General features: G+C 36.4%; 21 protein-coding genes and 1 pseudogene across 27 annotated transcripts in view; 8 read left to right on the forward strand and 14 right to left on the reverse strand.

Moving 5' to 3' along the window:
* Positions 1-367: 367 nt before the first annotated feature.
* On the reverse strand, positions 368-510 carry LOC116021332 (annotated as a pseudogene).
* A 3,017-nt stretch (positions 511-3,527) lies between these two features.
* Positions 3,528-7,100, reverse strand: LOC116020016 (BTB/POZ domain-containing protein At3g50780). 2 transcript variants are annotated; one of them, XM_031260451.1, is made up of 3 exons: positions 6,583-7,100; positions 5,449-6,356; positions 3,528-4,845 (listed from the first exon to the last, which is right to left on the reverse strand). In XM_031260451.1, the coding sequence occupies exons 2-3, from the start codon at positions 6,085-6,087 to the stop codon at positions 3,838-3,840; spliced, it is 1,647 nt and encodes a 548-aa protein (XP_031116311.1). In that variant the 5' UTR covers positions 6,088-6,356; positions 6,583-7,100; the 3' UTR covers positions 3,528-3,837. The 2 variants fall into 2 exon arrangements, with proteins under 2 accessions (XP_031116311.1, XP_031116310.1); XM_031260450.1 differs by having other exon boundaries at positions 5,449-7,100.
* An 11,326-nt stretch (positions 7,101-18,426) lies between these two features.
* Positions 18,427-23,797, forward strand: LOC116018945. Of its 2 annotated transcripts, XM_031259000.1 has the most exons (13): positions 18,429-18,646; positions 18,752-18,930; positions 19,051-19,129; positions 19,844-19,916; positions 20,235-20,318; positions 20,414-20,530; positions 20,814-21,236; positions 21,902-22,305; positions 22,374-22,473; positions 22,554-22,613; positions 22,689-22,775; positions 22,973-23,101; positions 23,268-23,797. In XM_031259000.1, the coding sequence occupies exons 3-13, from the start codon at positions 19,053-19,055 to the stop codon at positions 23,568-23,570; spliced, it is 1,857 nt and encodes a 618-aa protein (XP_031114860.1). In that variant the 5' UTR covers positions 18,429-18,646; positions 18,752-18,930; positions 19,051-19,052; the 3' UTR covers positions 23,571-23,797. The 2 variants fall into 2 exon arrangements, with proteins under 2 accessions (XP_031114861.1, XP_031114860.1); XM_031259001.1 differs by having other exon boundaries at positions 18,427-18,930; positions 21,911-22,305.
* A 3,033-nt stretch (positions 23,798-26,830) lies between these two features.
* On the reverse strand, positions 26,831-28,942 carry LOC116019887 (oxygen-evolving enhancer protein 1, chloroplastic-like). The gene is made up of 2 exons (XM_031260252.1): positions 28,663-28,942; positions 26,831-27,824 (listed from the first exon to the last, which is right to left on the reverse strand). Exons 1-2 carry the CDS (start codon positions 28,891-28,893, stop codon positions 27,069-27,071), a joined length of 987 nt encoding a protein of 328 aa, XP_031116112.1. The 5' UTR covers positions 28,894-28,942; the 3' UTR covers positions 26,831-27,068.
* A 3,181-nt stretch (positions 28,943-32,123) lies between these two features.
* On the reverse strand, positions 32,124-35,102 carry LOC116019946 (BTB/POZ domain-containing protein At5g66560). Its single transcript, XM_031260346.1, has 4 exons — positions 34,579-35,102; positions 34,429-34,498; positions 33,020-34,327; positions 32,124-32,928 (listed from the first exon to the last, which is right to left on the reverse strand). Exons 1-4 carry the CDS (start codon positions 34,614-34,616, stop codon positions 32,320-32,322), a joined length of 2,025 nt encoding a protein of 674 aa, XP_031116206.1. The 5' UTR covers positions 34,617-35,102; the 3' UTR covers positions 32,124-32,319.
* A 7,952-nt stretch (positions 35,103-43,054) lies between these two features.
* LOC116020616 (histone-binding protein N1/N2) lies at positions 43,055-46,108 on the reverse strand. Its single transcript, XM_031261087.1, has 6 exons — positions 45,753-46,108; positions 45,007-45,284; positions 44,399-44,578; positions 44,193-44,283; positions 43,821-44,079; positions 43,055-43,737 (listed from the first exon to the last, which is right to left on the reverse strand). Exons 1-6 carry the CDS (start codon positions 46,001-46,003, stop codon positions 43,408-43,410), a joined length of 1,389 nt encoding a protein of 462 aa, XP_031116947.1. The 5' UTR covers positions 46,004-46,108; the 3' UTR covers positions 43,055-43,407.
* A 4,722-nt stretch (positions 46,109-50,830) lies between these two features.
* LOC116020106 lies at positions 50,831-51,498 on the forward strand. Its single transcript, XM_031260590.1, has one exon. The coding sequence runs from the start codon at positions 50,913-50,915 to the stop codon at positions 51,411-51,413; it is 501 nt and encodes a 166-aa protein (XP_031116450.1). The 5' UTR covers positions 50,831-50,912; the 3' UTR covers positions 51,414-51,498.
* LOC116020105 (wall-associated receptor kinase-like 14) lies at positions 51,481-54,420 on the reverse strand. The gene is made up of 3 exons (XM_031260589.1): positions 53,550-54,420; positions 53,042-53,113; positions 51,481-52,966 (listed from the first exon to the last, which is right to left on the reverse strand). Exons 1-3 carry the CDS (start codon positions 54,277-54,279, stop codon positions 51,666-51,668), a joined length of 2,103 nt encoding a protein of 700 aa, XP_031116449.1. The 5' UTR covers positions 54,280-54,420; the 3' UTR covers positions 51,481-51,665.
* Positions 54,421-56,671: 2,251 nt separating this feature from the next.
* LOC116020792 lies at positions 56,672-58,285 on the forward strand. The gene is made up of 4 exons (XM_031261326.1): positions 56,672-56,848; positions 57,518-57,694; positions 57,785-57,865; positions 57,987-58,285. Exons 1-4 carry the CDS (start codon positions 56,736-56,738, stop codon positions 58,153-58,155), a joined length of 540 nt encoding a protein of 179 aa, XP_031117186.1. The 5' UTR covers positions 56,672-56,735; the 3' UTR covers positions 58,156-58,285.
* Positions 58,286-58,717: 432 nt separating this feature from the next.
* On the reverse strand, positions 58,718-80,775 carry LOC116019835. Of its 2 annotated transcripts, none has more exons than XM_031260180.1 (36): positions 80,308-80,775; positions 80,136-80,229; positions 77,746-79,964; positions 76,902-77,016; positions 73,770-74,558; positions 73,413-73,668; positions 72,835-73,343; positions 72,127-72,253; positions 71,916-72,040; positions 70,769-71,427; positions 70,535-70,652; positions 70,330-70,389; positions 70,092-70,186; positions 69,643-69,791; positions 69,286-69,341; positions 68,980-69,193; positions 67,715-68,131; positions 67,365-67,642; positions 67,208-67,293; positions 67,052-67,138; positions 66,643-66,901; positions 66,125-66,553; positions 65,934-66,030; positions 64,295-64,620; positions 63,466-63,591; positions 63,171-63,338; positions 62,465-62,593; positions 62,272-62,361; positions 62,074-62,180; positions 61,046-61,194; positions 60,591-60,673; positions 60,419-60,514; positions 60,070-60,192; positions 59,739-59,822; positions 59,400-59,543; positions 58,718-59,201 (listed from the first exon to the last, which is right to left on the reverse strand). In XM_031260180.1, exons 1-36 carry the CDS (start codon positions 80,586-80,588, stop codon positions 58,863-58,865), a joined length of 9,483 nt encoding a protein of 3,160 aa, XP_031116040.1. In that variant the 5' UTR covers positions 80,589-80,775; the 3' UTR covers positions 58,718-58,862. The 2 variants fall into 2 exon arrangements, with proteins under 2 accessions (XP_031116040.1, XP_031116038.1); XM_031260178.1 differs by having other exon boundaries at positions 70,330-70,446.
* A 3,064-nt stretch (positions 80,776-83,839) lies between these two features.
* Positions 83,840-85,527, reverse strand: LOC116019186 (B3 domain-containing transcription factor VRN1-like). Its single transcript, XM_031259330.1, has 3 exons — positions 85,266-85,527; positions 84,516-85,112; positions 83,840-84,414 (listed from the first exon to the last, which is right to left on the reverse strand). Exons 1-3 carry the CDS (start codon positions 85,380-85,382, stop codon positions 84,163-84,165), a joined length of 966 nt encoding a protein of 321 aa, XP_031115190.1. The 5' UTR covers positions 85,383-85,527; the 3' UTR covers positions 83,840-84,162.
* Positions 85,528-90,432: 4,905 nt separating this feature from the next.
* Positions 90,433-91,977, reverse strand: LOC116020456. Its single transcript, XM_031260930.1, has one exon. It carries the CDS (start codon positions 91,975-91,977, stop codon positions 90,433-90,435), a length of 1,545 nt encoding a protein of 514 aa, XP_031116790.1.
* A 901-nt stretch (positions 91,978-92,878) lies between these two features.
* On the reverse strand, positions 92,879-94,401 carry LOC116020458 (B3 domain-containing transcription factor VRN1-like). The gene is made up of 3 exons (XM_031260932.1): positions 94,272-94,401; positions 93,401-93,985; positions 92,879-93,308 (listed from the first exon to the last, which is right to left on the reverse strand). Exons 1-3 carry the CDS (start codon positions 94,380-94,382, stop codon positions 93,054-93,056), a joined length of 951 nt encoding a protein of 316 aa, XP_031116792.1. The 5' UTR covers positions 94,383-94,401; the 3' UTR covers positions 92,879-93,053.
* A 1,329-nt stretch (positions 94,402-95,730) lies between these two features.
* Positions 95,731-97,205, reverse strand: LOC116021241 (B3 domain-containing protein REM5-like). Its single transcript, XM_031261856.1, has 4 exons — positions 96,980-97,205; positions 96,611-96,881; positions 96,300-96,451; positions 95,731-96,082 (listed from the first exon to the last, which is right to left on the reverse strand). Exons 1-4 carry the CDS (start codon positions 97,046-97,048, stop codon positions 95,777-95,779), a joined length of 798 nt encoding a protein of 265 aa, XP_031117716.1. The 5' UTR covers positions 97,049-97,205; the 3' UTR covers positions 95,731-95,776.
* Positions 97,206-97,492: 287 nt separating this feature from the next.
* Positions 97,493-100,139, reverse strand: LOC116020995 (cell division cycle-associated protein 7-like). 2 transcript variants are annotated; one of them, XM_031261586.1, is made up of 5 exons: positions 99,809-100,139; positions 99,313-99,532; positions 98,751-98,834; positions 98,392-98,521; positions 97,493-98,273 (listed from the first exon to the last, which is right to left on the reverse strand). In XM_031261586.1, the coding sequence occupies exons 1-5, from the start codon at positions 99,945-99,947 to the stop codon at positions 97,752-97,754; spliced, it is 1,095 nt and encodes a 364-aa protein (XP_031117446.1). In that variant the 5' UTR covers positions 99,948-100,139; the 3' UTR covers positions 97,493-97,751. The 2 variants fall into 2 exon arrangements, with proteins under 2 accessions (XP_031117446.1, XP_031117445.1); XM_031261585.1 differs by having other exon boundaries at positions 99,313-99,552; positions 99,676-100,139.
* Positions 100,140-102,471: 2,332 nt separating this feature from the next.
* LOC116019314 (nuclear pore complex protein NUP58) lies at positions 102,472-106,171 on the forward strand. The gene is made up of 6 exons (XM_031259465.1): positions 102,472-102,923; positions 103,035-103,149; positions 103,537-104,004; positions 104,408-104,909; positions 105,505-105,545; positions 105,753-106,171. Exons 1-6 carry the CDS (start codon positions 102,616-102,618, stop codon positions 105,786-105,788), a joined length of 1,470 nt encoding a protein of 489 aa, XP_031115325.1. The 5' UTR covers positions 102,472-102,615; the 3' UTR covers positions 105,789-106,171.
* LOC116019310 (pentatricopeptide repeat-containing protein At3g50420) lies at positions 106,163-108,586 on the reverse strand. Its single transcript, XM_031259462.1, has one exon. The coding sequence runs from the start codon at positions 108,429-108,431 to the stop codon at positions 106,302-106,304; it is 2,130 nt and encodes a 709-aa protein (XP_031115322.1). The 5' UTR covers positions 108,432-108,586; the 3' UTR covers positions 106,163-106,301.
* A 1,272-nt stretch (positions 108,587-109,858) lies between these two features.
* On the forward strand, positions 109,859-113,685 carry LOC116019316 (methylesterase 3-like). Of its 2 annotated transcripts, none has more exons than XM_031259468.1 (4): positions 109,859-110,256; positions 110,356-110,493; positions 111,163-111,491; positions 112,901-113,685. In XM_031259468.1, the coding sequence occupies exons 1-3, from the start codon at positions 109,891-109,893 to the stop codon at positions 111,448-111,450; spliced, it is 792 nt and encodes a 263-aa protein (XP_031115328.1). In that variant the 5' UTR covers positions 109,859-109,890; the 3' UTR covers positions 111,451-111,491; positions 112,901-113,685. The 2 variants fall into 2 exon arrangements, with proteins under 2 accessions (XP_031115328.1, XP_031115330.1); XM_031259470.1 differs by having other exon boundaries at positions 112,904-113,685.
* LOC116019312 (geraniol 8-hydroxylase-like) lies at positions 111,507-113,419 on the reverse strand. Its single transcript, XM_031259464.1, has 3 exons — positions 112,882-113,419; positions 112,280-112,672; positions 111,507-112,195 (listed from the first exon to the last, which is right to left on the reverse strand). The coding sequence occupies exons 1-3, from the start codon at positions 113,380-113,382 to the stop codon at positions 111,593-111,595; spliced, it is 1,497 nt and encodes a 498-aa protein (XP_031115324.1). The 5' UTR covers positions 113,383-113,419; the 3' UTR covers positions 111,507-111,592.
* A 463-nt stretch (positions 113,686-114,148) lies between the features above and the next one.
* On the forward strand, positions 114,149-120,379 carry LOC116019315 (nudix hydrolase 2-like). 2 transcript variants are annotated; one of them, XM_031259467.1, is made up of 9 exons: positions 114,149-114,853; positions 114,960-115,183; positions 117,430-117,495; positions 117,586-117,723; positions 118,687-118,764; positions 118,911-118,961; positions 119,071-119,105; positions 119,383-119,491; positions 120,047-120,379. In XM_031259467.1, exons 1-9 carry the CDS (start codon positions 114,733-114,735, stop codon positions 120,230-120,232), a joined length of 1,008 nt encoding a protein of 335 aa, XP_031115327.1. In that variant the 5' UTR covers positions 114,149-114,732; the 3' UTR covers positions 120,233-120,379. The 2 variants fall into 2 exon arrangements, with proteins under 2 accessions (XP_031115327.1, XP_031115326.1); XM_031259466.1 differs by lacking the exons at positions 114,149-114,853; positions 114,960-115,183 and adding exons at positions 115,819-116,519; positions 116,626-116,849.
* Positions 120,380-126,240: 5,861 nt separating this feature from the next.
* On the forward strand, positions 126,241-128,194 carry LOC116019311 (geraniol 8-hydroxylase-like). The gene is made up of 2 exons (XM_031259463.1): positions 126,241-127,247; positions 127,339-128,194. The coding sequence occupies exons 1-2, from the start codon at positions 126,354-126,356 to the stop codon at positions 127,942-127,944; spliced, it is 1,500 nt and encodes a 499-aa protein (XP_031115323.1). The 5' UTR covers positions 126,241-126,353; the 3' UTR covers positions 127,945-128,194.
* An 8,030-nt stretch (positions 128,195-136,224) lies between these two features.
* LOC116020459 overlaps positions 136,225-137,788 on the forward strand; it is an 8,576-nt gene continuing 7,012 nt past the window's right edge. Inside the window, exons 1-2 of the mRNA XM_031260933.1 lie at positions 136,225-136,595; positions 136,905-137,525. Of these exons, the coding sequence (XP_031116793.1) occupies positions 136,225-136,595; positions 136,905-137,525 (992 nt within the window). The remainder of the gene's footprint in view (positions 136,596-136,904; positions 137,526-137,788) is intronic.

Below are 137,788 nucleotides of genomic sequence, written 5' to 3' on the forward strand. Positions count from 1 at the left end.
TAAATAAATTATAAATTGAACGATGTGGACGTAGGACATACTTTTGAAAGTGAAATAGTATTGCATGAATAATGATAGTCTAACATACTAAAATGAACTAATATGTTAGTAGTTAATATTGTAATGTGGACCGTACTATAATGATTGGAATTTTCTAAATCAGCATTTGAAGGATTTGGATATGTCTAAGATCTGAATTAGGCCTCTAGCATGAATATTAGAAAATAACGATGACCCATAGCTCTGTTTGGGCTATTGTTATTTAAGCCCAATTTACCACTCCTATGTTGATGACAAATTATTCTATGGTTCCGGTCCACCTTGCAATGTGAATATGAGTCTAAAATACACAATTTTTTTTTGAAACGCAGGCCCCTTCTACCACAAATTATGATGTAGGCTCCACCTATAAGGTAGACCTTAGGTTAATACCCTTCCAAAGTGCAATGAAAGTCATCAACCTAAGCCATGGGCCTTGCTGATCACCCATAACCCCGTCCAGGTAAGTATACACAATTTACATACTGAAGGTTCACAATTTACATATTTTTTTTTTGAAAAACAATTTACGTATTAAAAGTTCACAATTTAAATTGTGAACATTTAGTATAAACTAGTATGCTACCCGTGCGATGCACGGACTAAATATTTGAAATATTAAAATAATTCTATGTTATTAAAAACTATTAATATTATTAAATTTCATATATAATAAGGAAATATGATGTTTACTCATTTATAAAGTTTTATTATTTAAAAATTATGTTGATTTGATATGATAAAATTATGAACATAAATATTTGTAATTAAAATATAAATTGATATTTAAGGTGGTTAATTACTAAAATAATAAACTATATTAAAAGAGTTGAATGTAAAGTATTTAAAATTTCACCCGTGCGATACACATATTAATTCGATCAATTATATAAGAAAATACTCCACGAGTATTAAGCGATAGTATACAATATTAACTAAATGATATGAATATGTGATTGCATGTAAATTCTTTTTTTTTCTGACAAATAATAAATTAAGTATAAAACATGTACAAAAAGCTACATAATTACACTTATATATTGTGAATTTGTGATGCACAAATAGAACATATTATAAAATTCATGTAATATTATGATAATTTCATAATTTTAATACGAAAAATCAATAATAAATTCAAAATATTCTAACATAATACGAAGAATTAAATTCTATTATAAATTTAAAATTTAAAATTTTAAAATTTGTTCAAAAAATAATTTTTGAGTACTATTGACTCTAACACAGTATAATATTTGTTTAATATACTTTTTAAAAATTATTTAAAATAAACACACATTATTACAACACAATTATTTTCACAAATCTAAATGAGACGTAAAATAATAATCTTTAGACAATTTTTTAAGGGAAAATTGTAATTTATGCCCCTCAATAATATGTCAATTATTAATGTCACCCCTGAATTATTAGTGGTGTGTAAATGTCGCCCCTCAATTTTCAAAACGATACATATTTCTTTATTGCAACCAACATTTCTTTGTAAAATCATAAGTTAAGATCTCTACTATATTTCCATGGTCATATTGTTGATATTGAGTGCTATCATTTAGTCATAAAAAATTGTATTCAACAAAACACCTAATTAAACATCAATATAAAAAAGTTATTTTTTTAAGTACNCCGGTGAGTCTCATCTGTCATCTCACTTTCTGAGCTTCAGATACTCGTAGTCTCAACTCTCATTCTGACTTCTATATATCAGCCACTAAAGATATGCAATTTTGACTATCAATAATTATTGCATGGCAACAATGCTAGATGCCTAGATCTACGGGGAAAGTAAATTTGTTGTCTACATTGGGTATAGTGTAACTTGCAGCCTACTCCAATAATTAATGACCAATATAATATTATATATATATATATATATATATATATATATATTGTAAACATTAATGACCAATATATAACACACAAATATTATATAGTGTTCATATTGATTGTTTGGGTGTTTTTTTTAATAATAAAAGGCTAATAATCTAAATTTGTATGCAAATGATGATAAAGTACTGTGATGTCATTTTCTTTATTTATGTATTATGTTAGTTATATTCAGGCCTAAATTATTATTTTAGCTTTTTTCATAAATCTTTTTTATGATAATAATGTGTACTAAATTAGTATTGTGCTTTTTTCCGCTTAATATTCATCCCAATTTTTATTGTTTCAGCGCAAAATTCATTGGGATGGTCATAATTTGATAATTTTTTTTCCAAATATACATTATAAATTGGTAGCCTCACCATCACATACTTATGGTGCACTGCTATAATAGACTGTATCATCAAAACATTGTATTCCATTTATTTAGATATAGAAGACATTTATATAAAATATACCCACTTAGTTCTTATATAGAAGACATTAAAAGTGCATGTTTCTGCTGCTAACTCCATTCTTTCTTAAAAAAGAAGAAAAAAAAAAAAGCTATCTTCATTTTCCAAGACTGTCACGTGAAACCATTTCTCAAAGAAGTAAGACAGGTCACATCTCTCTCTTATCATTTTTGTTTTTTTTTTTGACTTCCAAAAGTCATCTCCCAACACTCCAACAGAGAAGGGCGATGGCGGACAGGCAGAGGTGGAGGGGAACGTAACGGCGACGGCAGGGGCGGGGGCGGAGGCGGAGGCGAACGGCGACGGCAATGGCGAAGAGCGACGGCGGAGGCGAACAGAGATGGCGGAGGTCGGTGGAGGAGACCGGGGGTGAGATTTGAGACTGTCTCTGCAGCGGACTTCTGTTGACTGAGAAAAGAAAAAAAAGGGGTGGCTGAGACCGGGCGGCTGTTGACTGATAACTTTGCAACGCTAACTTAGCTTTCTCTTCATTCATCTAGACATCAGTATTTTGTTTCTTTACCGGAATAGGTAGAGCTGTGTGAAATTTTCAGTGTCTATCATTCCAGATTATACAAAACAAATGAGAAAATCAAATAAAAAGCTATCTATATATCACTGCATAAACATAAAAAATGTAAGAATGAGTTATCACCTCTTATTCTCTGATCTTTTTCTCTCTATGTGCAGTTGTGTTTCAATGTGAATGTGAAATTTCACCATGACATCAGTATTTATGGGCTACTTCCCACTAAAATTTAGATTCAAAAATCATAAATCTAGTGCATGATTTATTTAGAAAGTTTGAATTGAAGTTCAAATCTTCGAAACAATATATAGTGTAAATGAAAACCGAGAACCTCTGGTTTAAAAATATACTCTCTCAACCCCATTTAATGTGTCTGATTTTGTTAACTAGGGCTTAACTGATATTATTTTGAATTAATTTTTTATAACATTAAGTTTAGAATTAGGCTATTAGTATATAAAATTCATATACTCCAATATTTGAAACTATATTAGAAGTATTATCTCTCCGTCCCATTTTGTTTGTCTGGTTCGATTAATGAGGAGTTGAGGACTTAGCTGATGTTATATGCTTGTATTCAAATGAGAACCATTCTTTAGGTGTGAACTTGCGAACTATGAATAGATTGTGTACATTCATGTGGTAAATTGTATGCACTCATACTACATTAAACAACCACAGAAGTTAGAGTCAAAACTCAGACTACATTAAACAACCTTAGGATGACAGAAAACACACCAATGAGACATGTATTACATCCCTTTTCAGATACATCTAAATACATACATTCAATAAGCAATTAAAGCTCAATCATACAACAACATCGTTGGTCGTCAAGTAATGAAACCCGCACAGATAGCTCAGTTGGTAGTCGGGAATGAAATACGGACAGTCAGAAATGATTCCTTGAATCTACAATTCTTCACTTGTTTCTTGGTTTTCAGATACTGAGTGTAACACCTGTGGTGCTGCAGAGTTGCCTGTTTGGCCAACGCTTTCTGCTTCGGTGTAGGGTCTGATGAAAGTGCGGCGCCACCACACTTCGAAGGCTCTCTGGAGGTTCGGGCAGTTATCGCCCGCCTTGAGAAAGGTGTCGAGCCAAGAGAGCAGAATGCTCTGCTGCTCCTCGAGAGGGAGCGTCAGGATAGTCCTCCCGATGCCTTCCTCGACGACCTTCCTGTCGAACGATCTGCTGCTGTGTTGCAGCCAGCTGTAGTCGTTTATCAACGGCTGCAGCCACGTCTGTAACAGGAGATGGCGGGTGTCCTTCGAGGGAAGGATCTCGCCTCTGCCTATCCCAACAAACAGCCTCGCTGTGATGCAGCTGACGTGGTGGCGGGCGATAGTGGGAAGCCTCGGGTGCAGCGAGGCCAACTCTTGCTGGCTAGCCCACAACGTCGCGAACCCGTCTGCTGCTTGCCTGTCGCTTAGCATTTCCAGCATCCACGTGAGGTTATCCGCCTGTAAGGCGATCTGCTTCGCCCCTGGCTCTCTGCACCCAACCGAGCTGTTGCTAAGCTCGGGTTCTGCAGCTCGTTCGAACAGATTCAACAACGAATCCAGGCAGCTTCTGCACGAGGTGTAAAGTATTTCGTTACAAATGTCAACCGAGCCTGCAGAGCTCGGAAGACTGTTGTTTTCTCTAAGGAGCTTCAGTACTATGGATTTCATTTCCCGACGACCTCTTTCCTCGTTACTCTTGAGCACCAATTCCAATATCTGCGAGAAAGTGTCTTTTGGAGGCCTCGAAATATCAGAGGACACTCGTTTCAACACCGGGTTCACCCCAATTCCCTCACCTTGTAGACGTAAAATCGAAGAAACTACCTTTTCTTCTTCTTCTTCCCCCACCCAAGGGACTGCTTCTAAGTATTCTAAGCATGACTGCATGCATTGTTTGAAGCCAAGATGTTCTGCGACCTAGAGACACATTATGGTTTATGATCAATACTAAACTTCTATTATGTATATGATCAAACAAAATTATTTTAATCAAAGAAACAAACAACTTTAGACAACCCGTTATCCTTTCCCTTTCATCAAATTAACCACGTTATCCTACCTATTCGAAATCTGCAATTGATTCCTACAAAGACCGAAAAATGCTTGGTTCCCACTATACTCTACTCTATAGTTCAAAGTTTCTTTGTATTGCATGTTTTTTTAGTCAATAAATATTTTCCTTCCATGGTTCACTCGAACCGGAAATATATACAACATAGAAAACCAAGGCGAAAGATTTATTTCTTGAGAAATGCTGCACTGCTGGAAGCATTATAGCGTACCATTCAGAGCCTAAGAATATCGCTTTTAGCAGCAGACACAACATTAAAAGATATGGGAACATCGTATTCTCGAAACGCAATGAAAACTGGTTCCAAGTATGAGATATTCGTCGGGACTGGTGTTTCATGATCAATAAAAGGGAAGGAACATGTTGCATCCAAAGTAATGCTAGTGCAAAATTCAAATTGCAGAATTCATTTGTTTGCAAGGTAAAGAGAAAACGAGTATAGAAATTACCTTGAGAATCCGTAGGACACGAGCAACACTTTGCTTGATCAATCGCTGCCTCAAATCTTTGCAGTACATCAGGCCAACAGTTTCGACATATATCTCAACATCCTCGCAATCATCGACCTCGATACAGGGGAAAACGGGCTGCTGCTGTGATATTTTGTTGGCAAAGAAACTGCTATTCTCTACTAGAATACCCCTGTGGACATTCAACTTCACCGCAAATCCCTGCTTCCCGAGCAAAATTACTCTCAGATCACTAGTCCCCGGTTCACCAAACTCAATAGACACCTTCCTAGCCACATTCTCAATCTTCGGGTGAGGCCCTCGCTCTGTTGCCACCGAGGTACTGACACTGGGAGCCTCGGAAGTGAGACCTTTTAGCTCATCGGCAACAACATTTGACCTAGGTGGAGCATTACTAGCTGGTCTTTTCTCAGCTACAGATGTTTGTTTCTTCTGAGACGAGGTTTGGGTGGTCGGGGGCGACGATTTGGGCTTGTTTAGAGGATTCTGTGACTTAACAGACTTCTGAAACACTACTGGGGAGGGACAACACCAAAACCCCTCTGGGGTAACAGCAATTGGAACATTCTTAACCTTGGTTTGACCCTGCTCTACCTTGGTAAGTCTAATTTCAGCCATATTCAACACACAACAGAAAACTTCAAAGGGTAATTAATTCAAGAAATGGCATTTTCTGTAGAAACAAGGAAGTGGACCCAAAAGCTAACAGCATTCAAATCCACAACCTACAAAGGTCTCATCTTTTTCAGTATGAAGAACACAAAACCTAGAATTCAGGAGCTTTATCAACCTATGCAAACATTATATGACTTAATTGTACCTCAGGAGAGAACAGACATTCCAACTTCCAAGAATTCAAAACAAAACCTTAATTTCTGCACTGTATTCTGCAAACAAACGAAAATAAAGAAAAAAAAATACACAAATAAGCACAGAGAAGCAGAAAGGGCAAACTTCAATTCTTGAACCTGCAGAGACCTTGTTTCAGTTAGGGCTAACAAATCTAGCCCTGAGGGGTCCTAAATATGCATAAAAGGGGAAACTTTAAATACCCAAGAAAAAGAATTTGCAGAAAGTGCAGAAACAGCAAACTAGCAGCAAACACACACTCACCAACAACCAACTATGGCTATCTCTGATAATTCTCTGAAAACCCTTCAAAGCTCATTAATTTATGAGCCTCTGAGAATGATTGAAGAGAGCTTTGATGTCAAGCATCAAGGGAACCACAAAAGAGAGATTTAACAGACTGGAATGATGGGGTTTTTCTTATACCTTGTGGGAATTTTTTTTGGTTAAAAAAAAAAAAATGGAACTGGGGGAATATTATAAATCAAGAAAACACATGACCCAAAGTGAGAGTGATTGCTTATGGGCTGTACTTGCAACTTTACACTGTGTGTGCCCTCCTCCTCCTCCTCCTCTGATAATGTTTTTGTGAGATTCTTATGATTTTGTTGAGGAGACTTTCCGTGTTCCTCCTGAAACCTCTCTATCTCATATACAGACAGAACAAACTACCTAAACATGTTCAAGATTATAAGAGACAAGGCATGCACTGGGAGTTGTTGCCCTTCAAGTTTCAATCTTGGTTTTGTTGGTTCCACTTTTTTTTTTATAGCTTTTTTATTCTTTTGTTGCTCTTTATTTTTCTCTCTTTATTTTTCTCCTTTTAAGACTGGGTACAGTTCTAGATCGAATCTATTAGGATAAAAAGAGACGGTCCTTATCAAACCTAAGGTCTCCCTACTTCACATCCAATTGAGGAATTGACTTTGACCAAGGGACAAAACCATTATTATTAAGCTCTATACATGTGTAATTAGTATTGATTGTCTACTAAGTTAGGTTGTGGTTAAGTCACTCTTCAATATGTTATTTAAAGAGCCATATAAGTAGTTTATCATTCTAATCATATAATTTATAAGTTGTGCAATAAGCGTTAGATTGGAAAAATTATATATACTTCGTAATTTTTAATGGAGAGATAAAAATTCAGAAAAATCATAATGATTAGAGTTTAATATCACCATCTCTCAAATGCAACCTTAATAACTTAGCTTTGCTTTAAAAAAAAAAAAAAAAAAAAAGGATTGATAAGATAATACTAAGCTTATTATTTGATAATCATTAATAAGGTCATTTTTGCGAACAAAAAAAAAAATGCATTGTTCTAGGGTAAATATATTTTTTATCAACACTACAAATTCATAGTTATTTCAATTTGAGAGTCTACAACATTGATCAGCGTAGAACTCTCTTGCATTGAGTACAACTCATAAAATTTTTGAGATTTCTATTTACAATGTCTCCATTGCACTTGATATAGTAGTTGGTATAAACCCCCAAAATTTGTTGTATTCACTGTTGGTTGTATCCAGTGGTGATCAACACCTTAAAATATTTTTGCATATAAAAATTCCAATAATTAAATACTTAAATCATTCTTTTTTTTTTTTATCTATTGATTACTTGAATTGATTAATCCAAGCGAATTAATCCATAGGGACTTATACTTTTTATTATGTATCGAAATATCATTAAAGAAAAAAAAATGCCACCCTACAATTAAACCATTTATTTTCATTGAGTATTGATGATGAATTAACGGATTACAGTTCATAATTTACATCCTCTTCGATGCTTTGTCGAGTCGGGACGTGAAGGACGCTTGGAATTGGAGATTAACCTTTTGGAAAGAAAGGAATCTAATCTTCAATGAAAAGATAATGCATTATGGAGTAAATAATAAGAAATAACAATTGTGAGGCTCTCTAGCTTGATTCATCATAACAATAGAGAATTATGAGATATTAAATACATACTTAATCCTATATATCCCAGTCTCCCACCTCCCACCCTCCATCAGTCCATCATTAATTAAAACTAATTAATGTTGTGGGGTGTAATATAAGCAGCCTCGGATTAAGGTTGCCGTGGGGACAAAGGTGCAGTAAATGTAAAATGATGGGACAAACAACACATTACCCAAAGGAACTGGCTCAAGGTTTTCCTTAACCTGCAGGAAATACTTGCATACTTGCATGTGTTGTTGTACCAATTCCAATAATTAAAGTAGATTGGGCATGTGTAGTTTGTAGGTATATGTGACTCTATATGTCTATGCCTATGTATGTTTAGTGGGCTGTGTGTATACTTGTTTGCTTTGATTTGGGGTGGGTGAGCTAAATTAGTACTAGTGATGACTATAGTTTATTGATAGTGTGTGAACAAAGCAACCTTAGACTTTTTAAAGATTACATGGTATTTTTCACCTAGTTTTAAACATTAATTTTTTATTTTAAATACTGTATGTTGAACCAGTGAATTAAATTCGTATGGATAATTTTACATTTTATAAGTTATACAGTTGAGGTTTATGAATCTAATAGGATTCATCACACTATAGTACGTGTTGTACGTTTATCTCATTGGGTTCATTTAATGTTATTATATAAGGTAACTTTTTAAAAAATTTTACATTATATAAAAATTTGGAAAGAAATTCATGTGTATGCAACTGTATACGTACTCTAAGAGAGTCGGTCTATATGAAACCTAACTAAAACTAGATTGGATTAGTTTCACTCTGTAGTATATATATGAATACCAATGCACTATGTAAAAGGAAAATAAAAAGAATATATGGAATAAGATTTTTGAAGATGCGACTACAAAGGATGAAGTACAAATTATTCATTAAGAATATCACGTAAATTAATGAAGTGTCGCATTATCGAAACTAAATTAACATTTTAATGTTCACATTATTGATTGTTATGTTATATAACTAGAACAAAACATCTTCTTAATATTTGAACTTGAAAGCATAGTTCTAAGATCATATCATAATTAGATTTCAGTCAAATTTATAGGATTTAATTATATTTTTATTAGATTTCACCCAAAACTGAGATCTAAGTTTTATATGGTTTTACTATCTAATTTAAATACACATCATAATATCATATGTTATGGGCCAATTATCGAAATTAGATCAATTTTTTTTAACATGTATCGTACAACACAAGAAACCAAATGCAAATTAAATTCGAATGCTTGATGTTTAATGAAGCATCTATTAATTCCAAAAAAAATAAAAAATCTCATGTGATCATGCTAACAATAGATTATTATATGATCAAATATATAGTTATTTTTTTCTCAAGGGGTATAACATGTATGCACAAAAAGTAAATAACTACTCTCTCTTTGATTTAAAAGAAAGCAACATTTGTTATCTGAATATGCTTTATGGGTGAAGTTCGCTTCCTTTGTGAGTCTAATCAACAAAAGATTACAAGGAGAGAGATAAAATCGGTTTAAAATTTTCATAACTGACCTAATCGAAAAGGCGAATAGACAACTACTATAGAAAATTGAATTTAAAACCTTGTAATTACTTAGCTAACTGTCCAATCAACTCGATTGAAATTGCTTTACTGTCTCTATTATTATTGAGTGAAGTATGGGGCGTGGCTTGCTGCAGAAGCACAATGATAGAGTCTACAAATGGAGTGATGAGTGAAATGGAGAAAAAAGAAAGAGGAAGAAAAAAGCAAAGCATGCACCACGTTCTCCTCATCAATGGCGCTGTCCCTTAAACAATTCCTTTCATTCCCTTTTGCTTTGATGGCTTTTGTGTAATGCTGCCCCACCCCCCACCATAAAATAATGTCCCCTTTTGAGATTTTCTTCACTCAAATTTCACTGCCCCACACTATCATTTTACTTTTATATTTTTAATGTATGTATTAATTTATCATTGATTAATTTTTAAAATGATAATTTTTTTTTTATAGCCCAGCCATTAATTACTGGTTATAATTAATTGTGTGTGGTGTGCTAAGCATACTATATAAATATAATGAATGTGTAATTCAATTATCAATTCAAACATCACAAATCTTTAGAGGAGTATTTTTTTTAAAGTCCGTATAGGCAGCTTAGTTGGTCACATGGGTGAAATTTAGGAAGAAAGCAGTTGTTATGCCATGGACCCAGGTCTATGTTCACAATTTTAAAACTTTATATTCACAATTTTATAAATCTATATTCACAGTATAACACAATTTTTGAATCTATATAACAAAATTGTGAATATAGAGTTCAAAAATTATAAATATTAAGTAATGTAATTTTGTATATTGAGATCTAACCTTGTGAATATAGAGTTCTAAAATTGTAAGCATGGATCTGGGTCCACGGTCCACTTTGCAATATGGACCCAGGTCCATAGCATAATTTGCCGGAAGAAAGACCATAGATTGAGTCTTACCAACAACAACGTGGGGTGGGTATTTCCTTGGCTTCTCTTGTGCGCAATAATCATGATTTACATGATTCCAGATGCTCTATCGGGCCGATGCTTGGGGTCATTGGGGTTGGAGATTCAATCTTTTAGAAATAAAAAAAGAACTATTTAAACAAAATATAATAGTAATTACTCTCTTTATCACATTTTAACTGTCTTATTTATTATATTATCTATTGGTTAAATACTTAAATAATTATTTCTTCTTTGTTTAATTTTTTTAATATTCTGTTATTATTATTAAACTTAATTTTTATATGTTTAATAATAGTTTTAATGTATTCTAAATATATAAATTTTATATATTAATACTAAATAAAATATTATGAAAAAAATTCAACTATAAATAATTTTAGTTAATTAAGTTTCGTTTGAATTAGAAATATAAAATGTAAGAGACAAAGGAGTATTAAATTCGAACATATGGTTCACAGGACAAAAGGAGTCAATTGCTACTTACTTGCATCTCTCTACTTTTTCCCCTATTTTTGAAAAAAATTATTTTATCATCCTAACTTTTACTTTTTAATTCTTTTTTATCCTCCTACCTTATGATATTGTCTTCTGTCGGGAAATATATTATAATTATAAACTGCAAACGTTAAAATGAAACTTTTAATTTGTTTGTGAAATTAGCAGTGTCACTGCCGACAGTAACAAATTAAAGTGGAATCCAATGTGTAATGCAACAACTCTTGACACCCACTGCATGCACTTTTATTTATTTATTTTTTTTTATTTTAGATTTTCAATTTTGTCGAACTATATCCTGACCCTATGAATCCGTCCCATGTTCATGAACAGATAAATCGAGTGAATATAATTTCAAAACTCATTACAAATTATACATATCTATGGGCGCATAAAAAAATCAAATTCAAACCCCTAATATTCGTGACAAAGATACAATACCACCCACACCTTTTGTCTGTATATACAAGCTCATCACTTTTTTTTGGGGTGGGGGTGACAAGCCAATGAATGTAAAGAGGTGTCTGTCATACAATAATATGTATGCTCAGTAAGGATGGAGTGGTTTATTAGACGCTTCATCAAAAATTCAAAATAATTTGTTGATGATATATATGGGATGGGGTAGGTGGGGGTGGGTTATGTGCAGTATATATTGTAATTTTTCATGGTGTTATCTTGTGGGGCTATATGGCTGCAAGAGTTAAGGGGTAGGTGGGGGCGGGTATGTTTAAAAATGAGTGCAAAGGTTCGAATTCTTGTTAAGGTCAATAGTTAAGGACCTAGTGAATAAGTCCTAACCCCAAGAGGTTAGGACTCTTTAAAAAAAAAGTCCTAACCTCAAGAGAAACCTAGTCTATTCGATACATTGCCTCAAGAAATGAATTTACAAGGACATATGTTTAGGATTCGTGCACACAAAATTTGGTTCTAATTATTGAGTCACTGAATTATCATAATTTACATCTTTTTACATGTTTTATCCAGTGAGTGTGAAAGGCCTTTGCAATTAGAGATTTAACCTTTTTGAGAGTTAATTAGTTAAATTTAATATTTTAAAGTTTGTTTGATTCATATGCATTGTGACCTCGTGTTAATTATGGACTCAATCTTGGCCCGTATAAGATAATTGATTTAATCTGTGTACATTATAGGTTGATTTTTGACCTAATATTAAAATCTAGCAATCCAGCAGCAATATCCAGTAGCATGATCTTGCACTTCCACGTTGTAATCCAATTGTTATATCGTGTACCATGATCACTGTGGTTTATGGTCTAATACATAGAATTTGACTTCATAAAGTACATAATTTATGTTCATAATACACAAAATTTATATTCATAATATACATACACATAAATAAGATATAATGAACATGAATTCTGTATATTATATTAAGTATTTATGTGTTCTCAGCTTTATAATTATGTGTATTATGAACATGAATTTTGTACTTTATGAAGTTAAATTTGTATATTGGGCCAGAATTCATAGTACGCTATAGACTCTGGTCCACAATATAAATTCTCGTTGTAATCCATGGAGTCATAGATAATCGACGAAGTTCATGCTCACAACCAAGCTTTATTAGAGCAACAAAGCCCAATAACAACAATATTCAAAGCCCATATCCAGTACCATCCATAAAACCCAAATTAAAGACAACCCAAAGCCCATTATTGCCAACTCAAAAGTCTCAATTCTCAGGGTTGTTATGCCGTGGACCCAGGTCCAAAAGGTGGACTTGGGTCTACATTCACATACACTATACTCTACATTCACATACACTATACTGAACATTCACAATTTGTAAACTCCACATTCACACATTCAAAACTCTATATTCACAGGTCATATACTCCACATTCACAACTTGATAACTCCACATTCACACATTACAGGGCTACAAGTTGCTAGAACTTCTTAACTCTATTACAGATTCACACATGCATAACTCTACATTCACGATTTCTATACTCCATATTCACAATTTGAAACCTCCACATTCACACATTTCTGGCCAACTCTACATTCACACAATCATAAATCTACATTCACGATTTCTATACTCTACATTCACACTTTGAAACCTCTACATTCACACATTTTTGGACAACTCTATATTCAACAATATGTTTACTAAAAAAAAAAAAAACGACGTAGTTTTGGACCAGGTCCACCCAAGGTGGACCTGGGTCCACAGCATAATTTGCCCACTTCGATCGGAAATATGGCAAATTACATTGTAAATCATGATCCACATTAGAAGATGAATTATTGAAAAATATTCATTTTTAATATATTGAATTTTTATCTTTAAATGTACTATAGGTTTCTTTTATATACTAAAAATAAACCTTAAAACAACAAATATGTATAAGTACAATAAAACTGAGCTTCAGTATTAAAAATGAATCTGCATATCAATACTCCTACCTTACAATATAAACCATGATCCACAGTATAATGATTGTGAGAATCTTATTCTCCAACCCAACCCCAGGCCTTAACTTGTTAATAAGACCGCGCACTAATCACGGAGTTGAATCTTAGATTTGTAGTTAATTAATTAATCAATCTATTAATTAATTATGTTGCCTAACTGCAGCGTTTTAATTAAACCAACCACTAATGCAATCGTCAGCAGAAGTAATAAAAGTCAGATTTTGCCCACACCCTTTCACTCAATCGAATTCATTTTGTCATAGTGCGTGATTTGTAAATTACTACACAGAAACATATTTACTTAATGCATAGTTCACACCTTTTGATAGGATAATTGAACAAGAAGCACCGACTATAGAGCTTACCCGAAGAGACCAACCAAGAGCCACGTAACCGCTATATACACACATACGTTCTGCATCGACGCATCGTTACGTAATGAATCATATTGCAAATTAGATTACATAAAACTTTAAGTATGTACCTGCATGTAAATTTCTTTGATAAACAATGTGTAATGAAGTGAGAGACAAATTTTTTTATATTTATTAGAGACTTTTAACCTGACACCAAAAAGGATGAATACGTAATTAAATACATTTTGTAGATTCTTTTCCGGAAATGAAAAAGAATCTTAATTCCCCTATGTGAAATTTATTTTCCTTGATATCATAAAGCGTGATTCTCATTGACGAACTTTCTTAAGATCGTACCAAACATGAGAATAATATTCTCACCTTTTAAATTATCAGGAAAGTTAGAAATTTCCTTCTACCAAACACCCTTTTAACGTATGTAGCCTCCGTAGTCATTACTATCAAGTGCATTACACCAAGCAATAAGACAACGTACACATTAATATAAATAATAAACCTTCTAACAAGAAACATATCTACTTATCTCGTTACTCTTTCCACAAAATACTCTTTAATATCATTTATACAGTCACCCTCAATTAATGATAGGTTTTCCTCTGATCCAAACAAATGAATAAATAAAATAAAAGTCAATTGTCTGTTGGGAAGTTTAATTTATAGAAATCAAACCTAACTTTCTAACATATTCAACATTGCGTTTACTATTACATGTTGCAGTCTGCAGATCAGACATCGATCTGTAGTGTAACAAACATAGAGCCTGCAGGATCATGCACACATTAGTTTATTCCTAAATGTGTGTGTGTGTATATATATAGTGTTTTAATTGGCTTATTTTCGGTATTCTTATCAAAAGTTTAAAGTGTTTAATAATTGTGTTTACGATCAATAACTTTTATGAGACAGTTCTTCTAACTCTTTAATTTATTGTACCAACTTTAATCTTACATCGAGAGAATTTCTTTTCCGATTCGTTCAAACTACACATTGTTATTTTTAGTGTGTATATATGTATGTATGTATGTATGTATGCATTGAAGTACAAAAACTCTTAAGAAAATGCACCTTTATGTTTCATTGTTTCAAACACGTTTGCTTCTAAAAAATTCACAAAAAAATTCAAGAAAGTTATGAATTTGTTTCCATAATTATAAATGTTTAGAAACGCGTTTCCCATAAGGATATACGGAATATTTTAAAAGGTCTACTTAAAATATGTTTCAACTTTCAAGAGAGTCTAATTATTGAAAAAAGTAAGTCATTTCTTTAAAGAAAATCTATTTCTAAAATTGTCTTTTTGGGTATCTAATGCTCCATTTTCCATATTAATTCATGTAATCTAGGTTTTAGTATTAGTAGATTCTTGTAGATGCTAATCAAATGAATGTTAGAGCTAGTATTAAAGATGTGATTATAATTAATTACAAACAAATTATATGTGTTGGTGTAAATTAAATTGTTGTAATTTAGTAAAGTGGGCATGCAGATAGAGAAAGGTGGAGAAAGGAGGGGACAAAGGTAAGCGTGGGAGGTAGAGACAATGGCTTTTAGAAAAACCATATATGATTGGCATTCACTGTCTTGTCCAAATGCCTTTGGAAAAAATTCCCTTTTATCTATCTATCTCTATATATTTCTGGGGATTCTGATCTAATAATAATGCCTTTTTCCCAGACTGCATGTATATATAGCAATCAATCCATATATGAATGGTGAAATCCAGTCCCCACCCTCTGATCCTCACAGATAAAGCAAGAAGCATATATGCACACTACCATTACTTACAACCAACAATAATCTTGTACATACATATATACATACATAGGTTGCCACCCCCATTACACAAACCTAAGACTATGTACACCTTCATTTTTGTTGTGTATACTACAACTGGTATGGGCCGCACCTGTAAAATTTGATTCTTATTTGAAGAAAGGTTTGGCCTAAAGCTTTTTAACCTAGTGAGCATATATAAGAGTTACGTTAATTTTCCGACCTTACATTATTAGTCGCCTGTTTATCAATTATCTCAAGTATTGAGTTTGCTACTCATTAACTAATTTAAAGTGGATAGTGTAAGCTATTCATATGAGGGTGAGTTGATAACTAGAGTTTGAGTATAAGTTAGTTGAAATTTAAAGATCAGCCAAGTGCATATATAACACGTTGGATAGGGTAGGGTTTTAAAATGAGGTAACATTGGCGATGGCGGCTATATATTATTATCATTACTAACACGGTTTGATGGTGTCTGAGATCAATTATGCCCTAGAAGAAAAATCAAATTTACCACAAACGAAGAACTTTGTAGGTAAATTACCGAAATTTCTAGGTATTTAATTTTGAGCTACATTTTAATCTATTACTAAATATGTAAAACTACAATTTATTGAACCACAAAGAGTTTATACCGTCCCCACTAGGACTCAAACGGATAACCTCCCGCTTGAGAAAGTCACTTCGTGTCACTAGACCATTAGGTTATTGGACAATCAGTTAATTAGTAAATATAGGTGGAACATTGATGGTGAAGGATGTCAGGTTCATTTAAGGATTATATTGATGTTTTGGCCTACTCCTAAACCAAAGTTTTATGCCGCCAGGAATATTATTACCAATCTTTTTGGATTATCACACTGGAAGTTACTTAACACAGAATAATCATTTGGTATAAAACGGATAATAAGATGAAATAGAAGTTTCAGTATTTTTCAAGTGATGCATAGGACAACTGCGTTCCCTCTTCTGACTATACTGGACTTTGGACTGTTAAGCTACCAGTTTTCGGTCATTTTATCCACGGTTTCATCATTATATTCCGAAGCAAAATATGGCGTATATCCCATACATTATTAAAGGTACTGGAGCACATAGATAACACATCATTGGGTGTCTGACATGAAATGGTAATTTTGTAAATGTATTTTAAATTATGATACATATCAATATGATATCTGGAACATGTATTACCATTACAATTAATAAAGAAATGATTCGCTTTTGTAGGTAGACATAGGTACAGTGCTGAACAACGTAAATCTTGTGTGTCTCTGTTTTTTTTTTTTTTGTTGTTGTTGTTGTTGTTGTTGTTATTCTTGATTTCTTAATCACATTTTTCTCAACACAAAGTATCTTCTTGACTATATTTGATGGAGAAATGATGATATCCTCGTAAGAAATTTTGTTATAACAAGATTACAACAATAAGTTTAAAATTCCCCACAATAATGGTGTTTGGTTTGTAATAATTAAGATGCACACGTAACTATCATTAATAAGATGTCATCAAACATTTTGCAGCATTTCCAGTCAATCCCTTCTTGACAGGTTTAGTTCTCAAAATTATACTGAGACGGATAAATTCTCGAGTTGTTACATATAGTGATATAGATGATTGAAGCGCTAGGCACTTCAATGATACTAGAGTGTAATAATTTATTTGATATTCAATCAATATTAAATCATTAGCCAAGTCTAAGATACCTAAACTTTTCGATTCTACAAAAGTTGTTTTGCTTTACATGAGGACAAGGGCCCGAGGGTATAGCCATATAGGTCTATACTTTAAGTCTTTGGACCAAATACTGTACCATAGCTAAAAGAAAATGTTATGAGCATTGAATTTGGTCTGAAAAAGGAGAAGAAGAAGATGTTTTCATATAGTAAAAATTTTATTTAATATTACATATTATTGAAAAAATAATATCAAGAAATTCAAAACAAATAGAAAATGAAGAAAAACATAAGATTTATGTGGTTCAGCGGTGTGCTTATGTCCATAAATATGATTTTTTTTTTAATTTTATTTTTATTTGGGATGATATCTAGTGATACAAATATAACATTTATATGTAATCTTAATTTACACGTTTATAAAATTATCTTTGTTTTAGTTTGGTTTGTTGCTCTCTACTCCACACCACTCTATTACGCTCCAACATTTGTTATCTTCCAGTAATATGAGATATACATAATATATAGGCAACTGCAATCAAATTGGTTGAACAATTGACTTGGTAACTATAAAGTTTAAGTTCGACTTCCTGCAATAACAATTGTAAGTTTTTCCTAAATTAAAGATATACATATTACAAACATTGTTCTTAATAAGATAGCTAACCAATTATAATACGTTACATCAAAATAGTATGGGTTAGAGAGAGCAGAAAGAAACCAAAAATGAGTAACGGGAAGTCGTGATAGTGTGTCTCACTGTCTGGTACAGGATGACAACGCAGGTATGCATCACCCCCTTTCGAACCTTATTCACAAGGAGCTTAAAGACAAGCAGAAACCCCACAAAACCTGGGCTACTTTGAAGCACACATTTTCTCAATTTCTCCTATTGAACCCACACTTTATTTTCGGCCCTTTTTAGGCGAGGTGACTTGTGAGTTAGCTGGCTAGCCTTTTGGTTTTACATGCAATTCTGTGAACCCTTTCCGTGCCTTCCTTATATCACCCAGTTTTCTTTATTAAGGATTCGATTTTAGTAGCAGGAAAGGACCACAGTAGTGTGTGGATTTGGCTATGTGGTAGCTTCACCAACTCCCACTATATCGCCCAGGTGAGGGGAATGTGGCATTGTGGTGGCATTACTCTATTGGGACTCTGAACTATTTGGACTAGTTTATTGCCTTCTCAATTTGGGTGTGGCTTCTCATATTGGCAGTCAAAAACGCAAGAAATCGTTGCCGGGTTCGCTAATGCAAGGGAGAAAGGTGGGGTCTTGATTCCAAGTTGTGGTTTTCGAGGACCCGTTGGATGTTTTTGAGCATCTGGGATTTCTGGGTCGGTCGAAAAATCCAATCTTGGTAGCTAATTTCTTTGCTTAAGGCTTGTAATGTTGAGGTTTGTCTTGAACATTTTCTCTCCTGTTCGCCTCATGCATTCTTGATTCTCTTATGTTGAGGTTTCAGGTTGGTGCTGATTCATAACTTCGTTTTGTTGATTTTTGTGGATTGGTTTCAGTGATGGGGTTTGAAGGGTTTAGCTTCGGTGAATCTCCTGGGGCCGCTATGAGAAACTGTACACACAAGCGTTCTAAGAGGTAGTGTTTGGATTTCTTCTTTTCAGCTTTCTTGTATGAGGTTTTGGGTTTAGAGGTTGAAGATTCTGGGTTTTCTGCAAATGGAAACACTTCCATATTCCATGGTGGTTTATTAGCTTACCTAGATAATAGATAGTAGTCTTGTGGGCTATGACACATGATCGAGACCGGGTAGGTAGCCTTAGTGTGGAGTTACACCCGATGTGGTCGGCTCCTTGTGGGCACTAGGCACTGGTCCTCCCATCCAAGAGGATGCTAAGTCACCGTGATTTATCCCTTCGTCATTCTGTTAGGCCGGGATGTGGGGACCCTTGCGGTGAGGGGTTTTGCCTTTTGTGGGCAAGGGCTATTCTACTCTCATCCTAACTAGATATACTTGCAAGATTTGCTGTAATGCCCAGCTGTAATGAGATGGGAGCAAAGAGTTGGGCCTGCTATCCATGAAATGCAATAAGAGCATTTGTGAATGGTGTGAACTTTTGGGTCTGCAATGTTCAAGTAGATAATCTCGAAGTCTTGTTTGTTCAGTCTGCCCCAATTCCAGCTGTATATTGGGGAATATAGATGCTTTCTTTTTGTACTACAGCAATTATGTTGTTGCGTAATGTCATGGAAACATAGCGCTATGACTGTTTAAGGGTACAGTGGCAATTATCTATATGCTGTTTATTCTTACCAATTTCTGATGTTCTTCTGTTGCTTTTACAATCACAGCTTTCCGGATAGCGTAAAAACTGGACATGATAGTTTTGGTTGTTCCCTTGAGGCTTCCCCTGAATTGAAGTTGGTAAGGAACCTTACTTGTGTTAAATTTTTCATTTCGAGTCAAACCAAAACCTGTAACATCAGAAACAGAGAAAAGGCAGCGCTTAGGAAAAAGCAGGAAAGCACTGATCGAATGATTCGAATCTTTTTCCTCCCCCTTTCCCTTGATTTCCCTGTTCCCTTTGAATTCCTCTGGCTTTTTCCATCCCCAACTTTTGCAGTTGAGATTCAAAGAGTTTTCAGATGTTGAATTTTTGGCTTCTTGACACCTTGCTGTGAATTCGTTAGTGTAAGAACGCTACCCTCACTGCTTCACTCGAATGGTCTCTTTTTTCACTAGGATATGGAGCACTCAGATGATTGCTTCGAGAGCAAGAAGAAACAATCATCTACTGCCGAGGTCCAAAGTTCATTAACGCAAGAGGTATGATAAAATGGAGATAATTTAACTTTTAACTGATTCATTTGTTGCTGGCCGAGTTTGGGGGAAATAAGAAAATCTTATCTTACTCTGTGCAGATAATGCAACTTGAGAAACGATTGCAGAGCCAAGTTGCTGTCCGATGTGCTCTAGAGAAAGCGTTAGGGTATAGGTCTACATGCCAGAAGACCGCAGATGAAATCTCAATACCTAAGGTAGCTTCTAAGCTGAAAACATAGCATACATGAGTATAACAATAACAGTAATCATAATAATAAAGTATTGTATCTATAATGATATATCTAGATAGTTCTTTAAACCAGTGGGTATTTAACACCTATTCATCTCTATTTGCTAAACCTCATTATCACTTGTTGGGAGCAGAATTAACTAACCGTTAAGTCGGGTGCTCTGTGGTGGCCGTTCTTATTTATTCATGTTATTGCAACTTTCTATATCTGTGGCATGGTGAAGAAAATCTGTATAAATTCATTGCAGCCTGCCACAGAACTGATTCGAGAAATAGCTGTACTAGAGTTCGAAGTTGGGCATTTAGAACAGTACCTCCTTTCACTATACCGAAAAGCATTTGATCAGCAAACCTCAACCTCATCACCTTTCAGAATTGACGACAAACTAAAATCCGTAGTAAGCACGCCAAGAAGAAGGCTAGACTTTTCAGATTCAGATGTAATATTGAAGAGTGAGAAGTCGGCAGCTGAACTTGATGAACAGCCAGTGTCGGGTGTACATAAAGAAAACAATGGCGTTGCTGAAGACAAACTTTTAGGTTCTGCTGTTCATCGGAGTCATTCCTCGCTACCTCAACATTCGGCTTTGCCAAACAGAACTTCCCCACTGCAAGAGACACCGGGCAAAGCTGTGCGTGCTTGCCATTCTCAACCAATATCTATGATGGAGGTATGTTGCATCCCGGAGGGGTAAAACTATTTGCTCCACTGCCTCACTTGGTCTAATAATATTTACTTTGGTTTCTTCTAGTGCTTTACTTCGGTTTCTTCTACATATGAAACATGGTTGAAAAAATCCGAGTGCCTAGCGCTTAGGACACCTAGGCAGGGATTAATCGGCGATGCCCGTATATTTTTTTATTTATTTTTTTTTTTTTAAAAATTTGTTTAAGTATTCTTAATTTTTTAAGAGTAATAATTATAAAGTATATACTCCGTAATACTTTAATAGTTAATATTAAAATATTAAATATTAACCTAAAAAATTACTACGTACAATTTAAGGTTATTTCGCTCAAAACGATGTTGTTTTGAGTGAAATAACCCATTAAAAAAAGAACAATATTTAATTGGCCGACTAGTTGGTGCCTAGGAGGCCTAGGCTCTCAGCGCCTAAGCGGCCTAGGCAGCTTAGGCAGTCGCCTAACCGGCCAACCGCCTAGACCACCATTTAAGGTGATACGCTAGGCAGTCAACCAGCGCCTAGCGCCTAGGCGGGGATTAATCGGTGCCTAGGTGGGATTTTTGTGATATGAAATGATAGTGCTGTGATTTTTCACCATCTGAATCTTGAATAAGAAAAGATGAGTTTTATTTGTAATGCCTGTATTTCAGTATGCGCAGAATACTTCTTCAAATATAATCAGCTTGGCGGAGCATCTTGGCACCCGTATCTCTGATCACGTTCCAGTGTCACCGAACAAGCTGTCCGAGGACATGATAAAGTGCATGTGCACTATATATTCCAAGCTTGCCGATCCACCAAAGACAACTCAAGGCCTTTCATCTCCAACCTCGTCTTTGTCATCAATAAGTGCATTTTCGCCAAAAGATCAATGTGAGACATGGAGTCCCGGATTTAGAAATGACTCGTCTTTCGATGTCCGATTGGATAATCCTTTCCATGTTGAAGGGCTGAAGGAGTTCAGCGGACCTTACAGCTCGATGATTGAAGTACAATGTATATACAGAGATAATCAGAAACTCAGTGATATCGAGCCCTCATTGCAGAATTTCAAGTAAGGACAATTGACTCGTGACTATGCACTTTTAACTAGAAATGCTTAACGATATTGTTATAATGTAGGTCACTTATTTCTCGGTTAGAAGAAATGGATCCTCGAAAGTTGACCCATGAGGAGAAACTAGCATTCTGGATTAACGTGCACAATGCGTTGGTGATGCATGTAATGATAATTCTCTGTGAACGTACGAGTGTTTCGTTTGGATTACGGGCTGATGGTTACTAATATTTCATTTGCTATAGGCGTTTTTGGCATATGGAGTTCCACAGAACAGCGTGAAGAGGGCCTTCCTTCTCTTGAAGGTTCACAAAATAAATTGGTTTCTATATATAGTCAACTTTATTTAGAAAAATATTCTTATAGCTTCATTAATCCAGGCTGCCTATAATGTCGGGGGGCACATAGTAAGTGCAGACGTTATACAGAACTCTATTCTGGGATGTCGAATGCCTCGACCTGCACAGGTAAATTTTCGACACTTACTGTTACATGCTTGTGCTGCTGCCAAGACCACTGAAATTAACGTATCTTTGAGGATAACTATGTTGCAAGACCATACAATTTCCTTGAAGCTCGTTTTGGAATTGATTTTTGAGTATTTTTTCATTCTTTTTCCTACTCCTCGTAGCATATTTGGTTGAAGTTACTTGTGTGAGTGCAGTGGGTTCGCTTGCTACTTTCTTCCAAGGGTAAATTTAAGGCGGGGGATGAACGACAAGCATATGTGATTGAACGTCCCGAGCCACTCGTGCATTTTGCACTGTGTTCTGGCAACCATTCAGATCCCGCGGTATTTGCTTATAACAATATTCTGTTTTCTGTTTTCTGTTTTCTGTTTTCACCTCTATGATTAGCATCCATCATATCCTCTGCAGATGCGATTGCTTCACTTCTTACACGATCAGATGCAGAATAAACACTGTTCCTAAAGCAGTTTCATGTTTTCTCGCTTTCAGGTCAGAGTATACACACCAAAAAGAATACTTCAAGAAATGGAAGCAGCAAAAGAAGAGTATATAAGAGCCACCTTTGGTGTGAGGAAGGATCACAAGATCCTTCTACCCAAGATCGTCGAGTCATTCGCCAAGCACTCAGGCCTGTGCCCCGGGGCTGTAATGGAAATGCTCGAGCAGTCTTTGCCCGATTCCCTGAAGAAGAGCCTCAAGAAATGCCAGCAAGGAAAGGCACGCAAGAGCATCGAATGGGTTCCCCACTGTTCCAGTTTCCGATATCTCATACTGAAGGAACTGGTGGAGTAATTGGTCGCTTGCTTGCTTGCTTGCTTGCTTACGCGTAGTTAATCCGAACCGGGAGGATAGATTTTCCATAGGATAGATTCTCCATTGATGGAATGAAGTTATTTGTAAGATTTGTGAAAGTTTCCTGCATTGTTTGCCATGCTGCAAATTGGTTCTTTGTAGAGCTGTACTGTAAAAACAGTAATGAATTTCTCACTAAGGGTCTTGTGCATAATTTTTATATTTCATATCCCGGCCTTATGTTGTTCCATTTTACTTGTCTTGTTTACTATTTATTAGTCAAACTAATTTTTTCTTCTTTATGTATTGCATTCAGGGTCTACACAGTTATGTGGACCATGATCCACACAATAATTTGGCCGTGGTCGGGGTCTTGGATGAAAACATATAAACAATCTACAGTGGCCCAAAACAAGCCCCATGGTTTGATTAAGCTCAAGATAGTGGCCAAAAGGCTGCAAGCAACAAGCTAGAATATATAGTAACTCAAGGAGTCATATATAGAATGAAATAAAATTATGAACGTGGCAACCCAATTAACTTAAGCTAAGTTATTTTTAAAAAAAAAAACTTAAGCTAAGTTTGTCAGGCTATTGACTATCGAAGTGTCAAGATTCCAAGTTTAACTACCATAGTCATTCTTAGTTTGAACTTGTTATCTCTGAACAATTTAGGCTAGTCTTTTACTGGCTAAGATCACATATGATTATAAGGCGGGGTAAAGTTTATCTGTGCATACTCTCTAGAAGTGGGCCGGGTGTGAATTTCTCTAGTCACCGAAAAAAAGTTAAGAACCCTAAACCCTAAATCAACAAATAAGCCAATCAAGGTAGTTGTCGACTAGATCACAAGATGGTGTGGGGTTTACCGGTGCACACCATCGAAAAGTGAGGGCAAGTTTCTCTCATCATTTAAAAAATTATAAACCCTAAACTCTAAATCAATGTAAGCTAATATATATCACAAGACGGGAGTGGAGTTTACCTCTACACACTCAATAGTAGCTATTGATTTTCATCATCACCTAAAAAAAATTATGACCATAAACTATCCTAAGGGGTTGTATTCAATCAAGACCTTTATAAACAAATCTGAAAACGCGCCTTCACTTCAAATCTAAAAATTCAGTATCCATCAATAATTATGAGTCATTTATGTTCAATAGTTACTGTAAAATTAACTTTAAAAAAAAAAAAACAAATGGTGAAACCTAGCTGAAAATGCAGGCACGCATGTGATGCCAAACAGAGCCTAAATCAAATATTTCACAAAATTTCAAAAAGAAGAAAGAAGAATATATATGTTGGAAATAAAGAATATAATGTATGGGATTTAGACCTTATTAAACAAGTTAAAGGTTAGTGACACCCATTTAAATTGATGTCTAAAAACAACTGTTTATTAGTTAAAAAAAATACACACAAATATAAAAGAGGACGCAGAAATATATTAATAACCAAAATCCAAAACTAGCCAATATGTTTTTTACAATATTTTATGACGTATTACACTCAATTAACCTCCATATTACTAAAATTAAATCATTTTAGTACAAGAACAACTAAGAAAATTGAATATTTAAACAATAAGTTGATGTCTAAGTGTATATTTTTATCTTAGTTTATTTTATCAAGAAAAAACATCTTAGGTTTTTTTTTTTTTTTAGAATACTCAAATCATTATGAGTATTTTTAAAATATTTTATGTAATCAAATTTCATGTATTGTATCAAGCAAATCCTATACGTTCATTAATAAGGCAAAGACTATATATATATATATATAGGTGTGAATAATAATGTCAATGTAGAATTTTTAAATCACAATTGACATTTGTAAGAACAGAGAAATGTTGTGTAAAAAAATTAGTCATGTTTTTAATTGCTCAATATAATCCTAATTTTATATATTGGTCCTTTTTTCAATAAATTTTTCACCATAAGTAAAACTATCAGTATATATAAATGTTTCTAACCATCCCTAATGAAGGTAGAGATTCCACCATTAGGAAGGATTTCCGTGTGCTATGGAACAACTATCAGTATATACAAATATCTGTCAAAAATAATATTAAAAATTATTAAATAGTTATTTAATTTGAAAATTAATAAAGGACCTTACCACATCCAAAGCAAGGACCACCACAATTCACAGCACCCAGCAACAATATCAATTCTAACACCAACAAGATCAATTCTAAAACTATGTCCAAAACAGTAATGCCTATAGAGCTACGATGAAAAAGAGAATCCTAGCTAAGGCCTGACTAAAAGATCACCAGGTACCAGAAAGCACAAACACATTTGCCTAAAGAAAGGAGGAAGGTAATTCTGCTTGGCATCCTTGAGCGCCCACACACCATAACGGTATAGGTGTAGCCATCAGAAAATACCTCTGCTTTGGTTATTAGTGGAAAAATTATCACAAATGCAAACATCTGGAAAAAAAATATTAAAAATTGTTGATTAGTTCTTTCAAAAAATTATTAATTAGTTATTTAATTTTAAAAGTAATGGAGGACTTACCATATCTAGTGTAAAAACAACTACAATCTTCCAGGACTTTAAAAAACTTCGAACTGCTGAGTTGTGGTCAAACAAATAAGATATAACACCCAGAAACAATGACCAACCCAGCAGCATGTACAAGACGGTAAGGCCATAGAAGCTAAAACAATGAATAGAAGTGAGTGAATATTGAATATTCATAAAATACTAAAATAGTAACAAAAAGCTAATAAAAAATAGTGTATGATGGCAAACCGGAATGGGGTATTATAATCGTGAGGTTGTTCAGTGTAGTAGACGTTGGAAACGACCTCCACCTTGTTACAAATTGAATAGAACTAAACAAATTGGAAACGACCTCAACCCTACAAGTTTATATTATCTTGATAATGAAATAGAACTAAACAAATTGAATATATTGTTTTGAACATGAAATGTGTTACAAATTTACAATACTCAGATTATCTATCTAGTATTAACCATTCAGTACTCCTCTTCGTCAAAATTTTGTAGAACGTTTTAGTTCTCAAATGATCCCTCCAATACTCTGAACATTTCAGTTCGAAATATCTCTGTCATAGTTGATATCCTCTTTTAGGTGTGTTGCCTCTAGACTAGTAGAACTACAAGAAAAAGATTTGACGTTTTGTGTAACATTTTACTCAGAGCTTTAGATAGGGTATGATAATTGAAATTATTTCTGAGCAATGCGAATACTGTAAATTAGATATGATATAAACTATACACCAACAACTTATATCCATTCAGTTCAACCAAAGCATTAATATATAAAATATAGTATACTAGAAAATCTTACATAAATAACATATGACATGAAATATTTGCATCTGGTTGTTATTCTAGATTGAAGTACCGGTGCTACTTAATATACAAGCAAGAGAATGGGTCACAAGAAAGTTTAAACATTTTGGAGTCACAAGAAATGGATTTCAAGTTCTCAGCCCAAGAAATTGATAGCAGAAAGGAATGAATTACTCGAGCTGGGCATACCAGATTCCTTGGATCTTCACATCTTTGGGAGCTTTTGCTCCTAAATCCGTATCAGAAGGCTGAATGCTCTCGAAAACTCCGATCACTTCTCCGGTCTCCGGCTTGCTCCCGGTGACACTGAACGTGATTTTCCCGGTTGAAGATGCGGCGTTCTTGATGTTCTCTTTCGCCAGTTCCTCCTCGTCGCCTCTCCCGCCGGCGGGCAAAGCGACGGCGTTGTCGTAGCCGGTGGATCCGCCTCTGCCCTTTGGGTCAAGGAAAGAGGATCCCCTGTACGACGGCACTAGAAATTCGCCGCTGAAGCTCTCCGGTTTTCCGGTGGCGACGAGCTGTTTGATTGTGAAGAGGAAGGGCACGCGCTCGCCGCCGGGGAGCTGGACGGTGACGGCGGCGTAGTCTATGCCGTCTTTCTCCTCGAATTTGACGCTGCCGTCGGAGGAAACCTCGAAGGGGCCCTCGATTTCGTCGAGCGTGTAGGTCAAGCGCGTCATGAGCTTGGTGTTCTGGAATTCCGGCGGCGCGTTCTTGCTCACGCTCTCGGCCTTCACTGTGAACGAGGTTGGCTCCAGGCAGAACTTCTTGGCGCTGTACTTGCCTGGCTTGAATGCGAACTTGTCCACGCCTCCTTCAATGGTGGGACACTGGTTAGCAGTGCCGCTCCCCTTCACCTCCATATATGTCTTGCTTTGGATCTCATCGAAGGTTAAACGCTTCGGAACTCCTTCGGCATTCGCTCCCTGCACAACCAACACTAAAACCTTGAATCTTAATTTTTTTTTTTTTTTTTTTGAGTTTGCCAGGTCAACTATAAATAACTTACACTGGTGTATTATTTATGATACTATGTGCATTATTGACTGATTAACTAGGAGGTTCAAAATTCAACTCTTAGAAGCGACTTATTAATTTTTTTTAGTTTGAACTAATCCAGTCAATTATAAGTCACATAGACTAATTTGTTATTTGTGATCTAAAATACAGTACTCAAATAGTGCCTACGAGTTTTCAATCTATTACCTAATCTAACACACCATTATAAATTCATATATTTCTCTATAATTTTTCATTTGTGCAACAAGAAAGTTTATTTTAAAGACAAGTCGGTTGGATTGTGTTCCAAATTTGTCACCTATGTTAAACATATATAATATATAAACATAAATATGTAATTCAATTATCACTTTAGATTTTTCATTGAGATTGGAGTACATGCTTCAATTACCTAATGAGAACAACTTATAAATTTTGTTCAAGTTTGTCACCTAATGAGCAACTTATTAATTTAAGTAGTTTGAACCAACCAGCTCTACATAACCTAAATTGATTTACCCTTTGGTGTTGCCAATTTCGTTACAAGACTTGGCGAAATTTATCTTGTACAATATATAAATAGTGATGATGGTGAATTTCTAATCTATTAACTACCCAACCCAATCTATCACAGCATTATAAACTCGTACATTTCTCTCTAATTTGTCATCCGTGCAGCATGAAAGTTAAGTAATGATTGTTAAAATGGCGATTACGAATGAAAATTTTGAGCAGAGAAGGCAACACGAATATAAATATATATACCGAGACAAGGAGGGCGGAAGTGGCAAGGGCGAAACCGGCGAGTTTGGCAGCGTCGGAGAACTTGTGAGCCATGTCTTTAATCTCAGATTGGAGAGAGCAAGTGATCCTGGCCGGAGATGGGTCGACGCCGAAAGCCTTGCCGACGGCTTGGTAAGAGCGGCCGATTCTGGGGCTGACGCCGACCTTGCTCGGCTGCATCAAGGTTGCAGCTGTTTGTAGTGAGGCTGCCATTGTTGGACCAGAAAGAAGTGTGAGTTCTTCTTCTCTGTGAGTCCCTATACAAATTTAATTATTTGGTGGGTTTGGAGGGAAGAAGATAAGATATGGATAAGAGGTGTTCTTTCATTGGCTTGATGTCTTTGTTGTCATGTCTCTGGTTTTCTAGGTTGCCACATGGCAAACTTTGGATTCATCATGTCATGACACTTCTCATAATTACCAATTCAGTGATTAGTAAAAATGTTAAATGGAGGGTGTAAATTTGTCTCACTTTTTATGAGTGAGATTATTTTCACTTCGATTCAGTTAATTATATGAGTGAAGTTTAAGAAAGAAGACTTTTGTATCGAGTCTCACCAACAACAGTGTAATAAGTAAAGATTTAACTTATGTACTTATGTGTTCAGCTAAGTCACTAAGATTTACATCTTCCCTAATTCTCTATTGGTTGTCTCTCCTCCGGATCCGCCTCTGTGTGTGTGTAAATCATGGTTTTATTGAATATAGAGTTTTGGATCTACCTTTGTGCGTCTGTGTGTAAATCATGGTTCTATTGAATATAGAGTTTCAAATCTACTTTTGTGCGTAAATCATGAGTTTCGGATCTACCTTTGTGCGTAAATCATGGTACTATTGAATATAGAGTTATGAAATTGTGAATATAAAATTCAAAAACTGTAAATATAAAGTTCTAAAATTATAAACATAAAATACTAAAATTGTAAACATGTATTTAGGTCCACTTCGGATCCATGGCATAACAACTATTTAATATAACTTATATAAGTGAGTGGTCATGATTTTATACATTCCTTTTATTTTCCTCTAATAAAATTTGAATATTTGGTGGGAATAAAAATTCGGAGGAGGTTGTTGAAGTCCAGGTAATATATTTCTCAAGTCTACAATTCTCTTGGGAAATATGGACCTCATAGTCATCATCTTTTAGGCCTCCTTAATTTTAGTCTTGGGGATTTTAGCAGTGGGCTTTTAGTTTGGGCGTTTTCCATCTTTGGGCTCGAAGCAGCGGCCTTTTATTTTGGTGTTGTATTATTTTCATAATAACAAATTTCAAAACGTTTCAATACATTCACAAGTTGGATTAACTTAATAATAACAAGTCATTTGGAAAGAAAATAGAGGAAATAATAAGACATGATATTCACAAAATAGAGTTGTGTTAACGAGACTCTGATATAAGTGAGAGATAATGTAGACGTTTGAATTTTTTTAAAGTTAACATTTCGCTTCCTTATTCTTATTGTCAGCAAGATTACTATACAAGTGAGAGATAACCTATACGTTTGAATCTTTCTATAGTTAGCTTTCCATTTCTCTATTCCTACCATCAATTCTCCTATTTATACACTTTGTTCCCCATGTCAACCACAACCTCTGCCAACTCCTTGTCACTTTGCATTAGAACCTCTTCCACGTACCTTCAAGTAACTACCGCAATGCTCCTCTTTACCTTAGAGCATCCTTATCAGAGTTTTTTCTCAGTTTCAGAACAGTGACTAGGTTTTTAACTGATGTGAGACCAAGTTTTTAATGCAATTCTTCCTCCTACAAAACAAAGTTCTTTGTGGACCCCACTTGACAAATTCAACTTGAAAAGAAGACTTGCAGGTGCGCGAAATGGCGGAAATGCGCACCTGTTGCGCCTAGCTAGCGCGTGAAATGCACACGCCGCTAGGCGCGTAAAGGGCTTTTGAGTTTTCTGTTTTTGTTCAGTTCGATGCAGCCTTGCTTTTCTTTGTTTTTTTTTTTTTCCTTTACTTCCTCTCTCCTCCCTTTCTCTTTCCTACATGAAATGACAAAACCCACAAAAAAAAACAAAGACTAATGTAGATGCTCTTAGAGAAGGTTCTTCCTTCATCATCCATTCACTCTAACTAGACTAATCATCCTTCATGCTTAACTTGTTGTACCACTTCAAGAACTGATCGACCTAACGTAAAGGTTAACCGATTGTTTCTTACCTTCAATTTGAGCCCTAAACCCTAACAACCAACTTTGGCTTAGACCATATCCGAAACATTATATATTCTCAATAAATCATTTTACTTTTTATATATTTAGAAATTATTAATGTGTTTATCAATTACATATACCCAGCGTAGCATGGTAAAAATCATTCCTAAAAGGCTATAATGTTGGAGATCCTTAATTTTCTTTCTTTCTTTAATTTGCTTGACATACAAATTGAAATATTCTTATACCGCTTCAATTCTTCTTCTTCTTCTTCTTTTAATCGAGTCACTCTAGCTCTTTTAGCACAAGGGGTCAATTCCAATGTTCGTGATAAAAATCAAATCTCACTCAACTATCTAAGTAAAATTTCTCATCCACTGAGATGATAATCCCAACCATTTCACCTGCTTTTGAAACTTTGAAATGCCAACTACACATTCTGGTGGCAACAAACTGGACCACGGGACAAAGTGGCATTTGCAATAAACTTCAAGTTGATGGTCCCAAGCAACCCAACCACTAATTCCCCATTATTGCATATTACCATAATCCCCAGAGTGTATCTTGCTGTCTACTTATGCACAATTATACTTTGTCAATTAGCATCGTTAAAATAAAAAGGCCATCATCATACTTCACTGTCATCCAAAGAAGAGATGAACACCAAAAGACTAGAAGGTACCAACATGCTTTCCTTCCTTCCTTTCTTTCCCATTTGCAGATGCAAATTGTAAGTTTGACAAAGGCAAAGAAATCCTCCAAAGACTTTAGTTGAAAGGACTTTTGTTTTGCTTTCTTTCCCATTTCTCCCTACACCTCAAAAGAATTGTACCTACCCTCCAAATTAGTCACCATACTTGTCCACAAAAGTTTGTATACATCTCTCCCATTAGCCCCCTTTATTAGATCAATCATACCACTTACATTTTCATGATACAATGTTGTAATTGATGCAATTTTATATAACAAATCTGCTAGAATCATAATTTAAGCGTCATTTATCATTACAATTTTATGATATTTATGATCGAGAAATTAATTATGGAGACCAAAGATCATCAGCAGAACAAGACAATTACGCCCCATGATGGCATGCTTCAAACAACAATAGTTTGCGCGTTGTTGATTGCTTGCCACGTCTTAATTGTCAATTCTATTACTTAAATAGAGACCTCCATCAACTAGTTACAGTATTAAAATCTTTACAACACAAACTTTACTCTTTAATTTGTATGTTTTACATAGCATAGATATATGGGATTTGATAATGCTATCAATAATGAAAGGTTTTGATTTTTGAACCCATGAAAACTAGAAATTCACACAAAAAGTGATAGAAACGGGCATGTTCCAATAACACATTAACGTACACCAGTTGTAACGATATATATTCAATAATAAATAAAAGACAAAAAGATGAAATGATGATAAAATTTGGGAAGAAATTGGGGGATTTTGTTAGTGTTATTGATGCCGTTGGTTTCGTCCTCTACGAGCTTCTGCGACGGTGGGTTCATGGGAGTCGCAGACTTGGGTCTTGAACTTGCATCCGAATTTCTTCCGCCATCCTCCTCCTCCGCCCTTCTGAGCACGGTCGTCGTCGCCGCGGCCGCGGCCGTTGCTTCCGGCTTTATCGATCTTCTCGATTGCTCTTTTCATTGTGGAGCACTCACGCTCCAGGTCCTGTACTCGCGTTCTCATGCTATCCATGTCCAGTCGCAGCACTTGATTCTGTCGCACTGTCTCCCTCCACGTGCTGCTCCCTTCCTGTCCACGTGCCGCCGCCGCCGCTACCACTCCGCCGCCGGTCCCTGCCTCTTCCTCCTCTTCTTCACCTTCTATATCAATATCCGACGGACGTCCTATCTCTCCTTGCGGCACGTCTGCCGCTAGTAGAGTTCCGGCGATGGCATGCCGGAGTTGAAGTTGCTCGAAAAATAGTACTTGAACGACGGCTCTGAGCGGAAGCCGATCGTTCTGAGCTGCGTGAGTGCAGGCCTCTAATGTCAGTTTCTGGCAATCCATGACTCCGCAAATTCTCTCCCTCTCCGCCTCTGAAATCCATGGATGTGCCTGCATAATGGATTAGGGTTAAATTAATGAAAATGAAACCTAAGTTTTCAGTAGTATATGATCTCCGGTAGATTCAATTTTTATTTATTACCTTTAGATATACGTCAACGGCTCTGTAGAGGCCGTCGTCGAAGAGTCTAGCTTGGTCCGGCAGAGAAACGGCGAGTTCGCAAAACTTCTCCGGCTTCAAATTAGAGTCGGAGGCAATTTCAGATAAGTAACCGTCGATCAATTTCCCGACTAACATTACTGCTGCAGATCTGACACTGTCGTGCTCGTCCTCGCCTTCGATTCTATTCACCGATCCCTCTTCTAAACCGCTTAGGAAATAACCTAGAATTCTCTCAACACAGTCTACATCGTAGAGAGTTTCGTTTAGATAGGAATAGCTGGGAATGAGAAGATCGTCGAGCGTAGCTTGCTCCAGCTGCGATCCGATTTTTCTCTCCAGTGCCGATCTGCAATTCTCCGAAGCATTGAGAATGTTCGCCGTTCGCAGCAATCCGAACAGAATTCGAGTGGCTGAGGATGCTCTAGAGCTTTTCTCTGTTGGGAGATTTGCGATTATAGTCTCGAGAAGTTCTCTCTGCTCGTTCTCTGAAGGTATGGAAGATGAAGACGTCTTCCGGCTCGATCGTGAAAGTCCTGGAATGTATTTCTTTGCATAGTACATTAAACAGGTTTCGATAACTTCTGGATTCAAATCTCGGCCTTTCATCGCGAGAATCAAACGCTGGAACAAAGGTAAGCTCAAATGGCCAAGCTCCTCGCACCACGAGTCCGTTGCGCCGCCTCTGGAAGTGCCTTTCCGGCGAGTATTGGCTTCCACGCCGTTCCACAAAGGTTGGTTGAGAATCGCTTTCCGGTTGGCAGCGCCGTCGCTCATCGGCCATCCGAACAACGACGGATCTGCAGAGGAAGCTCTCGCCGCGATAGCATCAATGCATCGCTGAACAATGCCGAGCGTCTCCGCCAACGGCAGGAGCTTCTCGCAGGAGTTGAGTGTTTTAATGGAGTCCTTGATACTCTTGAGGACAGTCTGGGAAAGAAACCTCTCCGTCTTGGAGATGAGATTTTCCTCGGAATATTCCTCGGTCATCTCCAGATACTCGCCCGCGCACCGGAGCGGAGCCACGTTGGATGCCGACAAGTCAATCTTGACGCCGTAGCAGAACTTGGCAGCCGCCTCGAAAGTCTCGGAACCGCCCGGAAAATTAGGGAGCGAGATGTGACATTGCAGCTCCTCCTCCTCCACACCCTCGTCCTCAACGCCTTCTTCTTCTATCTCTCCGTCGCCATCGCCGTCGCCATCTGGTTTTTGGACTCTAGCACCACTGGGTTTTGTCTCCTGCTCTGTTATCAATTCATGAAGCTTTCGACTTTTCGACATCAAAGGAAACTGAGCCGACAAAAAACACAGAAACAACTCCATGAGTCTATCTATATACACACTGGAATGGAAGTTTCATTGAACCAATGAGGGGAAGGAAGAACACAAACCTTGTGAAGATGGAAGGTCATGTCATCTGCTTCGATTATCACATCGCTGGGCAACCCAGTAGTGCAAAACCTGAGAAAAAGAATCAATATCAATAGAAATAAAAGCTAAACTATAAAAGTATACAGAGCAAAAGTTGCATTTCTGCTCACCATGCTTGCCCTTTGGAAGTGGGTTTTTCAGAGTCCATTTTCCTGGAGCTTAGACGGAAGAAAAGCTCAGTGCAAAAGGAGAAACTATGCCAGATCCATGGAGTTTCGCCTTGTAACAGCGCTCAAATAAGGAGGAGAAGCTCAGAAAAACAGGAAAAAACGGCGATGGATTTGACTAAAAATACTCTTGACTTTACGAAAGTACAAGGAGCAGAAGAGGTCGTCTGCAATGATTATAGCGGTTGAAAAATCACGCCAAGAAGACGAGAACAGAGAAAAACGGAGTGAAAAAGAAAGCAATGATGAAATAAGAAGGTTTTTTTTCTTTTCCCTTCCCTGCTTTTGCCCCCCTCTCTCTCTATTTCTTTTCTTTCTTTCTCTCACTGTGCAGCGCTGTGTGGGGGCGGAGTTTCAAGAAGAGGAGAGAGGAAGAGTGGAGGGTTCAAAAAGGAAAGATGACTTTGAAGTTTTCGTTGCTACTACGAATAATACAGGAGGAGGAGAGGTGGATTATTATTATTATGATCGTGATTTCTTCCTGCAACCCCAGACAGACGCTACCGTGACTGCTTTTTGAAGGGACGGTAATTCTTTATATTTTGTTGCATTTATTTATTTATTATTTTATTCTTTTTGGTTGTTTCATGAGGGCAGCATGAATTGGAACCCATTGTATCCAATCATGCCTTAATTGATTACATCCAATACGTTTTTGTTTTGATTGTGGTGGTGCGAAACTGCAAATATACTCGATTTAAAAACGGATAAAATTACGTTTGTCTTAGACAAAAAAATATAAATCAATTGTAAAAAATTGATTTAGTACAATGAAATTTGTAGGTTGGTTACATATCTTTCTTAATCTAAATTGAAAAGGAAAATTCCAACTTACCTTAATACAATTAGGCAACTAACTAATTAAATTATAAATATTCAGTATGTAAATTATGAACATCCAATATATAAATGGTGTATTTTGACCTAGACTCACAAAATAATTTGCCCATTACACTAGTCAAGCTTGGTTAGTGACTTTATTGGTCTGATTTAGATCAACCAAGACAAAAGAGAGCTTATCAACAAGACTAACTAACCAACCTAACAAATTGGGTGAGTAGTAATACCTTAATGGAGTAAATTGTGAAACTTATTAACTCTGGGATGATTCACTTAAGGCTTATTGAATCAAAGTTAATGGTTGAGGAAAGAGTACAATAGGGGCGATGAATATGAAATGTTTAAGATAGTCTCAATGAGAAAAAAATATAATTTTAATTAGATGATTCTTGAATTATAAATTAATCAATCAAAACATGTCACGCTATAGAATATTTATACCATTGAGAATATGATTTGTTTTGAGCATTTGTCACATTTAATTTGATGCTATGCATCTTGTTTTTCCTCAATGAATGAATGGTACAACATGTACCTTATTTATCTCATAAAGTATGTCCTTTATATAATGTTATCATAATTGTCAAGTTTAATTTGATGTTATGCATCAATGAACATAAATGTGCAATTTTAATTAGCTATTATTTAGATAGCGCAAGTTATTTATGTCTTATAAAGTCGAGTCATATACCATAAAATAATTATATTTAGTATAAATACAATTCTTATTCTACAAGGACTCTACATGATTTTTTGTTTTTGTTTTTGTTTTTTTAATAACAAAGTATGGTAAAAAATGTGCACATAGTCCCAAACGGTCTAATAGACCCGAAGGCTCAAAAGACATCGACAATTTATTTCATGAAATTAACATGGTCAAAGTAATGTTGGAAGATAATTAAGGTAGAAGTTACACATTAAAAAAAGACAATAAATGATAATTCTGCAATTAAGGAAAGCCAATCAATCGACTTGAATGACCCCCTCATTCCATTAATCATGCCATCTTACCATATTGTTTGATCACCATAAAGATGTTCAATTACCATACACATTACTTATTCCTCTATTGTAAATGACCATGGTCAAAGATTTGGATAGGACATCAACATGATCAATCTACATTTATATCTCCATTCTTGGATTTTACTAAAACTTCCCTACACTCTCTCAAATTCAATAAAACATCTCGAGAGCTCTCTAAACAAACATACGTATACAAACTTCTCAAAATATAGAGAATTTTTTTTTGACACAGCAAAAAAAAAGATTCATGGTTTTCACTTTTCACCTTACAATTTAAATTTGGTACTAGTATGTAACTTAGATAATAAAGTGGATTATGTATGCTATTTGGATACTATCAGCAAGCATCGGTGTCAACAATATTTGGTACAACTAAAGGTATCATATACATGATTATATCGTGTACCAAAAATATTGGTGTCAATCAACACCTTAAAAAATCCTTAAATGGCAATTGTTTTGCTCTGAATTTTTCTATATTACAAATCTCTTTTCTATTTATTTAAAAAATCTTAATAAATGGTATGGATTACAAAACATCATTTGACTATTGTCGAACAATTAGCTTAGCTAGAATATGCAGTAATGGCATAATTGAGCCTTCACGTTGCCGTCATCATTAACGTTTGATTTACCTCCATTGTCTGACTATTATTTTAATCAAAGTCATTAAAGTTTTGGTTGATGGGAGCAATGATTTATGGATTATGGGACTCTTATGACATATTGATAAGATCAACCATATAATAATGTACAAATGATATCATTTATGCTTTAATTTTTTTGTTTTAAAAAATTATAATTCACTTTGTTAATTAATTAGTTTCAATTTAAGATTAGTTTGAGATTAGATTCTCATACTAAAAATTAATTAAATTTCCCATTTTATCCTCCTCAGTCCCCACCTGGTCACCTCAACACAAGCCTAAGAGTATAATTAGTACGTACTCATTATCATTAAATTACTAGAATTGTGAAAATATGTTGAATTACACTTATTTAAACCACTATTTAATATATTACGATTAAAATGAGTTGGCGAGCTGAGATAACATGTTTACCTTGTCAACCCACGAGTTCAAACCCATTTGCAAAATTGGGGCCAACTCAAATCGATCAATTTTTAATTTGTACATGCCACATTGATTCATTTTGAAAGTTTTATATATTGCAATCGTTTCAAGTACTTTTTAATGGATACATTAGATACGACATGGTCTAAATATGGATAGTATGGTAGTCTATATAATATACAAAATATTTTACCTTTTACCCTCTATATTATATAACGGAGTATGTATGTATATGTGTGTGTATATATATATATATACTACAATTCATTCTCACCCTCTATATTATATAACGGAGTATGTATGTATATGTGTGTGTGTATATATATATATACTACAATTCATTCTCAATTTTAAAGCCTATTTTAAGGCAACCATGAGACTTGCAAGAGCAGGGAAATAACCCCTCTTTCATTAAATCATTTTATCGATAACTTCTTACCATTCTTTATACTCTCATTAGGCTTTAACACGGTGAAAGAAGGGAGAATAATCACAATTAATTGGTGCATTTTCCTTTTTGACATGCATTTTAATGAATGAGGGAAGCATAAAAGGAGGACAGTGATAAATGGCATTGAAGTCAGGTCTGAAAGCAAAAACATGGTGGGAAGCCATGTTTGTTTTCACATATATATAGTAATTAGTGTGACAAACAAATCTACCAAAGTGAGTGTACCATCCTTTCATATTCATTAAATGCTGTCCGACTGTCCTAAATGGGTTGACAGTTGGAGCATTAACTAAACATTCTACCCACCATTTTTTTCAAATTTCAAATCACTTTAATATATATATATATATATATATATATATATATATATATATAGTAGAGTTCATGTGTGGCCGGGTCTTCCCGTGCGGCCGGTGCGATTTACACCACTCATTGTTAAGAAATGCATCATTCAATGTTACGAAATGCACCAAACAAATATGCAATATTAGGTACACATCACCAAAAACACACCACTAGGTATGAAAAAATTCATCACACAGTATTTAGAAATGCACAATTAGAAACATGGGAGTTATGAGGTGTTTTTATGCATTTTCATTGTGGTGCATTTCTTAACATTGAGAGGTGTAAATCGCACCGGTCGCACGAGAAGGCGCATCCACATTTGAGCAGATTTCTATATATATATATATATATATATATATAGGGTTAGGTTCATGTGCGGTTGTGCACTCAAACACCATTAGATATGTAAGAATGCACCACGACATGCTCAAAAATGGTCAAAGGTGTGGTGCATTTCTAGATTTCACCCTGATGCATTTATGAACACGTGGTACACTTATGCATAACTAATGGTGCATGATCGCACGTCTCAGAGTTGTGGTGCATTTGTACATTTCATCCTAATGCATTTTTGAACACGTTGTGGTACATTTATACATACCTAATTGTGTAATTCGCACGGTCACATTGGAACTGGGCGCCACATTTGAACAAGTATATATATATATATATATATATATATATATATATATATATATAACACGCTTTTTTTTTCGTTTTTCACAATCACTGTCAAGAAATCTGGAATTAGTACAGTAATTGATTATTCATCCACCTAACATCATAGAAAAAAATATGATTTTAAACGTAGTTGCTGTATACAATCAAGAACTAACCAATCTTTTGCTGTGAACCATTATAATCTTCACTTTTCTCTCTTTTTTTAGACATTATTAAAAAAAAAAAAAAAAAAGGATTTGGATTTGAAATGCTATAATGATACATGTAAGAATGTCATAAAGAGAAGGTTGATAGGCATGTTGACTGAATAAGAACTGATTTTGAGGATTTACCATGTGATTGATTTTCTCCTTAGTGGATTACAAACAGAATGGCTTCATCTTCTTTTTCATTGATTGGTTATTCATCTTATCTCATGACTCTATTCCCAATTATTAGCTCACAAGATTGAATAACCAATTCTCTACCAAACCCTCAATTCAACTCAAGTCAATTGTTTTCGAAGAATGTCGAGTCAGGTATATAAGCCATATTGTCGATATATATCGTGAAGAACTTAAATAAAAGAAGGGCTTTCAATTTTTTGCATTTTTTTAGTTCATATTCACGGACAATATTAATGTGGTTCTATAACAATTTATATGTAATTTGTTATGTTCGCGATTGTATAAAAAATTATTTTTTAAAAATAAATTTATTATAAAGTGTGTAAATAATTGAACATATACCACTTTTTATTCCAAAGATATGACCTACTTTTTTTTCTAGAAATGATGATTAAGTGACAGCAGGGTATTAATTCATTAAATTAGGCATGATTTTTATAATTAATTAATTATAAGGCTATAAGGACCATTAGCATCCTAGTCCTGCTATTAACTGGTCAACAAATGGACAGTGAAATGCCAAAATTAAAGCCAAATTCCATGGACAAAATCTTTTATATTTAGTGCCAGTAAATTTGTCTGTTTTCGCAACTCCCATTAAATGATGTTTCATGTTTGTACTCTGTAATTAATTAATTAATTAATTAATTTGTGGTTCATATAAATAAATAAATATATATTATTAAATATTTTAAATTTATTGATATTAAAATCTCGAGCGGAGTTTCACCAATTTGATCTTGAATTGAAGTTGTGCTTTTTGTGTGTAAAAAAAGTATATTTTGGTATGGATTTCGAGAAAGTAACATGATCAATTTACCTAATCATAAATCTAAGAGTAGGGTCTTTGGTTCAAGATATAGGCGAAATTGAAATTTTCAAGTTATATAATATAATAATAATAATAATAATAACAACAACAACAACAATATTGGATGTTCGATTCTTGTAATAAACATTGAGAGTTTGAATTTCGGTTGAAATCATTGTGTAGTGTAAAGTTTATTGTTGAGTCTCTAAGTTAAATTGACTTGACTTACATTCTCATGAGCATGAAATAAATTTATAAAATTTGAGATATAATTCAGTGAAGTTGAAAAACTTTTAAAAATAATATCCGTAATAAAGAGCATTGTGCACTTGTACGGTAACAAGGTTGAGTACACGTAGTGTTGATGTTGAGACAAGAGTGCACAGGCCCCCATGAGTATGAGCAACGGTTAAAAATAATTTAATTCGTGCACCCTGCGCAAGGTTACGAAACTCAAGCCCACAGCCCCTTTTTTATGACACAAATTTACTCACTACTTTCCAACATATATTTAATGAAATTCCTACTTTTGAGATATGTTCAAAGTTTTCGGCCAATATCTTAAATGGTGAGAAATTTTGAATGTGAACATTTTTGGATGAAAAATTATGCTCCAATTGGTCGGTGTTGACACCGAAAATTTGTCAAATTTGATTATTTATTAATATTATTATATTTAAATACATTTTGGATAATATTGATATTATCTAATTTGTTAATTAGATAATATCAAAAGAGTTTGAACTTATCAAAACTCTTGTATCCTACCGCTATAAATAGGACCTCTCATTACTCTTTAATCATCTTGGAAAATCATGTGGACACCCGGGATGTTCCTTGAAAGCTTTGAAGCTTATTTAGATTATGATCCTGAAAACAAAAACTCCATGATCTTGAAAGTAAAGCCCTTCCATGAATATCATGTCAAATTATCAATTATGTTCTTCCAGTTGAAGATCAAGTCATTTGAACCAGGGTCAAGTCATTTGAACCAGGGTCGTTCTTCCAGTTGAAGATCAAGTCATTTGAACCAAGAGGCCCTTCAGAAGAAGGGACATATAAGTTCTTTTTTAAAGATCAAGCCACTTGAGGCCCTTCAGGAGAACAAAGATATAAGTTCTTTTCTGAAGATCAAGCCACTTGAAATCAATGGAGCGTTGAAGAATCAGAGGACCAACCAGAGATGTTGTACCCACACTAGGATCCGGGAGGGTCTAAGACTCGCTAGAAACCGGGGCTTCACCACCGTTGCTGCTGAGATGGATTTTGAAGTCGTGGTTAGTTCAAGTCACACCTCCATGATTCCTAATAGATTAGTGGCGGACTGTAAACTTCTCCTCCACTATTCCTAATAGATTAGTGGCGGACTGTAAACTTCTCCTCCACGATTCCTAATAGATTAGTGGCTGACTGTAAACTTCTCATGAACTAGTTCTAGAACATCAAGATAACCCGCATCTACCGGGAAGGTAACGCTTGCGCCAACTTCTTGGCCAACATGGGGCAGACTTCGCACGTAGGTACTAAAATTCTGGTGAGGACCTTCTCCAACGTCGCAGGTAGGTACTAAAATTCTGGTGAGGACCTTCTCCAACGGGATGCTTCAGGCTTTGCCTATAGTCTCGGGACCTCCTAGTCCCTCCTTCTCACCAAAAAAAAATAAAGTGTGGGTACAATTCTTCAACGCTCCATTGATTTCAAGTGGTTTGATCTTCAGAAAAGAATTTATATATTTGTTCTTCGAACTTATATGCCCTTTCTTCGAAAGGGCCCGGGTTCAAATGACTTGATCTTCAACTAGAGGAACATGATTGGCAATTTGACATGATATTCATGGAGGAGGCTTTACTTTCAAGAACATGGGGTTTTATTTTTAGGATCATGATCTAAATAAGCTTCAAAGCTTTTAAGGATGTCTCTTGAGTGTTTACATGATTTTCCCATGATGATTAAAGAGTAATGAGAGGTCCTATTTATAGCGGAAGGATACAAGAATTTTGATAGGTTCAAACTCTTTTGATATTATCTAATTAACAAATTAGATAATATCAATATTATCCAAAATGTATTTAAATATAATAATATTGATAATTGATAAATAATCAAATTTGACAAATTTTTAGAGTCAACAGCCGGTCATTCCTTGCTCCCTTTGTCTTAAATATTTTTTGGAAGGTTAGGGTTTGATGTATTTTTTTCGCAATCACTATAGATTTATACAAAAAAAAAATCACATTAGAAAATCTCTGTGATCAGCTTAATTGAGTATTACACCCACTTACTACCCATTTTAAGGTAGATTCAGCATATTTTGACACTCGTATGTTGATATAATTTGATCACGATATCAGTCTTATCTTTATATAGTAAATGATTCAAGCACCAAAAGATTTGTGATAACTTCTATATTTGATTAAGAAAAAAAGGAAATTCTATCCAAAAATAACGCGTCTATGGGTCTAAACTATTATTGGGCATTTCGCATGTTATCCTAATTGTCCAATTCAGAAAGTATATTGACTGGAGGCTACGTTAGCCTAGTGATTCTGTAAGTGGTTGGTGTGTTTATTGGTGTAGGGGAGAATCCATGATAGAGTTTTTAAGGTAGCCTATAAGCAAGATTTTAGCCAAGGACTAAACAACAAAACCAAATGACAACAGACAAAACAAAGCCAAAAATGCTCTTCACCGCATTACATCGTCAAGTCATGTAATAAATAGCACACAACTTTGAGGCAGACAATAATGCCTTGAGAGAGCATCTTCCTCAACATACGTCCAAAGAAGACAAAACCAGAAGTAGTTGGTTACTCTTGTCACTCCATCATTGCATTAGAGTGCGCATATTCATGTTAAATAAAATAAAATAGGGCATGATACACAACGGAAGTTTATGGTGAGCAAAGCATAACAGCATACCTAAAACTACAAAGTAGAAATAATATTGCAGAGACACAGGTAAAGTGCACAATACTGTTTGACCATACAACTATATGAGGTAAAGGTAGGAAAAGGGCAGTACATTCATATAGGAATGAATTGTCTCAGACACAACAGCAAATTTCCGACCACCATAGCATGTCTTTAATTCATCGAATTGGCCAGAGGTAGTGAGAATTAAAGTTGGCTCGAGCAGATTCGGGGATGCAAGATGCTTCAGGATGTGCTCCCTTCACCATTAGTTGGAGGATCTAGAGAAGGTCTTTTCACCGGCTTAGACTCTGATGTGATTGGGTTTAGATTAACTCGCTTGACCCCTCTTCCCACCACGCCAAGATGTGTGACTCCAGATGCACCATTTGTATGGGCGGTGGACGCAGTTGGGGAGTCAAAATCTCCACTACTATTAACAGCGGCAACTTGTGAAGAGCTCATTGCTACAGATGCAGAGCTTTTCTCAGCACCTTTTGCCTTTGCAGCAACAATTCCAAGGATATCTTGGAGGATAGATGTTGGATTGGAGACAAGCTGGTTAAGTTCTTCAAGCTGCAAAAGGAAAGATGAAGAGTTACATAAAACAATAAAGAATCTTGACACATATAAAGTCAGTCAGAAGTAGGCAGACTTGCCTTCTTTTCTAGTTCACTACAGAGACCAGTCAGTGTTTCAATTTCTGCTTCATTATCCTGGGAAGAATCAGTTGACTGTAACATATTGGATGACTCTGCAGCAGTACACTCTGATGGCACCGTCTGGCCAGGTAAACTCTTTACGTCATTTGTGAGCCGTTGCACCCGTGACTTGCAAACTGAAATAGCTTTTTCACAGTATGGGATGGCCTCCTGGGGCCTAGAACCAATTTCCAAACACAGGCATATCCTGAAGTTTCTGTTACCCAGTTAAGTAATTGATTTTGCAGAAACATCAATAAAACTTATAGCACATTAACATCTCTCCAGAGCCTCAAAATCAATTAGAAAGATTCTTATAAAAAAGGATACAGCTCAGCAATATGCCGACTGTCAGGTTCCACTATACGCTCCACAATGGATAATGCCTTCAGGTAATCATTGAGTGAAGTTTCAACATCCTCTGCAAGGAGTGAAACAAGGATCACAGGACTGAGTACAGAGTAAATAAATGACACAGTCCATATCCTACTCAAGTAGGAAAATTAAGAAGCCTATCCAAAATAATGTATACAGACCCCTCTCTAAAGCAACCTCTGCTAGAGCTGACAATATGTCTACTTTCTCCATAGTGTCCCCAGACTGTTTTTCAACAATCGCCCTAGCAACATCCAGCATTTTCCATGCCAAATCCAGGTCTGATTCGTCCTCTTCCTCAACTTCACATACATTGGCCCCAACATCTCTTGGCGTTACATCTATCAACAAAACAGAAAAATCATCCTCTACCAATTACAAATAAAGGTCCTCCAGTAATTCTCTACTTCCTTATTCAAAAAGCATATATAAATGCATCACATGCACAGACAAAATTATGATGCCAAAAGAGCATGAATTGGAGGGATACTGGGATGTTTAGACTTGCAATCAAATGAAAATTGAAAAGTATACAAGTCGGAATTATCATAAGGAATGTGACACTTAATTAGCAAAATGGGAAAAGGACTAGCATTTCATCAAGCAAACTAACTAGTAATACTGTAATACTCAAAGAGCTAATTATTCTTAAGAATTTTATAAGTATCCACCTGCTATCAGAGGAACAAAACTTTGCAAATTAGTTAGAAAATAAAACAGGAACAAATAAGACCTATCAAGTACTCTATAATAAGGTCAAAATACTTACCATCATCTTCTTCTTCATCTTCATTTTCATCATCTTCTTCTTCTTTTCCATTTTGTATTGAAGTTCCACCTTGCTCAGTGGGATTTGCAACAGAGGATTCAGCACTTATGCCACTCTTAGCAGGTTCATCTTTACAGGAATTTTGTTGAGATTCCTCATCCTTTGTAGGCACAGAACCCAGGGGATCAGCTTCCTCTTGAGCTTTGTACAACAATGCACATCCAAATTTATAGTATGCTTGTACACATTCAGGAGAAAGCTCCCCGTGATTCATAGCCCTGGATAATGTTCAAGTGTGGGTCCTTAGATAGGAGAACTATGCAGAATGAAGAAAAGACTCCTAAAGCCTTCTCGTGATGGTTACAGAAATTTCATTCTAAGCGAATGTGAACACGTTCCTTTCAAGCTCATGCAATAATTTATTCAATCCGTGTAAAGCAACTGATTTCAAGTGAGGATAGTAGCAAAAAGCGAAGAAGATAAGAATGATCACACTTCAAGCTGAACTCAGGTCTAATGAAATAGCAATACTTTGTTTAACTCGGCTTTGTAATCACCTAACCCTCTTGAAGAACACAACCGTACAAACGACAACCAACGATTGTTGAAAACTAAAGCAATCGGTAACAGATGACTGGACACAAGCTCTATGTAAACTGAAGCTGGTGGTTTGTTAACGGCGAAATGGGAGTGGAATTCGAATAGCTAATTAAATTTAATAAAAACGAAAATAGCAAAACCCTAACCTGATTTCCAGCGCACGGCTATAGCATTCCGTGGCTTCAGCATAATCTTTGTCTTTAGAAGCCTTGTCCCCTTGTTTCGTCAGCAAATCCGCGTACTCCAGAGATCCAACAGAGGGCTTCGACGAGTTCTCACCATTTTCGTTGTTCTCAGAGTCCGAGCGCCCGAGCGTTTTGACACCCGCGTCCATGGTGTCCAGAATCCTTTCCGGCGAGGAGCCTTTGCCTTCTGAATTCACAACCTCGTCCGCCATTGACGAGAGACGACAGCTAAAACCTAGCAGAAAGAAACCCTACTTCCCTCCCCTTTTTCAAAACGAAAACCCCTCTGGCGCAAAAAAATGAAGTCGAGAAAAATACGATTCTCCCCTGTCCCGCTATGAAGGCCGTATATGAAGATGGGGAGAGAGAGCGTGTTAGCTCTTACGACGTCGTGCTGTGATTTTCTCTTTCCCCCTAACCTATGTGTAAATTACACTCGCTCCCTATAAATTTACATCATAATAAATTGCCCCATAATATTTTTTTGGAAAAAGTGTCAAATAGGCCACTAAACTTATCGCTTTTGTACAATTGGGCCATTGAACTTAAAAAGTGTGCAATTCAACCATCAAACAAATAAAATTTGTGCAATTGGACCATTTTTACAAATTTTTTTTGGTAAAATCCAATTATATTACTAACATATATGCATTAAGAGTGACATTTTCTTCTACCATACTAGTTGGGAGTCAATATTGAAATGTTTTTAACTCAAATTGAATTAAAATTTTTTGTAAAAATGGTCTAATTGCACAAGTTTTGCTTGTTTGATGGTTGAATTGCACACTTTTTAAGTTCAATGGCCCAATTGCACAAAAGCGATAAGTTCAGTGGCCTATTTGACACTTTTTCCTATTTTTTTTTTAATACTTACTATTGCTGCATTCTCATCTCATAAGATAAAACTCATCTAATTGAATAAATCTAGTAAGCGGACCACCATCAAGGATATATTCTTTAAGTTCAAATTGAACTTTTTATTCAAATAGAGATTTGATTGTTGTTTCAATCATATATGTATTCACGTTTGGTGTTTCATAGTGTAATTAATTATTAACAAATTATAACTTACCAAATTAATTATATTTCATGCGATTTTTTTAAAACAACCCATCTTCGTTAGCATCATGAATTTTAAAAGCTCGTTACTATCTTGAGTCATCATTTTTGGAGGCAAAGCTGGGCTCAAACCCTTCATTTATTTGGAGTAGTTGATCCACACTCAGAAAATCATCATAAAGCATTCCGGATGACGTGTGGTCAGTGGTTCTCAAGTCAGTATCTGGAGGGATGATTGGCTACCAGATAATTCAAACACAAGAGTATGTTAATTCCCATACCCAATGATGGAGGAAATAAATGTATCAGATATTATTGTGACAGGGAGAATAGGTGGGACAAGGAGACAATCAGGATAATGTTCTCTCAACAGGATGCCAATCTAATCATGAGCATTCCCCTGGCTAAGCAGCAGTCGTGTGACAAGGTATCAGATTCCCACCCATGGGTGTTTTACAGTGAAGAGCTGTTACAGAGTGATTAGAGATGAACTATAGGTATCAGATTCCCACCCATGGAACACGATATGACATCTGCGTATTCCTCCAAAGGTAAAGATCTTTCTCTTGCAGGCGTGTACAAATTGTTTATCGACTAGGGACTTGCGAAAAAGAAAAGTTGATTGTGTTGCCATGTGCCCGATTCACGAAAAGTTGAAATAATCGATTAATCATCTTCTTGTGAATTGTGACTACGCCAAGGAGGTTTGGAGACATTCGAGACTACAAGTGTGTGATTCAGTAGGGATCCCTTTCCCGAAATGGGTTAACCAAAATTTGCTAAGTTGGAGAAAAACAATCAATGCCTGTTTGTGCTTATATGCTGGGAGATAGAGACAAAGAAATGAAAAGTCATGGAACAATGCATCTCTCCTCCATAGGTATCAACTCATCAGAAAAGCGAAGTGTTTCCTTAGTGAGTGGAGTGAAGCCACGACACTACATGTTTTTTCTAATCATGCGCCTCCTATCCCGAATAAAAAGTGGACGAGACTGAAAGAGGGAATGCTTAAAATGAATGTTGACGCATCAATTAACAAGCACGCAGTGATAATGAGTCTGGGTAGTGTTATACGAGATGAGGAAGGAAATTTCATTGTGGCACGAGGAGCCCAATGGAGAGGCAATTTCACTCCAAGCGTAGCTGAAGCAGTTGCCATCTGGGAAGCGCTAAGCTGGCTTAAAACACAAACCATGGATACTGTTCAGGTGGAGTCATATTCTCTTCAAGTGATCCAATGCCTGAAATCCAAAGGAGGATGAGTGTCTTCTTTTCATCTCATTGTTAATGATATTAAACACATGTTGCAAGATTTCTGTAATGTGTTTATTTCTTTTACCAAAAGGTTAGCGAACCAAACTGCCAATGTACTGGCTAGGTAGTCTAGTTCTTCGCCTGATTGCTCGGAGTGGTTTTACAACCCTCCTCCTATCATTTGTAAGGTATTGGCTTTGGATTTAAGTTAATGGAAGTTGCTATTGTTAAAAAAAAAAAGGAGTCATTTCCATTTTTGGTGCTATTGTTATTGGGGCATTGCCAATTTTAGTCCACTTCATTAATTTTTTGCCACATTGCAGCCAGTCTTATTTAGTCCTTACCACTTTTAGTCCATCGTTAAAATTTTCGTCAAATGACCGTCCTAAACAGGGGTATTTTTGGTCTTCTCATGCTTTGATAATCTCTTTAACCCTTTGTAGTGGTTTTCCTTACACATTTTCATCCAATGAAGAGGTCCAACGAAAGCCATGTGAGCCACATTACAAAGCTATGGCTTTCGCCGGACCTCTTCATTGGATGAAAATGTGTAAGGAAAATTACTGCAAAAGGTTAAGGAGATGATCAAAGCATGAAAAGACCAAAATACCCCTGTTTTGGACGGTTATTTAACAAAAATTTTAACGATGGACTAAAAGTGGCAACGACTAAATAAGATTGGCCGCAATGTTACAAAAATTAATAAAGTGGACTAAAATTGGCAATACCCTAATAACAGTAGGACAAAAAATGGAAACGACTCAAAAAAAAAAAGTATGTCCAATTGCCCAGTTGTACAAAGAAGTAGATCAACTTCTTTGCCCATATCTACTATACTAATAAGAGCCAAAGAGAGTTAGGCCTAAAATGGGTAGAAAAAATGGCAGTCAAATTATTTAATCAAATGGATGGTTCAGATGAATTATTTAATCAAATAGATGGTTAAGATAATTCAAATTAATATTATTAATAGAGATTACCTAATTTAACCTTACTTTTATGATTATCCGTTAAGTTTTCCGTTAAATATTCTCTTCTCCGTTAATATTCTGTTAACTTTTAACTTACCCATTAATTTCTATAAGAAAGGTCTTAGGTTCGAACCTCATATCAATCAAATTTGACATAATTAAGTTTCTCACTCTATTTTACTCTTATTAAATTAAATAAATTAGTAGGTACAACAAAAAATGATACATACATATGTGTTTCTTTAATTTATAATTATGTGTCTACAATACCTTTATTTGAAAAAATTATTCATTATCAAAAAATTAAATTAAATAATTAGTTATACTGTCTTTATTTTCTCTCATGCAAAGATTCTTTACATTCAAATTTATCAATTGATATTCATTACAGTGTCCATTATCTTATTTTTACAATATCTTGTAATTAAATATCAAAGTTATAGTACAAAATAATGCTATATATTTATTTACCAAGTATTTTATTAATACTATGAAAAAAAATTTAAAATAATTTGAAGCTAATTATATTAACTACTTGGGGATTGGTTGACAAAGAAAGTACTCAAATAATAACCTAACAAATTGAAGCGGAAACACTCTATTTTACTCTTATTGAATTAAATAAATTAGTAGTTACACCAAAAAATGATACATATGTATTTCTTTAATACCATGAAAAAAAATAAAAAAGAATAGTTTGAAACCAATCATATTAACTACTTGGGGGATTTGTTGATAATGAAAGTACTCAAATAACCCATTTCCCGGCAAATTAAAGCGAGAAACTACCTTTTAATATCTTTGGAATATATAATATTTTAAATTTTCAAATTTGTATTAATTTATTTAATCTTTTTTCTTAAACTATGGATTTCTTTATCCATAATAACTCATTCAACAATAATGGTTGAGCCAAATGAACCCCAAGTAGAACACCTAAAGGAAAGTCAATAGCTCCTATATCATAATCTCATTGCATTACGTTGTCATCTATGCTATCAACAATAACCGAATTGCAAATAACACACTACCAACAAAAAGGAAGAGAACAAATAGTAAAGATGAAGACAATGACAATGTTACTCAAAAGAGAATTAAAAACACTTAAAAAAATTCAAATTAAAAGTAGTATTTATTTAGACTATCATTTTTAGACCAAATATTTAGACTATCAATTTTACAAGGTTGCAAACATTTATTTTAGTAATAATTATAATGAATTTTCTATATTATCTTGGATTCATATACTTTGAGTTAGATATTTAAATAAAAAAATTCGACATTCAATTATCCATGTATAAACTTCTCCTATATAATCTTGCATTGATATACTTTCAAATATTTATTTATATATAAACATTGGGCATTAACTCAGTCGCGCAATGCGCCTATAAAACTAATAAATAGAGAAGTCACATGATTTATCTGTTTATTTCTTAAATTAATTTATTCAAATAAATATTGTTACGTCAATATTTTTACCGTTATCTTTAAATAAGTCGCTATTTGATTTAATTATATCAAATTAATAAAATTGATTCGTTTAATTATAGCTTTTATAATTAAGGAACCATATTATTATTATTATTATTATTGTATAAGATTGGATGGTGTATAGGACTATTTTTCCTAAATTTTAATATCCTTTTTTTTAGAACTAAATTTTAATATCCTAAAGTGTAAATATGATACCATTAGGGGGCGTTGTTATTTTTATTTTTTCATATCTTTATAGAATTTCTCCAAGGAAAAAACCGAAAATGCGAGACCACAAATTCAGTCAGCTGTCGCGAAGTTTGAGAGGATCAGTTTGATTGCATAGAGACTGGCAGTTGCCATGGCTTCCACAAGCTCAATTCTCGCGCCGACATTTCCAGTTCGCTGCATGCGTATCGCCGCCGATGCTACTTCCCGCAAGCCGCACAGCACTAGAGCTTCGCCGGCGGCTGTCACCGGCCGGAGGCAGTGGATAGTGCTGCTCACGGCGACGACGGCGCTGAAGGGAATGGAAATGCCGTCGAGAGCGGAAGATATCGGGCTGTTTGGACTGAGGAAGAAGCTGAAGAAGGTGGAGGAGGAAGCGGAGTTGCTAGTGAAGGAAGGATTCGAGGCGGCGGACAAGGGAATAGAAGCAGCAGAAAAGGGGATTGAGGCTGCGGAGACAGGATTATCGACGGCGGAGAAGGGAATCGAAGCTGCAGAGAAAGATATTGAAACGGCGGCGAGCTTCGGAGGATTAGCGCAAGCTGGTGCGGTCGCCGCAGCAGAATTTCTCGGAATTCTAATTGCAACTTCCATCGTTAACGGTATTTTAGGGCCTGAAGCTCAAAAATCCTGAAAATTCCTTATATTTCTCTTTAATCGTATATGTTATCAACACTGAAATTGCTGATTTGCCAATGAAATTGCTACTTGCTTATATAGTCATTGATTCCTGAATTGTGATACATAAATTAGCACTCATATTTTGGAATAGGCTAAATCAGGTTGTTAGAAGAATAGAAGAAATCCTCTGATCAATCCAGAGGCCATTTGGATTTGAAATGAGAATATGAAAATTTATACAGTCTCTGTTACCTAAACTCTAGTTTTAGGTTGATCTAGCTAGATGTCCTAAAAGATTAGCTGCTGATTGAGAATTTTCTGCTCTCAACCATGGATCATGGACTGAAACTGGAGATGCATCATCTATTACCTCCATAGTAGACAGGGCACTACCTACTCTCTGTGAAAGAATCAGCCTCCTACTTCCCAGCACTCCTTTATTAGACAAAGTGCGTGTTGATTTCTCACTGCCACAAGCCCAAGATGAACGGGAGGATGATCTGGAGGACACCTTGCTTAAGATTTCATCGGCTAGTGGCTGGCCACTCTGCCTGATCTGTTCCAACTCCTCTGCCACTTCCACCATTGAAGGTCTCATGTCCTTGTGGAAAGCAAGGCATGTGAAAGCCAGCTCAGCTACTTTGTGGATTGATGACAATGTCCAGGCGTCCCTGTGTGGCTCGAGGAATGGATCTATTATCTCATAGATTAGTCCTTTTGCTATCCTGTCGACTGCAACTGCTGCTAAATTGATCTCGCTGGGAGGTCGAGAGAAATCAACCACCTTCTTTGCTGTTATGATTTCCACAAGAACTACGCCAAAGCTGTACACATCGCTCTTATCGGTAAGATGGTAGTTCTGGTGGTAGTGAGGATCCAGGTAGCCCGGAGTACCTTGTGGCACTGTGGAGATGTGAGAAATCTGGGAATCATCGGCCCTACCAAATCTTGAGAGGCCAAAGTCTGCTACCTTCGAGTTGCCGTTGAGATCTAGAAGTATGTTACTGGACTTAATATCTCGGTGATATATTGGAGGACTCATTGCAGAGTGAAGGTGAGCGATTGCACGAGCAGTTTCTGTGGCAATGTTGAGGCGCATTTCCCACGAAAGTCCTGAGCCCTGTACTCTATGTAGATGCTGAAATAGAGTTCCATTGGGCATGAATTCATAAACAAGGATTTGCTCATCATTCTCGACGCAGCAGCCTATAAGCTGGACTAAATTTGGATGGCGTACAGAAGAAATAAGCTTGATTTCATTCATGACATGTTCCACACCATTCGGCCCATGACACTTCAGTTTCTTAATAGCAACTCGACCAAAGCCGTGGAGCTTTGCTGCATATACTGTGCCATAAGCCCCTGATCCGAGCATCTTTTTCTCAGAAAAACCATCTGTAGCTCTCTCGATTTCTTTGTAGGGAATGCAAGGAACGCTAGACCCGCCTGCAGCTTCTGAAAGGAAGCGCATTGCAGCGCATCGTTTCTTCAGAAATGCAGATCGCCTTCGAAGGTAGCAGCAGAGAAGAGTCAAGAGAACCACGGCGCAAGCCCCAGCAGCAAGCCCTGTTAGTCGCAGCAGAAAATTACAATTACAGCCAGGTACCAAAGTGGTTAATAAAGTTCAGAAATGAGAATTACCTCCTATGAGAATTTTGACTCTTTTTTCACCGCATTTGCCTTGCATGAAGTTTTTAAAATTGCAATTAGGACCTGGCGATGTGGCCATCAACAAAGTTAAACAGTTAAAAGTTAAAAGACAAAAATGTCAGCTATAAGCAGAGGCAACGTGATATTGGTAATCACAAAGTTTTAAGTTCAACTCTCGAGAGTACTTTTGTCTTTCTTAGTTTGACATTCAACTATGTGGGGAGCAACCAAGAGCACACCTTGTCGAGTTGTGTTGTAATAAAATGTGAAAAGAATGGTAACTCCCGCCAATATGATTAACTATACAAACATGTAACAATAAGGTCAGGAGTTTGAATCTTAATCTTTTTTGAACTGGTCAGCTATGAACAACTAGAGGTTCTAGATTGGATTACCTCTTTGTGGTTCTTTACCGGTTATGATAACAAGGCAGAATTTATCCTGTGCACAACTAGTCACCCAAAAGCGGAGAGGAAAAAAAAGAGAGAAAATTATTCACCTCTCCTGCAACCATCACCATCAGCGAAGCCATCTCCGACGAATCCGTCATTACATTTGCACCGGAATCCGTATCTGCCGCCGGGAAGCCGAATGGACACACATCCGGCGTTGACATGGCAGCGGCATTTCCCGTCTAACCACCACACCAGCTCCGCCGTATTAAATCTCAGTGACAAACCCGGAATCTTGCCCGTCCTAAAATCCACGGCCAGTGACGACAGCGCCACGCTACAATTCCTCCTCTTCAGCCGCTCCCAGTCCAAAAACTCGTCATCTCCACGCGACTCCGAGTAACAGCTCACGCTCTCATTCTTCAAATCACAATCCCCCTTAACGAACCGCGTGTTCACCAGACTCCCCGGCGGCGTGCAGTCGGTGAGCGGCTTCACACACTTCAACAACAGAATAACGTTCCACCAAGCCACGGCGAAGTTCCCGCCGTTGAGTCCCCGGAGACTCTCAACCGAGCGGCTGCAGTTCCCCGGAACCCTAACCAGTATAGTCTTCGACGTCAAATTCATCACCGGAAAATCCCCGATTCTGATACCTCCATCGTCGCTGCAATTCAACCGTATCCCACACCCTTCGGAGAATCCAAACGGATAAGGGACTTGTTCATGATAACCTGCAGATTTGCAGAAGCGATCGCATTTCATCAAACTATTAGCCACAGCTGACAAGGCCATATTACAGGACAGAACTACGAGGATTAGCCGGCGGAAACCCATGATTCGGATGAAGGAATCATCGGAATCCTGCACCGGAGTGACGGATGTTAGCAGAAACCCAGAAAAGCAAATGAATGGTCACGTAAAAAAGTAAAACTTTGACTTGGGAAGGCGCCATTAATGGAGATAATATAGATGGATGATGCACCTAAAAGGAAAGTTAAAATATTTCAATAAATGCACATTACAAATTTTCCATACAACTCTGATCCCACCGTAGAAAGGGTTACTTATTCCAATTATAAAATTATAGAAATATAATAATTCGGACGCAAACCCCAAGCCTAATTGGTGTGACAATTGACTAGATAATCACAAGATTTTTTTCTCTTTTTACTTCCGGGAGAACTAGCTAATTTACTTTCTCGTGATTTTTTACCAAATTAGATAATCACAGGATTTTTTTTCCTTTTACTTCGGAGAGAGCTAACTAATTTACTTTCTTGTGATCTTTTACCAATTAAGGAAGAGTGCATCTTCATGTAGCTCCTTGATCATTTTGTTCAAGTTTTACAAATTTTTGAGAGACTATTAATAGGCTACCCAATTTTATTATTTTTTTTTTAACCTAATGTTGTAAGCTTGGTTGTATTTCACTCAATATGTTGGTTAGCAATCAAATTATGTGAGTTTGATTAACAGTTTCAAAATTTTTATTTAAAAGAAAACTGATTATCGATTAATGTTCAAACATTATAACAACTACCTAATAACAAACTTAAAAGATCATTTAAAAAAGGCTAAAGTGTCATTTAGCACCATGAACTATATCCAATTATTCATGCCGCACCCTGAACTTTCATATCGTATATTTCGAGCTGCAAACCAAAATAAAAAATTCACCTAGAACTTTTAGCAGGTTTCCAGGTCTTCCTGCTAACATGGCGCAGGTTTTCAAGTGATGTTGCATTTCTTTTAACCTTATGTTGTCCATGTAAGCATTTACATATTAAAAATATTTTTAAAATAAAAAACAAAAAATACAAACAAAAAAAATTAGCATTTCTATAAAATTGGAAAATTGAAAAAATACTAAACTATAAATTAGCCAAAAAATATAAATTATGAAAAAAAAATTGAAACATTGGAATTGCAAAATTGAAAAGTATACATTATGAAAATAAAGAGAATACAATTCTGGTTATTTTAATATAATAATTTATTTTATTTTTTAAAATTTTAAATATGTAAACGCTTACATGGACAACATAAGGTTAAGAGAAATGCCACATCAGACACCATGTCAGCAAGAAGACCTGAAAACCTGCTAAACGTTCTAGATGAATTTTTTATTTTGATTTGTGGCTCAATATATATGATATGAAAGTTTAGGGTGCGACATGAATAATTGGATATAGTTCATGGTGTTAGATGACACTTTAGCCTTTAAAAAAAATAGTTGAATTATATAACTATCATAAAATACAAAAATTAATGTTATAACTAATACTCCGTAATGATTAACAGGCATGATATGGCATGTGCAACAAATAGTTTTTCCATAAAATTAGTTATATGGAGCCAACGGATTGGTTTGACAAAACGAGAGCGAATCGCGTAAGAAAGCAACCCACCGTGATTCCGTGAATCTTGGTCGGTATTCCATTAATTAGTGGATTTCGATAGGGATTAGGCTAACTGTAATTTACCGGACTTGCTTGTGCTTAGGGTTTAAAGATGAGTAATGGTACTTGATTATAAGACTGGATGGTTGAGTCGATGAAATATGATGCTCGTAGCATAATGTCACGAGTTTAATTTATTAATCGTGTTTGTTCACATGATTTGTAGTGTAAAAAGTCACGAATTTAATTTACTGGTCGACTTGAGTCAAATTTTAAGTTTGAATTGAGTAACTCAAGTGATGCACTTTTGGCTTTCTTCTAAACTGCTTCTCAGCTTCTTATGACAAATTTTTTCGTGTAGACCATGAATACAAGGTATATTTTTAATATACTAATTGGTTGTTTGATTCACGAAATAAGCCTGAAATAACATAACATTCTTAGTAATAAGTCTATTCCCGATAAATATTTTATTCTCAGGAACAATGTTCCTGAGAATGACCAATTCCTTCTTCAGAGGGACTGGCCCCCTGGGTATTAACCTATTACTAACTCCCAGGAATAGGTTTGATTATTATTATTTTTACTCTTTTTTAATCTAAACTTTTTACGCTTAGCTTTTTCTCTGTCATTGCATCGCATCACTTCTAAGTTTTTATTTATTTATTTATTTTTATTTTTTATGACCATGGTCCATGAAATAATGATGGACTCCTTTAGTTTGGGCCGCCCTCAAGATTTTTATTTTGTGATTGGGCCTCATTTGTTTTTATTTAAAAAAAAAAATTATATTGAAATAAATATATCTTTCGTCGGGTAAAATTACTGGCAAAAACCCTAACATCATCAACCTTAATCCTCCTCAGAGGGACAGCAATAGTAGAAATCTCAATGTCGGGACGAGGAGACGATAGTGACTCTGATGCCCCCGAGGAATTCACTTCCTTACAGGGCATCGAGCAGGACGAGGAGATAAGAAAAGTTGAAAGAGAGAATAAGGCCAGGTATTATGCTCCACTATCTTCCTAGTTTTTTTCCTTTTTGTGCACAATCCCTTGCTTTTCTAGTTCTGCAAATCTAAATCCCCATTTGGTTTTGTTTATAAATTTCAACCAACGTTGTTATTTGTTGTTCTTTGTTATGTTTCTTATTGCTCCGGATGGCAGATTTTAATGTCAATTGTATTATCAAACGAAAAAAAATGTGTTAATTTATCTACATATTAGACTTTTCTTTTAGTATATAGGTTAATTGTGTAAGTAGCAAGTTTTGGGTATTCAAAGAATTTGTCTTTTTGAGGCTAGTTGAGGTGGGTTGGTGGCTGTGAATTAGAAGTTTTGCATACCCTTTAGCTGTTGAAATCAGTGTTGAGAAGAAACACTCCTCTTTTGAGCACCTGTTTTCTGCATCTTCATGGACTCTGATTGTGTTCCTTTCATGGATTCTAATAAATGCCTGCAAGATAGATACTTATTTGCAGGAGCATATGAATAGGGTTTAGCCAAGTTTCCTGTCTCAAATCAAATATTTTGTCAGATAGAGAAATTGTTGTTGTGTCATACTGTCATATGCTTAGTTAACCAGTGTTTCATTCATGGTTCCTTTGGTGACAGTTTTATAGAATTAATCATCTCTAGTTTTGTATGATGAAATCATCAATCACAATGTGGCAGAGTTGTTCGTGAAGCAAAAGAGCGGCGCAGAAAATGGGCTGAGAAGTTAACTCCACGGCCTACACTTAATGATGAAAGCATAGAAGATGCAACAGAATCTGAACAGCCTCTGGAGTCCAAGGATACTAGAGGAATGTTGCCAGATAACATTGTACAACTGCTGGTGGCTCGTGAGAAGTGAGTAAATTTGCTCTGTTAGATGTGCATTAGAAACTCTTATTCACTTCTTAATAGTTGGTAACAAGGAAAGATTCATTTCTCCTGCAGGAAAGTTTTCTCATCGGACTCTGAGGAAGAGGAACCTAAGAAAAGGGCGAGCTCCAAAAAGAAAAGGCCTAAGAAATCCGGGTGAGTTTTTCTTCCTTATCCTCTACTGCAATCTCGCTTTGAAAATGCTTACCTTTAACCTAGATTTTTCAAGACACGTATGGCGTGCTGAAATCTGTGGTCGTGCAATGTTGTATGGCAGGCTAGAACCTGTTATTCTGAAGGAGATACCACCTCCCCAGTGCTTAGAGAACTCGCTGGATTTCTTGAAGAAACGGAAGATGCAAGTCTCGAGATCATCTGCTGTTTTGAATAATTCTAGTCAAGCACTGCGCCTTCTTTCTAAAACCGGCTTGTTATCTAACAAATGAGTGCCAATTCTACTGTTATATTGGCAATCATCTGTTGAGTTGTGCTCTGCCATTTTAGTGCCAATTGAATTATTATAATTAAGCATTCATGTCCTTTGAAAAAATTACTATTCTCTCCCTCCGACAGGAATTTGGTTGCCTTACAAAATTCTCAAATTTAACAGAGTATATTTAATATATTGATTACATGTTAAAACACGGTTAAAATTTATTAGATAAAAAATGGTTATTCGACATCTTAGTGACTTATGGAGGATTTAAACACTTAAAAGTTGGTAGATCCAGTTTCTTGCTCTTTTTCCAATATGGGTTTGTTTATTTTAATTTTCTAGTTTTCATTTCTCAATTCTTTTACTCTTCAAATAATATATATATATATAAGTAAACACATTTTCTTTTAAGATACAATTTAGGATTAAATATACTCAAATGTCACATTGTTAATTTCAATTTATTTGATGACTCATTACTCTTATTATCATATATATTGACTATATATCAATAAATTAATTAATTTCACAAAAAAATCACATTTTCTTCTTTTCGTTTATAACAAATGTTATTAAGCAATAAAAAAAATGATTTACATATTCTAAAAAATAATTGAAGGGAGGCGTAATACATTTCAAGAATACTTAATCCTTCCCTCCTAGAAGCAAGTTATTTTTATTTACTTTTTTGGTACACATGGTTAACTACAAAGAGTTTCATTCCTTTTCATTTTTGTCAAGAAAGCTTAGCAAAAATCCACTTACAATCCTTCTTGCTATGGGGTTTGGTATCCGTCGACACAAGCGCCCATCAATATATGCAACTATTCCTGAAATCACAAAATTCCCAATTCCCCATCTCCATATGAACCCTCCCTTGCTCTCTTCGCTACCAGATGCAGTGACAATAGCTGCTGTCTGGTCCCCAGTCTCCGGTTTTCCCTTCCACTTCACATTAGCCATGACCTTATTAGCCTGTTTCCGCAGTATCCGGATTGCAAAACTCACGAAAAGATGTTCACACAGAGTCAGCACTGTTGGTCCAATTCTCCATTCCTGTAATAAAATTGTACCATGTATATTAACAGTGCCACATGAGAAGTTCCATTTCTATTTGTGGTGAGATTTTCTAGTGTTAAGTGGAACAGGTCAAGGATTGGAGGACAATTGTGTGTAACCAAGTATATTTGCAGACATGAAGAAATCAAGAATCTATGTTAATCAGGAGATAACCACTGGACAGGCAGTACTTACGCTTTCCCCTCTTATATGACGTAGAGGATGAGAAGGTTCTGAAGGACCTCCCTTCAATAATGCCTTGCTCACAAGAAACCCCTTTACACGCTCCATAATTTCATCTATAAGAGAACTATTTGGAGGCAGGTTCTTGAGGATGACCTGTAGATATAGTAGCAAGTAAATACGTTTGGATCCAAGTGTTGAAATCCAGTGTTTGGCAAGGATATTATGTACTCTGTAGTGAACTTATGTCAAGTATACTGAGTAGTAATCTCCCGGATGATGAAATACCATTTTCAGTAGTATATAAATTGTAATTATTGCGTAATAATCAGTACATGCCCAATAGAGTACCTGGTTTTCAATGACTCTCACCCTCAGATATTCTTGTTTGTATATTGTGTCTAACATGGCTTGCAGATAACCTTCAATGTAAAGCTGCATTATTGCATAAATATTAAAAACAAATTTAGAGAGAGGTGGAGGGGAAAGAACAGTCAGTACAAAATGGAGATACTGATGAACTGGCAAAAGAAGAGGACCACTGGAGAAGAAACCTTTAAAACAGGAGAAAAAGTACAAAGTACATTAAAGCAATGTAACATTAATTAACCATTGTATTACCAAAGAATTCGATTAGAATTGATAACAAAGTACAAAATGATACTGAGAGTTCTTGGCTTACCTCATCAACCCCAGGACTCCGATCGAGTTTAATTTTTCGATCAGGACCCCCTTCCATAAAAGCAGTGCCCAATACTGAAGGTTCCATTGCCAGTTTAAGTATTCCTTGGTGAAAACCAGTGACCTGTAATGAATCATGATTAATTTTAATTGTCTATCATCTTGCCTCTATCCAACCTTCTAATCCATCTCTTTTCCTTCTATGCGTTCCTTTTTAAAAGTCATATGGTAATAGTGCATTTTCTATTTTCAGTCTTAACTAGCCAGGAAACAAGTACAGAGTCAAATTTCTGAACTTCTATGACAAAGAAATTTAATGTTCTGCATACAATCAAACTGAAGGATTTTACCATTCCATTAAATCCACTTGCTTCTGCTCCTTTCAGAACCGAGTCTGATATTTCAGTGACAGCAGCAAATAGGATATTTGACCCCGCTGATTTAAACTGCAAATGAAGAATGACTTCATATCTTTGGAAACTAAAACACAGATGTCAGAAAATGTTGGAGTTTGTAACTTACAGTTTTCCCTAGATCACCAAAATAACGTTTTGTTCCAGAAAACCCTTTACCATGAGTAAACTTTCTGATGAGTTTGAATGTACCTGTTAAAAGGCAAATTTTTATTTCTGAAGAAGCTAGCAAATGCTAATCCACTTGTTAAAGCAGAAGATAAAGAGAATTGTATTATACTCTTCTTCTCTCTATTTTGCCTAAGGTAACAGCAAGAGAAGGGAGAAGGATTTTAGTAATCCAACTGGCATTGGTAGATTGCTCTAGTCATGCTAAAGTATCATAAATAGCCAGAATACACTTGGGTTATTAAAAGATAAAGCTTTCTGTAATCAGTAGCATGTAAAAATAGTTTATACGTTTTTATCAACATGAGGATGTTACTATCACATGGCAATGTTTTTCAACTTCCACACTAAGAATTAATTAATGGTAGTCTGATAAGGAAGACTAGTAGGTTTTACCTATAGTAAGCCCAGGAAAATTGACAAAGCCACTTGAAGGATCAAAAAAGACATCAAGTGAGGAAGAAGCAAAGTCATCAAAGATAGAAGCAAAAGCTGGTGGAAGCAATGGGCTTCCCTTTGCAATATAGATTGCCCTCATGGCGTACCTATAAGAATCAAGCAATTGGATCAGTTATATATATATATATATATATATATATATATAAGAACATAAGAGGAGGAAATAAACAGATGGGACTTGTTAAAGTATTAGCTAGCTCTGCAGTGGATGTTTAGTGCAATAGTATTTTGGTCTTAGCCCATGTATCAAACTGTTCACAACATAGTCATTAATATATATCAGGATTTTCTTAATTATTCATCTTAATATGGTATCAAAGCCAGATTAAGTAGCATTAGCAAACCCTAGTTCCTCTTTCATCTTGTTCTGTTGCATTGGTATTGTTTATAGTTGTGTATGTAATTACTTCCCATGCAGTAGTGCCTCAAAGGGAATCTCTTCAACATTGGAAGTAGTGATTGAAAGGAAGCTCATTGGTTCCTATGGTGTTGAAGCAAGTATTTTGATGTTCCATCAAGCTTCAACTTGTTAAATTAACATCACCAATGGAATAGAGTAAACAATATAAAGAAACTTTCTTCGATGTTTAAATCAGTTTCAGAGCTTCTTGAAGTGTAAATTGAAGATGTACATTAATTTTGTGTGATTGGACAAATGAGATATGCTTATAACTAGTTGAGCATCATATGCTTCACACCTCCACCTTGAGGGGGAATGTAAAAATATTAGTCTGTCCCACATCAGATGCTTAGTAGTATTGTCTCCTATCACCAAAGGGCATTAGCCCAACCATATATATATATTAAGCTATTTACAACATAGTCATCAATATATGTTAGGGTTTTCTCTATCTTCTGTCTCAATAGGACTTAGCAAGAACACTCAAATGGTTTTCAATTAAAAATATTAATAACACAAAGAACAAAGCACAAAAGCAAAGTAGCAAACAACAAAATAGACTTACCAAGAATAATGTTGTGCACATTTAATTGACAATTCACGCAATGTTAACAGTACATGTGTAACCAGCACTCCGTTCAGTTCTACAGTCATATTCTTAATAACTGGCATCTGCAAAAGGGAGAGGGAGAGTGGATGATGTTATGATTAACACAAATGCAGAACCTAGATGTTATTTTGATAGCTGAAACAAATGTCAGACCTTAATCACACTATGAATTAAGGTCCTCAGTGTCTCCTGGGTAGAGCTGTAGCTAGCATAAGCTTCACCTGGAAGAAAGCTAGCAACAATCTTCAAAAACAAAAAAGTGAATGTAAGCAAAACTGCAGTTTGTTGTTCTTTACAGGCAAGAATGGGAGGCAGGTTCACGGTAAAAATAAATAGGTCCTTAAACCTTTATAGGGTGGATCTCAAAATGATCAAAGTAATACTGTTGACTTGGAGCATTTGAATCACTAAGGGATGATCTCCAGAAAGGGACAATTTTCATTAATGTCTCCTCATCAAGTTTGAAATCAAGTGGCTGCAGAAGATAATAAAGTTAATGAGCAGAGGATAAAGGGATTATATGTACTAAGACAACAGTTGGTGCTGAGATCATTAGTTACACACTTGGATTTCTCTAGTGGTGACCAGTTTAAATCCTGATCATTCTGTTTTTGTTTTTTTGTTTTTTTTTTTTTTTTTGCTTTTTGCTTTTTTCAATTCATCATTTCAATATATGGGCTAGGGGAATTTTATCCTTGGCCTCCTCTAAGTACCAAGGTGATGCTTTAGACTAACGTCACAGTGAGCTAATACATCTGCCTTGAAGTAACATTGCAGCAAATTACTATGCTCTTTTTGTAGTTAATTATGCTTCAAGAGGACTACATGACAGACATAAACCTAGAAACCTACAAAACTGTACCTACAAGACATAGTGACATACAATAATGCTAGTACTTGAACTAAACAACCAGTTGTAACCCTGATGACTGCTCACTTATCAACATAAGCACATGCAATATCGTTATCAAAATCATCTCTTTACTACATGGCCACAGTTTGTAGATACATAAATAAGTAATGACTAATGAGCATGTACTACCATACATTACCTGCAGAACAATCGATAAGTACTTGACTTGTTTAACTTTGGAATTGGATGAAACTAGAACAAGTTCCATTCGTAGTACACTGTCACTTTTGCTGCAATCTTCTAGCTGATTCCTACGAAGCATTGCTGCAAAAGGAGCTCCAGCCCACTTCTGATCCACACTTAGTGCCTGAATCATGATTATTATCAAGGCATTAGAGAACCAAGTAAACTGTGCTCTTGCAAAACAAGCAGATTCAAGGACAGATCAGAGGTATTTAACGGAATTCATCTTCAAAAATAGAGAAAGAACTTACCTGTATACTGAGCTGATTTAACTTATGCTTGTCAGTAAACACAGAGTACAAACTGATGCTTTCAAGCCTTGCAACAAGAATAGGGGTGTAGATTGATGGTTCACCCAAGTCAACTTCACTTATTTCCTTTGGTACATTATTATAATTGGATACAAATATCAGGTAAAAATAGTGAATACCAAAGAAGCAATTAGAAAAGAATGGAAGGAAATTTGACTTTTTATCAAAATATATATTTAAAAACTAAATACTGAGGATGAACTAGAGATGACAACTAGTTTCTGTTCCATTACTGTCTTTGAAATCATAAGCATTAAACAACATTGTGGATTCATATCTTCAGATTCACACATATATTAATCATTCACAACCCATAGGTAACTATCTTAGGAGTCTTCTCTGATCATACCACTTCCAAGTGATCCCATTCCAAACATCTTTTCTGTTCTGTACAATAAGCTTTCCCCAAGAAATTTCAAACTTGATCATTTTCGGCAATCACTTTTGATACATGTTATCAATATACTACATTATTTACTTCTCCCAAGCACATGACAATGCTAAGAGGCTGTAGGGTATTTATGTATGATTCACAGTATCCCTTCATCACCCCTGTGGATAGGGGTCTTGGGGTTCCTAACTTCTATCCGCTCCTCTTACTACTACAAACATAACTATCAAACACCAATCCACAATTTATTTAATTATTATATATTTATTTTAGGCAAATTAAAAAAATGAAACAATTACCAAAAAAAAGAAACTGACTCTTAAAATTACTGGTGGTGTTTTTTGCAGTGGGAAAGGCCACACACAAGCATAGACTGACCTGTTTTGCACACTCAAGTAATTGAATTGCCAAAGATGATATGATTAGCTGCATCTTTGTTTTAGAATGGAATGAAGTATCCCCTTTGCGTCTATCAGCAAACTGACAAATTCTCAAAACTCGAGTCAAGCCATCCGTATATACTTCATAACCTAATTTTACCATTTCCGTGCCACTGGAACTGGATTTTCCATAGCTGCTTTTTTTATTCTCAGGCTGATTCTCTATTGGTAAATGGAACCCTAACCCTCTCTGTTGCTTGATCCTGTAAAATTGTTTCCATTCACGCACCTTATCCAAGCTTATTTCACGCAATAGGTGCACATCTGCAATAGGAAAGAAAAAACAGAATGCAATCTAACTCTCTAATACAGGTATAATGGGCCAGTAAATCCAGCACATGATGAATTGGAATCAAGTGAATTACTAAAATTTCTAACAGGGGAATGCCATTTTACCAATCAATAGAGAAACTTAGAAATCTCATGCAAAACACCACAAGTTTCATCTAGGAACAGTTATTATTTCACAAGCATGCAAATCATGGCCTAAGGTATACTAGATAAAAGTTCTGTACTAACAGAATACCAAGAGGCATTAGTGTCAAGCACTTTTTCCCAATGCTTGATGCATAGCTAACCTTAAGTATATATACAGAAATACAGGACTTTTATAGCTGTGCATGTCATCCCTGTACTCCTGGATGTAGGAAGACGTAGCAATTTACTTGGATAGATTAAAACCACCAAGTTCCTATATCCATGAAACATGTACAGAGTAATAAATAATTAAACCAACTAAAAGCTACCTGAAATCCAATCAGGAAAATATTTCATCACCAAAATCCTAACCAGTATTTGTTTAAGACAACCCAAAATTGCAAATAACTGAATCAAAAATTAGTTTAGTTCCATCCTATCTGAATTTTTGGGTAGCTGCAATACTTTTTAGTATGGAGTATCATAGTATTTCATTTTTGCTACATATAAAATCGATATGCAAAGTAAATAAAGGATTTCTTTATGGTAATACCACTTTTAGTCATTGACTATTAATTTGACTAAATTTAGTGTGGAACTTTTCCAAATTGACCAACTGTACTTCAAAATGTCCTCACTATGTACACTCCACCCTTCTATATGCGAGAGCATTTTGTGCTGCATTTTGTTGATTTCAAAAAGTTGTACACTAAATCTGGTTAAATTAATGAACAAAAGTGGAATTAACTCAATTGCTTTATGTTAAGAGTCCCACATTGATAAAATAAGAGAGAACATATGGGTTTATAAGGCCATGGGTTAGACTCGCTAATAGGTTGGATTCAATCTTTTAATGTGGTTTGGCCAATGTGCATTATAGCCCAATTGAGTGACCCTAGCCCAATCTTAGACTATAACACTTTACAAGGTCAATGTAGCAGGAAAGTCAATCTCTTAACCTCACTCACCAACTTAGAGGGAACTTTGGCTATCCAAATATTGAAAGGAATGAAAATAAATTACTACTTCATATTACTAAGTTGCAGAAGAAATTTATTTTCATTCCCATTCACTGAATTTGAGAAATAAAAGAATTAGGTGGGAAGTATATATCTAAAATGTATTTTCCAAAGCCATAATTTCAAGGGAGCAATTATTACCACCAATTTGGACAATTAGCTTGTGAGGAAGAGTCAAGTCATCCCAAACATAATTAATGCTACTTCCAGATCCCAAAACCTCTGGCTCTAGTGAATCCTGAAAATTATCCAGAACAGTTTTAGCACACAAATTAAAATATGAATATAGAACATGATACAGTATATTGTAGCTAATGAATTTGATTTTCAACCTTTTGATAATATGTGACAGCAGTATCATGCAAGCAGTTCTCAATCCGATAAGGCAGGTCTATGTTTGGAGGCTGGTAAAAGTGTAAAACAAGGCTAGAACCTTCTTCAACCACATAGACAGAAGCAAATTCATGTTTATTGGAGTTATAAAATGTTGCTTGATCTGATTGACTAGAAGGAAATTCTGAGGATCGTCTGAATTTAAGGAAAAACCGACCCAGTGAAGCAATACATACTGGTCCTGACCAACTCAATCCAGACTCATTCAGTCGAAACTGAATAAATAACAAATCTTCTTGAGATTTTTGGTGTTTTATGAGAAAATTCTCAAAAACAGTAGTCTCCCTCTTCTTCTGCATCCCCTTTCTCAATGTTAAGGCTATTCTCTCTTTACTGTTGAGAGTAATGATTGTTTCTGTGCCATCCTCCTAAAAAGATACCGTTTTAGAAAAAGTCAGAAATTCTTCCATAGCAGTTCAAAAATGACAACTGCAATTTTAAACCGTAAAAAACGAACCTCCAAATAACACTGACGGACATAGATAACTTCCTTTGATTCGTTCACCACAACATACCGTGGGTTCATGGATATCATTTGAGCTGGGACTTCTTGACTAATATATGGCCTTAAAGAAACACCCAACTTTGTTATATGCTTAAAACCAGATTTTCCCTCTTGTTCAATGTCCACCTCTGTAAGGCCTGATAGAGCATCCAAATCCAATAGTCCATGAGATGCATTTTCATCTGTCAATGTAAGACGCACCTTGTGGCATCTGAGTAATCCAAGAAAAGAAAATAAATGAAGTGAGACTAAAGGAATGCAATACAAAACTGGGAACCTATGCATATTTTGTATGATGAAATATCAAGAACTCATACAGAAAAGGAAATTAAAACTGGACAGTGAAGGTGAAACCATTTACTTCATGAACCAGGATCTAGTTGATTTAGGAGGAAGATATGATCCAAGTTCTGGAGAAACTTCGTAACCAAGCTTTTGGACAACATCCCTGCATAAAGTACTGATGTTAGGATAAGCAAAACAAATTTCCTATTAATATTTTTAATCAAATTATTACCTAGACATAGGCTTCTGATTTACTGGAAAGCAGAACAAAGGAAAAGCTGTATTATTCTCCAGGGTATATGAGGTAAAGATGGCAGCCTGCAAGCACATAAATGATTTAGCACTTGTGGATTGAGGACTCGTGATCAATCTAATTTCAGGATGTCTACCTCTAATATGCCCCTGTGTCCTCGAGACAACCTTAGCAATGCAAAATACTTTCCACTACAAAAGTCCAATTCAATGTCCAAATGTCGGATACTACTTTTCTGTTTCTGTAACCTTTTAGCCCAATCAGAACTATCAACTGGCTTACAAGTTGAACCAAAAGCAGTTAAAGTGACATTAAAATATTTAAATGCAGGGTCAGCATATAATTTAACACAGGACCCAGAAGGGATAGTTGCCTTATTCCATATACAGTCGCTGCCCACAGTAGAATGAGGATCTGCACCAAGTTGACCTCATATAATTAAAATCAGTCAACCAAAACTGAAATCCAAATACAATTTGCTAATACCTGTCTCATTCAAAGTCACATGAATCTCTGAATGTAATAAATTGGAGACACAAACAGTAGGAAGAAGAAATATTTCTTTCTGCTCTTGCAATGAAATTGAAGAACTCTTATCTACATGTACATATCCAAAGGTATCTGGGTGTGCAAGAGGTACATCCTTCCCAATGCTGTGAATCAAGAAGTGTATCTTAGCAGTTCGTCCATCTTCCAACTTTATATCACAATAGGCAGTATCAAAGGAGTGTTTCAGTGAATCAACAGAAAATGCCTTCCGGACTTGGTAAGTTAATTTATCAAATATCCCAGATAGATGGACAGGCTTCCTCCCTCTGAGATCACTTGACCAGTTCACTGACAAAATTTTACTGTTGGTTATCTCATCAATGATGCTCGGTCTAAATGATAATAAGAAATTACCTGTAAACCAAAAGGCTTGATTAGAGGTCACATTGAATGGAGTATGTGCAAAGATTGGTCAGGAGAACTTTAAGTTCAAAAGAGGCATCCCTATCTTTGGCATTGAAGGTTCTATTAGTGCCCAGCAGCAGTAGGTTATGCAATTCAAGTAATTGGTTATAAATGTGTTTTGTCAAAATTTAAAAGCTAATAATGATCAAACATGTGAGTCATCAGTACATGTTCCACATTCACATCCAAAGTTTTTCAACATTTATAAATACATATAGTTATTGCATTTCATTCTCTTTCTCCAACTAATTTTGGTTGTGTTATGGAATATATAAGTAATATGGAATCTATATATATTAGGCAGCCTGGAGATTTAGGGTTTTGAGTAGGTAGTCATATGGAAACTTGTTTCCTTATTAGAAGTCTTCTAGCATGTATTCATAGGGCTGTGTATTCTCTTTTCTAATATACAATATACAACTTATTCAGAAACTCTCTTTACTTTCATAACAGGTTGCATGAGCATCCCAATCTATTTAATTACAATTGGTGAGAGAACCTTGGTGATACATGCACTCATTATACCATTAGAGGATGGTGCACAAGAACTTCCGACATATTAATCATATGATTTTCTCAGGTAGCAGAGGAAGATATGTAATGCCCCAGCCCCAAACATTTGCAAACAGAAAAAACTAATGTTATCTTTCAAGACCTGAGAAAATGGGGGGAAAAAACAACATATGCCCAGCCCCAAACATTTGGAAACTGAAAAAACTAATGATATCTTTCAAGGACTGAGAAACTGAAAATAAATAAATAAATAAAAATTCTGGAATATTAAGCTCCAAGCATACCAACACTCACGGACATTAATGCCTTTCTTTGTTCACCAGAGAGACTAGTGGCACCAAAAGTTGCCATAGAGTCATCAATTGTATCCCCAGTCTTCAAAACGACAGAAGCATACTCAGTTTCCTTTTGTTGACCACGTTGAAAACGAAGCTCCATATGGAAATCAGTCTCATTGTGTACTTGAAGCAATGGAGCAACCTGAATGGAGAAGCCATCCTAGAATTGCAAGCAGAAATTTAGTTTGTACGTTAACATAATAGTAGGCAGTTCTATAGAGTCACCAGAAAGGGAGCAATTAGAGGGGGTACCTCAGTCCTTGGTGAAATTTCAACTACAAGAAATGGACCAGGGAAAGTTTTTGATTCTGAAATCAATCAAATGAGAGATATAGTAAACAACCGAACATGTTCCAGGGAAAATAATATATGAATTTATACATCCAGCGTTACATCCTAGCTTTTCTGACAGAAGTTAAAATCTCAAGTATGCCCAACTTAGAAGACCTGCCCAATTCAACCCCTCTTAATTTGCATAAATAACAAATAACAGAAGGCATCAGTGCAACTGCCTCCCTAGAAACAAATAACACCCCTGGTAAACTAAGAGACACCCAAGTTATAAAAAGAGCTTTGATTTTGCATGCTGCTGAAAGAGGATAAGCTCACCTTGCAATGATTCTATACGTGTTCTGCAAGCAAACGCTTGGGCTTCCAAGAGTGACAGGTGAATTAAAGAAGTAGAAAGGGTCCTCTTCTCTGTAAGTTGGATTGAAAAGAAGGACGCATCTGAGGGTTGATTTGTTAAAGCCAAATGCCTGAGATCCATATTATTAGCAAAAGTAGGTCATATTTTAACATCTTTAGATATAAAGACAAGAATTCCAAGCTAGATTAATTTAGTTAGGGGTTGATTCACCAAATTAACAGGTGGATTAAGATCTATATTACTCCATAAAACATTTTTTCCCCTTAAAGCTCATTTCTATTTCAATAGGGCTGCTAGAACAACATGGATGATATAATCTCATTATTTTAAGTAAGCTAGACCCTGCCCCACACAATCCCAGTGGTTGTTACTGGGCCAATAATAAGGTATGTTCAGTAGATTAAAGCACCTTAAGAATATGATATTAGACTGTCTTCCAGCAACTGAAACCTCTTGATTATCATAGAAATTACAGACAAGGGTCAAGCTTGACTTGTTTTCAATCTGCAATTTGGAGACTATCAATTAGGCTATCAATGATAACACCACTGTAGTGGAGTGCATAATACTGAGAATGATACGTTTGGTCCTCTACAAACAGTTTCTTATTAAGAATATACATTAACCAAAAAGATTCAGATATAAACCTTGCAGCAGTTGGCCAAAATGCTGGAGCTTCTCACTGCATAAGGCCCAGCCAAGTTTAACTGTCCAATGACAAAGAGTACGATATCGAGTGAAAGCTCACTTATTGATAAATTGAACTGCAAATACCATGACATGAAAAGTTAGAAGCATCAAGCAACTAATAGATGCTCAAATTAATAGAAATTAGGACAAATAGTAACAGACCTCTCCAATTCTCACATAGAAATGACCAGGCACCTGATGCGAAACATGTTCCAAGTCCTTGGAGAGGAGTCTATAACGATAGAAAAGGAAAACCTCAAGTGGATGCATAAGTTCTCTCCTACATGAATTCAAAAATAAAATATGCATTTAAGCATACAAGGGTATCAGAAGTTGAAAAAATATTTTGGTTTTTCCTGATATTTCTTGAATAAAAAATATTCAATAAATGCTCACCATAAGTTTTTCTTGGCATCAAAGAAATACAGTAGAGCCAGTAACCTGCTTATAACCCGAATTTTAATGTTTGAAACCTGAACCACAATTTCAGTAGCACCAATAGATCCCTGGAGGAGTGGGAACTTTTCCTTGGTATCTGAAAGTTCATGCACAATGGTCCATGAAATGTTGTCTGTTGTAATAGTTATACCCAAAGTGTTTCCATTTTTCCTTAAATCTGCTCCCTCTTCTACATGTAAATCACGTTGGCTACCTGTTTGAGATTCGTCTACTAAACAGCTATTAGGCAAAAGATTATTAGCAGCTGGAAAATGACTATGAAATACTTTCCACTTAAATGGGTTTCCAGGCTTGATGACAAATTCCAAGACTCCATTGACAAAAGCAGCAGCAAGGTCATTTTTCTTGTTCACAAGTTGAAATGTATGTTTAGTTGGAGGGTCATACTCAGCATCTCTGTCAAAACCTTTTGATTCGCAAGGGATGGCACTCCAAAGTGTACATGCACCATGATCAGATTTGGTAATGTCAACAAAATCAGATCTTGGCCGGCAACTTAATCTCAATGATTCCCCAGTTTCATCCTTAGCATACAATGAAATCAATGAGAAATAAGGAATTTGAGACCTCCACCTCCTTGAATTATGATACTTCACCTGAGTAAGTAAATGGATTAAGAAGACCTTAGAAAGAATGATATTAATGTCTCAAGGAAGGAGCTCAAGGAAATTATGACCACTATTTCACAGAAAGGAAAAATGTCTTTTTTCTGATGATCAAATTTGCAACTGGAATAATAAACTGAATTGGAGAAGGATAATAACAAATGTTAAATATCAATCCCATACATTTGCTGCCTAATGCACTGTAAATGTTATGAGAGAAAAACCATGCAGTTTTATATCAAGTCTGTGGATAGATTTAAATGCAAATATACCAATTACAAAACCCCATTAAATCCTTCCCTTGCACTGTTCTACTTCATTAATAGGAACCAGCTGCTGATGAGATTTGCTAATAGGAGCAAATCATATCCATGCTATGTTTCAAAAATAAACTAGTCATACAGTGCTCAAATTCAACAACAAATAGTATTTATTATGGCATACTATTGAATAAGATACAGAATGATAAGACTTCTTACCCTGAAGAGAGCCCTCTCGCCTGCAAGCGTGTAATGTATTTCACCAACCAAAGCATAACCACTTTCAGCCCTATCAACTGCAATAAACATATGTTGACACACATCTTCTATAGCAACAATAGTTCCTGCTCAGATTTCAATACCTCTAAAGTCAAATATCCTTGAATTTCGTTAAATTAACAAAATGCCCACAATTAATAAAGACAATTACCATCAGGAACACTGTGATTCATACTTCCATCAGATTCCTGGCTACTGGACCAGTGCCTTTGTTCCACACCCTTACTAGTATCATTGCTATAGAGCGCAGATATAGATTCACCAGCAAAAAGTATCATCTAAATAATCCCAGCAAGTGAACTAGGTGAGACAAGAGAAGAGGAACAATTTCAAGCCCCGGTACAACTAAGCATGAACTACATAATCAACTCAAAAGCACATAGAACGAAATATTATCATGAAACTGCATATCTGCTTCACTATTTCTAAATGTTTCTCACATTTATTAGGCATGTTAAAAACTAAAATCAAATTCAAAAGCACACCATGAAATATATTATCAAGATATCCAGCATATTTAGATACAATAGATCTGAATGCTTCTCCAACTAATTAGAACAAGTTCAGAACATATTTAAAAAAAAAAAAAAAAGGTTTGAAGCTTTAATTATGTTTATTTAGGAAAGGTTCAGAAAAGTGGCTTGTTTTCATTTTTTAACTGGTAAGGTTGAAAACTGACAAGCAGACTCTTTAAGACGTGTCCTTAAAATCACCCATTAGCAATGCATAATGAATTAATGATGCATTCTTAGGATATTATGGCTATGCTCACACAATAACAACAACAACAATAAAGAGGCACTTGCCATTTGCCACAAAATATTGTAATGGAATAATTACAGCACATGATACTGCTCACCTGTATTTCGGGAAGAGAGAGAGTCGTATCAAAACCTGAAAGAGAACCATTGCCAACCCAAAAATAGTCCGTCTGCTGTGAACTAACCCAATTTCTCTTTGCAAGACGCTCAGCTACTACTGAAGCAGTAAGGTTTCGTAATACATAATTTTGAGGAGATGCATGCAAGTTTTGAGATCCAATATTATTCATACAAGATTTTCCTGAACCATCAGGAAGATATTCCTTTTGAGGGACATGAGAGCTTGAGCTACTTGCATCATCAAGTGAGTGAACTTTATTCACATAGTTCGAAGAAACTGAAGCATCACCATGTAAATATATGGAAGACGGATCATTTGGCGTTACAGAAGAAAGTGAGAGAACATTGGTATCTCTGATTTTCTTTTTTGTGCTCACATCAAAGGAACATGAAAGAATTGACAATTTCGAAATACTAAATGAAATTTTTGTTGGTGTTTCAAGGTTAAAGTGACTGGTAGCCTCAAGCAGAAGTTCCTGGAGTCTACCTGCAAAGGAGGTCAAAACTTCTCAAACATTTGGCTATAAAACTAAAGTAATAAGAGAAAAGATGATACCAGATTCATCTCTGCCCATCAATGCAAGAGAAAGTTGTGAAATGTTTATACTCAATGCTTCCAATTGGTTCCAATTAACTAATTGCTGGCACTGCAATTCTTGATTTGGTGGATTTATCATAGCATCCGTATTCCCATCATGTTGTTCCCCGGATGATGTTGCAGCAGGCCAAAGATCTCTGAACTGGCAATGGTATAGAGTGAAGCATTGAATAAACATCATAAGTGCTGTTGTTTCAATCATAATGTAACCTCCCTGTTGAACATTAAAATTATCCATTTGAGAAAATTAATATAAGCACAATAGGATTGAAGAAACTGTATATGATCTTAAAATTGTAAGAACATAATTGAAACCTGAGTCTGGCAAGAGATTCTTTGAAGTTTTCCACCAACAGAAAGAGATCCTTCAAGTTTGTTTGATTTGTGCCATTGACCCAATAAATCTTTTACTGGGCATCCAGCTAAATAAACTTCGTCAAGAACAATAGTCATGTGTAAACAATCATCAGTATTTGCAATCAAGGGGGAATCTTCTGACATTTGTGAAGTTTCACCACCAGATGTAGAAAGATCAGCTGCATTTCTCAAACTGGGGTGTGGTATGGCATTCAAGCACAAAGAAAATGTGCATTGAGAAAATGATGCTCCATATAAGCAATGCAAAGACTGGATAAGATTTTTAATTTCTAATTGATCAGAAACTTCAGCAATCTCCTTTGTTTGTCCAAGAATATCAGATTGAAACCCAGATAAATTGATGGAAAGATCCATCTTTTCTGTTTCAAATGAAAACATGATATCAGACTGCTTAACATTTATGTGAATTCCATAGTCTAGCAAGGCTTCACTATCCAACATTTTGTTGATAACCGTGTAAGCATTCATCCTATCTGACTCTGTACGATGTCCTTTCCTGGAGTAATGAAGGATGATTTCAACTGATTTCAGCTCACAAATGTTCTGAATAATAATAAGACTTTTCATAAAAACAGGACCTGCCTGTGTCATTCTAGTCATCAACACTTCATGATTTCCAAGATTTGCAGACATGTAATGCCTTGAAAACTCTTGATAACTTAGGCCAGTGCCTAAACTGGGCAAATTGGAAACATGTAATGCTGCACAAAACAAACCATATGCTTCCTGCCACAAAGAGATACTATGGTTGAAATCTGCACAACAGTCCAGACAATTTTACATGAAAGAGAGGGAACTTTTTTACTCTTAAGTTCTAGAAGAAACCAGACTTAGAGGTTGATCATTTTATTTGAGAACTAGATGTGGTATCCTAATCTGGCTGATAAAAGTACTTCTCATGGTAATTACCATATATGCAAAGGGCAGAGGGTTTACAATAGTATTTTGATACAAGAAAGTGAATATGGCCTCACTGTATGTCAATCTAACTGGAGGTAACATAACACAATTACTTCCATACACCAGATGATTTCCAAAAAGGAAAGTAGATGGCATTAAATAAAAATTGAGAATATTGTGGAAACAAATTTCGATGTACAGACTTTAAGTAATTTAAGTGGCAAGAACAATAAATAAAAATTGAGAATATTAAGCATGAAGTATCTATTTAATAATAGGCCTAGTAATAGTAAAAAGCCAAGCACATTTGTGACCAATTGCATCTTTAGACAAATCTCTAAATTTTTGCATTTTATACAAACTTCTGTTTTTTTTTTGGTCCTCAGTCTAGTGAATTTCTATTTTTGGTTAAAATTGACCTGAATCAACTTCATATCTATATTATGCTCTACCCTAGGATTTCTAAAACTCTTCATTCTACCCCGCAATTTTTTTAACCTGAAAATTAGCAAGTTCAATTTAGAAAATTTAGAAGAACATTCCATGAGAATACTTACAAAATATTCAAATTCTTAATAGTCATAATATATATATAAAATTTAGTTCCCGTGCGGTGGCTTTATGTGCGTAATTTTCTTCTTAAGGTGCATGATTTGTATGCTTAAGGTGCGTGAGCGTTAAAGCTTAGGGTGCGTGATTTTCCTTCTTAAGGTGCGTGATATGTATGCTTAAGGTGCGTAAATTGTAGGAACTTAAGGTGCGTGGTTTGTGTACTTAAGGTGCGCAGTGTATTCTCAACTGAAGGTGCACCATTTAAAAACTTTAGGTGCGTGGTTTATGTTTTTAGCTTAAGGAGCGTGGTTTGTATACTTAAGGTACGATGTTTTAATGCTTAAGGTGAGTACCGCACAACCCACGGGAAGATATACACGCACCTGAACCCTTCCCTATATATATATAGGGATGCACTTCCATGCGAACTGCCGCCCAGGTAAGAAATGAAAACGCTTCACAGCTGTCCACGTGTCCAGATCAACGAATCAGATGCAATTTTAAAAAAAATGACGCGGTGGCATTTTCGTAAATAACTGGAACTTTGGTGCACCTAGTTTCACTTACAAGTGCACCTACTTTCGCACATATTTTCACTTACAAGTGCAAGTAATTTACCTTATTAATATTCATGCACCTATTTTCGCAAACACTTTCACTTACAAATGCAAGTAATTTACCTTGTTAATATTCATGCACCTGGGTGCAACCTAGGTGCACCTAGTTATAACATAGGTTGCACCTAGTTATAACATTAGGTGCACCTAGTTATAACATTAGGTGCACTTAGTATTGATGCTCATTGTACAATTCACTTGCATATGTAATACATTTTACTTGCATCTGCAATACATTTTACTTGTACTTGTGCAAGTAATTTACTTTGTTAACATTCATGCACCTGGTTGCAACCTATGTGCACCTAGTTAGAGCATTAGGTGCACCTAGTTATAACATTAGGTGCACTTAATATTGATGCTCATTGTACAATTTACTTGCACTTGTAATACATTTTACTTGCACGTGTGCACCTATTTTCACTTGCAGGTGTGCAAGTAATTTACCTTGTTAACATTTATGCACCTGGGTGCACCTATGTGCACCTAGTTATAACATGACGTGCACCTAGTTATAACGTTAGGTGCAACTACATTCCGGACACATGGCGCGCTGTGATTCGTCCACATTTCTCTCCTGGGCGGCCAGTACGCATTTGAACGCGATCCTATATATATATATATATATATATATAAGCACACACACACATACATAAGCTATATTGAACTTGCAAAATTTCTCGAAAAAATTCTTGGGGTAGAAACACAAAAGTAGAAAACAAGATTATTATGGAACTGGATCGTTTCAATCCTGATTCCTGAGCAAAATTGAGAATTGGCTAAAATTACAAAAATAAAAATAAAAAGTTGTTATAAATTGTAAATATTAAAAGGTTTGGTTTTGGTTAGAACTGGCTGCAAAATTTTGGATCCTGAATAATAGAACTCAGAGGAAAAAAAAAAAAAAGTAGAAACAAAAAAAGAATAGACAAATCAATCTAATATAGAAAGAGAAACCAAAAGTAACTAAAGTTCAAAATATTAAAGTGTCGAGAATCACCTTTACAAAAGCATCCAATTCATCCAAAAATAATAAAACAGCCAATCCACTAACCATCCAACTTAAAGAAATAAACCAAGCAACAACTGTTGAGCCCAATGAATGGAGATCCTTCCTGCCATAACATAAAGTAATAGTCACTGTAAAAGCAAAGAAGTTCTATAACAAATCTTTTGGCATTACTTCTCTGCTCCATTTCCTTATCTTTCAAGGTCTAGTGTAAGCATTCTATTGCTATATAAAGAGAGGAGGGACTAATTTTACTTGCAAATTTCAAATAACCATCATAACTTATAAATGCAGTTAACATAAGAAAAGTACTACAAAAATTTGTACATTGCAATAAGAAAAACTCCAAACTACAATTAAAATAGAACTAAACCCAATCTGGTCATGGACAGTAAATTAATAATTGTTCATGGAAAGTTTTTCCATCAGATGTATGTTCTAATGAGGAATCATGTCTTAACATTGATTGTCTGATCAATTATGATGAAAATTTATAGTTCCTCTTAAAAATATAATTTGTCATCCAAGAATCATAATGGTCAACACAGGATCCAGTTCACTTCCTAAATTCACAGCTTTTTTTCATAACCCACTGGAACAGGACAGAAATATAAAGAAAAATGCATCTGTAAGTTGATATAAGAAAAAGACAAAGTATATCCCTAAATCTCTAGGATGCAACACAACCAGGACTGGTGAGGAGAGTAATTAAACTTGTCAAGCAATCTAGTCTCATATAAAAACAGAATCATTGCTATGTAACTGATTTCTTGCATCTTGTGAAACAAAATATTCATGACAGAAGACAGACCAAGAAAAATAATCGAATAAGTACCTTGAGGCTAACAATCTGAAGGTTACAGGAGTTAGCACAATAATTTGGCGACGTGGATTATCTGTTACATCAAGATAAACTTTCAACCCATCAAATTTTAGGTAAGCGTCAAATGAGATACGTCCTTGGCGGCTGATTGTTTCATCATTTGACTTAGGAATGTCAACCTGATGAAGCTCCAGTAGTGCAAGGCTCTTTGCTTTTGCATCAGTGACTGTGATGGATCCACTTGGAAAAGTGAAGTCAGATTCCAAATTTGGCAAAACAGCAAGTTCTATGTTGGCTGCTTCAATTCTAAGGTGAACCATATTGTTTCTAACCGCATGATACTGATCTGATATGTGACCATGAAGCCCCGGCTTTCCCAATGAAATTTGAATGTGAGGACCAGCAACTCTTATTCCCATTTGAATATGCTTCTGTGGAAGCAACCTTTGTGCTGCCACCGCCATTCCAGTTGAAAGTGATATGTATTTACTACTCCAGTCTATACATGGTGGGTCACCAAGAGATGTTGGAGCATGCAACACGGTATCTGTTCTCATGTTGCAACCAGTCCATGAAAGGGCATTCTTAATCTGCGAGGAAATTACAGCAACAGATACAATTGATGCATGCTCAATAACTAAGTTCAACCTTCCAGCCACCATACCACAACTTAAAGACCCAGAAATAAGATCCTTCTGGGTTTGATCGGTCAAAAAACTTTTAATCTCACAAAGGAGAAATGGATTTTTGGAATCCTGGATTTCATTAGCTCCATTTTTTGGGCAACCTTTTCTCCACTTCAAGAGCATTTCTCCTATAATGAAGTCTAGAAAAGAAAAAGAACGGACACCAGTGTCATTAGCATGATAATCTGCATTCTCCACAGAGTCGATAATTTCTGCAGGCTCAACCCATAAAATAGGTGACAAGTTATGAACCTTCTTTTTCTGAGACCCTTTCAAGTGCCTAGTAGAATTTCTAGAACTATCTTCCATAAGAGATAATGGAACAACCTTCAAGGTTTCACAGCCAAAAGCAAAACATTTTTGTGTAATATTTTGAGAATATCTTAAGCAAAATACATCAATTGAAAGAGAAAATGAAAGCAACTCATGGTATGAGAGCCCAATATCTGAGAGCAGATTCCCACTAACAGAAGGGTCAACTTCAGTTTCTGGGGAAATTGAAATTGAGAATTCTCCCACATCTAGGCCAATATGGCGGTGTAGAAGAGAACAATCAGGAACATGTCCCAGATTTGTGTTGGAATTTGAATGCTTACTGGCAATGTTTTGAAAAAAGAGAAGACTTTTAATTGAGTGAAATAAGTGGCAAATGTACATCCAAACAAAGTGGAGTGGTCTACAAATTTTCAAGGAAAGTGTCTTCAATTTTGACTGATGACAATATTCTTTAACCCTTTGGGCACCTAATGCAACTCTGTTACGTATTATTCGTCTTGCCAGTGCAATGGCCTCACTGGGTAGCTCTTCCTCAATTTGGCAAATTGTCTTCCACTGCTCCTTAACAGCTCTTGAGTGTGCTCTGTCCCCAATCATAAAAACAACTGATCTTCTTATTGCATCATCTGATGGATACCCAACCAACAAAAGCATATTCTCATAGGTCTGTATATAATGTATCCAGTTACAGATAATGCAAACAAACTTATGCAATAAAAACTTGTGCATTGAAGTTAAGGATCTAATTTTGTCCGCTGCTATATTCCACAGTTGCCTACCATTTCTGACACACTTGGCTTCTTTGGACAAACAGACAAAAAGTAGAAGTATGGTAGAAACATGAAATGGAGATAGGGAAAATTTCACTGCTTCGACAGAAAAATCAAAGTCAAGAAAGAGAAGATTTTTAACTTTAATAGAAGCATGTAGGTTTGTTGAAGGAACAATGTTGCTCATGCAATCTTCTGTCTTCAATCTTATCTCGAAACTTTTAATTTCAAGATCAAAGTAGCTCTCTCTAGAGGGAAAGATAAGTGAACTGATGACCCCATTGAGGAAACAACACTGAACAGATTGACATCCCACACCAAGCTCCTTCATCCGAAATGAGAAGGAAAACAAATTATTTGGATGAGAAGGCTGCAAAATCACATGAACATCATGCACATTAAACTGACAATGCTGAAAAATGTGATCAAGCAGAGAATTTGTCCATCCTGGTGCTGTAATTTCTGCAATCCTTTCCATGGCAGCATGCAGAGAACTTCCCTGAAATTCACAAAGCTCGCAGAAATTATAGTTGGCTTCACAAAGTAAAGAAAATTGAAGTGTAAAAAATAAGAATTCAGTATCACACACTAATGCAAACTTAAATGCAGAAACGCGACTAAAGCAAAAAATTATTCTACAAAGCATAAGACTACAATATGTGCAATGTACCTGCGGATCAAGCTCTGCGAGAAGCTTTGTCTTCTGCTCAATAGACGTGTCTCTCGGTTTTAGCCTGCGTTCCACACCTCCCTCCTCCTTATCACTTCAAAATACAAATCCAAACTAATCACCAATTCATACGCAAAGGATCCACATGGAGATAGACAGACAGAGAGCATACCACAGTGATAGAGTAATGTGAAGGCCGTGAATTTGGAAGGTGAACGCAGGGGCTGACCAGTTGGCTACATGAACGTCAAACTGTTCGATGATTACTTCTTTGAAACACATGCGAGAAGGATCCTCTAGTAACTGGTTCAAAGCGGAAGTGTTTAAGCTGAGGTTTCTGGCAACCCCGTGGGAGCGAAGAAGCCCTAGCTTGACTTCGAGCTGCGGTTCGTCCATCAGCCATGGCCGTAGCAGGGCAACAAGTCTCCGCTGAATCAAGCCGGCGAATAACATGTTTTGATCTCTTTCCCTCTCTTCTCTACGAGATTAACAGTGATTTCTCCATTTGCTCGCGAACTCTTCAGTGCCGGAAAATATGTAAGTATGTAGTAACCAAATTATTGAAGGCGGGATATTTTGCTGGGAAATTGTATATATATTTGTATTTATATATAGCAGCACTTCCTTCAGATTTGTAAGACGAAATGATCAACTGATTGAGGGAAGGATGACGAAGGAAGACGAAAAGAATTTTTGACAGTTATCTCGAAACTATGAAACGGTGTCGTTTTAAACAAATCTGTCTTTCCTGAGTTCCTCACTCATTGAACAGTAACATTTTGAACCCAAAGAAAAAGTAGTAACATTTTGAACTAACTTGGGCTAAGCCCAATAGACCTCTTGTGCTAGTTGGATCCAAACCCATACATCAATCGAAACAAGTTTAGGCGGCAAATTATTGTGCAATCGTTATATCGTGGACCCTGGTCCGAAACGACGTCATTTCGATGTTAGTGGACATGGACACGAATGACTTCATGAAATTCATTGTCTAGAATACGCAAAATTATTGTCTAGAATACACGGAATGATTTGAGTGAATACACGGAATATTGACACAACTACACATAAATCATCCTCCTAACATTCGAATACACAAAACACGTCATAACCTATGCTTATATACCCCTAACATGAATACGTAGAATCGTAGTCTACAATACACAGAATGCCTTCAAAGAATACACAGAATATGAAAACACCAAATACACAAACACATCACCCCTATATTTAACTACCACTAACATGAATACACAGAATATTTGTCTAGAATACACAAAATGACTTGAGGGAATACACAGAATATTGATACAACTATACAGAAATCATCATCATAACATTCGAATACACAAAATATGTCACAACCTAAGTATCCCTAACATAAATACACAGAATCATAGTCTACAATGCACATACTGTCTTCAAAGAATACACAGAATATTAACACAAATACACAGACCGACCAAAACGGGAAACGTGATTACCAATAAAACAAACCATTAATTAAAATGACCAAAACGACGTCGTTTTGGTATGGGTGCACAATTGTGCACCATGGTCCACGATATAAATTGTCATTATTGTGTGAATCATTGTAAAAAATGATGTCATTTTGATGTTAAAAAATTCTTATTCTACATGCATGTGTTAGATTAATGAACGTTCTGGGATAAAATGATCTATTTTATGAATTAGAATAATATATTTTATGTATTAGAATAATAAAATTTATGAAGTAAGATAATATATTTGATGAGTTAGAATAATATACTTTGTTTGTTAGAATAATGTGTTTTATGAGTTAAAATAATTAACTTTATGTGTTTTTGGACGGTAGTCCATACAACTGTGTGGATCATGGTATAAGTAGTGTAGCTCATTAAACATAGCAAGATTTTGGTCTCGGACTCATCGAATCATATCTGGCTATTTACTTTTCGAGAAAAGTGTCAAATTGCCCCCTAAGTCGGATGGATAGTGCAATTAGGCCCCCTAACTAAAAAAAGCTCCATTCAAGCCCCCTAAACCGGCTAAAAAGTGCAATTGAATCCTAAATGACTTATTTATCAGGTCAAATTCAGTTAGGGGGCCAAATTACACTATCCACCCAGTTTAGGGGGCTAATTTGACACTTTTCATTTTTTTTATTTTATTTTGCCAAACAAATATTTTTATTTATTTCAGTTCAAAAAAAATATTTTTATTTATTAAAAATATTATTTATTATTAAAAAAAAATTTAAAAAAAACATCCACCGGCCGTTTAATAATTTGGTCCTACTGTCAAATTAATTTGTAGAATTCGTCCCCCAGTGTTGGCCATACGCATTTTTCGTTCCTAAATTATAATTGATGTTGCACTTTTTGTGCCTTTATTAATAAAACATTAGGGACGAAATTTACAATTTTAGTACAACTCACGGACGAATATGTTGGCATTGCATTATTTGTTTTTTTGTGCTCACTTATCCTTTAGAGACGAAAAATGTAATTTTCTATTTTTTGTTTTTTTTAATTATTTAAAATAATTATTTTTAAATTATTTAAAATAATTTTACAAAACCTTTTTAATAATATAAAAATAATTATTTAAATAATGTTTTTGAAAAAAAAGAAAAAAAAAAGTCGACAGTCCCCAGCTGGGATTGCCGACTTTTTTTTTTTTTTTTTTTTTTTTTTAAAAAAAAAAAAAAAGTCGGCAATCCCAGCTGGGGACTGTCGACTTTTTTTTTTCTTTATTTTCAAAAAAATTATTTAAATAATGTTTTTGAAAAAAAAAAAAAAAGTCGGCAATCCCAGCTGGGGACTGTCGACTTTTTTTTTTCTTTATTTTCAAAAAAATTATTTAAATAATGTTTTTGAAAAAAAAAAAAAAAGTCGGCAATCCCAGCTGGGGACTGTCGACTTTTTTTTTTCTTTATTTTCAAAAAAATTATTTAAATAATGTTTTTGAAAAAAAAAAAAAAAGTCGGCAATCCCAGCTGGGGACTGTCGACTTTTTTTTTTCTTTATTTTCAAAAAAATTATTTAAATAATGTTTTTGAAAAAAAAAAAAAAAGTCGGCAATCCCAGCTGGGGACTGTCGACTTTTTTTTTTCTTTATTTTCAAAAAAATTATTTAAATAATGTTTTTGAAAAAAAAAAAAAAAGTCGGCAATCCCAGCTGGGGACTGTCGACTTTTTTTTTTCTTTATTTTCAAAAAAATTATTTAAATAATGTTTTTGAAAAAAAAAAAAAAAGTCGGCAATCCCAGCTGGGGACTGTCGACTTTTTTTTTTCTTTATTTTCAAAAAAATTATTTAAATAATGTTTTTGAAAAAAAAAAAAAAAGTCGGCAATCCCAGCTGGGGACTGTCGACTTTTTTTTTTCTTTATTTTCAAAAAAATTATTTAAATAATGTTTTTGAAAAAAAAAAAAAAAGTCGGCAATCCCAGCTGGGGACTGTCGACTTTTTTTTTTCTTTATTTTCAAAAAAATTATTTAAATAATGTTTTTGAAAAAAAAAAAAAAAGTCGGCAATCCCAGCTGGGGACTGTCGACTTTTTTTTTTCTTTATTTTCAAAAAAATTATTTAAATAATGTTTTTGAAAAAAAAAAAAAAAGTCGGCAATCCCAGCTGGGGACTGTCGACTTTTTTTTTTTTTTTTTTTTTTGTTTAAAAAAATTAAAAATTATTAAAATTATTTATAGAATACAAATTAATTTGACATTATGACCAAATGTGATACAAATTACAAAGTTTAGCACTTAATTTCAGTCCAAGGAGTAGTAACATGATAAACAAGTCATTTAGGACTCAATTGCACTTTTTTGCCGGTTTAGGGGGCTTGAATAGAGCTTTTTTCAATTAGGGGGCCTAATTGCACTATCCACCTCACTTAGGGGCCAATTTGACACTTTTCCTTTACTTTTCTAACTACACCCTACTCCATAACCTCACACAGTACTACACTAACAGTCTAACACAAGTCACACTTAAGAGGACAACCTGAAGGAGGCAATTACTAATAACCAAAGTATGCATCCTTAATCATGTATCTCATCTGCTGGGAATACAATGATGTTCACAGTCAATTTCTTGCTTTTCATGATCTCTAAGATGCAAACGTCGCCTACTTTTAATTTGTTGTCCACGGCGAATGCCTTCCATCCACTAATTCTGGCACAGTTTCTACTCAGGGCGCATTTTGCAGGCCATGATCTCCCACCCGAAACCAGCACGAAATCATTAGACGACTGACCAAGAAAGTGTTTCTTAGCAAATGACAAGGGAATATACTGCAAAAGAAGAAATGAATTTGCATGTCAAATGACTAGAACAGACTAATTTCAATCGGTTTGGATTATATTCTGAAATATAATACGGAGTAAGTACTTACTAATCTGCCATTTCTAGAGGAAATATAAGATGAAGACATGACAGAAATGTGGAAAGGGTTTTTAGACTTGAAAGCTTTTGCCCTTTGATAGGCTGAATAATCCATTTCTGCCGTCTTAACCAAGCTCTGTTTCTCAGCAGTAATGATTTTAGGAGTCATCAGAGGAGGTGAGCCCTCATCCTCATCATCTGATGAGTTCTCAACCTTCACTCTCACATGGTTGAATCTGTTGCAGAAACTCTCAGTCTGATCATCTTCTTGCCTCTTTCTCTTGTTCGGGCCACAATTCTGGGCTAAATCCTCCAGGCTCTCAACACCACTATGGGAAACAATAATCTGTGGGTATTCAATTTCTGAAGCAGTCTTGTCAAATATGAGAACACGAAAGTGGGATTCCCCATCATATCTGAACACCAGAAAGTGGCCTTCTCGAATGGAGTAGTTCTTGGTGAATTCCTCCCAGCCTTTGGCTAACCAAATTCGACCTTGGGAATCATGGACCACGTGAATCTTGGACACTTCTCCAGTTGGGACCTCAAGACAGGCCACCTTGGGCAGATTCCTTCCATGCCTTGTAGCGAACTTCAAGGGAAACCTCTGCATGCAGAAATTGAAAACACCAAATTCAAGATTCTGCACAGAAACAATGACAATATGCATATGCAAGCAAGAAACGAAACAGTAGTTGCATGAACTACTGCTGAAATTAATTAAGAATCTAGTTTCAAAGTTTCAAATTAAAGTAGTTACTAGTCTGGTGAGTTCATGGGAAAAGATAATGAACTTGAAAAATTGTGGTCCATTTTCTGAAGAACTTGGCCGGGATGGTCCTCCGCCGCCGTTTCGCCGGAAGGGTTTTGTGGCCATAATTTTTCCAGGCGAGTGCAGACTGCAGAGTGTAGCTAGTAGTGTGTGTTGGATTAGAAAAGCATCAAACAAAGCTGGTAGCAACGTGGAGAAAAAAAAAAACAAAAGGAAAAACAAAAGGTAGTGGGAGGCAGCATATGCATGGGGGGACTGCAATTTTTCACTTTCTCTTGGCTAAAGAGTCAAGACCCACTTGCTCCGTCCATTTTTTACATTCCAAGTCTCACATTATTCACTTCAGTTTCGGCAGTAGGCAGAGAGAGGAAAACCCATTTTTCTTCTTCTCTCTTCATTCGGCAGTGCAAGGAGGAAACTATCCATCTCTTTCTCCTTCATCTTTGGTACAGTTTTGCCTGTTTGTCAAGTTTTTGGGTTCATCTTCATCAAATATTTTGGTGGTCAGCTTGTATTTGTTCTGACATCTTTTACATATCCCATACTATTTGTATTCATTTTCATCTTACTAGTGGCGATTGAATATTTTGAGTACGTGATATTATTTGTTTTAGCCTTTGAATGTGAAAGAATGTCTTTGGCTATAATTGATGTATTTGATAGTTTAGGAAATATATATTTTATGTTGTGTTATTATACATATCATATTTAATTATTTTATTTCTTATATGTTACTCAGTATGATAGAAGTAATTTATTTTTCAAGTTTAAGCTCTTAATTAATTTATTTTTAAATCACATATATATATGTGTGTGTGTGTTACAATTCACTTATTTATTTATTTTAGTTTTTTTTTTTGGTAGATGAAGGGAGCCAAAGGGCTCCCGAAGTTAGCGTATTCTTCTGACGGGGACTTCAAGAGCGTCGCGGACAAGCAGGGGAGACAAACCGTCCGAAGGGATCTCAAGGATGGTGGTGCCCCAATCCGAGAGTTGGCCGCGGTTCGCAAGGAAGTCTGCGCAACTATTGCCTTCACGAAGGACATGCAGTAGCTTAAACTCATGGAATTGCCTGATGAGGAAGAAGCAGTCTGAGATTAGCATGTCTCTTGTCTGTATTGTCTCAGGATTGTCGGATAAGGTTTTGGCCACCGCTTCCGAGTCCGTTTCGACCATGACGGAGGAGTAGCCACAGTTTAGGGCCAATTTCATGCCCTCCCGTAAACCCCATAACTCTGCGATATAGCTGCTGGTGCGGCCTATCTTGGCAGTGAAACCAATTAACCAACGTCCATGGTGATCTCGAAGAAGACCACCTGCACTAGCAAGACGTGTAGATGATTTGACGGCGCCATCGGTGTTCACCTTCACCATCCCATGGGGCGGTGGTTTCCATTGAATCTAATTATGTTTTGCGGCAAGGGGCCCATTCTTTTTTAGGAGGAGACTTTGTGCTTCAGAGGCTTCTTTCGCCGCTCTCCCCAGGATTTGAGAGGAAGACCATGGCGCTCCATTGAAGACAGTACTGTTGCGACTCTTCCACAGATTCCAGAGAAGATGCGGGAAAAGGGTCTTCCAGTGTTCGTTCTCTTGATTAATTCTTCGACCAGCGCAGAAAGTCTGGAGCCACATCGAGATAGAGAGGTGATTACTATAATGGAACACCGGTGGTGGATTCGCAATGCTCCAGCAGTCTTTCGCCCTTGGACAGTGCCGGAAAAGGTGATCAGGCGTTTCTTCGTCGAGACCGTAGCACGGGCAAGTCGGAGTGGCAGCTATACCACGCCTAGTCCTCTCTGTATTCGTGAGGAACCCATTTTTCATAATCTTCCATAAAAATAGCTTGATCCTTTCCGTACATGTGATTTTCCAAATCCACTCATGGTCGTCCATCGCATCATCAACACCTGAAATAAACGAGAAAGCAGAATTAACCGTAACAATACCCGTACCTGAGTGAGGCCATATGATGATGTCTTCTTGATCGTCGTTGATGGGCAGTGGCACTGCACGGATATCTTGAACGACATCTGCGGGAAGCACGTCCTCTAGCGCAGCAAAGTTCCAGGATTTATCTTGGTTGATGAAGTCTTGAACAAGGTAGTTATCATTGGTTCCAGGGTTCACCGAGGGACGGAACGCAAGTGGTTTATCGCCCAACCAACAGTCTTCCCAGAAGTTGATGGTGTTCCCCTTCCCTACCTTCCATTAATTCCCGAGGCGAGAACATTCCTACCTTTGATAATACTACGCCAACCCCATGAACAGCCTTGTTTACATGTGACGGTGAGAAAGTCTTCATCTTTGACATATTTCTCTCGAAGGACCCGAACCCAGAGTTTATCTTGATTGGTCAAGAGTTGCCATGCCTGTTTAGTAAGGAAGGCTAGGTTGAAGTCTTTCGCTTTGCGCAAACCCAATCCTCCGACCGGACGGGGTCTACAAATTTCGGACCAATTAACGGTGTGGATTTTCTTTGAGGAGTCTGAATGTCCCCAAAGAAAATTCCTACAGATTTTATCAATGTCTTTACAGGTGCTAGCCGGTAGTGCCATTGAATGCATCGTGTAGGTTGGAACGGTGTCCAAAGAAGACTGTACCAAGATACGTCTCCCCGCCATGCTAAGCGAGTTAGCTTTCCAGGCGCTCAGTTTTCTCCGCATTTTGTCAATGACACTTGTGAAGGTATCTTTTGAAACCCGCTGATGGAAAATAGGTATACCTAAATAAGAACCGAGGCGGTCTGTGATCGGAATACCCATGTTGTCACTAATAGCCCTCTTCACACCTGCATTTGTGTTAGGAGAACAAAAGATTTGAGATTTAGTGAGATTTACCTTAAGGCCTGAAGCGTCACTAAACCGATATAGACAATCCGAGATGGTAGACGCTTGTTGTTCAGTAGCTTCCCCGAAAAGTAAGAGGTCGTCAGCAAAGAAGAGGTGGGAGAGACCTAAACCCCCCATTGTGATCCGAATCGGTTTCCAGGCGCCTTTCTCAACTGAATCATGGATGTCATGGGCTAGTCTTTCCATGATCAAGTTGAACAGGTAGGGAGCGAGAGGGTCGCCCTGGCGGAGACCTCGACCCGGTTGGAAGGAAGGAAGCCGACCTCCATTCCAAAGAATGGAGATATCACTCTCACGGAGGGAGAAAAGAATGAGGTCCGTGAGTCTTCTTGGAAAGTTGAACCCCATGAGGGTTTTCTCCAGAAAAGACCACAAAACGCTATCATAGGCTTTGTGAAGGTCCACCTTGATTACCATCAACCCTTTGGTCCCCCGTTTCCTTCTCATTATATGGATGATCTCTTGAGTCAAAATGACGTTGTCAAGTGTAGAACGTCCTGGGAGAAAACTGTTCTGGTGTGGACCGATGAGTTTGCACATTAGCAGTCTCATCCTATTAACGATCACCTTCGAAATCACTTTAAAGGCTACATTAAGGAGAGTGATGGGTCTGAAGTCCGCAGCTGATTCTGGCACCTCTTTTTTAGGAATGAGCGTCATGAAAGCCTTAAGGAGTGGTTTAGGGATCATCCATGTCGTCAGAGCTTGATTGACCATAGCCGACAGAGCCGAGCCAGCGTCCTCCCAAAAATGCTGATAAAAGATAACAGGGATACCGTCAGGACCCGGGCTCCCATATTTCTTCATCCCAAACAGGGCCTTCCGCACTTCCTCAATTGACGCTCTACGCACCAAGCTAGCCGCTTGGTTGTTAGAGATTTTAAAAGCTTCTGTCGTCGGGAGCATGGCGTCTTCATTTGGCTGTAAGACCCTGCAAAACAAAGAGTCAAAATAATCAGTGATGTGATCGGTCAAAACCGTAGGGTCGTCAGTCCATGTGCCCTGAATTTTGAGGAAACGAATACGGTTTCTGTTTCTCCTGATCAAAGCTGCGTTGTGGTAGAACCGAGTATTTCTATCCCCTTCTTTAATCCACTGTTGTCTGGATTTTTGAAACCACAGCGCTTCTTCTTGGTCAAGGACCTCGTTGAATTCTTTTATTAGATTTTTCTCACGGTTTTGGATGGTGACCGAGGAGTGATAGTTGGGATCCATCTGGATGTTGTTGATCTTGGTCTCAAGACGCTTGTTACGGTTGAAGATGTTCCCAAACACATTTTTATTCCATTGAATGCTCCTGGTGGAGATTTCAGCGATAATATCATCAAAATTTCTATTATTATTAGCCATAGCCTCTCTCCAGATAGTACCATAATCCGCACACGACAGCCAAGCTGCTTCAAAGCGGATGGGCCGGAGATGTCTCTCCGGAGGGCTACCAGCCTCATCAATGAAGAGAATGGGGTTATGATCGGAATGGAGTCTCGGCAAATTTACTACTTTAGCCTCCGGGAAAGCAAGTTGAGCGTTGATATTCCAGAGCACCCTGTCTAGCCTACGCATTTGGATGACTCTGTTGCCTACCATCCTGTGCCAAGTGAAAGAAGGACCAGCTGCCCCTGGGTCCATCAGGCCACAATTCCCAAAGACATCCACGAACCTCTGAATGTTACGGGTGTTGACGGACTCACTACCCCATTGCTCATCGGTCGAAGAGATATCATTCAAATCACCAAGAACCAACCACGGACCGTGCACGGAGTTACCAAAAGCGTTACATTCCTCCCAGAATCTGCTTTTGGCCAAGGGGTTGGGCCGGACGTAAGAGAAAGTAATAAAACAGTCTGTAGGACCAAGACTCCATTTAGTGTGGATAGCCTGAGACGAATGACTGACAATATTTAAGTTGGAACGACCTTGGTTCCAGAACAGTAAAAGGCCACCTGCAAAACCCAACGGCTTAACAACAAAGTGGTTAGTAAAACCCAGACTGTAGACAAGATTAACCATCCTGTCCACTCTGGAAGAACGAATCTCCAAAAGACAAAGAGCATCGGGTTTAGTCGAGTTTAAAAGTTGTTTAACGTGCCTTCTAACCCGACTATTCACGATGCCCCTACAATTCCAAGAAATAATCTTCATGGGGCAACCTCCGCAAGATAGGAAGTTTGGCAACCGCCTTCCCCGGGTGTGGCACATTGCTCATTAACAGAGCCATCAGCGGCAGACATAGTCTGATCCTGGGACGAAGAAACCGGGGGGGTGTTTCCAAATTGAAAAACCCCACCATTCCTGAATTTTTCCATCTAAATATCATCAATGCAATAATTGAGATCATGACCCCGGCCCCCACGACCACCACCCCGGCTGGCACCACGGCCACGGGAAGGTTGAACAACTCTACGACGTACCTGTTGACTTGTCCTAGGAGAAGGCGAAGTGGTGGAGGTTGGGACGCTCCTTTCATGAGTCGCCACCGTGTTAGAATTGTTTGGGATACTGGGAGGTTGCTGTGACGTGGTGGGAACACTGGTCGCAGCAGTGTTAAGATGATTAGAGTTCTTAGCCTTACCCTTCGTCTGCTGCCTGTCTGTTCTTGTACCCTGTGCCGACACACGAGAAGCAGTTCTCTTGGGAGGGCCATTGGGGGCAGCATCTTTACCTTTGTTTCGTCTCGTCTGTTCGACGGTAGTTCTCCCCAAAGTCGGGGGTAGGCTTTCACCTCCTTCATCGTCCGCATGTTGCAGTGGTCCAAAGGGATTTACCTTATGACTTTGGTGTGCAGTTTTTTGAGCCGGTTGTTTATTGACTTTGTTTCTGTCTTGGGCGACGGACTTGCGGGTGACGAGCATCCATTCACCATACTTGCGCGGTGGCTGTGGGGAAGACGTATTGAAATCAGTCGCGTTACGTACAGTATCCCCCTCATCTCCTTTCTCCGGCGAATTGTTGGGGTTCGTAGCTGTGAAGTTGACGGTTGGAGGCACTGCATTAGGGCAGGACTGTTCCCGATGACCGACCATTCCGCAATTGAAACAAACTACATGGAGGCCTTCGTATTCGACAGCTCTATGCTTGTCACAGATCCAGACATGAGTTACAAGCGGTTTGTCAAGGTCGATCTCCACCGCTGCCCAAGCAAATCTGCCTCTTGCGACACCAACGATTGTCCGATCCAGTTTAAGAGGTTTACCGACATTTTCAAGAACACTTTTTATAACATCTTCTCTGAAGTATTCTACTGGGAGTCTAGGAATACGTACCCAAACCGCCATTTTCGAGAGCTTGGCGGTGAGAGGATCAAATTCTGGTTGCCATCGCTGAATCACTAGGTAGTTGTCGAAGATTTTCCATGGCCCGTCTAAGAGCACGTGCATGTAGTCTACCGTATTACCGAACCGGGCAATGTAAAATCCGAAACCAATATCAATGAAATCCAGTCTGCCTTGGAGACCCCAAATAACTGGTAATCGATTCTTCATGACATTGTAGTTAATGTTCTTCCCTAGGTATTTCACAATCAAGGCAAGTTTCCAGGGTCTACATAGTTCAGTGCGTAGTTCTTTTGAGAGTTTGACGCGAGGATATCCGTCCTCTATTTCTTGGTCATCCATCTCAGAATCCGATTCTATCGCAAGCTCATCAAAAGCCCAATCATCAGTATTAGTTAGAGTTGGAACGTCATCGGCACCGTGGGGCTGGGCCGAAACTGTGTCTGCAAACGATCGCTTGGTGGTTTTAGGCCTCTTGTGGGAGAGTTGATCGGGCTCGCCATCTACTCCATGCACCGTTGGTGGATGCATGGAGCCCTCCGGCTGTGAAGGCAAGGAGGCCCCAGGCGGCGCCTCCATGCCGTGGTGTTGCGAAGACCCTCTAACGGCTAGGGCGACCAAAAAAGGCTACCAAAAATAGTTAGATGTTTAGAGAGCGTTTTTTCACAAAAATGATTTTTTATTTATTTTAGTTTTGAAGTTATTTAACCATGGTAGTTTTTTTAAAGATTTTTTTGGGTAATTATTAAAGGAAATTATTATGTGAACTCCCAAGTTTTACTCTAAAATTTTATATTTTTCACTAAAATTATTGATGCATATATTTTTCTTGGGACCCGCATAATGAAAATAACATATCATTGTAAGCCACGTCACTTGGCAGGAAAAGAACTAAGGGAGTAGAATTTGGGAGTACATGTAATAGAACTCATTATTAAAAGAGTTCTTCTACATATACTTCCACGTACTTTTATTCACAAGAAATATCAAAGGGGGTGTGGGATTCATGATAGTTGAAGGAGTATGTATGGACAGATACTACATTGTAATGGAGTCAATAGTACTCAAAAAATATTTACTTTTAATATACTACAATTTATTTATTAAAAAGTTCATTTTTAGTATATTATCTAAAAATAAATTTGTAATACATTAAAATAAAATTCATTATTCTAAAAATAAATATTTGGCCTTGCAATAGAGGAATTTTTTTTTTCAGAATTTTTGGACACCCAATGGCAACCACTTCAAATAGAATTTTTTAAAACTCTGTTTTATTATCCATGATAGTCCACCCAAAAAAAAAAAAACACATTCATTAGCTAGGCACTTTATGTCTAAATTTTATTAATTAAAGAGAGAAATAAAACGAATAAAATTAAAGATAGGGTCAAATAGACCCTCTTCATAGAAACTGGTTAGAATTATACTAACAATATATACATCTTGCCAAGAGGTTCATTGTCAAGAGACTCAACATATGAAAACCAACGTGAACCAAAAACCAGAATAAGCAGGCAGCAGCACTACAGTCTACAGGTTATCATATCCAACTACTTCACATACATATCATACACAAAAACAGAAAACACAAGTCACACTTAAGAAGACAACCTGCAGGAGGAGGCAATTACTAATAACCAAATTGTGCATCCTTAATCATCTATCTCATCTGCAGGGAATACAATGATATTGAGTATAGTCAATTTCTGGCATTTCATGATCTCTAAGATGCAGACGTCGCCTACTTTTAATTTGTTGTCCACGGCGAATGCCTTCCATCCATAAATTCTGGCATGGTTTCCATTCCGAGTGCATTTTGCAGGCCATGATCTCCCACCCGAAACCAGCACGAAATCATTAGGCGACTGATCAAGAAAGTGTTTCTTAGCAAATGCCAAGGGAATATTCTGCAAAAGAAAAAATGTATTAGCATGTGAAACATTATTGAAATGAAAATAGCTTCTTTTCTATCAGTTTGGATTGTGAAATAAGTACTTACCAATCTATTTTCAGAGGAAACATAAGATGGATACATGACAGAAATGTGGAAAGGGTTTTTGGACTTGAAAGCTTTTGCCCTTTGATAGGCTAAACCCATTTCTGTCTTAACCAAGCTCTGTTTCTCACCAGTACTGATTTTAGGAGTCATCCGAGGAGGTGAGCCCTCATCCTCATCATCTGGTGAGTTCTCAACCTTCACTCTCACATGGTTGAATCTGTTGCAGAAACTCTCAGTCTGATCTTCTTGCCTCTTTCTCTTGTTTGGGCCACATTTCTGGGCTAAATCCTCCAGGCTCTCAACGCCACCATGGGAAACGATAATCTGTGGATATTCAATTTCTGAAGCAGTCTTGTCAAATATGAGAACATGAAAGTGGGATTCCCCATCATATCTGAACACCAGAAAGTGCCCTTCTCGAATGGAGTAGTTCTTGGTGAATTCCTCCCAGCCTTTGGCTAACCAAATACGACCTTGGGAATCATGAACCACGTGAATCTTGGACACTTCTCCAGTTGGAACCTCAAGACAGGCCACCTTGGGCAGATTCCTTCCATGTCTTCTAACAAACTCCAAGGGAAACCTCTGCAGAAAACACCAAATTCAAGATTCTCCACAGAAACAAAGAAGATGCAACCAAGAAACGTACAGAGCAGTTGTACTTAGGGCAACCTACTCAAATTGACCACGTTGTTTATTCCATAATCATAAAAGTTACAAGTTCGACTCTCAAAAAGAACCGTGGACTTCTGTCCACACTCTCGAATAGTGGCGGCCGGCTCCGGTTTTACTTGTCACCCAAGAAAGAAACAAAACAGTTGCATGAACTGATTAAAGAATCTATTTTAAAAGTTTCAAAGTATGTACTTACTAGTCTGGTCAGTTCATGGGAAAAGATAAACTTGTAAAATTGTGGTCGATTTTCTGAAGAATTTGACCGAGATGGTCTCTCGCCGTTTCGCCGGAAGGGTTTTGTCTCCATAATTTTTCCAGACTAGTGCATACCTGCAGGGTGTAGCTTAGTGTGAAGGCAAGGAAGTAAATGGCAGTGATTGAGTTTTTGGATTCAATAAATGTTATAGATATGGTAGTTCTATGGATGATCTCTAGAACAAACTCAACTGGAGCATTTAATGTTTGTTTTCAAAAAAAAAAAAAAAGCATTTAATGTTTGGAAACCATTTATTAATGCATGACTGCATGACCTGCGGATTTCAGTACCATAAAGTACATGCCAACTACTAGTATTTTCCAAAGAATAATGATGAATATACTTTTACGGGTATAAGTGCAACTTAATTATTGGGGGTTTCTTAGGGCCGTACTGAGCCCGGGTTGGCTCAAGCTTGATAAATATATGGTGATTCGAACTCTAGTTTGATCAAAACTTATATTGAAGTTTGCGCTCAGCTCATGAATTTTTGCATCCTTCATATATTTGATTACGATTTTTTAAAGTTTATAGCCAAATTGTAGTTTCGTGTGTAGTTTACGGCTTATTTGACATATATTCCTATTATAATTTTCTTTTAAAAAAATGTAATGAGTTACTACAAAAATGAACATAAAAACATGACTTTTCGCTACACTTCTTAATAAAAGTGTAGTGTAGAGTTGAACAAAAAAAAGTGTGATGGCAAAACTGTAAATAAATACATAAGAAAATGTTACATTTTTATTTAAAAAATGTAGTGGTTTCTTGAAAATTAAAAAATAAAAAACACTACTACTTTTCGCAACACCCTCCGGAAGAAGGTGTTTTGGAAAGTAAAGCTATTTTTTTTTTAAATGTAAAATACTTTTCGCGACAAAAAGTTGAAATAAAATACGGAGTATTATTTTAACTAGGAAAATGACATTTTTCTCCTGAGTTATATGTATATAGCACTTTTCCACACAGTATTTCATACCAAAATAGTATCGATAGTTCTGATTATGATTCATAACCAAAAAAAACACTTGAACTCTGAACCGGAATTGAACCGCAATCATATATAGTGAAAATGATCAAACACTTACTTTGATAAATCGGTTCGGTTCGATTCCAATTTCAATTTTGAACCACCAATTCAAATTTTATTTATTTATTTATTTTTGTAAATTCTATTTCTTATTTTTAAAATAGTCTAAATTCAACAATTATTTTTATTTTTTTCTGATTGTGAATCGTAACCGTCCATACTATTTAGGTTCAATTGCTACAGTGTCCGATTAAGTTTGAATCGAACCGTGGTTTTCCACTTTGACACTTGATAGTACTACTCTTAAGCTAAAGTTGACATAAAAATGAAAGAAAATGAAGAAACTAATTAACAAAAGAAGAATTGACATGAAAAAAGAGAGGAAGAGGAAGTAATATTATATGGGTGGATGACATTATTGATCTCTTTTTGGTCTACCACAGGGCTTAGGAAGTGTGCGGGTTGTATCTAGTCTTTGGACCTGAACTTGGAGCACCCAACCCCCAGGGGTTTCAGTGTGGGTGAATGTGCAAACGTCGCCATCAACTAAGTCATTTGCAGCCTTGAATTCCTTCCACCCCTTCGTCATATCACTCCTATCCTTGTGGCTCTTGCCGTGCCGGGATATCAGAACCGGCCATTCCATCCCCACCGGATCCCTCAGCACCACGCACATGCTTCCCATCCTCCCCGTCTCTCTCATGAACCCCGTCGGAATACGCTGACATATATAATACACGCACTCTATGTTACAACGTTAATTCAGCCCTAGTTATAATAGGGTTACCAGATTAATGATCAAATGAGAACCAATCATCCAGATTATTCTGGATTGTGTACTGGAATATGAGATCTATGTGAATTTATGTAAATGCAATTTGTGCAGGTTCTTAAGGGAAGAGAGATTCTTATTGAAATATAACTCTATATATACAAACCAGTCTAGATTTGTTGGAATATTTCATGTCGACAGAAAAGCACGGCCGGCTCTTCTTCTTCTTTGTCTCCATGGCACCGTCGTCGTCTGATGCCGCCGCCGCCGCAGCATCTGCAGAAACGTCGTTCCGTTCAATCTTTGGGGAAACCTTACCTGCAGCCACGAAACAAGCATTTAGATGAAAACATGCAGGATTTATCTCTTTTTTTGGGGTGACAGAGAAACCCTACTTAGTCTAAGTTGATCTAACCACTTAAATCAAGAATGACCAACAGACCACTCCAATTAAGAGTGGAACTACTTTGCATGTACCTTTGATGGGCGGATTGAAGGTCTTTGCAGGGCCAGTTTTTCCATAAACTTCAACCAAGAACTTTGAAGGGCATTTAAACCAAAACACCAGAAAATCGTGCAGTTCTAAACGAAGGTCCTTTGCGAATTCCGGCCAGCCGTGAGTGAAGCACTGGTGTTCTTCATCCTCTTCTATCTTTACCGGCCATGACTCTCCAGATTCTATCTCCAGAACTACTGGATATTCCGGCAGATGTTTCCCATAATTAGCCGTGAAAAGCAGCGGCAACCTCTTCAAAATTAAAGAGAAAGATACAGTACAACCGCTTGAATATACACGATTAATTTGGAAATTATTATCAAGAAACAGAGAAAGAAGAATGATCGTACTAGAAGAGTGGAAAAATCCTCGTTCAAAACCTTGAAGAATGAAGGCCTGCGTTCTGGCGGCTCAGCCATTAGGGTTTAGTTTTCCGGTGCCTCAATCGACAGAGATTGAGATAAAGACGAGTCCTTCGGAGTTATAAATATGACCAAGATTGGAATCCAATAGTATCATGGTTTCATTGGTGGAAAATATAGACAGATCCCGAAGATCCAGAGTTCCCATAGCTGATGCAAGAGCAACCCGGGATTTGGCGGTAAAGATTCTGCGTATCTCCCGGTATCCCAGATTATCATTATAAATTATAAATATATAAAAATCAATATGCTTTAACAATAATAATGGAGAATAATTACTTAATTAAATTCAGTTGATGAACATTATGATTTAATAGTTTTTTTTTGGAAACTATTATGATTTAATAGTTAATGAACGGCTTAGCCAACAACAACAACAATTATAAAGATTTTTTTTTTATAAAAAAAATCCATATACTAAAAGATCATTTTTAAAGGATATTGAAAGTAGGACATTTTACATATTTCTTGGGCAAATGTTACAGGACTACAAGGTCTTATGGATAGGTTTAGAGGAAAAAAAAAGTGCAATGCCACAACAGCAAAAATGGTTGAGCAGAACCCTTACAATATATAGACAATAAAAACTTCAGCCATTTCAGAAAGGTTTAGGCATTCTGCATTACCAGGGGAAGATGCAGCAGCATCAGTTTAAGCCCATTAGATTCAACATTTTGACGTTCCTAAGAGTGCGCTGACATTAGTTGTTCTGATAATGCCTCTGCCTTCGCCTTTCGGCAATGTTATCCGCGGGGATTGCCTCAGCAGCTCGCCTCTTCCTTATTGATTTTGAACTCGTTTCTGGTGCAAGATCGCCAGGACTAGGCTCACCATCATTGGTATAGCTTGATGCATGCTCGACATTTAGAATGACTTCCAACGATGACACCTCAATGGAGTTGGGATAGTTTCCCGGGATAGGGATAGTTTCCTGGGATAGGGATTCAGTGGAGGGATATGTGCTAGCTTCGCTTATTGTTATCTTATCGTCATCAGCTTCAGTGGCCTCATAATCCATTATTTTCTCTGCAGTTTGGCCATTCGGTAACTCCTTTGAGTCATTGCAGGCCTCAGAAGATTCCTTCTCTGAGGATGTTGCTTCCACATCTGATCTCTTTGCAGAATCTGGAGCGCTGTTGGGTACATTATTCTCAGGATTGGTATTTGCTCGATGGGTTTGAACGAGATAATGTGCAACCGACTCATAACCCAAATTCTTAATCTACATTTAAGGCGAATGAAGTTAGGTTTACTCAAAACACGAACTCACCAAAGTACCAAAAAAAAAAAAAAAAAGGAAAAAGAACTGATTGCATGAGATCCACTCTTGCATTCATTACCTTCTTGTAAAGAGGACCAGTAGGAGCCCAGCCCTTTGCTTGGCGGCACAAGCTGCAGTTGCAAATTCCACGACAAACAGGGCATATCCAATCTGGATTACAATTTGCTTCGAGCACATGTTCTCCATATCTGCATAAATTAAAGTTACATATTTTTACATAAAGCTGCATTTTAAGTTTTAACGTGCTACTAAGCACTCCCTCTTGAGGAGAAAATTTTCTTTTCGAGTCTTTCACAAATGTTGTTGGTCACTAAAGACAAAAACTAGGTCACATGTTTCACGACTACAAGCACAAAAAAGATCTCGTCATCTTGCTAAAAGTTAATGGGAGGAAGTTTTGCTATGGAAATGTTATACCTCATGTACAAACAATCTCCACAAAATTGTCCTTGGACCATGTTGCACTTGCTACAATGGGTACGATGGCCAAGAGTTTTCTGCCTGTCAAACAACATACATAAAGCAAATTAAATGAACTTAACGCATCCATTCAAGAGGAAGTTTCTAAGAATTCGAAATAGATAGCAATTCAATGGCCTTATTACTTGAAAGACATAATGGAAATAAACAAGCAAATCATTAGGAGATTTGATTTATTTTTGGGGGTTATTATAACTTTATATTCCACAAGGATCATAACCATCTTAACCTATGAACAGATACTACAATGTTAGAGTCAGTAGCATTAAAAAAAAAAAAAAAAAAAAAAAAACCAATCTTAACCTCTCTATACTTGCACATTTCTCTTAATTCTCAAATGCTAACTCACTGCATAAGATCCTAAACAAAGGTAACAAATTAAGCCGCCACATACCCTAAAGCTCAAAATGGAAATCAAACGATTTTTAGCAGCCATCAAAAGCTCAAATTAATGAAGAAACACTTGAGGTCATGCAAGACAAACCAAGGAACTGCTAACCTGCATTGATGGCAAGTCTTTCCCTTGACAGGATCATAAATTCGCTTCCCATCCTTTCCATATCCATCAACAAACAGAGTCCAGTTCATCTTAGTGCTACCCAACAACTTCTCATGCTCCTCAGTGTATGTCTCTGGCTTTGAACCAGCCTCCCTCAGCAAATCACCCTCAAAATCCAAAGACTTGAGGCTCTTTCCCGCTGGCACTTCTGTGTAGCTAACTGGCGTTACATTTTGCAGCCTGCAATTCTCACTTTCTCAAAACAAACAAACAAAAAAAAAGGGGAAAATAACCCCCCCCCCCCCCCCCCCCAAAAAAAAAAAAAGAAAAAAGAGAGAGACAGAGAGATATAGAAGGGTGTGCCTGGAGGATCGGCGAATGGGTTGAGGACGAAGCACAGGGGAGAGAGGAGGCTGAGGGGTTTTAGTTTTACGAGTGTTGCGAGTGAGGGCGGGGGGCTTGGTAGAGTGGAATGCGCGAGAGAGTTGGAAAATACCCAGCTTTTGCATCCTTTCAAGATTTTCCTTGATTCGTTCTTCCCTGAACTGTTCGTACTCGGAGACTTTGTTCTTCCCTTCATCTTCTTCTTCTTCTTCAATGGCGTGATTTGCAGTTTGGTCTCTTTCCCACTCCATGTTTGGTTTAGCACAGTGGAAGTGGAACTTCAATTCTCTCTCCAACGCTTAAATGCGTGCTGTCAATCGGTCTGGGAATTGGTGATGTCCGCCACTCCACTCCACTCTATGAACTAGGCAACGGGAGTGAAATTTGCAACTATGTAACTGTTTGTGACTGGTTTTTGGAATTGTTTTCACCTTTTCACAAACATAAATTCATTGTCTTTGTTACCTATAACACATGTATATGTGACTGGTATTTAACTATTTCAGAATTTCTTATATTTCTTGTACCATCAATATTTCAATAAACTTTTTATGGTTCAGTTAATTGCACATGATTTTTTTAGTACAATTTACTTTTCTATATAATTTACATATATATTATTACAAAATAACAAGATTTATTTAGAGCATCTTTATTAATGCATGTTGGTATGATTTTTAATAAATGAAGGCTAATATAGAAAAGAGAGAAGATGTGAAATCTCAACCTAACAACGTGATTTTTCACATAAAAGTGAAACCCGTCCAAAAATAAAAGAATTTGCCACCTTCCGCGTGCAAGGTAGCTATATAGACAGCATCGCCCAGTCGACCGTGTTAAACAATTGTTTTACGCTTTTTTTCCTATAAACTCATTTTTTTTTCTCCTTTTCTATTTTTTATTTTTTTACTTTTTTTTCTCCCTCCCTCTCACTTAGTGGCACCTAAAAAATTGTGCTAAAAATCAACCAATGAGAATGCTCTCAAATCACATATTCAGATCTATTTTTATCATCACCTAAACAAAAAATAAATAAAAATCTCAATGAGACACATAATTTATATCTTATATTTACTCTAGTGCATGTGTTCCAACTTCCAACTTCCAACTGCCTCGTGTCTTTCATATCTAAAATATAAACTCTTTACATAATACTGTCAATTTTTCTTTTTGAATAGTAGTATTCTTGAAGTGACTATTTTAGTAAATTTTGCTAATATTTTTTTTATTAAATTTGAATAGAAAATCAATGGAAAAAGTTTAAATGACAATAGTAAAAAATAACACTTAATTGAGTATCTCCTTATATAAGATAGAGATTCATATTATTATAATGAGTTTATTTGAGCTTCACCAAAAAAGAACAAATAATTAGTTTATTTGAAAATTTATTAGCTCCGTGGGTGATAAACAAATGTATGAGTAATTTTTTAATTTTTACGTTTAGTGTACATAATGACATACTAGAATACACATAATCAATGACTAGAATACACAGAATATCACAATAGAATGCACATAGCTCATCTTATAAGTTAAGACCGAATGGGAAACGGAAAAGTCTTTAATTAAAAGATCCAAATTACACATAATCAATGAAAAAGATACACAAAATATAAGCCTAAGTATTATCTCTTATGTTTCATGATGTATGATATTGGTAATCAATAATGTACAAAATTACATACTATAATACACATAATCAATGATTAGAATACACAGAATATCACAAACAGAATGCACATAACTCATCTTATAAGTTAATGTCGAACAGGAAGCGAAAAAACCATTAATGAAAAGAACCAAAACGACGTCGTTTTGAATCGGGCATTATGCACCCTGGTCCACGATATAAATTGCCGCAAGCAATCGTTATACCCTGCACCACGGTGCACATAGCAATGTGCACCACGTACGTAAACGACGTCGTTTCGATGTTAGTGGATGCAGACGCGAATGACTCCAGAGAATTCATTATCTATAATACACATAATCATTATCTAGAATACACAGAACGTTTGCCTATAATACACAGAATGTTTGCCCAGAATACACAGAATATTGACACAAAATACACAGATGTTAGTGGACGCGGACGCAATGACTCCAGTGAATTCATTATCTATAATACACATAATCATTATCTAGAATACACAGAACGTTTGCCTAGAATACACATAATGTTTGCCCAGAATACACAGAATATTGACACAAAATACACAGAACTCATATTCCTAATATTCGAATGCACAAACACATCACAATCTGTGTTAATAATATGAATACACAGAATATTGACACAAAATACACATAACTTATCCTCCTAAACATTCGAATGCACAAACACATCACAACATGTGTTACTAGCATGAATACACATAACGGTTGCCTATAATACACAGAAGGTTGCCTAGAATACACAGAATGATTGCCTAGAATACACAGAATATTAACATAAATATAGAGATCGGCCGAAACGGGAAACGTGATTTAAAAAAAAAACGGACGATTAATTTACAATGCTTAAAACGGCATCGTTTACGTACGTGGTGCACGGTATAATTTACCAAACATTTAGTAGGTAAATTATAATGGATCCACCTTGTAAGGTGAACCCGGTTTCATGGTAATGATGGTATAACTAGGGCTTAGTGGACTATAGAGTATTTCTGTTTTTCCCCCACGAACTTTCATAATTTTCAGAATACCCCCTAGTCTGGTCCAAATGGCGCCTTTTCCCTCCCATCCCCAATTTATAATCTAGGGTTTTAAAGTTATAGCTTTTCGATATTCATCGCTAAAATCCCCTCCAGCTGCTTCATCAGTTATCACATTTCCAAATTTAATACCGATGAACCGAAATTAAATGCAAAAATCTCCATCCTAATCGCAGAAACACTCTTCTGATCGGCGGCGGCAATGGCGTTTTCCTTCACTACTCAGCCTCCGCAGCAGCCGTCGATATTCCAGACTCCTGCTAGTCATACGCAACCTTCACCGTTCTCGCAGGTCACTCCCTTCTCGCAACCGACGCAGCCGCAATTCAACTTTCAGCCTCAGCAACCGCAACCGCAACCGCAACAGCAGCTGCAGCAACAACAACAACAACCGCAGCAGCAGCAGCAGCAGCAGCTGTTCCTCTTCACCAACAGTAAGACGCCTGCTACTTACGGTACCAAGTGGGCAGACCTCCATCCGGACTCTCAAAAAATCCTCCTCCAAATAGAGTGCGTATAATTGCTCGTACATATACACATCTCAGTACGAGAGATGTTAAGTTTATGTTTAATGTGCTTTTGTCTAGCTTGTTGTAATTGTTAGTAATTTTGTGGATGCAGAGAGAAAATACTGGAATATAGAGATGAGAGTCAACGGCTTGATCAATGTAGCAGGCTGTATGATTCATCAGTGTCAAATGATGGGTTTGAGCTTGATGCTAGTCATAATATTCAGGTTTCTTTTCCTTCATTACCATAATTAGTAATTAACTGCATTCCTTACCTTTATTGTTGTTGTTGTTGTTATGCTTTGTTTAGTTTTGTTGTTTTAATGCTGATTTGTTGCTCCAGAACCTAATAGTCCTAATAGTAGTTGATTCATCATTGAAATTCTAATAGTCAAACAAAAGTTCATTGCAACATGCCTTGACTTGTAATGCAAGATGCAGAATAGTCTAACATGGCAAAGAGATTCATCAATTACCAACAATTTGCAAGAAAACAAGTGTTAAGTTTGATATTTTGAATGAACAAAAATAGAATTCAAGTCCTAATTTCTGCCCCCTATTAGTGCTTCTTTTTGTTATATTGACTGTAAAAATGCATTTAATTGCTTTTTTAGGAACTTGTTGGAATCAGCACATCAATGGAACGGCAAAAAAGTATATTGCATGAGCTAATGACTGTTGTTAAAGATATGCTGCGCAATACGGAGGTAGCTGTTCGTTCGTTCATGATGTTACGCCCAAGGTTTCTTCATCAAAATCCACCTGCTTCAAGTTCAGCAACACCATCACAGGCCCCTGGGGCAATAGTAGCCCCAACCTCAAGTGCTCAAGCAACCACTATCCCCAATTTTCCAGTTTTTGATTTTTACAGTGGGATTCCAAAGAAGCCTTCTCCCTTCCTGCAGCAAACTGTAGCTAGATTTGAGAAACATCTTGCTGAATGCCGGCAGTGGGTTGAAGAACTGGAGCAGTTGATCTTAGATTCTGATAGAAAGTCTCTCAATTCCAGTGTGTCACTGTTGCAGTCACTTCCACAAGTCATGTCAAATGTGCATGATTTTTTTGTTCATGTAGCAGCCAAGGTAAGAGAAACTAAACTTCTTTGGAGTTTTAGATTGTTTTCCTTCAAAGTACGGTAATCACGATAGAAAGAGAGAGAGAGAGAGAGAGAGCTCTTGCCTGGCTGTCTTTCATGTTTTTCTCTGCATTGATGACGACTGGCAGATCATAAATCAGGAGACTATTCTTTTTTCCTTTATTCAAAGGTCACAAGTTGATGATATTATTATTAGAAAGCACAGTGTCTTATTTATTACCAAAATGCGATTGTTGCATGAGCATTATGTTGTAAGTATATATATTTTGCTTTAGACATTAGACCATTACTACAACACCTTGTGTCTTGTTTTTGGGTTCATCAGTATAGTTAACTTTGCTTTCTTTGCTTGTAATTGACAAGACATGTTGACCTTCATTTTCCTTTAGGTGGAGAGCATTCATCAATACATTGAATCCATGAAAACTGCATACCTTACTGATCAGCGTCGACGAGGGGAGGTTAGTGATCCCTTTCTTGAAGCTGATCGACGGGAAACAGCCAAACAAGAGGCTGCTGCACGAAGGGTTCATCCAACTCTACATTTACCTGCGGCACCACAACCAGCAACTCAAGTTACTGGGTTGTTTTCCAGCTCAGCAGCGCCTGGAACATCCACTGCACCACAAACGTCTGCCATAGTTTCAACCAGTTCTGCTGCAAGTGGGTCCTCACTTTTTAGTACCCCAGTCATTGCTGCTTCATCATCTTCTCTGTTTTCTACACCCACTGCTTCTGCTCCAGCAGTCTCCTTGTTCGGATCAGGTGCTTCCCCACAGACATCGCTCTTTGGCTCTTTGTCCACTTCTAGTCCAGCATTCTCTACTCCAAACTTGTTTGGCTCTACCCCCTCTTCTGGTGTTACAAATTTTTCAACTCCTTTTGCTACAGGTATTCTATTAATTGAGTTGTATAATGATTTATTATACTCTGCTAATTACATGTTTCCTTTTACTATTTTGTTTAATTATTACAAGCACTCTTGTTGTCTATGGTCTAGATTTGTACATGCTAGCTGTTATGAAAAGTAAATCTGAGAAAGATGATAAACAACACAAAGAGAAGTGAGAATTAGGCTAAAAAGTCCAAGTTGGGGAAAAAACCAAGGAGCATAAAATGTTGAAAAACTTTCAATATCAGTTGATAGGTTCTCCATGGTCTTAGTTGTAGAAGTTTTTACAATGAACTAAAGCATCTCTGTTAATTAACCTAACTGTGGTGTAGGTATTATCATTGCCAACTTGAACATTGCTGATCTAATGGCCACTAGACTCTTCTCACAGGATTTTATTCTCCAATGTTTCACTTTATACCTGTCAGTTGCATGACTCTAGTTGATAGATATGAATACTATGGTTAGAAAATCTTTTCAATTTTGATCAATGCCCAGAATTCAGTTGTTATTCACGTTGCTACTTACACTATTCTGTCCATATTTCGTTTTATCTATGAGCATCTTCTTTTCTTTTTATTTCTTGTCTCGTAGGAGCTGCAACGGGATCGGGGTCAAGTTTTGGAACTTTATCTGTGAGTACAACTATGGTTTTCATAAATTTGAGTAATTTGTTCCTGATTGTTGCAACTTAAAAGGATCCCCCTTTCCCCTCATTACTGAGTTTTTCATCATTCGCATGAATTTTTCTTGGCTTTTAAAATACCTTTATTGATTTTCCTCATATGCTTGAATTTTGTTTGGCTTTTAAAATACCTTTATTGCTATCCATTTCCTTGCAGAAGGCAAGGGCTAAAAGTCGCCCTGGAAGACGCTAAGCTTCATCAATGTCAATGAGAAGTCATCCTCTATTTACTTTGATTGCAAGATGTTGAGAGTAAATCCATGAGGTTTTGTGCAAGACCACAGTGATCTTCATTATTTCGTGCTTGGATGCAGAACTGTTGACTGGATTCTAGTTGTGCTGCTATAAAACCGTATTCTGACTTCATATGCATTTTGGCGGCGTCATTATAAAATGCATTTCATGAGATGTTGCTGTAATATTGTAAATTTCAACCCCCCTCCCCATTCTGGGTGGTTGCTCTAAGAGTTGATATCTTATTCATGCCTGCTCTTGCTAAGTTCGACAAACCATTTGTCCTGTTGTATTTTAAAATTTCATCATTCTGAGCATTTAAATATCATGAGCTTTTGAAGACGTCATAACTGTCCATTAGATAATGTTACAATTCAATCTATATACTTCATTCAAATGAAAAATGGTAGTTTAACATGTTGCAATTAGATGTGAAGTTTACTAAGCTCTCTCCATCCTCTGTTGTTTCTTCTTACCAACCAGTCAGGTCAAATTCACCGGGACCTGAATGTGTCATGTTTCCCAGCAAAGTTTGCAACACCACTTGCATTTCACCATTTTGCAGGTGTGACTGATCGCCAGAAGAGAACACATGTATCTTGTTGTTCACGGCCTCTAACCAGCTTAAACCAGGTTCTTTTTCAAGCATCAACCCTTTTATCTTTCTCCGCATTTCTTTGACAGCATCCCATCTTCCTGCTGCAGCGTATAAATTTGAAAGCAATATGTTGGTTGCGCTGTCGTCTGCATCCAAACTCAACACCTGCTCGGCAGCCCGAATCCCTATTCTCAAATCCCCATACCGAGCGCAGGAGCTGAGCAGAATTCTCCACAGTTCAAGATGATAATCGCCTAAAGGAAATTCAGTAATCATCCCCTCAGCCTCCTCTAGTAATCCGGCTCGACTTAACAATGCAATCATGCAAGAATAGTGCTTCGGTCCTGGTTTTATGCCTTTTTCCTTCATGCAGTTCCAAAAGTACTTGGCCTTGCTGACCAAACCGCAGTGGCTACAAGTTGCAAGCAGAGATAAAAACGTTACCTGATCTGGCTCAAGGCCATGGTTTATAATCTTGTTGAAAGTTCTGAATGCCTCCTCAGGCTCCCCGTGATAGCCATATCCTCCCAGCATTGTGTTCCAACATTTTAGATCAGGTGCAGTTGTGAGGGAAAATACAAGTTCTGCAGCTTTAAGGTTCCCATTCTTGGCATACATATCCACAAGGTTTCCACAAACACTCATCTCGGAATCATAGCCTGCCTTTACAACTAGGGACTGAATCATCTCTCCTTGTTGCAGAGTTGCTCCTTCAGCACAGGCGTTAAGTGTTGCACTAAGAGCAAAGCTGTCAATGTTTAGCCCATCCTGGAGCATTCCATGGAAAAACCTTAGAGCACCATCAGTATCACCGGCTCTACAATGGCCAGCGATCATCTCAGTCCAGAGAACGACATCCTTCTCAGAAACTGAATAAAATATCTTGTGGGCAGACTCAACTTCCTCATTGCTAAAGTACATAGCTAACAGTGTGCTCCCAACATACACACTGCTCTGAAGTCCAGCCTTCTCAGCTTTGGCATGGAGTGGTTTCCCATAATCCGCTGCTGGAAACATACATGTTGCAGAAATAACAGCTGCAAAAGAATATTCATCCGGCTTGCACAGAGACCTTCGTAAAAATTGGACAAACACTCTCACTGCCTTCTCTCCATCTCCATTCTCTGCATATCCTGCAATCATTGAGTTCCATGACACCAAATCTGGATTCTCAATCTTTTCAAATACATCCAATGCTGCTACGGTGTCACCACAACTACAGTACATATCAAGCAGAGCATTATGCAGAGGCAAGTCAATATAAGCTCCGGATAAAATTACCTGGGCATGAAGAAGTTGACCGGTATGATAATCTCTCAACCTGCTACAAGCATTTAATAACATTGAGAAGGTAAATTGTGTAGGACAAACTTCAGTCCTCAGCATGCTTCGGAAAAGTTTAAGACTTTCTCTCATCTCACCATTTTCTATGTGTCCAAAAATGAAAGAATTCCAGGCAACTGAATCTGCATGAGCCATGCAGCGAAAGACTTTGTATGCAGAGTCCAAATCCCCACAGTTCGAATACGTCCCTAGTAGAGAAGTCTGAATGGGGACATTGTCCAAGAAACCAAACTTCAAACACTGGGCATGTACTGCAGAACCCAAAGTTCGATTCTTTATGGTAGATGATGCTTGTAAGAGGCTCGTAAAGGTGGACCCGTTTGGTCTGAGCCTCTCGTTTTGCAACTGAGAAAGTAGTCGGAAAACCAAAACGCCAAGGTGGGGACTAGAAGAATATGCAGAAATGAGGGCATTATAAGTGACTGTACTTCTCTGAGGCATATTGTCGAACAGTGCCCGAGCGTCCGTAAGGGATCCGCATCTGGCATACATGGAGAGAATGTTGTTGTATACATATGGGGACTTTGAAGTCGTGGGTGCAAAGGTGAGAATGAGTCCATGGAGCTCCCGCGCTTTCCTGACCAATGTTATGGAGGCGCACTTTTGAACTAGGAGTGGGAGGTCTATTATGGAGGAAGAAGCCTCCAGTGATGGTGGCATAAAGCAACTGTTGATCGATGATTTGCCAATTCCGTGTCTTGTTTATGCGAATTAGCCACTTGGACAATTTTTAGCCACAAGCACCCAGAAAAACAATGAGTGTCTAGATTTTTTCTTTTTTACACGTTAGGTTCCCGTGCATACTTAGAACTCCCGGCCCGCTTAGGCCTTCTTCAATAGTGGATTTTTATTATAATTTTTTAATAATGTGATTAGGAAAGATAATACGGTAGAAAAATAAAAAAGAAAATAAAAATAAAGAAAAACTGATTAATTAAAAAAAAGAAGAAGAATACAGCAGACTAATAACACAACACGCTAAGCTGAACGCGCCCACGGGGCGCCCTTTGTGGCCTCCACACGTTGTAACATGCAACCAATCAAATTTAAGTGGGGCCCGCTAGATTGCAAAACCTCTTATTTGTAGAAGGGTCTCACTTTTTCTCTCTCTTCCCTCTCTCTCTTTCAAGGTGTCAAATTCTTTCTTAAAAACTGTGATAATATTGCTATTGGGGACAACCTTAGAGCATACCTATCAAGGGTTTTTACATGGTGTATGTCAGAGCAATTGATGACTTGGATGAGATACAATGGAAGAGAGAGAATGATAGGGAACTTCTGCAAGAGTAAAGTTTTTTGCAGGTAAATGGGACCCACTGACGCAATGGACAGTTGCGTCAGGCACGCGTGAAACGCACTTATAGTGCACGCGTGCCTGACCTTCTGTTATTATTGTTGTTGTTTTTTTTTTTAAAATCATATTTGTTTTTTTTTTCTCCTTCCATTTTCTCTTTCCTAATTACACTTACAAAAACTACTCAAAAATCGCGAAAAATTCCATTGATAAGGATGCTCTTAGTGTCACGGGTATACAGTTCGGCGTAGCACACAACGCTTGTGCGGTGTCCCGGTCCTCTCATACCTCGTGGACTAACCTTACTCGCATACGTGCTAAACTGGTTTCACCCTGCCATAACCTCATCAGAGAAACGACAATAATATAGTTACCCGCATATGTACTTGTTAAACTGATTTCGCCCTGCTATAAGAGAAACGACAATAATATAGTTCTTGACCAATGCGTCTTTCGAATCGCATGAGTCCTCTTCATAGTCAAGTCCAAGATTAGTGACAAACTCCCAAACTTAACCAAATATGACTTGACCAGATTTTAGCATCTAAAGTAAAACAATCCTTAACATTATTGTTGCTCCATTTACCTATAATTCAAACTAACCAGTTGACCCATTGGCGTAAGTAGCCTCAAAATTAGCCGGCGACGCTGACTTTTCATAGTGGATTGTGGGCTCTTAATTTAGCTATTCATTACATGTTTGTCCAGATTGAAAGCATGCGCTGTTGGCTGATAGGCACTTATTTGTCTTGACTAATAACCACGCAGACTTTTCAATACTAAAATAATAAAGCTTTGGGCCCTGATGCTGTGGATTGGTTAATCATGGATGAGAGAAAGAAGCACTTTGTACTGGTTCACGGAGCTTGCCATGGTGCGTGGTGCTGGTATAAGGTCGCGACCCTCCTTAGAGCGGAGGGTCACAAAGTAAGCGCCCTCGACATGGCGGCCTCGGGGATTCATCCCAAACTCGCAGAACAAGTGAGTTCCATGGAGGAATACAATGAACCCTTGACGGAATTCATGGCTGCCTTGCCGGCGGATGAGAAGGTGGTTCTGGTAGGCCATAGCATAGGTGGGGTCAACGTATCACTTGCTATGGAGAGTTTCCCTCACAAGATATCTGTTGCTGTGTTTGTCACTGCCTCCATGTATGGCCCTGATCTAAGCTTTCTTGCCGTGCAACAAGAGGTATATATACATATTATCTTCTTCTCTTTTTAATTAATACTTTGCAAGAACAAAATTAATATATGGTGTTGATTTACTGGTGATCAAAATCATATACAGTTTCATCGACAACTGGAATCTAACATGGACCAAAAAACTCAGTACAGTAAGGGAAAAGACAACGAAGACCGCCCGGTCTCCGTCCTCTTTGGTAATGAGACGCTAGAAAAGCTTATATATCAGCTCTCTCCTCCAGAGGTTAGTGGATTTTTTTTAATTTTTTATTTTGAAAGCTGTTCTTGAGTTAAAAAAAAAAACCAAGAATCTTTTTCTTGGAGAGATAAATATTCAAATTGCATGTGCTGTCAACAATTGATTCATAAATTGCATGTGCTGTCAGTAATTGCCCAGTAGCTAGCATGCTTTTTTTTTATTTATAGTAAGCTCATAATTGCTATCTAAAATGGTTATTGAAAGGTATTGTTTTGTGATTTTAATGGGTAAAGGATTTTAAAGAGATAAATTGGTTTAGTTTGTTCATAGCTGACTTGTTTAAATTAAAAAGATTAATAGATGGCTTGACTGCTGGCTTGATAATCACAAGGTTACAAGTTTTATTTTCTGTGGGAGTAGTTTATTAACTTTTTTGATTTGAGCCGGCCAATTGTGAACAACTTAAACTGATTTATCTTTTTGCAATTTTTTATGGACGAAAGTCACAAGACAAAATTTACTCTATATAACCCCTCAAATAGTGACTTAGTGATTCTTGTCACTCAAAAAACTCTCACATTTGTAGTTATTAAGTCCGACCAAAGTAGCTGAGTTGCTCACTAGCTAGCGTGATCTTGAGAGTATAAGTAACAAAATCTTTTTTCTAGGAAGATATATACAAAATAAACTAACAATTAACGAACATTGAATCAGGATTTGACATTGGCAAAGTTGTTGGTACGAGGCTTGCCATTGTTTGAAGACGGAAATGGTGAGGGGTATGCAGTGACTAAGGAAAAATATGGATCAGTTAAGCGAGCTTATGTGGTTTGTGGCAAAGATAAGTTGTCGAAGGAGGAGTATCAACGGTGGGTAATCCATATGAATCCCCCCGACGAGGTCTGCCTCATCCCCGACGCCGATCACGTGCCCATGTTCTCCCAGCCTCATCAACTCTGCTCTTCTCTGCAACTCATCTCCCAAAAATATCACCACTGTTGATGATGATGATGATGATGATGATGCATGTCCAGCAATAAGAGGTCGTATACACTATATTTAACATAAAGTTTATTCATAATAAATAGAATCCTAGCTAGATCATTATTTATGTGTTATACATCATATTTAACATTAAGATAAGTTAAAAGGGAATAGGGATAGCCCTAAGAGGACAAGCTTTAGCCAATGTAATGCCAAACTTTTCCTCCATGTCCAAATCCTGTGGTGCAAGGTTGCCATCAAGCTTCCACTGGAACGAGTTTAGTAATGATCCCAACATTACTGGAACTATTCTCATTGACATTGGCAATCCTGGGCAAATTCTTCTCCCCGCCCCAAATGGTATAAGTTCAAAATCCAGACCTCTAATATCCATTTCTAAATTCCAAAACCTCTTGGGATTGAAGGTTAATGGTCTTTCCCAAATGCTGGAGTCGCGCCCAATAGCCCACACATTGACTAGAATTTGTGAATCCTTAAGAATAGTGTATCCACATAAATTCACGTCTTGTTCAACTTTACGTGGAATCAATGAAACCGGTGGGTGCATTCTACAGGTTTCTTTCACAATGCATTGCAAGTAAGGCAATCGAATAACATCATCTTCTTGTATTAGCTTACCTTTACCAATAACATCTGCAAGCTCCGCTTGTGTTTTTTTCATGGTCTCTGGGTTTTTAAAAAGTTCTGTCATTGCCCACTCTAATAAGGTTGATGATGTATCCGTACCCGCAACAAATAAATCCTATTAATATGTATGATAGTGCTGTTAAGATTCAATATAGCAAAGATCAAAAGATAACTAATTGAAGAAGATCAACATATATACCAAGCACACATGCAAAATGTGAGTAGTATCAATCTCCTCTGGTCTTTCTTGGCTGATGTTAAGAAGTGAATCTAATACATCAACATTTTTGGTGCCCATCACTTTTCTCTCTTCCAGCCGTTCATCCACCAAATCTTTGAATAGGTTGAGCACCTTAGTGAAATAACCTGTCATGCGCCGCCTTGAACCCTGGGGATCAAACTTTTCAAGAAAGGGAAAGTAATCAACCAGGTTGGGCTTTCCAGCTTCCTCCATGATGTTCCAAACCAATTCTTTGAATTCTTTGGCAGAATCCGAATAAGGGTCGGTTAAATCCTTAGAGAAAACGGTGTTAGACAGCAAATTCAGGGTAGTTCTGAAAGCTGCACGCCCAAGATCCACCGCTTCCCCCATCTGTGTTGAGTAAATATAATATAAACATAAATGTGTAGTCCAACTATCAGTTTATACTTTTAGTGGAGATAGAACACATGCTTCAATTCGGTATCAGAGCCTTGATGAGTCACATGAGGGGGTTGAGTATAAATATAATATAAACATAAATATACAGTCCAACTATCAGCTTAGTCTTTTAGTTGAGATAGAGCACATGATTCAATTACCTGGCTTTTATTTTGGCAGTAGATAATCAGCTCCAGGATTTTTGTAACCCTCAGTTGCTGGTTGTTGTCGAGCTTAGTGGCAGAAAAGATGTTGGAATTCATGATCTTGCGGAGGGTTCTCCACTTGGATGCGACAGGGAGCCAAGCAACAGAGACTTGGTGGTGGTTGAGAGCTGTCAGGGAATCAGGGATTGACCGAGTGGAAAAGGCTAAGTCTTGCTTTTGTAGAGCTTGTTTGGCCATGGCGGATGAAGAAATGACCACTGTGTTTATCATGCCCAGTTTTAGATTCATGACCGGACCATATTTCTGGGCTAGCCGGGCTAAGAATTTGTGAGGTTGCCCTCCCACCAAGTGAAGGTTTCCGATCACCGGCAATGGAAATGGCCCCGGTGGAAACTTTTTGCCTACACTCTTACTACTTCTTTTTGCTAATAAACAGAGGCATTGGAGAAAAGTCCATGCAAACAATACAGCTACTACAATGCTCTGGAAATTCATTCTCTGATCTCTCTCTCTCTAATTAGTTCTAGGCAGGCCGGAATTGAATTGAATGGCAATCGACTTCAGTCTCAGGTCTTGACGGTAAAGCATGCTTTGTCGCTTTCATCCAACCATCCTTTCTTGGCTCATTAATTTCATTGTACACTTCTATATCAGATCCTTACAATTAGTACAATTATTGCATGCTAGTGCATGACAGCAGTAATTGTACTCGTGGTAATTATTACTATTTGTTACTTCAATTCAGTTTATAGTAGTTGTACTCAGAAATTTTATTTGAAGATAAATTTCCCCAAAGAATTGATAAATCAGCCTAAATCGACTCAGATCAAGAAGGTCAATAGGCCACTTAAGTTGGAAATTCGCAGCCTTGAATCGGTGAACCATGCTTACCTAGCTAAACTTGGCTGGAGGTTCCTCAACGAGGAGGATAGCCTGTGGGTTAAAGTCTTCAAAGCCAAATATACAAGTGGTGACCACTTGTATATTTGGCGCCAATGATAGCTTGTAAACTTGTAATGTGTGTATATATATAATATATATATAACAATCCAAAATTTTCTCAATTATTTTCGGAAAATAATTTTGAAATATCTCCCCCAATTTTTTTTTCTACTGCTAAAATCATTTATTTAAATTTTGTGAATCAAAAATATTTTGAGATTATGTTACAATTATTATTATATGGATAAAATATTTTTTTAATCCATTATCCTGATGTATATATATGTTCACGGTCATGGATATACGTATGCAGAATTCCTAAACACAATATGTTAAGTATATTAATTTATTGATTTAGTGATTTAGGGTTGTGGCAGACACTTTTTAAAATCTAATGGGTAATGAAATTACTATCTTTCTCTCTCTTTCGGCTGAACATTTTAGAGAAGACAAAATATTAAAAAGTTGAAAGTACCTGGGATCAAACCAGAAATTAGAACCCGGTTACCAGTTAAAATTGACTGGAATTTCATTGCTATTCAACTAAAACGACCGGTCCACAGACGCGACCCGGTCACAACCTGGTCCGCACGTTCACATTCTTTCGGCTGGACCGGTCAACTTTGATTATCAAATTTGGTCAACTACTCTTTCACCCCTTATTAACGGCAAAACGAACTAACCAAATGTATTTATATGTATTCTTTTGTTTCAGTTGAATTTCAAAAAAATAAAAATTGTTTCAGTTATTTTCAGACCGTCGCCGCCGGCCGCCGGTTCCCATATGGCAATTGGTCTGTCCTAAAAAAATTTATAAATTTTGGTATTTATCACTTGGCGCAGTTGAATATTGCTAATTTGAAAATTGAAATTCATTAATTATAATTTATAAATAAATACAAAATGGTAATCAAATTATTGTGTAAAACCTCCCTGCTCTGTACCGCCGGCAGAGCTGTCTCTTCTCATTCTAGTCGTTCATTACTCACCCTTCGAACGCCTGAACTTCCTTTCAGAGCTCAAGGTTGATTTTTATTTGTTTTGTTTTTTTTTTTTAATATTTGTTTTCAAGAACATTGAGTTTCCGGTTCTAATTTGGGTAAATATTATCTGGGTTTTTCTTGTTTCAGGGAAATTGAAGAAGGGTAGCATTGGGATTTACCTGACTACGCGGTGTTCATCGATGAGTTCGTCGGCATCGTTGCCGGAGAAACAGGCGGAACAAGTGGACAGGATATTGGCGGGGAGAAATGATGATCATGGAGGGGTGATTGTTGAGATGACGAATGAACCCTTGGACTCTTCTCTCTTCGTTACTTTGCTTCGGGCCTCAATTTCTCAATGGAGACAGCAGGTAATCATGATCCCTTTCTTTTTCATTTCTAGGGATAGGGTTCTGGAGTTGAGATAGAGCTAAAGAATGAAGATTGCAATATTTAGTTGCTATTGCCTTGGCGAAATGATTTATTGGAAATTATAACTGAATTTTAGTTGTGATGAAAGTTTTCATGACATGGAGCTTTGTTTTCCAAGCCATCCTTTTCTGTAAACAGTTTTAAATAGTTGAAATTATTGCCAAAGACCTCGTGGTCTAAGTAGCACCAGGTTTACACTTCCACTTGGAAGGGAGTGGGTTCGAGCCTAAGTGGAGGCAACTGTTGACTCTTTATGCTTCGGTACTTTGAGAAAGTAGCTATGAACAGATACTACATTTTAACAGACTCAGTTCTTCACACAGCTTATAACAAATATTTTCCTATTTTTAGCATCTGAATTGTGCCTTTTTTTTTTTTTTTTTTTTTTTTCNTTGAAATATCTCCCCCAATTTTTTTTTCTACTGCTAAAATCATTTATTTAAATTTTGTGAATCAAAAATATTTTGAGATTATGTTACAATTATTATTATATGGATAAAATATTTTTTTAATCCATTATCCTGATGTATATATATGTTCACGGTCATGGATATACGTATGCAGAATTCCTAAACACAATATGTTAAGTATATTAATTTATTGATTTAGTGATTTAGGGTTGTGGCAGACACTTTTTAAAATCTAATGGGTAATGAAATTACTATCTTTCTCTCTCTTTCGGCTGAACATTTTAGAGAAGACAAAATATTAAAAAGTTGAAAGTACCTGGGATCAAACCAGAAATTAGAACCCGGTTACCAGTTAAAATTGACTGGAATTTCATTGCTATTCAACTAAAACGACCGGTCCACAGACGCGACCCGGTCACAACCTGGTCCGCACGTTCACATTCTTTCGGCTGGACCGGTCAACTTTGATTATCAAATTTGGTCAACTACTCTTTCACCCCTTATTAACGGCAAAACGAACTAACCAAATGTATTTATATGTATTCTTTTGTTTCAGTTGAATTTCAAAAAAATAAAAATTGTTTCAGTTATTTTCAGACCGTCGCCGCCGGCCGCCGGTTCCCATATGGCAATTGGTCTGTCCTAAAAAAATTTATAAATTTTGGTATTTATCACTTGGCGCAGTTGAATATTGCTAATTTGAAAATTGAAATTCATTAATTATAATTTATAAATAAATACAAAATGGTAATCAAATTATTGTGTAAAACCTCCCTGCTCTGTACCGCCGGCAGAGCTGTCTCTTCTCATTCTAGTCGTTCATTACTCACCCTTCGAACGCCTGAACTTCCTTTCAGAGCTCAAGGTTGATTTTTATTTGTTTTGTTTTTTTTTTTTAATATTTGTTTTCAAGAACATTGAGTTTCCGGTTCTAATTTGGGTAAATATTATCTGGGTTTTTCTTGTTTCAGGGAAATTGAAGAAGGGTAGCATTGGGATTTACCTGACTACGCGGTGTTCATCGATGAGTTCGTCGGCATCGTTGCCGGAGAAACAGGCGGAACAAGTGGACAGGATATTGGCGGGGAGAAATGATGATCATGGAGGGGTGATTGTTGAGATGACGAATGAACCCTTGGACTCTTCTCTCTTCGTTACTTTGCTTCGGGCCTCAATTTCTCAATGGAGACAGCAGGTAATCATGATCCCTTTCTTTTTCATTTCTAGGGATAGGGTTCTGGAGTTGAGATAGAGCTAAAGAATGAAGATTGCAATATTTAGTTGCTATTGCCTTGGCGAAATGATTTATTGGAAATTATAACTGAATTTTAGTTGTGATGAAAGTTTTCATGACATGGAGCTTTGTTTTCCAAGCCATCCTTTTCTGTAAACAGTTTTAAATAGTTGAAATTATTGCCAAAGACCTCGTGGTCTAAGTAGCACCAGGTTTACACTTCCACTTGGAAGGGAGTGGGTTCGAGCCTAAGTGGAGGCAACTGTTGACTCTTTATGCTTCGGTACTTTGAGAAAGTAGCTATGAACAGATACTACATTTTAACAGACTCAGTTCTTCACACAGCTTATAACAAATATTTTCCTATTTTTAGCATCTGAATTGTGCCTTTTTTNTTTTTTTTTTTTTTTTTTTTTTTTTTTTTTTCAGCATCTGAATTGTGCTTTTGTTCCTATTTTCAGCATATGAATTGTTCTTTAAGTGAATCATTTTTGTTTTATTTGAAGTTTTGAACATAAGTTGACATGTCTGCACTCTGCAGGGTAAGAGAGGTGTTTGGATCAAGTTGCCTATTGAGCTTGTTAACCTTGTTGAACCTGCAGTAAAGGTAGCTTTGTACTTATCTTTCCATGTATTCTGGAAAAGTTGTCTACTTCTTTTATTATTAATTTTAAAAACATTTTATTCTGTTTTGCAGGAAGGGTTCTATTACCATCATGCTGAACCAAATTACTTGATGCTCGTGCATTGGCTTCCTACAACTGCAAGCACTATTCCAGCGAATGCCACCCACAGAGTTGGTGTTGGTGCATTTGTTATGAATGAAAAGAATGAGGTAATAGATTAAATTGGTGCATCTTCTTTTTCTTTTAATACAAGACAAGATTACAAGGTATTATTGTTATTATTATTATTTTTTCCTTCTATCTCGAAACTATGGGGGAATATAAGTGTTTTAAGGAATCTAGCTAGTTTCTCAAAATCTTTCCTAACCAGAGTGATTACAATGTCCTTTTCTATCCAAATGACAATAACTATTTGAAGGTTATACTTATTTGCTTAGGATGCGGGCTTGATTTCATAGTCCAAGACTCCAAGTATTTTTGTTTCTGAAGTTTTGCTCTCTTACAGAAGTTACTCTAATTGTCTTGCTATCCTGTATTTAGATGCAAACATAATAGGTGAACCCAATACCTTCTTTGAATTTCTGCTGCTCCACAACTTGATGCATAAACAGGTCTAAATCATATTCCAGTTGGGCGTGACAGTTGTTTTCCTCATTTTCTTGTCTAAGAGCCATACAAATGGGCCATAATTCATTCATTCAACTTTTTCCTCATTTTCCTTCCCATCTTAGCTCCAAAATACATTCCCTTGCATTGTTCTAGCAACAGCAAAAATAAAGTGTAGGTGGGTAGATTTTGCCATATTTCAACCAAATGCTACACAGGTTGGCCTTAAAATCTACCCTAAATGTATATTTATCAAAAAAGAAAGAAAATACTGATGCTCACCCTCCAACATATGCAAACATTTACTGGAACGTTTCTTTGTATTCCACCTGTAGGCCTTCTGTAACTTCTCTTTGTAATTTTTTTTTCCCATATCCACCTTTCCTCAAATTAGATACATGTATATCCTCTTTCTCTCTTTCACACACGCACATGAAGTCAGAATACTGCTTCTTTGTGTTTCAGCTTTTGGTGTTGGTTCCTTCTCTTTGTTTTTGGTTTTGGTATCCATTTGCAATTAGATGTGTTCGGGTTCATACTAAAAGAAGTTGCAATCTTCTGTCTAGGTACTGGTTGTCCAGGAAAGGAGTGGACAATTCCGTGGAAGTGGTGTTTGGAAGTTCCCTACAGGAGTTGTTGATGAGGTATGTGAAATTGGTTAGTTTTAAACTTTTTAAGGGAGCTAAAATGAAAAAAAAAAAAAGAGAGGACAGCTGGTATAAAAGGGAAAACATAAAGCTGGTGCTCTCTGCATCTTTGGGATTGAAGTTTTCGGTTTCTTTATTCCCAGGGTGAAGATATATGTAATGCGGCTGTCAGAGAAGTAAAAGAAGAGACCGGGGTGAGTAATTCGTCTGAAGCGCATTCTTTTAATAATCTTGGTCAATTACAAATTTAACATTACATCTTTGACCTAACTTTTATATTCAATATTGTGTTTCTTGCTTCAGATAGACGCAAAATTTGTGGAGATATTAGCTTTCAGGTATCTGTTTACCTTCATGTCGCTCCAAATTTTATCACTGTTAAGAGTCCACATTGAAAAAATAAGAGAGAACATATGAGTTTATAAGGCCATGGGTTTGACTAGGTAATTGAATGGATTCAGTCTTTTAGTATGATTTGTTCCATGTGCATTACAGCCTTAGTTGAGTGACCGTAGATTATATCACATTCTTAACACCTGACTATTAGTCAATTTTTCAACTTGCAAATTCTCCATTCCTTAAAAATACGTTTTCGGTTTTTCTTTCAAATTTCAGACAGAGCCACAAGTCATTTTTTGAGAAGTCAGATCTATTCTTTGTATGCATGCTGCAACCACTATCCTTCAACATTAGAATTCAGGAAAAAGAGATAGAGGCAGCCCAGGTATGTCTAAAATAAAACGTTCTTTCTGGTCAATCAATTGTCAAGTTGTTCATGTCTAATGCGCCGATGACCACATTGCATTGACTTCAGTTTCTTTTGCTATATTTAGTCCTCGACTAGGATTGAATCTGGCAATGTGGTGATTGTGGTCAAATTAAAATGGCAGGATTAAATGCGGAAATATCACCATAGTCTAGGACAATTATCTGAAGGAACCCTTTCAGATTGTTAATTATTGTGCATTTATTAAGTAATAGGAAAATTGGCCAAATAGGCCACTGAACCTGAGAACAAAGTCCAATTGAGTATTTCTATATCATATGCCAACAACTCTTACTTAACCTGCTTGAACTTGAAACAACCGGTTATATGGAAAAGTTGGATTACTTTTGAATTTGAGTGAATTAATTGAACTCTTTTTTAGTTCAGTAGCTCAATTGAGCTTTGGTCTTTGATCCAGTAGTGGCCTATTTGACCATTTTTCCATAGTAGTATCGAGTAAAAAGAAGGTTGGTGTGATTTGTGATTGGACTTATACATTGTTCCATAATGCAGTGGATTCCATATGAAAAATATGCATCTCAACCATTCATCCAAAAACATGAGCTGTTCAGGTACATTGCCAATATATGCTCAGCAAAGATACACGGCAAGTATTCTGGCTTCTCGGCCGTCTCCACAGTGACCAGCTTTTCTCAGAAGGAAAGCTACTTGTACTTGAACAAGAAGCACTTTCCATAGGATTTTTTTATTTTTTATTTTTTTTTGCAAAATCCATAGGAAGTTGAGTTCAGTAATTTTTTGGTAACAAAAAACATATGGAATGATTTTATTGGGGTTTTCTTATCCCTATTTTTTGAAGAATGGTTTATTTACTGAATTAATTAATATGTGATGTACCATCAATATATAACAACAAATAAATAATATATTCTTTAATCAAATGTATTTATTTAATGAACAACTTTTTATAACAAAGAAATAACTAATTGTTAGGATCAATTGCTTATCATTAAGCGAAAAATATAGCTTGAGCGCAATTTTACCATATTTTCGAGAGGCAAGGTGTTAAGTTTGGCTCAGGAAGCCTTTGTCCAACAACCAACACATACTCGAATTTGTGACCTGGCTAGAGGTAAGGTTATGCAGTTGACTTAGCAGGCTTTTGCTTAGTCACCAATTGATAAACTTGGCCCTTTACTAGCTTCCGCCTAATTAATTTTTAGTGTACTTTACTAATTTTCGTGCATTCACGTAGTAGTTTCGATGCATTAATCTAGTAATCAAGAAGCTGGAGTAGTTATTATGTGTGGACCATGGTCCATGCAATAATGATTGAGAGACACGTGCCCAGGCTTGGGATTAACCTGGAACGAAACCGACCTAGGTAATTCATGGTCGGTCTTAGTCCGTGCTAGCTTAGGCCCAAAATCAGCCTAGGCCCGACTTTATCCACCTCTACAAAAAAGTAACTAATTTTTTTTTAAATATTTATTTATTTTAATTTTAAAAATCTTTTTTCGTTAGCAATTTTCATTTCATTACAAATCCCTTTACACATACACGGAAGCTAGGCTTCCGGCTTCCATGGCTGGGTTGGTTATCTCCACCAAGCTGGCATTCACGGCCGGTTTCTCTTTCATTATAGTGAAAGAGAAGTTCACGACACATTCTGTCAACACCATTTATGTTATAACGATGGTAGCAACGGTTTTGGCAATCCGGTCTAATGGGGACCGGTGGAAGGGGTAGTCGACGGCGGACTATGTGTTTGGGATCGCAATGATGGTGGCAATGGTGGCCTTGTACGGAGCTATTTTGCCTTTGATAGAGCTGATGAATAAGAAGGCTGTTAATTTGTGAATCTTAAATGTAGGAGAATACTAAACTGGTTTTTACTTTGTTTTTCAAAAACAAAATTAATCATATGTATTTAGTATTGTATTAGGAACACAATAGATAATTTTTTTTTTTTTTTTTTGGTTTTCGAAACACAATAGATAATAAAAACAATGTAAATGGAACCAGAATATGTTCATGCAGTTCGGAGAACTTCTCTTACGTCTGCGGGACCACACAAAGGTGAAACTCAACTCCACCATGATGATACAAGGTTCACTAGATTTCCATCCAACAGCTATGACCTAATTTTCGACACCAACTAATCATCATCATCTCATGAGTTAGTAGTGATGTGGGAATCAAGATTTTCATCTTTCTCGAACCAATTGATAAGACTTTCACCTCTTGTAGAATGCGGATTACAACATAGATCTAGTTTAGATAGCCATCATAGTGTCTTACAATAAATTGAGCATGTATTAGTCTAACAGACTTTGAATATTAAAACAACTCTGAAGATTCATCTTCGCTTTATACTTGAACCTCTTGAACTTATTCTTGCATGTAGATTTTCTTGAATCATGGAGAATCATCCACTTAAATCATTCCTAAGAAATCTCATCACAAACCACTTTGTTTGAATGCATATATATTAACCACTTATTTTTGTCTGGTCCGACTTATCCTCCTCTAACCCCTTTAATCCGACATTTCATTAATCGGTTTCAATAGCAATGTTCAATTGCTCTAAGTCTAAGATTTTCATCAGCTGTCTTGTCACCTTCTCAATGATTCTTCGACAGACCGACTAATCGCCGACCGACTTATACCATGTTATCATCTTCTCCTCCTTGTCAGTTGCCCCTTTCATCCACGCCGAGCTTCCAATGCCGAGCCTTAGTCTATCCCCCATCACATCAGTATTCATTTCTTCAAATCAAAGTTCATGAATCAATGTTCAACCAACTTTTTTACTGCGGCGTATGTAGTGTATGTATGTCTGCGTAAAGGTTTAGGTTTTTAAATTTTTGGATTTTTTATGAAAACCCTTTTGCATTTCGATTGTATAGTTATTATTGTAAATTTTTTATTGGAGAGGCATCGTTTCTCCATCCGTTTGTTTATCATTAATATCTTAAAATTATGCTTAAGTTTTCTGCCATCCATGTACCTGTATAAATACATTTGAGTTCCAATTCATATCAAACACAACAACTGGAATGTAAAACTATTATTAAACACCCCAAAAAATATCATGGCTCCACTGTATATTATTGCCCGTGATATCTCGCCGGTGAAAACTACCTATGTATACAATTTCAAAAAGGGACAGTGAATTCATCAAATGTAAAGAGTGTTTGTTTCATAATGAAGATTGAAGAGGTATTTATTTATTTTTTTGGTTTTTTTTTCTTCTAATGATTTTTTTTTTCTGTTTGGTAAACCAGCGGATTCTCCCAAATGTTGGGGTCACGTCCAATTATCCATACATTAATTAGAATTTGAGTGTCCTTAAGAATAGTACAAATTTATAAATCAAAAACGAAATGTGTGGGTGTAATCTAAAGGTAGGTTTCTTTCACGACGTATTGTAAGTAAGGCAAGTGACTAATATCAGTTTCGGCTTGTCTTTACCAATAATATCTACAAGCTCCATTTGTGCTTTTGCTATGATTTTTGAAAATATTATTTAAGAAATTCTATCATTGTACATTCTAATGTGATTGATAATATATCGGTTCGTAACAAACAAGTCCTGTACACCGCGGTTATAAGATTAAATAAGACAACCGATAGTGACGTGAAATCAAGTGGACTGATGGATGACATACTAAGGGTCACCCTTACAAGTAGTACAATTATTGCATGCAAGTGCAGACACCAGTGATAGATATTTTGGAGATATATATGCCCCATCGCCATGAAAATATTTGTACACCAATGAGCTTTGCTATAAAGATATTTCACATACATTATCAATTTTTCATGTAAAAGTAATTGTACCAAAGAGTTTTATAATCGAGATACATCATGATATATATCAATCATCCAAGTTGCTAGAGAGTGATATAAGAAAAATATATTAATTGGACTTTCATTCTTTACTCTTGATTTTTATGTATTTTAACACTTATAAAAATTGAATCCGGGTTCTCCCGAAATTCTTCCCTACTCCATTGGGTTAGAATTATAGTCCATAAAAGTATACCTATCAGTTTCTATTTTGAAAACATAAATGCAGTACTTTTAAGTTTTACTATACATACTCCTATTCCTACTCCATCACTTTTACTTCCTTACATGATAAACTATGATAAAATATTTTCTAGGAAAAGGTATCAAATTGGCCGTCTTAGTCGGATGGATAGTGCTATTAGGCCCCCTAATTGAAAAAAGCTCCATTCAAACCCCCTAACTCGGTAAAATTGTTCAATTAAGTCCAAGTTGACTTGTTTATCAAGTCGAATTCAGTTAGGGGGGCCTAATTGCACTTTCCATCCGACTTAAGGGGCCAATTTGACACTTTTTCATTTTATTTTTTAAAACAAATATTTTTATTTATTGAAAATATTATTTATTATAAATAAATAATAAATAATATTTAAAATTAAATAGCCACCGGCTGCGGTGGCTGTTCGGCAGGATGGCCATGGCCGATGAAGGAAGACGACCATGACCGTCTTCTAGATCTGGAATGAGGGCTATGGTTATGACTGTCACCCTCGTTCCATTTCTCTTTGTCTGGAATGAGGGCGGCGGCCATGGCCGTAGCCCTCGTTCCAAATCTAGAAGACGACCATAACCGTTTTCCTTCGTTGGCTAGAGCTGTCTTCTTTAGATGGCCGTGGCCGTCCTGTCGGGCAGCCACAACTGTCCGTGAGGAAGAACAACCACCGGCTATTTTTTTAATATTATTTTTTTTATTTATAATAAATAATATTTTTAATAAATAAAAATATTTGTTTTGAAAAATAAAATAAAAAATGAAAAAGTATCAAATTGGCCCCTAAGTCCGGTGGATAGTGCAATTAGGCCCATAACTAAATTTGACCTGATAAACAAGTCAACTTAGACTTAATTGAACAATTTTACCGATTTAGGGGGCTTGAATGGAGCATTTTTTAGTTAGGGGTCTAATTGCACTATCCACCCGGCGTAAGAGGCCAATTTGACACTTTTTCCTATTTTCTATCAATTTGGGTTACATCAAAAGTATGAGTGCGGGGGTAAAAGTTGAGTAGAGTTTGGAAGTTGATGGGTAAAACACACAAAGACTATCCGTCGGGATCACCCGATCGATCTGCTGAGAATCATCCGGTTGGTCCGGGAATCAAATCACTCGTGACCAATCGTACTATTCATATTGAAAGGTCTCGTGATGGGTTAAGATGTTCTAGGATTGCCCATGGGATCGCCTAGCAAATTAGAATTTTTGAACCCACATCGATAACTTATGAAGAGGAATGACCTCCTCTATATAAGAGAAGCATTGTTTCTCTTTTAAAATTAACAAAAAGATGAGAAAGCCTTAAAGAGCCAAAAACTCATTAATTTAAGGCGCCTTAATTGCTCTTAGTTACAAGTTTTTTTTTTTTTTTAAATAATATATGATCGTTTTGGGAAAAGGAAGATCTTTCCCCAAAACATCATGGGGTAAAATTGGAGATAACAACATTAGGGTATTCCTGATAATTCAGGAATAGCCTAATACCTAAGGGGGCCTAGAAATCTCTATTCCCCTTGCAAGGGGAATAGGTCATTCCCAGGAACATTATTCCTGGGAATAGAAAGTTTTACCAAACAGCGGAATAGGCCTATTACTGAGAATGCTATTCCATTCCAGGCCTATTCTGCGAACCAAACGTGCCATTACAATTTTTCTATATTTATGGAATTTCAACTTATTTTAAATAATAACAATAATGATAAATAAATAACTAAAAGAAAAAGAAAAAATAGATTCATTGATCACAAGGTGAGATTTACCTAGTACATCGGCACTACACGTTCAAATAGTCGCTACAAATTTACCCAAAAAAGGACCGACTATCTTAACCCGCTACAAATTTACCCAAAAAAGGACCGACTATCTTAACCTTTGTTACTCTACAAGCATAAGCCGTTAACTTTCATTTTATATACACTGCAGTTCCCTTTAAACACTCATTTTATATACACTGCAGTTCCCTTTAAACACAATTATAGTTCCTTTTCGATATAACTACAGTTTCATTCGACATTATACTATACACTCAAATATGTGAAAGTGTTATTAAGTTTTCTTTCAATACAACTACAGTTTTTTTTGTAATACACTGTAGTTTCCTCTCAACACAACTACAATATCATTTCGATATAACTATAGTTTCATTGGACAATATACACTGAAATATATGAAATTGTTATTCAGTTTCATTTTATATACACTGCATTTTCCTTTCAACACAACTACAGTCTCATTTTGATATAACTACAGTTTCATTTGATAATATAAAAACAAATGTGAGGCAGTATCTTTTGAGATGAACTGTAGTATTCTTTACGGAGCTCCGTTAAAGTTTATGACAACTGTTTCTTTTACTTAATAAAATGGCCGGCGGCGTTTTGTGACCATGGACCACAGGCCGGTAAGCTAAAAATTGTGCCATGTGCGATTATGAGCAAAACTTTGGCACGGCCTCATCTCCATTCGATCAATTCCAATCAAGCCACTTGTGTGGGTTGTGTCAATACCCCTCAACACGTAAAAGAGGACAAAAAAATTATTTATTGACGTAGCCGACAGGGACCATGACAATCTACCTCGGCCTTTCTAGCTAGATCGATTAAGTGATTGGGTGGTGGAAACTGGAAAGAATCAACTTACATTTATACAATACATTTGAAGCCTTGTGAGATCCACAAAATAAAGTGAGGGAACCAATAAAATTAGCAAGAACATGATTGGTTTAGTGTCATACCATAGACCATTCTGTGTATATAAATACATACATATCTAATACAGGGAGAGAAAGAGAGAATGGATTTCCAGAGCATTGTCCTAGCTGTACTGTTTGCCTGGACTTTGGTCCAAGGCCTCAGTTTACTAGCTAAAAGAAGTAAGAGTGTAGGCAAAAGGTTTCCACCAGGGCCAGTTCCGTTGCCGGTCATTGGAAACCTTCACTTGCTTGGAGAGCAACCCCACCAATCCCTAGCCCGCCTAGCCCAAAAATATGGTCCGGTTATGAATCTAAAACTGGGCATGATAAACACTGTGGTCATTTCCTCATCCGCCATGGCCAAAGAAGCTTTGCAGAAGCAAGACTTAGCATTCTCTACTCACCGGTCAATCCCTGATGCTCTGCGAGCCAACAACCATTCCCAATTCTCTGTTCCTTTTCTCCCTGTTGCCTCCAAGTGGAGAGCCCTTCGTAAGATCATGAATTCCAATATCTTTTCTGGCAGCAGGCTCGAGACCAAGCAACGGCTAAGGGCTAAAAAGATCCAGGAGCTTATAATTTACTGCCAAAAGAGGAGCGAGGTAGGAGAAGCTGTGGATATGGGGCGTGCAGCTTTCAGGACTACCCTCAATTTGCTGTCCAACACCATTTTCTCTAAAGATTTAACTGACCCGTATTTGGATTCCGGTAAAGAGTTCAAGGATTTGGTGTGGAATATGATGGTGGAAGCTGGAAAGCCCAACCTGGCTGACTACTTTCCCTTTCTTGAAAAGTTTGATCCCCAGGGTATCCGGCGTCGCATGACGTGCCATTTCACTAAGGCGCTAGACCTTTTTCAAGATTTGATTGATGAACGGCTGGAGGAGAGGAAAATGAATGGCAACAAAAATGATGATGCATTAGATTCACTTCTCAATGTCAGCCAAGAAAGGCCTGAGGAGATTGATAGGACTCACATGCAGCACATGTTCTTGGTATGTTAATATTAGTCCCCTTCAATTCACATAATTGGTTCGGGTATCTATGACTTGCTATATTGAATCTTACCGGCATACATGTTAATAGGATTTATTTGCTGCGGGGACGGATACATCATCAAGCACAATAGAGTGGGCAATGACGGAACTTCTTAAGAACCCGGAGACCATGGCAAAAGCACAAGCGGAGCTTGCTGATGTTATTGGTAAAGGCAAGCCAATACAGGAAGCTGATGTTACTCGTCTGCCTTACTTGCAGTGCATCTTGAAAGAAACCTTTAGAATGCACCCACCAGTTCCATTCTTGCTTCCGCGTAAAGTTGAACACGATGTCAATCTATGTGGATACACTATTCCAAAAGGCTCTCAAATTCTAGTTAATGTGTGGGCAATTGGACGTGAGCCCAACATTTGGGAGAAGCCATTAGTTTTCAAACCTGAGAGGTTTCAAAATTTAGAAATGGACATTAGGGGACAAGATTTTGAGCTCATTCCATTTGGCGGAGGCAGAAGAATTTGTCCTGGACTGCCATTGGCAACAAAAACAGTCCCTGTAATATTGGGGTCGTTGTTGAACTCATTCCAATGGAAGCTTGAGGGCAACATTGCACCCAAAGATTTGGACATGAACGAGAAGTTTGGCATTACAATTGCTAAAGATTGTCCTCTTAAGGCCATCCCTATTCCCATCTAACATAGTGCAACTCTAGTTTGTGTTACGTTCTGCAGCAGTGTTCAATAAAATATATATGTATTGCTCTATTTTAGCTTAGAATATATATATGTATAGTCAGAAGGTGTATGATATATTGATATGATTTAGCATTGTCACCCAACTAGGTAGTGAAATAACTACAACCTTGCTTGTGAAGTTCTATGATTGTTGCATCTCATGTTACTTAAATGGGACCGGCCCTTTCAATCAATTGTTATATTATACTGTAGACCAAAGTTCACTATGTACATGGTTAATTATGTCTAATTAAATTATTACATATTTTCACTTAATAAATTATATACATGTTACAAATACATTTATTTGCTATGAGATTGGACTGATACATCATCAAGCACATGTTCTTCCAACTCATGATCACCATTGTTGTTAATTATTCAGTACATTTAGATTGTATTGCAACACTAATTCCAACACACGAGACCAGAAGAATAATTTGTAGAAATAAAAACGAGTAGAAAGAAACAATTTGAAACATCGAAAAGAAATACTCAAAATCTAAGAAACACACATCTTAAATGATAGTTTTTTGCTACGGTGGGTGCTGTTATGCTTTCATTAATGGAGGTTTCATTGCTGCTATGAGTGGTCACTTATCAAGCTGTTTTTGCCCCTCATGGCAGAGTCTTTAGCATGTAAGGAAGTCTTATCTTGAGTAAAGGGTCGCGAAGTGTCAACAGTGGAGCTTCTCACTGATTTTTCCAATCTTCATCACTTCTTAACATTTTCTCATATTAATCTTTTCTCTTACGTTGGTTTTATTATTAATGATTGTAGAGCTGATATGTCTTCTTTAAATTACTTAGCTTAGTTCTTACTTCCTAGATCTTCTAATATAGTAGCTCACATTCTAGCTTCATCTGTCTATTTTTCGGCTAATACTTTGTACTGGAACTCTGTCCCTCCTGACTTTATTTATGTGCTTATATTCAGTAATCTACTGTAATTTTATTGCTTTAAAAAATGATAGTTTAATTCACTAAAATTTTGCCAAAAATACAGGCCAACCAGGCAAGGGATGTGGCAAATTTTGTACGCCACTCAAAGCTTTACAACATATGTGAATCTGTGAGTTAATATATATGTCCACAACCACAAGTTTCACCGGTGCAGGGATAACGTAGGACCGATCTTGTAATCCATTTTTGGGTTTTGTCTTCACTCTATTTTTTTCACCCCGGGCGTATCGGTATCGCTCGCTATATACGCGAGATTTAAAAATTCTCAATTAAAGTTTTTAATGATATAAATTTTTTATACATTAACTAGTATTTTCGCCCGTGCGATGCACGGAATGAATTTGTTATAACATATTAAAAATATTTGGATCGATATATAATTATTTAAATTAGAACATCAAATATTATATAGTGCAATTGAATATATGTTTTGGATCATTTATGTTTTTTGATGTTATTATTGCTTGAGTTTTGAGTAAATAATTGCTCAAATTAATAGCTAATGTGTAGATCTACGCATGCGGTGTTGTAACTTTGGAGATTTTATATATCATTATTTAAGATTTTTATAAATTGGACAGATGTACTTGTTCTCTAGCAACTCCGTTATAGGAATCAATTCTTATCTTAAATCATTTGTATGGAACCTATGTTTTTTGTCTAGATATATAACAATTTTGTCATTTTGTAAAAAAAAAAAATGAAAACATGAATTAATTAGTGCATTTTTTAGTTTTTCCTTCCTTTACAGTTTCCTTAAGAAAACACGAGTTAATTAATCCATATGTTAAGCATTTAATTAGTCCAGTCAAACTAAGAAGAACTGAAACTCAAATAAATATTGTTTGTGGTAAATCGAAAACAAAACAACCAAGGCTATCATGCCTTTTTGGGTTCAATCTTAGGCTTTTTCAAATTCTTTAAAGATGATGAACAATGCATGTTTATTCTCTTCAAAGACTACTGCTCAGGAGTGGTTTCATCAACGGAGATGACTTCTAGATTTGTCGAATATATAGCTTCCAGTGGTGTTATGCCCTGGTCGAAAATAACTATTAAAAAATCAAGGCTAAAAAAAATTTTATTGCATGAGGTAGAACAAAATTGTAATTAAAAATTACTTGGTTGCTATCCACATCTCCGGGAGCCTTCAACACTCAAAATCCTTGAGTTTAAACATGTCTTTGCGAAAATCAGAATCATCTTGATCCGTAACGCTAATCAAAGTGTCATTATTCGTTTTCATAATGTACTTTTGTTCGCACGACTTAAACCTCACGCGAGAGGTGTTTGCACAACAAAATTGTGAATATTATAGATTTTCCCTTTTTGCAAGAGTTTATTGAATTGTTTGAAAAATTCTTTAGAAATTTGGAAATGAATATTAGAAATTTGTAAATGAATACAAATTGCCTGAGAGAATCACCCATAAATATTAATATTAATTAATAAATAAATATTATAAATTTTATATCCTTTTCTATCATGAATATACTAAAAAATAGTAATAATTCATTATGTGATTATATTATGTGGATAACAAATTCATTATGTGATTATATTATGTGATGTGTATTGAAGTTTGATTGGCTAATATACAACATACAACATAAAGCAAAAATTCAGTATTCTAAAATAAACTATTTAACCAATATACTATGAGTATGAGCCTAAATTATAGTATAAGTCTAAAATATAGTATTAATCCCAATATTAATAAATAAATAATATAAATTTTATATTCTATGAGTAACAAATTCATTTTGTGATTATATTTTGTGGATAACAAATCCATTATGTGATTAAATTTTGTGATGTATATTGAAGTATGATTGTCTAACATACAACATTCAGTATTCTGAATTAAAACATTCAACCGATATAGTATGAGTATGAGTCTAAATTATAGTATGAGTTTAAATTATAGTATTAATCCAATATCACAAAAATTCAATGCTGTAAAAAAAGTGTATAAATGCAATATATACCTTGGAGTCATGGAATAAGCATGTCAGTGTTTGTTGGTTGATGGCAACACGTTGATATTCCTTGGACAAATAACAACGCATCAACCAGAGCCTTATAGAGCTTTTCCTTGTCCTAATGGATAGGTCGAAAGCAGTGACGTAATTTGACTCCATTACTAAGCAATAAAGAGAAAGATGAGAAATTGCAGAGAACAATAGAAAATATATAATGGTAGAATATTAGTCAATTAGTGATCTTTTTATATATTCCGCATATTAGTAATATCAGATTCATTTTCAGCCAATTATTCTTTTTTTTCAATCAATTAAAATATTAGATGCAGTAATATTTTTACCTAATTTCCGTTCCATTTTTAATTGATGTTGTAGAATATTATTATTGAAATATTTCCGTTCCTTTTTTAATTTACCTTTAATATTGTTTAAAATATGTTTTTACTATTGATGGTGTAGAATATTGTTATTGAAATATTTCCGTTCCTTTTTTTAATTAAAATGCAATGATCTGACAATTTCCTTTTTCATTTTAGTCAATTATTGATATTTTTTATTTGTAGAAAATTATTAATATTCATTTTCTTTTATATATTCAGTTAATAAGTAATATCAGATTCATTTTCAGTCGATTATTTTTTTCAGTCAATTAGTCAATTAGAATAATAGATGCACTGATATTTTTACCTAATTTCCGTTCTATTTTTAATTAATGATGTAGAATATTATTATTGAAATATTTTTATTCTATTTTTAATTTACCTTTACTACTGTTTAAAATTTAAAATATGCCTTTACTATTGATGATGTAGACTATTATTATTGAAATATTTCCTTTCCATTTTTAATTTACTTTTACTATTGATGATGTAGAATATTATTACTATTGAAATATTTCCGTTTCATTTTTAATTTTCGTTCTATTGTTTAAAATTGTGAAAGATTTACGATTTAATTGTGATTTGATTTATTCTACTGTGTAATATTATTGTGAAAAATTATAATACAATGATTTGACCATTTCCTTTTCTATTTTAATTAATTATGGATATTTTTTTTATTTCCAGTCAATTATTAATATTCATTTCCTTTTTCATGATATAATTGTCATTCTCTTTTCTATTTTTAATTTTCAATCAATTATTAATATTCATCTCCTTTTCTAATTTATCTAATTTCCGTTCCATTTTTAATTGATGATGTAAATATTATTGTGAAATATTTCCGTTCTATTTTTAATTTACCTTTACTATTTATTATTGTTTGGGCGGGAAATCAAGTAAATAGGATTTTATTTTTAAGGAATAAGGTACAAATAAGCCATTGAACTAGACACGAAAATGCAATTAGGCCACTGAACCAAAAAAAGTTGCAATTAAGCCATCGAACAACTTAAAATAATGCAATTGTACCAAATAACAGGTTAATTTGCCCATGTCACCGGTTACCTTGCTTACGTGGCACTAATTTAAATTATTTTATTATAAAAACATTAAAAAAAAAAAAAAACCACGCAGGCTTCCGTCGACCGGTTCTCCATATCCAGATCCATGGATCCATCTCCACTAAAATTACTCACCAATTGCCAATTCTTCATCTGAAGCTACTTCTGGCATGTTAATGTCTCGTCTGGTATCGTTAGAAGTAGAATGCATAGACATAGCTAGTGCCTGCTCCAACAAGGCATTTTCATCATCTTGAAATGTATCCATGAAAGCTTGGGTAGTTGGGTGTTAATGAAACTCACTTCTGAAAATTGAAACTAGTCCTTTTGGTTTTTGTCCAGTTTTTCTTATAATATATATAGTTATTGAAGGACCCCAACCATTAGATCAGAAGCCTTGCTTTCAGGTTCAGATCTTTCAACAACAATATTTTTTGTCATGCCAACGTCTTGGATAGTTGGCTGCTTTTCTCGATCCTTTCTCTTGTTCTGCAATTTCTTCAGCAACCCTCTATGCAGCTACTTCTTGTCTTGTTCAAACTCGAAGTGCCAGGGAAAGTTCAGGATCCAAGTTGGGATCGACACTAAATTCAAAGCCAGATAATCCACAAGCTGAAGCATCAGTCTCCATTGATCTTCATCTCCATATCCATAGGGACGAAGTCTTCGTCTCCATTGATATGGAGACCGTCGGTCTCCATCTTCATCTCTAGATCCATGCATGGAGACGAAGATGCTTCTTTGTCTCCATGGATCTGGAGACCGTTGGTCTCTGAACGAGGACTGACTTCTACTGTCGAAGGCAGCCTGCGTAGCTGTCATTTTTTTTTAAATTTTATAATAAAATAATTTAAATTAGTGCCACGTAAGCAAGGTAACCGGTGACATGGCAAATTAACTTGTTATTTGGTACAATTGCATTATTTTAAGTTGTTCGATGGCTTAATTGCAACTTTTTTTAGTTCAGTGGCTCAATTGCATTTTTATGTCTAGTTCAATGGCTTATTTGCACCTTATTCCTATTTTTAATTATAGCTTAGTGTGTGTGTGTGTGTATATATATATATATTATTGTTATTTCGTTTCATGGTAAGTTAAATATGTTTCCTTTTTTATTTTTCCTTTTTTACTGCTAATATTATTAGTATTAATCAATAAATTATGGACCATTTTTTTTTTTCATTTTCTATTGTTTGGACAAAAGTTGTTGGACGGGAAAGCATGAAATGGAAATTTTGTTAGGATTTTTCCTTTTTATTAGTAACCTTAGTATTATTAGTCTATTTCTTGGTAAGTTAATTCCATTTTGTTTTCTATTTTTTCTCGTAAGTTAATTTTGTTTCTTTTTTCATTTTTCATTTTTACTGCTAACATTATTAATATTAATCATTGAATTATGGGTCATTTTTTATTTTCCTTTTGTATTGTTTGCTAAATATTTTTTTTTCTTTTTAAATTGTTTTGGCTGAAGTGTTTGTGCGGGAATAAACGAAATGAGGATTTTGTTTTTAATAATATTATAGATTATAAATTATAGATATAGATTAGTAGCCAGCCATCAAGTATATATATATATGCTGTAGTACAGTTAGGTAAAATGCATGTTGTGATGAAATTGATCAGAACAAAGGCATAAATTGATCTACGTACATATTGACATTTAGCATTCCTTATGAATATTGAATTATTGTCTCTTACATACAAAGAGTCATCTAGGGAATTATTATCTTTTACGTTTGTAGACACTGCAATCTGTATACCAAGGAGAGATCCTTCCCACAATAGTCTTCATTTGTTTCTCGAATTACAGGAGCATTCATAGATGGAGAAGATAAAGATTGCTCTAAAGGTTAATCATTAGAAAGTAAATCAGGAATAAGGAATAAAGATTGATAAGTGCAAAAGATGCCATCTTTATAAGGTTGTTATCGGATCGTCTAGTGCACAATTCGTAGCTTTTGCGTTTGATTTGTCCCTTTATTGCGTTAGAATGCTTCATATTGCCATTGGACCCCGTTCCACACTTGGTTAATCATTTTGTAGGTAAAAAGATGGGCAAAAAGGCAGAAAATGGCTAGATTTTGAAGAAGGATTCACGAGTCGAAGTTGGAGTGCGAAATACACCATGGACGCCCAAGTGGACGCGCGTCCAACGCGCGTCCACCATGCGTCCACCCTTGCGTCCAACTTTTCGCTCTCTGATTCTCGCATAGCAGAACAACAGTCTGCTGTGGACGCGCAGTGGACGCGCGCGTCCAGCACGCGTCCACCAAGCAGCTCTCTGAAGTTGGAGTCTATGCAGCAGAAACGCAGCAGAAACGCAGTGGACGCCCCAGTGGACGCGCGTCCAGCGTGCGTCCACCCGTGCGTCCAGCGCGGAAAATTGGCGGTTGGGCGGGATTTAAAAGGGGAATTGAGCCATTTTGCAGGGGATCCATCACATTTTCATTTTAGATCAGTTTAGAATATTTCTCTCTCTAGGATTAGCCTAGAGAGATCTCCCCCAATTCACTCCACATTGCAATTCTTAGTTTAGATTAGAATTAGAGAAGAATTCCATTGTTGCAAGATTGAGATCTACATTCAATTTCAAGTTCAAGGTTTAATTTCAAGCTAAGTCTTTCTTTTAATTTCTTGTCATTACTTTTGCTTTTGCTATTTCAATTTCAAGTATGATTAGATAGATCTTTGTGGATTTGGATTGAGCAATGTTGTATGGATGTTCTTGAGCTTTGAATTGATTAATTAGGTTTTGCAATTGCTTTGATTATGAGTTTGATTGTGTGAATGGTGATCTTCTTTGACTCTTGTGTGGGAATGATCAACCTATATGAGAGGTGTTTGGAGAAGGAGTTTCACCTACGAGAGTAGGGATACTCCTTAGCCTAGCCTAGCACGTTTCCTTCCCACCTTTGAGAAAAGGGGGATTGGAAGGCAAATAGCACAACATGTGTTCGATAATTTGCCTCACCTAGCCTAGTTGCCATGAGAATGGGACTATGGACTAGATGATAGGCCAATGACCACGAGAGTGGCGTTGGCATAGTTGTCTTGCCTCATTTTCATTATCTAAGTGTTGCTAGCCTAGTATCTTAGGAAATCAAGGATACCTATATGAGTTGCAATATCCAAATCCTCCTTTCCACTTAATTGTTTCCTTTGTGTGTTCCTTATTTTCCTTATGTTTCATGCACCTTTCTTACCTATGTTTGGGTTAGCTTTCAAACACTAAACACTCTTGTGTTTAATCCCCTTACCGCTTGAATTCCCTCCTTGCCATCCTTTGAGAACGATACTCGGGAACTTCTTCCCGTTTTACCACCTATTACTTTCCATCCACCGCGAAAACTACACCCTTCAAATGGCGCCGTTGCCGGGGATGGCATCGGTTTTTGAGTAGTAAGTGCCTTTGGATTAACATGAGCAAGTGTTCAAGTTAGAGAGTCTAACCCCCCCTTTTTACTTTCTATTTTTTTTTTTGCAATTTACTTTGTTTACGTTTCCATCTTTTTGTCATTTCATTTGCTACTACTCTCACTTGCAACTACTTCTAGTTGCAAAAAACTCTCTTGTCTTTGTGTTGATAGGTTGATCCTCTATAATGTATTCTCAAGCAAGATATCAACAAGAGGATTACTATGATGACCAAGGAGGACATATGCAACCAAGGGGAGGCTATAATGCTCAAGTTTCTAACCCCTATGGTTATAGAGATTATGAGGACTATGAACAACCCTACTCAAGGGCATATGGATCTTCACAAGAAGAATATAATGGTCAACTTTCTAACCCCTATCGTTATGAAGATGATGAGGATTATAGAGCACAATATCAACCAAGAAAGCCACCACCAATGGATGAGGCTCCTACGGAAAGTTTTGAGGACAAAATGGTAAGGATGTTTGGTGAGCTTAGGCAAGAAATGGCCAACATAAGTCAAGAGTGGAAACAAGACTTTAGGCAAGAATTCTCCACTATAAGGAAAGATGTCTCCAATTTTAGACAAGAGAGTCATGCTTCAATAAGGAACTTGGAAACACAAGTAGCTCAAAACTCCAAGGCATTGGCCGAGAGATCACAAGGAGATGTCATAGAGGAAGAAGAGCCTAAAGAAGATGTTAAAGACAAAGAAGAAAACATTGAGCTTGCATATGGTAAGACACTTGACCCTATTAGTGTTAGCACTACTCTTGGTGATAAAATTTCTAAATCTTGGGCCGACATGTGTGATGAGAATAATGATTGTGATAATATTCATGTGCCTATTCATTTTGATAATGCTAACATTGATTGTGTTGATAATGGAGTTGAAAAAGTGGTAGATATGCCTAGTGAAAATAATTGCATAATTGAAGATGTTGATAATGAGGTCAATTTTCTTAACCCTTATGACTTTAGTGATAGTGATTCATTTGACTCCTCCGATGATGATGATGAAAATTGTGTTGATACTTGTGAAAATAATTCTTTCAATTCTATGGAGAATAATTCAATAGAGTCATGTGTGGATAATTTCTCTAATTCTTATGATAGCAACTCTTCCAATCCTTGTGAAAACAATTCTTCCGTTTCTTTAAAAGATAATGATGACCTTGAATCTTTCACATTTGATGATAATGCTTTGATTAATGAGAATGATGATAAATTGCATGAGATGGTATGTGGTGATGATGATGTGCATGATGATGCGAATGTGTGTGAATTGAATGATGTTGAGTTCTTGAAATTCTTTGATGATTGTATTGATGATGCTATGTATGTTCATGAATTTCTTGGAGAAGTTGAGGAGGAAATGGATGGAAGTGAAAGGGATGTTTTGTTGAATAGTGATGAAGAGAGGGAGAATGAGAAACGAGAAATAATGGTAGAAGGGGTTGAAAATGAGAATGATGTTCTTGAGTCTTTTACTTTTGGTGATGAATCTTTGTCAAATGAGCTTGCTAATGATTTGCATGAGATGCTTTGTGGTGATGATGATATGAATATCGAGGTTAGCTTGTGTGATCTAATTGATATTGAATTGGTGAACTTCCATGATAATTGCCTTAATGATGCTTTATATATTCATGATTTGATTGGTAAAGATCGGAGTGAAGAGAGTATGACTATAGAAAAGGAAAATGAAGAAGAAAATTTTGAAAATGAGAAGGTGTTGTTTGAGGAAGTTCTTGGCAAAATCATAGAAGAGGAAAAGGAAAAGACAAGAAATGAGAGTGTTAGGGAGGAAGTTGAGGATAAAGTGAGAAATGATGAAAAGGAGTTTGGTGAAAAGAAGGAAAATGAAAAAAGAGGAAAGTTGGAAGATAATAGCATACTCATGGACATGGATAGTTGCAAACCTTTGGAAGAGAGTATGCTATTAATAGAATTAAAGGAGTTTATCAATGCCCGACACTTGAGGGCATATCGTGAGGAAA

The sequence above is a fragment of the Ipomoea triloba genome, chromosome 5 (genome assembly GCF_003576645.1).
Source record: "Ipomoea triloba cultivar NCNSP0323 chromosome 5, ASM357664v1".
Classification (NCBI taxonomy): Eukaryota; Viridiplantae; Streptophyta; class Magnoliopsida; order Solanales; family Convolvulaceae; genus Ipomoea; species Ipomoea triloba.

What these genes read in the sequence shown, in the direction of transcription:
- LOC116019314 (XM_031259465.1), top strand. Translation starts at nt 102,616, where the DNA reads ATGGCGTTTTCCTTCACTACTCAGCCTCCGCAGCAGCCGTCGATATTC. An exon ending in TTGTTCATGTAGCAGCCAAG is followed by an intron (nt 104,005 to 104,407) that starts GTAAGAGAAACT and finishes ATTTTCCTTTAG; the next exon opens with GTGGAGAGCATTCATCAATA. An exon ending in CAAGTTTTGGAACTTTATCT is followed by an intron (nt 105,546 to 105,752) that starts GTGAGTACAACT and finishes ATTTCCTTGCAG; the next exon opens with AAGGCAAGGGCTAAAAGTCG.
- LOC116018945 (XM_031259000.1), top strand. Translation starts at nt 19,053, where the DNA reads ATGGGGTTTGAAGGGTTTAGCTTCGGTGAATCTCCTGGGGCCGCTATG. An exon ending in ACACACAAGCGTTCTAAGAG is followed by an intron (nt 19,130 to 19,843) that starts GTAGTGTTTGGA and finishes TTACAATCACAG; the next exon opens with CTTTCCGGATAGCGTAAAAA. An exon ending in AACCAATATCTATGATGGAG is followed by an intron (nt 21,237 to 21,901) that starts GTATGTTGCATC and finishes CCTGTATTTCAG; the next exon opens with TATGCGCAGAATACTTCTTC.
- LOC116020616 (XM_031261087.1), bottom strand. Translation starts at nt 46,003, where the DNA reads ATGGCGGACGAGGTTGTGAATTCAGAAGGCAAAGGCTCCTCGCCGGAA. An exon ending in AGATGAAGAAGAAGATGATG is followed by an intron (nt 44,579 to 45,006) that starts GTAAGTATTTTG and finishes TTTTGTTGATAG; the next exon opens with ATGTAACGCCAAGAGATGTT. An exon ending in AGAGGTTGCTTTAGAGAGGG is followed by an intron (nt 44,284 to 44,398) that starts GTCTGTATACAT and finishes CACTCCTTGCAG; the next exon opens with AGGATGTTGAAACTTCACTC.
- LOC116019315 (XM_031259467.1), top strand. Translation starts at nt 114,733, where the DNA reads ATGGTAATCAAATTATTGTGTAAAACCTCCCTGCTCTGTACCGCCGGC. An exon ending in ACTTCCTTTCAGAGCTCAAG is followed by an intron (nt 114,854 to 114,959) that starts GTTGATTTTTAT and finishes TTCTTGTTTCAG; the next exon opens with GGAAATTGAAGAAGGGTAGC. An exon ending in TTTCTCAATGGAGACAGCAG is followed by an intron (nt 115,184 to 117,429) that starts GTAATCATGATC and finishes TGCACTCTGCAG; the next exon opens with GGTAAGAGAGGTGTTTGGAT.
- LOC116020105 (XM_031260589.1), bottom strand. Translation starts at nt 54,279, where the DNA reads ATGGGTTTCCGCCGGCTAATCCTCGTAGTTCTGTCCTGTAATATGGCC. An exon ending in TGGTGATGGTTGCAGGAGAG is followed by an intron (nt 53,114 to 53,549) that starts GTGAATAATTTT and finishes CCACATCGCCAG; the next exon opens with GTCCTAATTGCAATTTTAAA. An exon ending in AGTCAAAATTCTCATAGGAG is followed by an intron (nt 52,967 to 53,041) that starts GTAATTCTCATT and finishes TGCGACTAACAG; the next exon opens with GGCTTGCTGCTGGGGCTTGC.
- LOC116020792 (XM_031261326.1), top strand. Translation starts at nt 56,736, where the DNA reads ATGTCGGGACGAGGAGACGATAGTGACTCTGATGCCCCCGAGGAATTC. An exon ending in GAAAGAGAGAATAAGGCCAG is followed by an intron (nt 56,849 to 57,517) that starts GTATTATGCTCC and finishes ACAATGTGGCAG; the next exon opens with AGTTGTTCGTGAAGCAAAAG. An exon ending in AAAAGGCCTAAGAAATCCGG is followed by an intron (nt 57,866 to 57,986) that starts GTGAGTTTTTCT and finishes GTTGTATGGCAG; the next exon opens with GCTAGAACCTGTTATTCTGA.
- LOC116019835 (XM_031260178.1), bottom strand. Translation starts at nt 80,588, where the DNA reads ATGTTATTCGCCGGCTTGATTCAGCGGAGACTTGTTGCCCTGCTACGG. An exon ending in TTCAGATTGTTAGCCTCAAG is followed by an intron (nt 77,017 to 77,745) that starts GTACTTATTCGA and finishes ATGTTATGGCAG; the next exon opens with GAAGGATCTCCATTCATTGG. An exon ending in TGTGCACAACATTATTCTTG is followed by an intron (nt 61,195 to 62,073) that starts GTAAGTCTATTT and finishes TGATTCTTATAG; the next exon opens with GTACGCCATGAGGGCAATCT.
- LOC116019311 (XM_031259463.1), top strand. Translation starts at nt 126,354, where the DNA reads ATGGATTTCCAGAGCATTGTCCTAGCTGTACTGTTTGCCTGGACTTTG. An exon ending in ACATGCAGCACATGTTCTTG is followed by an intron (nt 127,248 to 127,338) that starts GTATGTTAATAT and finishes ACATGTTAATAG; the next exon opens with GATTTATTTGCTGCGGGGAC.
- LOC116020016 (XM_031260451.1), bottom strand. Translation starts at nt 6,087, where the DNA reads ATGGCTGAAATTAGACTTACCAAGGTAGAGCAGGGTCAAACCAAGGTT. An exon ending in GTGTCCTACGGATTCTCAAG is followed by an intron (nt 4,846 to 5,448) that starts GTAATTTCTATA and finishes ATGTGTCTCTAG; the next exon opens with GTCGCAGAACATCTTGGCTT.
- LOC116019946 (XM_031260346.1), bottom strand. Translation starts at nt 34,616, where the DNA reads ATGGACTCTGAAAAACCCACTTCCAAAGGGCAAGCATG. An exon ending in ACTTCCAAAGGGCAAGCATG is followed by an intron (nt 34,499 to 34,578) that starts GTGAGCAGAAAT and finishes TCTTTTTCTCAG; the next exon opens with GTTTTGCACTACTGGGTTGC. An exon ending in TGACCTTCCATCTTCACAAG is followed by an intron (nt 34,328 to 34,428) that starts GTTTGTGTTCTT and finishes TTGTCGGCTCAG; the next exon opens with TTTCCTTTGATGTCGAAAAG.
- LOC116019186 (XM_031259330.1), bottom strand. Translation starts at nt 85,382, where the DNA reads ATGGCCACAAAACCCTTCCGGCGAAACGGCGGCGGAGGACCATCCCGG. An exon ending in CCCATGAACTCACCAGACTA is followed by an intron (nt 85,113 to 85,265) that starts GTAACTACTTTA and finishes TTCTGCATGCAG; the next exon opens with AGGTTTCCCTTGAAGTTCGC. An exon ending in CCTCTAGAAATGGCAGATTA is followed by an intron (nt 84,415 to 84,515) that starts GTAAGTACTTAC and finishes CTTCTTTTGCAG; the next exon opens with TATATTCCCTTGTCATTTGC.
- LOC116019310 (XM_031259462.1), bottom strand. Translation starts at nt 108,431, where the DNA reads ATGCCACCATCACTGGAGGCTTCTTCCTCCATAATAGACCTCCCACTC.
- LOC116019312 (XM_031259464.1), bottom strand. Translation starts at nt 113,382, where the DNA reads ATGAATTTCCAGAGCATTGTAGTAGCTGTATTGTTTGCATGGACTTTT. An exon ending in ACTGCCAAAATAAAAGCCAG is followed by an intron (nt 112,673 to 112,881) that starts GTAATTGAATCA and finishes TACTCAACACAG; the next exon opens with ATGGGGGAAGCGGTGGATCT. An exon ending in ACATTTTGCATGTGTGCTTG is followed by an intron (nt 112,196 to 112,279) that starts GTATATATGTTG and finishes ACATATTAATAG; the next exon opens with GATTTATTTGTTGCGGGTAC.
- LOC116021241 (XM_031261856.1), bottom strand. Translation starts at nt 97,048, where the DNA reads ATGGCTGAGCCGCCAGAACGCAGGCCTTCATTCTTCAAGGTTTTGAAC. An exon ending in CTTCAATCCGCCCATCAAAG is followed by an intron (nt 96,452 to 96,610) that starts GTACATGCAAAG and finishes TCGTGGCTGCAG; the next exon opens with GTAAGGTTTCCCCAAAGATT. An exon ending in ATTCCAACAAATCTAGACTG is followed by an intron (nt 96,083 to 96,299) that starts GTTTGTATATAT and finishes TATATATGTCAG; the next exon opens with CGTATTCCGACGGGGTTCAT.
- LOC116020995 (XM_031261585.1), bottom strand. Translation starts at nt 99,947, where the DNA reads ATGGAGTGGGAAAGAGACCAAACTGCAAATCACGCCATTGAAGAAGAA. An exon ending in CCCATTCGCCGATCCTCCAG is followed by an intron (nt 99,553 to 99,675) that starts GCACACCCTTCT and finishes TGAGAATTGCAG; the next exon opens with GCTGCAAAATGTAACGCCAG. An exon ending in GGAGATTGTTTGTACATGAG is followed by an intron (nt 98,522 to 98,750) that starts GTATAACATTTC and finishes TAATTTATGCAG; the next exon opens with ATATGGAGAACATGTGCTCG.
- LOC116020458 (XM_031260932.1), bottom strand. Translation starts at nt 94,382, where the DNA reads ATGGAGACAAAACCCTTCCGGCGAAACGGCGAGAGACCATCTCGGTCA. An exon ending in CCCATGAACTGACCAGACTA is followed by an intron (nt 93,986 to 94,271) that starts GTAAGTACATAC and finishes TGTTTTCTGCAG; the next exon opens with AGGTTTCCCTTGGAGTTTGT. An exon ending in TTTCCTCTGAAAATAGATTG is followed by an intron (nt 93,309 to 93,400) that starts GTAAGTACTTAT and finishes TTTCTTTTGCAG; the next exon opens with AATATTCCCTTGGCATTTGC.
- LOC116020456 (XM_031260930.1), bottom strand. Translation starts at nt 91,977, where the DNA reads ATGGAGGCGCCGCCTGGGGCCTCCTTGCCTTCACAGCCGGAGGGCTCC.
- LOC116020106 (XM_031260590.1), top strand. Translation starts at nt 50,913, where the DNA reads ATGGCTTCCACAAGCTCAATTCTCGCGCCGACATTTCCAGTTCGCTGC.
- LOC116019316 (XM_031259468.1), top strand. Translation starts at nt 109,891, where the DNA reads ATGGATGAGAGAAAGAAGCACTTTGTACTGGTTCACGGAGCTTGCCAT. An exon ending in TTCTTGCCGTGCAACAAGAG is followed by an intron (nt 110,257 to 110,355) that starts GTATATATACAT and finishes AATCATATACAG; the next exon opens with TTTCATCGACAACTGGAATC. An exon ending in ATCAGCTCTCTCCTCCAGAG is followed by an intron (nt 110,494 to 111,162) that starts GTTAGTGGATTT and finishes ACATTGAATCAG; the next exon opens with GATTTGACATTGGCAAAGTT.
- LOC116019887 (XM_031260252.1), bottom strand. Translation starts at nt 28,893, where the DNA reads ATGGCAGCCTCACTACAAACAGCTGCAACCTTGATGCAGCCGAGCAAG. An exon ending in CTTCCGCCCTCCTTGTCTCG is followed by an intron (nt 27,825 to 28,662) that starts GTATATATATTT and finishes TTGGTTGTGCAG; the next exon opens with GGAGCGAATGCCGAAGGAGT.